Source organism: Mixophyes fleayi, chromosome 4 (assembly GCF_038048845.1).
Source record: "Mixophyes fleayi isolate aMixFle1 chromosome 4, aMixFle1.hap1, whole genome shotgun sequence".
Classification (NCBI taxonomy): Eukaryota; Metazoa; Chordata; class Amphibia; order Anura; family Limnodynastidae; genus Mixophyes; species Mixophyes fleayi.
In genome coordinates, this window is record NC_134405.1 from 332,542,069 (window position 1) to 332,656,422 (window position 114,354).

Consider the following 114,354-nt stretch of genomic DNA (forward strand, 5'->3'; position numbering starts at 1 on the left):
TAAATTGCCTAATTCTCCTACAAAGTCTATAAATAAATACATACACAGAAGTCAGGGATATGTGTGGGAGGAAATTCAATCATTTAAATAATGAATGCATCAATTCTAAACTTTTGGTTTCTGTCAAATATGAAACCAAATCTTAACCATGATTTGCATATTTAAATTAATGAGAAATGTAAATTTTTAAAAAATTATGTATATATTTATTTTTAGCAGAACTATATAAAAATGTGATTTTGTTAGGACGATTATTAGATTCTGCCATGCCCAAGTTTGCGAAAAATCTTTTAGACTTGGCCAGGTCAAAATTTTTGATCCGGTGCATCCTTAAAGCATTTTTCACATTGTTACAGTGGCGGATCCAGGGGGGGGGGGGGGGTTGCTGCCGGCGGCTGCACACTGTGCAGGTCCGTTAGGCAGTGATAATGTGCTGCCCGGCTGCTCTGATTGTGTTTTAAACACAATCAGAGCAGCGGGACAGCACATTATCACTGCCTAACGGACCTGCACATACTGTGCAGCCGCCGGCAGCCTTAGAAGTTAGAAAGGGGGCGGGGCTTAAATCCCCCCCCCCCTATATCGCCAGGGGTAGAAAAAATTTCTAGATCCGCCCCTGCATTGTTAAGTTTGCTGTAAGAAGATTACAAGGTTTGTAGATAAATTTAATTTAGGTTTAATTCAGCAGCAAACAGACCAGTACTGCATTGCAAACTAATCTACCTCCACTCTATAAAGAACAACAAAAAATACATCAGAAGAGCTCACAAAGTATGTTTAACACTGTTTAATTAAACTATATATAATACAAATATTAAATTCTTAAAACATATGTACATTTATTTATAAATAGTTTCCTGTCTGACAAAAACAAAAGATAATAAAACATTAAAGTGTATATAGCATAACAAACTGATAAATATAAATAAAGGGAAATAACTTCTCGATTATAGCCAAAATCGATTTAGCTGCAACCTTTAAATATTAGTCGTTTAAATTATGCATCACCCCACTGATCTCTGAGGTAAAGAGAGGAATAGGTTAGAGAGACACAAATTCCCAAATAGGCAGTTGAGGATAGTATAAGGTGCACCCGTTTCCAACACAAAGTGGAGGCAGGAATATTGGGGGCTCAATCAGTTACCATGAGAATGCAGCCTACCATCTCTCACGTGGAACTTGTGATACTTCAGAACAAAATGGCTGCCAGTACACAATGAAGGCAGACATTCTGTAGCTTGAACATTCGGGACAACAACCTATCAGTTTACTAGGGTCAGAAAGGGAATAGGTTGCACTCTCATGAATAATGGCTGTCTTACTGTATATAAGGCGATAGTTGCACTGTAATGAAGAATTCTGTCAGCAGCCAGTTTTTGAGGTGGTGCTTGTCTTCTTTACCCTAGTGTAACCACGTAAACTTTGCGCTACTAACGTGAACAAGCTGGAGGCAGCCATGTTGATTCCCATAACATTTTTTCTTCTGAAATCTTCACAGATCGTCTATATCGTCAATGGTTTCCGTACACCTCAGAAGAACGGTCTCATAATCACACTGCAGAGCAGCAGCCTGAGGGTAGAGGAGAAGTGCATCAAATTATACTTCTCTTCAAGCAATATTATATATATTATATACACACAAACACACACACATAAAGAACACAAAATTTTTGTACTTACCGTAAAGTCTTTAACTCAACACAGTTGGGGGACATTGCTTACCATTGGGTATAGAGGGTGCTGTGTAGAGTAAGGCAATAGAAACTTGTCTAGCCTGCTCCCCTCCCTTCTATGCCCCCTCCGGCCATGTTCCTCAGGGAGGATAAAACACAAACAACAGAACATACAAACATAACTGGCAGAGCAAAGGGTGGGAGCACAGTGTACCCCAACTGTGTTAAGTGAAAGAGATTTTACGGAAAGTACAACAATCTTGTTTACACTTGCACAAAGAGTTGGGGGACACTGCTCACCATGGGGATGTTCCAAAGGTGACCCTATGAGTGCTAATGTTCAGATCGAGCGGCACGTAAGACCTTACGGACAAAACTGGCCTCTTTGGAAGCCAAGACGTGGAACCTGTAAGATCTGATGAATATGTGGACGGAAGACCAGGTAGCAGCCCTGCAAAACTGTTCAACCAAAGTCCCATTGTCACACTGCCGTAACCGGTAACCGATGTGGTAGAATGAACAGTGAGACCTTCAGGAACAGGCGATCCCTCTGAAATGTTTACGAACATCATCGAGCACCTGAAAACTGTCCGTCTTTCGTACAGAAGACGTACGATCCACATATATCCGTAAGGCCCTAACAACATCTAAGAGAGGACCAGAACCTTACTTCTTGGATTGCAGGTCCCAAGGTAAGTCAGGAATAACAATTTCCTGATTGATGTGAAATTTCAACACCACTTTTGGCTGAAAAGAAGGTAAAGTGCATAAAACCACCCTGTCGTCATGAAAGAACAGGAAAAGAGGATGTCAGGCAAGAGACGGTATTTTCGAAACTCGCCTGGCCGAAGAAATAGCTAACAAAAAAGAAACCTTCCAATTAAGCAGTTTCAAGCAAACTGACTCCAGAGGCTCAAATGGCGGTTTCTGCAATGCTGAAAGCACTAAGTTAAAGTCCCACGGTGCCACAGGAACACGGAGCGGTGGCTGTACATGTAAGACTCCTTGTAAATAAAAGTTTGCACGTCAGGCAAAAGAGCCAAACGTCTCTGAAAATACACAGACAAAGCTGACACTTGCACCTTAAGGAACGCCAGACAAAGACCTTTGTCTAAACCATCTTGAAAACACAACACACCGACCAAACAAAAAGAAAGAGCGGAAAACTTATGTGTTTTACACCAAACAATGTAGGACTTCCAAATGGTAATTACTTGAAGATGAAGGCTTTCTGGCTTTAAGCATAGTCTGAATTACTTTGTCTGAGAGACTCTTCCGTTTAAAGATCAGGGTTTCAACATCCACGCCGTTAAAGCTAACTGATCTAGGTCCTGATGAAAGTCGGGACCCTGACCAAGAAAGTCCTCCCTTCGCGGCAGTCGCCAAGGAGGATCCACGGACATGGCGAGAAGGTTTGGGTACCAGGACCTTCTTGGCCAATCTGGAGCCAAAAGAATCACTGGAACTTTTTAACATCTTCCCTTTTTTAACACTTGAGGTAACATCGGAATTAGAGGAAAGATGTATACCAACCTGAAGTTCTAACGGACCGTCATGGTATCTATCAGAAAGGTCTGAGGGTCCCGTGACCTGGTACAATATTTGTCCACCCTGTGGTTCCAGCGAGAAGCCATAAGGGCTACCTCTGGCAGACCCCATCTGTGAACCAGTTGAGGAAACACTTCCAGGGTAAGAGACCATTCCCCCTGATGAATGGAATGCCGATTCACGTAGTCTGCCTCACCCACAGTTCCGCCCATTTCATGATTTCGATAACTTCCTTTATCACCAGGGCGCTTCTTGCTCTGCCTTGATGACTTATGTAAGCCACTGCTGTGGCGCTGTCTGATTGAATTCAAATGGGTCTGTGCCAGAGTTTTGATTTGGCCTGAACTAAGGCATTGAGCACTGCCCGTAGTTTCAGAACATTGATGGGTAAGCCTGGAGTCCAAGTCCCCTGTAATCGAAGATTGACAGTGACCGCTCCCCAGCTCGAGACGCTGGCATCCATGGTCACCACAGTCCAACCCCAAATTGAGAACGGACGCCCCCCAGTGGAGATTGTCCATTCTCAGCTACCATCTCAGTGACATCCGAGTTGCGGTCGACAACCGGAAGAACTGTACAGTTAACCTGGTGTTTGCACATTTCTAATGTAGCAGAAATGCCTGATGATACGGGCGAGAGTGAAATCTTGCCCACTGAACCACCTCAAAACAAAACACCATTTGGCCCATCAGATTTATACACTGAAGCATGGACACCCGCTTGAGCGCAGGTGCCCGTGCTTCAGTGTATAACCTTTTGACACCTGGGGGTAAATGTATCTAGCTGCGAGTTTCCAGCAGGTTTGGAAAGTGGAGATGTTGCCTATAGCAACCAGATTCTAGCTGTCATTTTGTAGAATGCACTAAATAAATGATATCTAGAATCTGATTGGTTGCTATAGGCAACATCTCCACTTTCAAACCCACTGGAAACTCGCAGCTTGATACATTTACCCCCTGGGGTTGAACAGGAGCCCAGAAACATAATGCGTTGAGCAGGAATCAGACTGGACTTCTTGATGTTGAGGATCCAGCTGTGGGCTTACAACGTTACGTTTACCGCTGTCAAACGCAGATATTCCTGAAGGTAAACCTCAGAGTCTGCAGATTGTCCAGATAAGGCATAATCGTTACACCATGTAACCGAAGGATCGCAGCCAGTACCTCAGTGTCATGACTAATCAAAATGGAGAGCCTGGAATTGAAAGTGATCTTGATCCACCGCACACCTGAGGAGTTTGTGATGACCCGGCCATATTGGAACGTGAAGGAAAGTGCCCTTAATGTCTAAAGACGCCAAAAACTCGTCCTTTTCCATAGAATTTATGACAGAACAAAAGGACTCCATCTTCAAACTTGGAACCTTCAAGTGAGTGTTGAGGGCTTTGAGATTAACAATCGGATGGAAGGACAAATCTGACTTTTGTACAAGGAAGAGGTGTGAATAATAACCCAGACCCCTTTCCTCTCTTGGAACTGGGATAACTACTCCAGCTGCCACCAGAGATCTGACAACTCCTTGAAGTGCAACCTTTAGAATCGTGTCCCTGGGAAGTGGGGTAGATAGTAACCGCCTGGGGGCCGGACACTCCAGGTCCAAAATGTAGCCCCTGGAGACCACACCCCTTACCCAGGTGACTGTGGTTGAGCAAAACCACTGCTCCCGAAAGTGCAACAAATGAGTTCCCACCAGTGATGACTCTGGTGGGGGAAGCTAGCGAGTCATGCCGAGGATTTTTTACTAGGCTTAGTAATGGAACGGTCTCCAGACCAAGCCTGTCTACCTCTTTGTCCCCCCCAACCCCAACAGGGGTGGGGTTTTGACCTCATGGAGGCAAACTCTTGGATCTTCCCACAAACTGAAAGGAACAAAAACGTCTACCTTTAGGTTTGGAAGCAGCCACCGAAAGAAAGAAACCCCCCCTTCCCCTGTGGCCTGAACAATAAAGTTTTCTAAGGCCTGTCCAAATAAGGTTAACCCCTCATAGGGCAAGGTTTCCAAGGCTTTCTTGAATTCGGCGTCACTGCTGCTCTCAAATATTCGGCAGCCTCCTTTATATGATCTGCCAATGGGAACAATTCAGCTCTGGGTAGTCCTGCCTGAATACGTTCGCTCAGAGTGGATGCCCACTTTTCTACTGCCTTGATCACCCAAGCTGGGTTGCAAGGAAGCACCAGATGCTAAGTAAATGGATTTTAGAATTCCCTCGCATCTTTTGTCAGTGTTGTCATTCAAGGAAGCAGCACTCGGCAATGGTAGAACAGTATTCTTAGCCAAATGTGCAAAGGGAGCATGCAAAATCAGGCGATTCTCCCAAGACCCAATTTCCAACTCAGGAAAATGATAATTAAGTTGATACCGCCTGGGTTTGAGAAACTTGCAGTCAGGTTTAGTTCTAGCTTCTCCCCAATTGTCTAAAAATTGGGGGATGGGGGAAAGAAGACCGTTCGTTTCTTAGACCTTTTAAACATAGACGTCTGGGTCACATCTTTGTCAGTATTGGCGATATCGAGCACTTGCTTCACTGCCAGCATCAGGTCCTAAAATCCATGTTTACTAGAATAATCCTCTTCTCACACAGACAAATCTTCACAGTTAAATTCGTCAAGCACAAAACCAAAGATGGCTTAGTATCCGAGTCCCCTAAGTCTTGAGTGAGATTCTTACGCAGTCTAGTAGTAGATGCAGCCTGAAAAACCTTCTCGAGAGAAGCAAACACTCTAGTCATGCCTTGCACTGATCGGTCTAAATTTTGCATCCAAAGAGGAGTTTGGGATGTCCCATCTGAAGCGGGTAGCAACTGAGATGCCAGTCCCGAGGTAAGGGCATCAGGGAAGAAATAAAGGTTTCAGCACCTACTGTTCCAAAGCGTGGGTTGTCTCTCAAATTCTGAAATGGGCCACGTTAGTTCCTTGGCCCATGCTGGATCCACACCTCAGCAGCTCCTACAGATGAGTGCGGACACAGGTACTCGGCCTCACAGTCAGGACACAGGCTGTCCAGGTCTGACCATCCAGAAGGTAGTTTTGATTGACACCTGGAGCAGTTGAAATAAACCACTGTGACAGCATCTGCAGCCGCTGTCCCCAGGGTGGCCTGCAATGCTGCCCCGGACAGCGGCTGGGTCCCTAGGCAAATTTCTGATGCTAGGTGACCCTTTTCCTCGGGACCAGCAATTTTTAAAGGGGCGGCACTAAAGCGCCATAGGCGATCTCCCTATATGCTCACGGCGGTGTTCATCTAGTGAACGCCGCTGTCACCAACTAAACTAAATAAAACACAAATGTAAAAAAAATTAAAGATTAAAAGATTAAACTAAAAACATGCCCACTATAAAAAAAAAATGAGGAAGGGGGCCGGAGGGGGCAGGCTAGACAAGCTTTTAGTGCCTTAGTCCACACAGGGCCCTCTATCCCCCATGGTGAGCAGTGTCCCCCAACTGCTTGTGCAAGTGAGATATATATGTGTGTGACAGCAGTCTACACCAGATGCTGTACCGCATTGTGACCAGTGGGGGCAGCACACTGATAACTCAGCACCAGATCGCATTTATTAGGCAGCAGTGCTGAAGAAAAACTTAGTCATGAACCACCGCTCAGGTTCTTCTGGAGGTTAATCATGTTTAAAACTAGTTCCTCTCCTGATACCATGTGGGAAAATATTTACTGCTACAATAGACTTGTAATACCTACTGTACTAAGCAGTCTGACCACCAGATTTAGGCCCCGCCCCTTTCTAGCATCTTAGGCTGCCGACGGCTGCAGACTATGTGCAGGTCCGTCCAGCCGTGACAGGCAGGGACAGTGTGCTGCCCGGCTGCTCTGATTGTGTTTTAAACACAGTCAGAGCAGCCGGGCAGCACACTGTCCCTACCTGTCACGGCTGGACGGACCTGCACATACTGTGCAGCCGTCGGCAGCAAGTGTCTGCTAGGGGGGGCGATCGCCCCGATCGCCCCCCCTGGATTCGCCACTGGTGCTATGTAGTGTAGGGCACAGCTTAGTGAACTAACTACCAGCAATGATGGAAGCCGCACACTTTCCCTCACAGCCATTGTGTAAAACAGGGGTGGCTTGGAGGGAGTAGGGGGAGTATTGCCCTCCTGATCGCCTGCAACAAGGAGCTGTTATCTGGTTAGTGAAAAGAATACACAGGTGAAAGGTAATCTCAGTGTGAGCTGCATTTCTAAACAAACATGGATTTGTGCCTATTTATGTGATAGTGTTTCATCATAAGCAAGACCTTTACTACAAGTCATTTTAACAATGACATGAGACACTGGCACACCTGGGGGTAAATGTATCAAGCTGAGAGTTTTCCGGTGGGTTTGAAAAACCAATAAGATTCTAGCTACCATTTATTTAGTACATTCTACAAAATGACAGCTAGAATCTGATTGGTTGCTATAGGTAACATCTCCACTTTTCATACCTGTCGAAAAACTCGCAGCTTGATACATTTTTACCCCCTGGTCTTTCACAGAAATCACTGAATAATCAGATTGATAACCACATTGATGATTGAATTGGACAGAATTGGTTGTTCAGGGATTGTGTGTGTGTTAGGGAATTTAGACTGTAAGCTCCAATGGGGCTGGGACTGATGTGAGTTCTCTGTACAGCGCTGCGGAATCAGTGGCGCTATATAAGTAGTGATGATGAAATAGTTGATGGTGATAAGAAAAGCCGTAATACAGATCTGCTGATGTATGTAATATGTCTGTGTCACTTACAAGTCAACTGATCTCCTCTCTTAACTTCCCTGACTGCACAAGGCAGCCCATTATCCTTTCACCATGATACAGTGTGACAGAGAAAACACTGCTCTTATTATCGTTTAATTTAATGCACTAGAGGCGTGGAATTGGGAGAATAATTGAATGACGAAAGAGGCTGTCAATTATCACCCCCAAAGCTCCCTCGTATTTCAAAAGAAACCCATGCTGCCCCCTACTTAAAGCTGTAATAACCCTATCAGATCTAAGGGTCTGTGTATCATGTTCATGCAGAAGGTGAAAGATACCAGAGGTAGCATGAGTGAAAATGTCTTTATGTGAGGTCACATGACTATTTCTGATTGATTTAATCTATTCTTACGGGAAGCACGTGGATCTGTCTATCAAGGTGGGGGCATCTGCATTGTTGGGGGGGGGGGGGGGCGGACAGGTCAAAAGTATGCGGAATGGGCGGAGTGGGATGGATGTTGTCAAGTTGCTTCTACATGGACGACAAAAACAAGACTTTCAGTTGCAGGACGTGATATTTACATGAGCTTCAATTGATGAACATTAAAACTCATTTTCTCGTTCATTAATCCAGCTTTGAGTGGGCTAGATTCTGAAATAAGTTTTAACAAATTTCCCATCATGCACATGTCCGTCTGGACCACTATCACACACAAAGGTACTACCGAAATGGGAAGTAGACACGTACCTATGTTAAGTGCAAGACAGACAACTCTGTGGATTTGTGGATAATTTGTGCATAATGAAACACGTCGAGTTTCTGGATACTTTGCGGTTAGTTCTTCACCTTACTGGCCCGTGTTGGGGCTTGTTTATGTGATCTGCTTATGTTTTATTTTATTGTAAACAGGACTCCAGAAAAAAAGGTTTTTCTCCTTAAAATTAAACTACAGTCTCTTTTCTATAGTTTGGCTGGTTACCCACTAGCACTAAAATAATGCCAGTGGCGTTTGCAATTGTGTTTGGCATGCTGTGTGTAAGCAGCACTTACACCTTCATTCAGGGTGGATGGTGGGGCACAAGGCAGGACAATCCATTGACCCCCTCACTTCAGTGAACATCCAACGAATGGCGGAAGTGGGTATGGGCGGGAAAAAGGAATCAACAGGTTTCATCTGCATCCCCGATTGCATGCTTTTACTGGTGTTAGAAATGCCAGTAATTGCATGTTTTATATTAACGGTGGGTAACAGGTTAAAACATTTTGTGAAAAGGCATTCTGGTCTAAAGACTAAAAACTGGCCAATGGAGAGCCATGTTACCTGGGTGAAGGACGAGAGCCTGGTCCTCAGGAAACCAGTGATCTGCTGATAGAGCTGAGTATCTCCTTCAGGACTCTCCCATGGAGAGCTTCCATGCGTGGAACTTCTGCAAATCAAAAATATACTATTCACGCAAACCAGACAATACTCAGCCTAGACGGTGCATGTAAGAAGCATTTTAAAGTGGATCAATCCAGTGAGAATCCTACCAATTGTGGGGTAAAGATTTGTATCTTGAATAAAAGTTTTAGCAAAGTATCTACCATCCCAGCTAAAGCATTTTTCAAGTCACTTTTGTTGCAACTTACAGATAATTATCCTCTAACTTACTGTATCCATCCTTAGCCTCGACAACCAATTCCATGGTGCAGTTGTGAGTTTCTCGGAAGTGAGATATAAGCACAAAGCAGATCGTTGTCAAGGAAAGTCGAACCAAAGAATAGACAGCGAGGTATGGATGCAGCAAGATCTTCCAGAGTGTAAGCATATTTTCAATAATATGGCTGAAAAATGTATTTTTTTGTCGTGAGTGAACACCCTTTTATGTGATGCCTTAAAGGGCTAACAGATGTGGATTAGTAGAGATTTACCAGACTTGTCTACTACGTAAAGCGAAACCTCTTCTGTAGGGAGGAAGTCTAAACCATTTGAATACACAAAGTGAAAGTAATATTAAACCATAACGAAATGACCCAATAAAGCATATAAATATATAATTAAACCATGATCTTTTCATGAAAAGCATGGCGCATAAAGAGAGAAAGCACTTTAAAGGATTATAAACCTTTTTGCTTAATATTTAATTGTTGTCTTATAACTTAGAGCTGTAGAGTATACAACTAATCATTAACACTGTAAATACACCAAAGAAAGAGGAGTATATGTATCAAACTTTCTAAAAAGGAAAAGTGGAGATGTTGCCTATAGCAACCAATCAGATTCTGGCTATCATGTTCTAGTACATCCTAGATATGACAACTAAAATCTGTTTGGTTGCTAGGGGCAACACCTCCAATGTTCCATTTTAGAAGCACAATTCACTTTGCACCAAAACAGCATGCAGATTATTACCTGGGGCTAGACATCGTCTGAGTCACATGGTTATCCAGAAAACCAGCGGCCACATCAAATGCATCTTCAAAGAGAACCTTGATATGATTGAAAAACATACATGATAACCAAAACCTTTAAGTACATAAATCTTGCGACATTTTATCCTCTGGACAGTAAACAACACATATATTTTTTTTTAAACTTAATAAATTTTATTGCCATTGAAAAAACTATTTTGGAAAAAAAATAACACTAACAAATATAAAAAGTTAACTTCACAAAGGGGGAAAAGGCTGAACAAGGGAAAGTGTGTGGGGGTGGGAAAGTGAAATTAAATATAACGTTAACCTCAATGAGAAGACAAAAATGAGCATAATGTGTTGATGAGCAACAGTTCAGTAATTCTCGTTAATCTGAGGGAACGATGTGGGTCCAGATGGTTCGACAAACCATGGGTTCCTCTTAATCAGAGGGGAAGAAGTGGATGTTGAGAATTTAAACCCCAATGGTTCCATGCCTAACTTCTTTGAATCTTGGATATGATTTTAGAGAGAGGTGGGGGTAACTGGGTTTATCCATTGCTGGTGGCCCTAGTGTATGGTCTGGTACATATCTAATGTGGTGTTGGAGCTGGGGGCTAGTGGTGGAGAAGAGCCATTTCTGGAAGAGGTTGAAGTCTTGTGCTAGTGACCTGGTTTATCAAGTCAAACACTTACACCCAGAGAGCCCGTATGTTTGGTCAGCTCCAGAGTGTGTGTATGAGGGTTCCAGTCTTGTCAAAAGTGTTCCCATTCTTCATTAGACACGGAAAGTTGCAGGTCTATTTCCCATTTAGATTGTATTGATAATTTATTTGATTCCCTAGGATTGTGTACCGAGAGGAAGTTCCACCATTTATAGTTTAAGGAAGAGAAAATCTGACCTACATGAGGTTGAGGAGGTTTCAAAAAAAGGGGGTTTTGTTGCTTGTGTATGAATCCAATGGCATATCTGTAAGTATTTATAAAGTTCAGAGAGGGGATGTGGTATTTATCCTGCAGATGAGCAAAACACAGAAGTGAGAAGACTTCGAAAATATCAAGTGTGTTGACAATGCCCAGGTTATGCCAAGGAATCAGATGTAGATTCACAATTCATTTTGATAAGGCCAATATGGAAAGGCGGGAAGAAGGGAGCGAGTATTCATGGTTAGAGTAAAACACTTTATCCCAGACTTCGAAGGAGTGAGTTATTCTCCGTAAAGTGGCCTTGTTCACACGTCTATATTTCATCGATCCTCCGGTGAAAAAAAGTTATAGTCATGATTTTCAATTTCAATCACCGGTTTTTGAGGGGGGGATAGCCTTTAAGTTAAGTTGGTCCAGTAAGCATATAAAGACTTTATAAAGACTTTATAGTAAAATGTATCCACTGTAGTACATCATTTATTCTCTAAATACTGTGCATTTTTCATCAATGTGTACAAATGCGCTATATGGTAAACAAGCAGCTCCAAGTGACACAGGATCACAAGTTGTATGACAAAAAAATATGGTATGGGTAAACTGCAGATTCTTGGTATGGAACTGGGCAAACTAAACCCAAACTAAGGTCCCTACCATCCGGCCCAGCATCTGCCTGCCTTCTCAAGCAGGTGTCATGCGCTAATCGTGGAGAGACCTAAAGCTGAGGGGAGGAAAAAAAGACCTTGGTCTCAGAGGCGGAACTAGCAAGCTGTGGGCCCCGATGCAGGGAGGCGGGAACCGGGGCCCCTGACTCTCTGCATCTGCCATGCAGCGGGACCCACTAATCTCCATGGGCTCTGGTGCTCGGTACCTGCCGCACCAATGGTAGTTCTGCCACTGCTTGGCCTAAATCGTGTCCACGATCAATGCCAGAAAATGAATTCTGTACATGAGGACCAGAGAGGGCTTCGGGTGGCTCAATAAGGTTAAGATATACAAAGTAATCTGATGTAGGTGTAGGTTGGTTGCACTCTCATGTCTGGATGGGGACTTGAGTCATCCAAGTAGGGGAAGACTGACTCTTTGCAGTCCAAGAACCTCTGTTACCATTTCCAACACCTTTATAAACATCCACTGACAATAACTGGCCAAACGTGAGCGCTACAAACTGAAGGCGATGTCCTGGACCACAATACCAAGGAACTTCTGGTGTGAGACGCTGATAGAGGCGTGGAAGTAAGCATTCTTGATATCAACGTAGAAGAGAAACGTAACATCATCAATGGATACTACCACTGAATGCAGGTAGAGAAGCCGGATTACAATCAGAGATATTTCCGTCCTGCTTTCTATTGCAGGGTAATTAACATGAACAAAGTAAGGCTCTGCAGTGCCTGAGAAGAAAGAAAATAGAAAATAAATAAGAGAATGACAGGCTTCTAGGACTGGTCCTAGGTGCACCCCCTAAGGACACAATGGAAATACTGAATTATTTATTTCAGTAAACAAACTCCTGGAGGCAGCGTTTATACCCATCTTCCTGCATCCCCCAGAGTGACACATGACAATTTAGGATTTTCTGTATTACTATACTGTTATCATCACTTACTTCTTCAGGAGTGGAAGATAGAAATGAGCTTGTAGCCTCTTGACTCTCTGCTCCGCTGTCTCTTATGCCGCCATTGGTGCAGCCTGCATCTGAAGGGTAGGCAAGAGAGCAAGGAGTACTCCTAGCTTGGGGGATTTCATACTGATAAATGTTGGCTTTCCCCTCCTGGAGAAGGTCTTGCCAAAGACTGGAAATGGCTTTGGAAACCACGGGATGTGTAATCTGCTCTGGGGACACTACTGTATTCTCTATTAACATATCTACTGTATGCTTGTAGAAGTGCAGGTACCTGTATAAGAGAAAGAGTTATCCTCATTAACTTGGTGTCTTACAGAAGCAAAATAGAAGCATTGCAAACGATTATCAGGATTTAAACTAAAATATGTTGTTTGGAGTGTTACATAGACCCTTTAACTGAACATCCTCTTCTACACCAACCACCATGTGCTTCTTGCTCGACATAAGGAGGGAGAGATAGATCTCAAGAGGTTTAAATGTCTATCAGAGATCTATAATCAGTCGTTGTGTATCATTGATCTGAATAATACACATGAAGTAATTGGAGCCTTTGTACATAACTCATATGTCCACCATGTTTTATTTCACTTCTCTGCAGAAGGTTGCCATGATAAAAGGGAGGAGCGGCCAATAGATGACAGCCTGTCAGACTTGGTGGATTCATATACATGGGCAGAGCCAGTGAGATCACTGAAGTTTAAGTAACTGCCGGTTGATAGAAGTGTATTGGGGGAGGTTGTATGTGTTTCTTTTCTAGATAACCCTCTACTTCTAGCACCATCTGTTACTTACAGTATAAATTGATGGAGGGATGTCTGTTTTCTCTATCTCTGATAGATTTCTGCCAAGCGATCAAATTACATATTTGAATCTCTACAGCAGGATTTCCCCTATCCATTCCTCAGGGAGCCCCAACGGTGCATGTTTTCCATATTTGCTTGCTGGAGTGCAGGTGTATTTATTACTGACCATCATAATTGCGACAACAGTAAGAATGACATCAACATACAGACTGCTTTAATTACCAAAACGAAGGAAATCAGACTTCTTCAAACAATGACATAGAAGCATTCCGACTGCTCTAATTACTGACATGGAGTAAATCAGACTTGCAGGAAAAGTGACATTGAAACATTCCGAGGAAGGAACATACAGGCACTGAGGTTTACGTCACTTGAAATAGCCAGACTTACATTGCTGCTATTAAGGGGGCAAATCTAGAACCCGGAGGCTGAATGTTTTTTTTTTTAGCAAGGGTTGTACATTACCCAGGCACCGGGTCGTTCCCATTGTTGTCGCAATGATGCTGTTCGGAAAAATGACTACCACCGGCTGACACATTGTAACAAATCCACAGGTTTTACTAATTATCTCAATTATGACTTGGAAAAGCTGCTCTGTTAGGGCTCCCTGAAGACTTGATTTGATAGACCCTGCTGTACAGTAATGGCAGCTGAGGCTCCCAGGTCATAAAATATTCTTGCAGTAACGTCTTTTTCCAACCATATTGGAGAACCATCAAATTAAAGGTGCTTTGAATCTCCAGTTCACTTTAAAATTACCTGCTTATAGGTGTTCTCCTAAAATATTCATTTAAAACTATATATACCGCCTTATATTACTAGCTTCCTTTTCAAATTTTAGCTGCCTAATATATCGTGTAATATAAGATATGGCTAAATAGCGTAGAAATAAGCTAGAATTACAAAAAAGAAAAGAAAAGGAAATAAAAGGGGATTTTTTACTCACCGTAAAATCCATTTCTCCGAATCTACTGGGGGACACTGCGACAATAGGATATAGTAGGTGGATTTGGAGCCAGGGCACTTTAAATCTTACACTTTAAGAGTAGCTCCTCTCGTACTATGCCCCACCCATCTGGACCCATCTTCAGTTTTATCACAAAGAGTGGACCTATTTAGGCGTAACAACGAAATACCTAGAATGTAAACAACCAAATAATCAGAGCAAAGGGAGGGAACACAATGTCACCCAACGGACTCAAAGAAACGGATTTTACTGTGAATAAAAATTCCTCATCTCTCTTTCATGCCATTGGGGTACACTGCGACAATGGGGACATTCCAAAGCTCCCCCTAAGGGTGGGATTGCTCTGAAACAGCTACGTTGAAGACTTTGTGCATAAAAGTCCTACATCCTGGGACGCAAAACCTACAACTTGTAAAATTCGGCTAAGGTGCGGACATACGACCACATAACGGCCAGGCACAATGGTCCGGCCAAAACTCCATGATGCGTTGCCCAGGATGAACCAACTGAACCGGTTGAATGAGCCTCCAATTGAGCCAACACAGGTCTAGCCACCTCAATGTAAGCCAAACGATTAGTGGATATTATAGCAATAGATTGCTTAAATTTCGTCCAACCACGCTTATGTGCATCAATAGAAAAAGAAAAGGTTATTGGTCTTATGAACTGAAGCTGTACAGTCCACATAGCATCTGAGAGCATGAACCACTTCCAGAAGAAACATCAGAATTTGGAGACTTAGGACAAAATGTCAGAACAACAACAATCTCCTGGTTCAAGTGAAAACTGAGAGATTCTTTTCAGCAACAAAGAGGTTTGTGCGAAGCAACGCTCTCTTTCAGGAGACATAGCGGAGATCAACCATTTTTAAGGGCTCAAAGGGCACTCATATAAGCACCAAGAGCACTAAAGGTCAGATCCCATGGTTCAACAGGATGTATAAAGGCGGGCTGAACACATAGAGAAACCCTTGTAAGAAAGTCTGCACAAGTCACAGTAATGCTAACCCTAACGCTGAAAGAAAATTGATAACAAGAGTCTTAAAACAAACTGTGAAGTGTGAAAACTGTGACCTTCACACCACAGAAAACAAGCTTTCCGTACAAAGTAGTAATTCGTAGAGGATAATAGTTTCCTCACCTTAATCATTTGACTGCACACCCTTGTGGGAAAAACCCCTGGACTGAAGGATCATGGTCTCAGAAGCCACACCATTAAAGCCAGACAACTTTAAGAGTGCCGCCAAAGAGAACCTTGGACCAGAAGAATTGGACTAAGAGGTAACTGACAAGGCGGATCTACAACCATCTGTCACTCACCGGACTGTGAGTGCCGCTTCTTGTGTGTTTAGGAACCGTGGCCGTCCACCATCCTGAGGGTCTGCGCATGTGCAGCCCTTTCAAACCTTCAGTACCCGTTGCTTTTAGTTAATTGGCTGATCAGGCAACACTCCCTATTTAAAGCACCTGTGGTCTATACCTCGTTGCCTGATCTTGGAGTCTCATTCCCCATGAGCCTCTGAAGGTGTTCCTGTGTTTCCTCGTGTATTCAGCTCCTGCTGATTCCTGTTGTTCGTTTGTGGTTTCCAGACCACTTCAACTCTCCTGTGTTCATCGTGACTGCACCAGCTGATTCCTATCCGCTGCCTCCGTGCTTCTACAGTATCCTGCTCACTTCAACTCTCCTGTGTTCATCGTGACTGCACCAGCTGATTCCTATCCGCTGCCTCCGTGCTTCTACAGTATCCTGCTGACTTCAACTCTCCTGTGTTCATCGTGACTGCACCAGCTGATTCCTATCCGCTGCCTCCGTGCTTCTACAGTATCCTGCTCACTTCAACTCTCCTGTGTTCATCGTGACTGCACCAGCTGATTCCTATCCGCTGCCTTCGTGCTTCTACAGTATCCTGTTCACTTCAACTCTCCTGTGTTCATCGTGACTGCACCAGCTGATTCCTATCCGCTGCCTCCGTGCTTCTACAGAGTCCTGCTCACCTCAACTCTGCAATGTTCATCGTGTCTGCAGCCAGCTGATTCCTATCCGCTGTCTCCGTGCTTCTACAGTGTTCCTGCTCATTTCAACTCGCCTGTCTTCATCGGGTCAGCGCTTCGCTGCTTTCATCTCAGCTACTGGTTATCAGACCGCCTCAACTCTCCCGTGTTCTCCAGGTGTCCAGTTCCATATTACTACTGCTTCCTGAGTATTGCCTTGTTCTTGCTGGTCTACCTACCGTGCACTGCACCAACTTGGTTATCGCTTCCATCTTCCAGTGGTCTCTCCTCCTGCCGGCCTTCAGCCGCTCAGGTATCCCTGCACGTCTCTCTGACAGCCTGCTCTCCTGAACCACGGTATGCATACTTCTCATTGACTGTGCTTGTGTATTGCATATCTAGCTGGACTGAGTTTGTTCTCCTCCGGAGTTCCTATCCACTGAGACTATTGCTATCATTTGACTGTGTTTCCTATTTGCCTGGATAGTTATTGTGACTCTGTATATTTGTGCAGTGCTGCTCAGTTATTATTATATTGTGCATATCATCGTGGGATCAAGTTCTGTGTGCCCGTGTATACTCTGCATTGCATTCATCTCCTCGTGCTCCTCCTCACATATATATTGCAGTGGTACAACTTGCTAGATGCAGACCACTGTCTCCTGTTCCGTGACACCAGTTTCAAGTATCCTCTCACATAGCAGTGGTACAACTTGCTAACGCAGACCACTGACTCCCCTGATACCTTCACCTGGATTCCATTCCTTCACCTAGACAGCGGTATAACTTGCTATACGCAGACCACTGACTCTCACCACCTCCTCGTTACTCCTGGACATTCCTCCTCACTATAGCAGTGGTACAACTTCCTATCCGCAGACCACTGACTACCCTCACGTTTCCTTGTCCATCTAGTTCCTCGTGTACAGTTATCTACCTATTACCAGTGCTGCTAGTCATAGACTTTTCTCGAGCATTCTCTTACCATCTGCTGTCTCCTGTTCCGTGGTCATCCCGCTACCAGAGTACCATATTACCAACTATACTGCTCTGGTAGGTCCATCATCTGGTGATACCTGGGTAAAAACTCCTAGTGCCCGTGACAGTAAGATCAGGCCATGACAGACCCAGATTCGGAACCTACAGCTAAAGAGATGCTGCAGCATCTGGTTACCCGTATGGAACAACAGGATGCTCGCCAACAGCTGTTGCTGCAATGTTACCAGGCATTAGTGTCCCAAGGGACATCTGGGCCAAATATCACAGCTACTGTTGATGCTCCTGTGCTTTCCTGCGTTTCCCCAGTGCTATCCCAGGTGTCTACGGCTTCCACGCTTCACCTGCCTACTCCGTCAAAGTATGATGGAGACCCCAAAACATGTAGAGGTTTTCTCAATCTATGCTCAGTTCATTTTGAGCTCCAACCTCAAAATTTTTCTACTCATCGTTCCAGAGTGGCCTATCTCATTTTCTTGTTTTCCGGACAAGCTCTCGCATGGGCTTCCCCTCTGTGGGAAAGAAATGATCCATTATTACAGGATAGTGTCAAATTTATTTCCACGTTCCGAAGTGTATTTGATGAACCAGGTTGTGTCATTTCCGCTGCATCCAGCATCCTCCGTCTACGTCAGGGTTCTCGTACAGTAGGCCAGTACGTCATTCAATTTAGGATATTAGCCTCTGAACTTCAGTGGAACACTGAAGCGTTAATTGCTGCCTTCTGGCAGGGGCTTTCTGATAAAATTAAAGATGCACTGACTACTCAAGAATTACCTACTTCTCTAGAAGATTTGATTTCTCTTTGCCACCGTGTAGACATGAGATTAAGTGAAAGAGAGTCTGAAAAAACAACTTCAGTTAAAGCACCTCTTCGCTCAAGTCCTCAACTTCGCCCAGCTTCATCTCCGGTGATACCCATGGAGATATGACGCTCCAAATTAACGTCAGAGGAGAGGGACCGAAGAGTAAAGAATAGACTTTGTATCTATTGTGCTGATTCCACACATATGCTCAGTTCATGCCCTAAGAAATCGGGAAATGCCAGGCCATAACCAGTTCTGGAGAGGTGAGGTTAGGGTCCCTGGAGTCCTCTCCATGTTCTACGAAATTAAAAGTCTGCGCTTTTGATGTTACAGTTTCCTTTGGTACCAAATCCTTTAAGTCCCAAGCACTTATTGACTCTGGAGCTGCGGGAAACTTTATTTCTAAATCCCTCGTGAATCAATGGTCCCTACCAGTGATTACCTTGAAGACACCTATTACTGTGACTGCTATTGATGGATCACGCATTATCAATGGTCTCATCACCCAGAGTACGTCTCCAGTAACCCTTCAGATTGGTGTATTACACCAAGAAGAGATTTCATTTTTAATTCTTCCCGTTACTACAAGTCCGATTGTTTTAGGCCTTCCATGGCTTCAATGTCACTCTCCCCAGATTGACTGGCGCACTCCTCAAGTTACGTCTTGGGGAGCTGAATGTCATCATCGTTGTCTTTCTCAAGTCGTTCCTCTTAAAATACAGCAATCCTCCATTTCACCTTCCTCACCGGGACTTCCTCCTCAGTACGCTTCGTTTGCCGATGTATTTGATAAAACTCAGTCTGAACGTCTTCCTCCTCATCGTTCGTGGGATTGTCCGATTGATCTTCTACCTGGCAAGACTCCTCCCAGGGGTCGTGTGTATCCACTTTCGTTACCTGAAACTCAAGCTACATCTGAATACATCCAAGAGAATCTCCAGCGAGGATTTATTCGACCTTCTACTTCTCCCGCTGGAGCCGGGTTTTTCTTTGTAAAAAAGAAGGATGGATCACTACGCCCCTGCATAGATTTTCGTGGACTTAATGCCATTACTATCAAAAATCGGTATCCCATTCCACTTATCACTGAGTTATTTGATCGTATTAAGGGAGCTCGGATCTTTACCAAGTTGGATCTTCGTGGTGCCTACAATTTAATTAGAATCAGGTCCGGTGACGAATGGAAGACTGCTTTCAACACCAGAGATGGGCATTATGAATACTTAGTAATGCCCTTCTGGTTATTTAATGCCCCCGCTGTTTTCCAGGGCTTCATTAATGAGATCTTCCGGGACTTGTTATATGTTTGTGTCGTCGTCTATCTGGACGACATATTGATATTTTCACAGGACCTGCCTTCTCATCACCAACATGTGGCAGAAGTTCTTTCCATACTCCGGAGAAATTCATTATTCTGCAAATTAGAAAAATGTTCATTCGAGTTGCCCCAGGTTCCATTTTTGGGATATATTGTCTCCGGAGTTGGTCTGCAGATGGATCCAGAATAGGTGAATGCTGTGTTACATTGGCCTCAGCCAACTACTCTTCGTGCAATTCAGCGTTTTTTAGGTTTTGCCAATTACTATAGACGCTTCATTCAAGATTTCTTATCGATTGCATCTCCTATTGTGGCCCTAACTCGTAAAGGGGCCAATACTAAGCAATGGTCATCTGAGGCTCTTCAAGCCTTTCAGTTTCTTAGAGTCCTTCTCCTCTGCTCCCATTCTTCGACAGCCTGATGTGACGCTTCGCTTCTTCCTAGAGGTAGATGCCTCTAATGTTGGTTTAGGAGCCATTCTCTCCCAAAGATCGGAGCAACAAAAATTCCATCCTTGTGCCTTTTACTCTCGGGGTCTTCTGCCTGCGGAGAAGAATTACACCATCGGGGACAAGGAGTTGCTGGCTATTAAAGTAGCATTAGAGGAGTGGAGATACTTGTTGGAGGGAGCTCGTCATCCTGTGACAATTTTTACTGATCATAAGAATTTGTCATATCTACAGTCTGCTCAATGTTTGAATCCTCGTCAAGCAAGATGGTCTCTTTTCTTTTCTCGTTTTGAGTTAATCAAAACCTTCAAACCAGCTGCTAAGAATAAAAAAGCAGACGCTCTATCTCGAGCCTTTGTGACGTCCTCAGACGTTGAAGAGGGTCCCAACCACTCTATATTAGACCCCAAATGTGTTTCTCTGGCTGCTTCTTCCACTAAGGTGCTACCATTTGGGAAAACCCTCGTGCCTCCTGCTCTTAGGAAGAAAATCCTTTCGTGGTTCCACTCTTCTCGTTTTTCTGGACACTCTAGTGAACGCAAGACCTTTGAAATTCTCTCTCGAAGTTACTGGTGGCCTTCTATGAGGAGAGATGTCAAAGATTTTGTAGCCGCATGTGAATTGTGTTCCCAGTTCAAGACTCCCCGCAGAACCCCAGCGGGTTTGCTTCAACCACTACCCATTCCGTCCAAGCCATGGACCCATATTAGTATGGACTTTGTTACTGATCTTCCTCCTAGTAAAAACTGCAATACTATTTGGGTAGTGGTGGACAGATTTTCGAAGATGGCGCATTTCTTCCCTTGACTGGTTTGCCTTCTTCTTCTACTCTGGCTGAGTATTTCATCAAAGAAATCTTTCGTATTCATGGATGTCTGTCCGAGATTGTTTCAGATAGAGGAGTACAATTCGTTTCCAGATTCTGGCGGGCCCTCTGTAAGACCTTGGGCATACGATTATCACTCTCATCTTCCTACCATCCTCAATCAAACGGACAAACTGAAAGGGTCAATCAAGATCTTGAGACTTTTATAAGGATGTTCTCGTCAGCCAACCAAGACAACTGGGTAGAATTGCTTCCATGGGCTGAATTCGCTCATAACAACATGTACCATGAGTCATCTTCTAAAACTCCATTCTTTGTGGTTTACGGTCACCAGTCGTCTTTTCCGGAATTTCCTGCCCTCCCTCCCACCCAAGTTCCTGCTGTAGAGACTGTTTGCCAAACCTTCAAAAATATTTGGTCTCAGGTCAAAACCTGTTTAAAGAAGACTTCTGCCAGATATAAGTCTTTTGCAGATAAAAGGAGACGGGCTATTCCACCACTGAAAATCGGAGATCGTGTTTGGTTATCAACCAAAAATATCCGTTTGAAGGTTCCATCTATGAAGTTCGCTCCTCGTTTTATTGGTCCGTATAGGATCATTCAAGTTATAAATCCAGTTTGTTTCAAACTTCTACTTCCTAAGAACCTGCGTATTTCCAATGCCTTCCATGTGTCTTTGCTCAAACCTCTTATCATCAACCGTTTCTCGGTCCCTCCTTCAGCACCTCGGCCAGTTCAAATTCATCAAGAGGAGGACTTTGAGATTACTCACGTTTTGGATGCAAAAATTTTGCGAGGAGTTCTTCGTTTCCTCGTTCATTGGAAGGGCTTTGGTCCTGAGGAGCGCTCATGGATCAAAGCTGAAGATCTTAACGTTCCAGCTCTTCTTAAGAAGTTTTATTCCAAGTATCCGGACAAACCCGGTTCCAGGTGTTCTGTGCCCACCTTTAAAAGGGGGGGTACTGTCACTCACCGGACTGTGAGTGCCGCTTCTCGTGTGTTTAGGAACCGTGGCCGTCCACCATCCTGAGGGTCTGCGCATGTGCAGCCCTTTCAAACCTTTAGTACCCGTTGCTTTTAGTTAATTGGCTGATCAGGCAACACTCCCTATTTAAAGCACCTGTGGTCTATACCTCATTGCCTGATCTTGGAGTCTCATTCCCCATGAGCCTCTGAAGGTGTTCCTGTGTTTCCTCGTGTATTCAGCTCCTGCTGATTCCTGTTGTTCGTTTGTGGTTTCCAGACCACTTCAACTCTCCTGTGTTCATCGTGACTGCACCAGCTGATTCCTATCCGCTGCCTCCGTGCTTCTACAGTATCCTGCTCACTTCAACTCTCCTGTGTTCATCGTGACTGCACCAGCTGATTCCTATCCGCTGCCTCCGTGCTTCTACAGTATCCTGCTCACTTCAACTCTCCTGTGTTCATCGTGACTGCACCGGCTGATTCCTATCCGCTGCCTTCGTGCTTCTACAGAGTCCTGCTCACCTCAACTCTCCAGTGTTCATCGTGTCTGCAGCCAGCTGATTCCTATCCGCTGTCTCCGTGCTTCTACAGTGTTCCTGCTCATTTCAACTCACCTGTCTTCATCGGGTCAGCGCTTCGCTGCTTTCATCTCAGCTACTGGTTATCAGACCGCCTCAACTCTCCCGTGTTCTCCAGGTGTCCAGTTCCATATTACTACTGCTTCCTGAGTATTGCCTTGTTCTTGCTGGTCTACCTACCGTGCGCTGCACCAACTTGGTTATCGCTTCCATCTTCCAGTGGTCTCTCCTCCTGCCGGCCTTCAGCCGCTCAGGTATCCCTGCACGTCTCTCTGACAGCCTGCTCTCCTGAACCGCGGTATGCATACTTCTCATTGACTGTGCTTGTGTATTGCATATCTAGCTGGACTGAGTTTGTTCTCCTCCGGAGTTCCTATCCACTGAGACTATTGCTATCATTTGACTGTGTTTCCTATTTGCCTGGATAGTTATTGTGACTCTGTATATTTGTGCAGTGCTGCTCAGTTATTATTATATTGTGCATATCATCGTGGGATCAAGTTCTGTGTGCCCGTGTATACTCTGCATTGCATTCATCTCCTCGTGCTCCTCCTCACATATATATTGCAGTGGTACAACTTGCTAGATGCAGACCACTGTCTCCTGTTCCCTGTGACACCAGTTTCAAGTATCCTCTCACATAGCAGTGGTACAACTTGCTAACGCAGACCACTGACTCCCCTGATACCTTCACCTGGATTCCATTCCTTCACCTAGACAGCGGTATAACTTGCTATACGCAGACCACTGACTCTCACCACCTCCTCGTTACTCCTGGACATTCCTCCTCACTATAGCAGTGGTACAACTTGCTATCCGCAGACCACTGACTACCCTCACATTTCCTTGTCCATCTAGTTCCTCGTGTACAGTTATCTACCTATTACCAGTGCTGCTAGTCATAGACTTTTCTCGAGCATTCTCTTACCATCTGCTGTCTCCTGTTCCGTGGTCATCCCGCTACCAGAGTACCATATTACCAACTATACTGCTCTGGTAAGTCCATCATCTGGTGATATCTGGGTAAAAACTCCTAGTGCCCGTGACACCATCCCTAGGATGTCGGAGTACAATGTCCTACGCGGCCAAGCCAGAGCCACCAGTACTCTTTTCAGCTTCTTTATCACCCACGGGGGCATGGAAATTGGACCAAACAAGTGCACCAGGTGAAACTTCCATTGCATGATGGCATATGTGTAACTCTCCCTGGGGTCTCTAGACTTTGTGCAGAATTGAGAAACTTTGAAGTTCAGACACAATGCAATGAGATATATCTTTGGAAGACCCCAGCGCTAAACCAACTGAGCAAATGCCTCCGTGTGAAATGGCAATACTCCAAGATGGATCATGTATCGACTGAGGAAAATCGGCCTCCCAGTTCTCCACTCCTGGGATGATTGTCGCCTATATCACTGGAAGTTGGCACTCCATTTCGGACATGGAACGCGATGTCTTCCTCATAGCCATGGGACTGCATTTTCCTCCACTCCTACTACGTCCCTCCTATCTGGTGCCATCTTCAGTCCTATAATAAAGGGCAGAAGAGAGAGTCTAACTAGGCGTAACAGAATACCTAGAACGTAAACAGCAAACAACCAAACAGTCTGAGCATGGGGAGGGAACGTAGTATCCCGTAATGGACACAGAAATGAGTTTTACGGTGAGTAGAAAATCCACTTTTCTCTTCCTGCTTGTGGGGAACACTGCGACCATGGGGACATTCCCCACCTGCCCCTAAGGGAAGGATTGCTCTAAAACAGCTGCGTGAAAGAGTTTGCACCTAAAGCTAGCATCCTCAGATGCAAAGATCTGGAAATTGTAGAATTTGGAAAAAGTGTGGACAGGCGACCATGTAGCGGCCCAGAACAACTGGCCTGACGAAGTACCATAACGCGGCGCCCAGGAAGCACAGATTACACTGGTCGAAGGAGCAACCAGCACCAGTCCAGCTGCCTCAATGTAAGTCAAACAAATAGTGGATGTTATCCATCGAGCATTAGATTGTCGGATGTTCATTTGGTTAAAATTAGGGCTTGAGGAGGAATTTGACTTTCTTGACCCCAGGCACTAAAATTATTAAGTTACGGCTCTGACTCAAGCTGAGCAAGGTGGAACAGTGTGAATAAGCAACCAAGTATAGCGGTACAGCCTATCTTGGGAGCAAACAATACCAGATGAAGGAGCACAGCAAGAGAGAGAGAACATGAGTGCAGGAAAAATGGCATCTCCGCCAAGGAAGTCCGACAAACAACTAAGGGGGTAGGGGAGAAACACGGCCCTCCCCCTTCATCCTTCTCTGATACTCTGTGCACGTAACATTACTCAATGCTCTGTCACTATGGCTGCAGAAGCGGTTCACGCTGATAAATGAGATCTGCTGCAGAAGCACTTGCCTGATCATTTAAAATTACATTTGGCACAAGTATAGTGTTGCACAGACTTTCCAGCGGAATATATACACTTGTATGTCACACACTGGGTTATCCCAATACCGATTACAGTGCATTTGATACTCCAAGACAATACAGTGCCTACTACACTGTATGAACCAGGTGGCACTTAATCTGAAATACATCATACTTTAAGGTTGGTACCAAATGAGAGGGCAGAGATCTGTGAAGAGCTGCGGCATACACTGTGTCATCGCTACTATAGGGACAAGGGCTGCTTCTGTGAGGGAAAACCAGCCCAATGTGCCTGATGAGGAAGACATGACTCGTTAGCACAGCCTACTATGAAATGGCCGTTTCCCGCTTTCCCTTCCAGGTGATGATTGTCAGCATAAAAAAATCTCTAACAGCGATACTTCAGCACTGTGACCTCTAGCGACGTTCTATCTGTATAGGAGACCGGTCGCATGGTCTTCCCCGATGCCAAGCTGTTCTCTTCATAAGAAAAAGACCATTGCTAGGGAGAGGTCAGCGAGCGGGTTACAGCTGAGAAGGGTAGTCATCGAGCTGTTCCACCTGGCTCCTGCCGCTGAAGCTGTTCTCCCCCTGAAGGGGATCTGTTTCAGCAGCCGTCCCCTGCTCGTTTCTTAGCGTCGAGCAGCTCATTGCTAGGGATGCAATAATTCCCGGAGCTCTGTTTTCACAGTGCGGCGGCTATCTCATTAGCGCACATGCACTGCTGTAATGTGAGGCACAGGAGCTGGGGAGAGGGATGCCCGACGAATACTCTCTGAAGATCAGGGACGCAGAGTGAGGGCAGCCGATAGGCTAATCACTTCCCAGGGGGCATCCCTGATCCATACACAAATAAAATTATAAATAACAGTTTAAAAATAAAAACCATAACAAGCCATAGCCCCAAAATAAAAAAAAAACACCCTAATGCAAAGGGCAGTAACTAAAACTGAGGCTGGCTCCAGATAGGGGGAGCATAGTAGGGAAGGAGCTTGCCTTCAACAGTTTAAAATTTAAAGGGCCTTAGCACCAAGTCCACCTACTATACCCCATTGTCGCAGTGTCACCCAATGAAAGGAAAGAAAAAAGCAATGTATTTAGTAAAAGTTGTGGCAGGATACATGTAAGCCAATCATCGATCCGTTTATGCCATGGCCATAAAAAACACACACTTAATAGTGAGCACAGGATGGACCATGGACAACATCACTCACAATTTCCTGGCATCTATGATCGGCAGATCCTATTTACCGTTCAAATTCCACAAGATCTGGCGAGGATAAAGGCTCGGGGGACTGAAGATCGTTAATCTGTAATTCCTCTACGACTTGATCCAGGTCCAGTTTAAAATCTGGCGGTAGGTACCAGACCATGGGCTCCATCTCAGACTTCACCTCGGTATTGTCTACAGCACCCCTAGTAGTAAAATGTCAATTATGGAAGACAGGCTACATGTTCTCAGCACAGAATTAATTTCAAAGATTATATATAAACCAGGTAAAAAAAAAAAAAACAAGCATGTTAATGGAGTCAATTCCTGTCATCACAGCAACTTATACAATATTACATGATTATTATATTAGGAAGCCTATCTCTGATTTACCGTGGCCTTCTACATATTCATAATCAAGGACTGTACTTACTGTGGAATTCCAGAAAGAGTGTGCCCTCATGTTGCCAAGATGTTTTTTAAGACTATCTTGATTATTTCACAAAACTGGTTTCCTCAGATACTGACCAAATTCATTCCAGCACCAACAATAACATAAGCTTTCTAGATCACCTTATTACTAGGGGAGCTTATTAAAAACACACACATAAAGGACATGTAGGAAAAGGTGATGATTAGTAATTAAGTTATCAGTACAACCTTATAGGCATTCCTGATTAATAAAATAATCTGGTCACCTTATATTAAGAGCATGTAAACCCATTTGTAAGCCTGCCCTAAATGCGCGTTCCCCTGTTTAATAACATTTCTGCAACTTTGCATTCAACAATGCATTTGTAACAAATGAGTGTATCACTGACTTTATTGTAATAATTATTTTAAAACCGCTAATATCTGTATTTTATCCAGGTATGGGATCTATTATATAGAATTATTAGCTCAAGGTTTTCAACATAAGGCATAGGTTTTGCAATTTGAATGACTAGACCTAAAATATATAAAATTACTTTTCAAAATGAGCTGTCGTTTACCCACACTGGCCCCAGTATTGTGCTCTCACTAACTTAAGACAGCGACAGGAAGAGAAGGTATTTTGGACACCCCGTCCGTCTTTATGAGAGTGTTTGTATTCAATGTACAGTAATTAAACACATAAAAGAGCAGTGTGTCAAGGTGAGCTGCTTCTATTGTTGTGCTAATTTACCCAACAACTGGAAAGCCTGAAACTATATAGCTACAATAATAAAGATAAAACGATCTTACTTTAGAAACACAGGCATTTGCTGTGATGGGATCGCAGTGCAATATACTTCATTGTTAATGAGCTTAAGAATTATACCCCCCAAAAAACATACTGAGGGTCATTTACAAATAGCATAAAGTGTTTTACCTACTTGTCCAGCCAGCTAATTTCAAGAAGTCAGCCCTGAAAAATGAATCTGCGTCTAGCTTTGTGGATATACTTGAAAATGCCATTGTTGAATCGGTCGCTTGGTCATGACAGTGAGGGGAAGTAAGGACTGTATTTTTTAAATATGTCAGTTTTGTGTGGTTGACGTTTTTTCATTTCAATGCTTGAAGTGCAACTAGAAATGAGCTTTCCCGCAAAATTGGAAAAGGAACGGTGCAAAATACATCTCATTAAAAGTACCTGATTTCGGAAGCTGAAATTTTCAGTCTTTCTGCGGTGAGATAATGGCCTACAATAATCTCCCTCATAAATGTGCTCATTCCATCCCCATTTTTTCTCATTTAAATAATCTTATCACGCAAAATGAAAATTCTTTTTGCATGTTGGTGCAAAGATGCTCCAAAAAATATACTGGTAGGTTAATTGGCAGCAATCAAAAATTGACCCTAGTCTCTCCCTCTCTGTCTGTCTGTCTGTCTGTGTGTGAGTGTGTGTGTGAGTGTGTGTCTATAGTAGGAAATTTAGACTGTAAGCTCCAATGGGGCAGGGACTGATGTGAATGAGTTCTCTGTACAGCGCTGCGAAATTAGTGGCGCTATATAAATAAATGATGATGATGATGAAGATGGACGCACTCCTGTGCCTAGTCTATACTCAGCAAGGAGACCCCCAAATTTGACCAGCTCCTCCCATAACCTTGTGCACCCCAGTAGACCTTGCCCTCTTGACCCACAAAACGTGTGCGATAACCTCACAAAAGAACATATGCTCTGCTTTTGTGGTCCATAAATCACCCTTATTGTTCTAATTAAAATGTGTCTAACTAGGGTCTGCACACTTTGTTGTATGCAATGTTCATCTCCTGCAGGTCTGAGATGTCCTCAGTTGTGAAGTGGGTGGGGATGGACCCAGCAGATCAGTGGAATGTACACAACATGGTCAGATCATGCGGATATTCACATCGGCACAGAGTATTTCAGCTTATGATTGTGCTGACCTTGCAGAGAGCACAGACCTGTTCACTTATATGATTAGTGAGCGTTATGTGACAGGGTCAGTGTCCTGATATGAAGAGGAGAATGGAGGCGAGCTGGAGGCCAGAGGCTGGGAATTAGAAAGTGGGAATGGCAGGGTCCTCCAACAGCACAGAGCAGTGTTTTGAGGCTCCGGACACACTAATGCAAGTAAATTATGGGGTCAAATGTACCTCTCTATACAGCAAACTTATTTACCTTTCTCATACACATTTATCACATAAAACTTAGAACAGGGTTCATAATAAAAAAACATAAGTTTGTAATTTAATACTGAACAAAGCGCCATTTAAAACTACTATTAAGTTAACAAAGCCACATAAAATAAATCTTTGGGTAAAAATAATAGTTTATGTGCTGCAAACGTTTACCGAGATCCTACTTTAACCATTTCACCTACCCTTGGTCAATACTATAACACGTCTGCATATATTCCTCCTTGACATCCTCCAGACTGCAGGCGCCACTGTCCTCAATCTGAAAATTACCTGTTATCAGCACAATAAAGAAAAGTTGTCATTTACTGTATTTTACTTTAATCTATCTTTCCAGCAGTCCTGAAAATAGGTCTGCTATTTAAATTTAAATCCACAGAAGTCTATTCTCCTGAACAGGATTAGTTAGTTACTTATTGTTCCTAGGGAGTAGCTTAATATCACCCTAACTCTTCTCACGTTTTTCATGAGGCCTCCTCTAGATCGCTTAATACGCAGAGAAGAAAATCCCACCCTGCACTGATGAGCCCTAACGTGGACAACACAGACAGGGTGGAAATTCTGATTAGGCTTTCCTGTCATGCTCTATAAAGCCAGTAGGTAAAGCACTAGCTCAAAGAACTGCCATTACCCAGAAGTCTATTCTCGCTATTTGCACGTTCCAAAGTAGAAGGTAGTGCGTCTATCTACACAAACAGTTTAGAGAGAGGGATACAATTCTGCAGTGCACTCCTCAGTCACTAAACAGTAGCGTAAAGATTTCCTTAACGTTTCTGTTTTCTCATTGTTCCAATGAAACAGTCGAGACAAAAGATAGTTTTCTGTCATAACAAAGTAACATTTTCTGATTCAATTGTAAAAATATCATTTTTACAATACCCTTATTTATAGAGATGAGCGGGCTCGGATTCCGCTAATCCGAGCCCACCCGAACAGTGCGGATCCGAACGAGATCCGAGCACTGTTCGGATATTTCCGGCGGGCAAAAAAATGAAAACGAGGCTCTGACATCCAAGTCTCGCGTCGAATCTCGCGAGGGGTGGGAGGGAGGGCCCAGAACAATTCCATCTTGTACCTCTTTTTTTTGGCATTATGTGCTCAAGCTACCTCGGTGCAACCTTTTGGCCTAAAAACAATATTGTGAGCTGTTCAGAATAGACTGGAAATTAGTGGAAATGATTGTTATTGAATGTTATTGAGGTTAATAATAGCGTAGGAGTGAAAAAAACCCCACAAAACTGGTTTTTAGCACTTTTTATGTTTTTTTCAAAATAAATCCGAATCCAAAACCTTAAATCCGAACCAAAACCTTTCGTCAGGTGTTTTGCGAAACAAATCCGAACCCAAAACCTCAAGCAAAACCGAATCCAAAACACAAAACACGAGACACGAGACACCAAAAGTGGCCGGTGCACATCCCTACTTATTTATAGCACTACTCCATTGTAACACCACCCTCACTTACCACCAGATGTATGATTGGCATAGAAGTATATTAAAATGCATTAATTCTATTACAGATTACCCTTTATATTTAACCACTCTCTCGATAATGCCAGTTTTCACCTGTTTTGTACGCTGGTGGTATAAAGAGGGGACAGTGTGGTTCAGATTCAGGTTTGACTCTACCCTTTGGAATCTATTTTGATTCTGCATTTATTTGAGTTTACAGGACACAGAATCAGCACCAGTTATACATATTTGTGACAGTTTTTAATAGCTTACAATTAGGAAGAAGAGCACATGCTTCTGATTGGTTGAGGACACAAGAGAACTTGCGTGACTGACACCTTTGAGTGTCAGCGGAAGAGGCGGAACAAGAAAGTGGGAGTAAGAACATGTTTTGTCAAAGGAGAGGAGACATAGTAATTAAGGTACATTACACAGACACACAAATATATTCCGTAGCGTTGCAAAGTGCACACGATAGTGCCTCAAATTCTCAATTCCTGGATGAGGCATTGGCTATTGCAAACTAGCTTTTGCCAGCATGTGAGTGTGGTTAATTAAATCAAACAGAGTTGAGCAGCTCAGGGGCGTGGTTTGGCTAGATTGTGGGCGGGGCTTATGTCTCAATTTTGCTTTTTTTAAAATATTGGAAGGTATACTAACCATGAAGGCATTAGATTTATTATTTTACACTGGAGACTAAAACAAGTCTTCTCATAATGAATCCCTGCAGGATGGGATTTCAGGTCAACAAAACTTTAAAGAAGATAATAGCTGGTCATGACTTGGGGCCTGATTCATTAAGGATCTTAACTTAAGAAACGTCTTATTTTAGTCTCCTGGACAAAACCATGTTACAATGCAAGGGGTGCAAATTAGTATTCTGTTTTGCACATAAGTTAAATACTGACTGTTTTGTCATGTAGCACACAATTATCAACTTTAAATTTCAGTGTACAAATAAGCTATCAAGTATTTGTGTGCTACATGAAAAAAACAGTCAGTATTTAACTTATGTGCAAAACAGAATACTAATTTGCACCCCTTGCATTGTAACATGGTTTTGTCCAGGAGACTAAAATAAGACGTTTCTTAAGTTAAGATCCTTAATGAATCAGGCCCCTAAAGCTTCACAGGACAGACTGCAATATTTTTTTCCCTTCAAGGATAAGGAAGATAGAATATTAACATAAACTACAAATAAAATGTTTTTTGAATCACGTTACAGACGCTCCCACCTTTCATTTTTAGCAGGGAGTCCAGAGTGTTTTCCAGTTCCTGGATATAAGTTTTAGTCTTATGCAGAACCTGGCTCTGTAAAACAGGAAACACGTGATACACAAACACATAGACCATGAAGCTTAATTAATTACATAGTTTATGTAGCACAAGTGTTCTGTGACCCAGTGCAACCAATCAGATGTCATCTTGGATTAGTGTAGTGCTAAATATACCCATAATGGCAACGTCTGATTGCATATCTCCCAACTGTCCAGAATTAAGGATCTCAATGGGGGCTTGGCTTACACGAAAATGGTCAGAGTTTGGGAAGATCGGTGTTTGCGATTATTTTGTCACAATGGCGTATTTACATGAGCAGTCATGTAATCAGCGGCATTCCCAATTCTCTGTTGCCATTAGTTTAATCCTTTACAAAGTTCTATTCATTACAGTGTGGGTTCTTGCCATATATTCACCAAATATTCACTGTTGTAATGGGCGAGGTCACTGGCGACTTCCAATCAGCCTCTAATTAGCCGTGACAGCAGAACTCATAGGCTGTGTGAGCTAAGTTTGATGCCTAGTTGTCCTGGGGGAGAGGGGAAGTGGACATTGGTAGAATTTTGTATAGTAGATCTTTTACACCTTCCGATAGTGTTTTGGATATGACCACCAAATGTATAAGAAGGACTAAGAGACATCTAGACGCCACTTAGGAGCCTTGGGAGAGGAGCGATAATATCTACCAGAAGAAAGGTACCTGAGCAGTATGACCATGAGAAAGGAGTTATACCAGCTTCTGTAATAGCCTGTCGGCCAGTCGTCACTTTTAGGCCCGTGGACTCCTGAAACCTGTGTACTGTTTGGGTTTAAAGATAATGTGCCCAGAGATGTCTCAATGTGAACGATGTCTGAAGTGTCCCTCAAGTTGTCATATAGAATGCAGGGCCGCAGGTCTCAACATGTTGGATCCCCATGCGGTCTCCAGACAGAATGGTGGGAAGGAGGCCTGAGGCTGTGGTGGAGGATCTTGGGTGGGAGGATCCCTCCATGGTCACTTGTTACGGCTGGGACAGAGCGGTTAGGGTGCAGTAGAGAGCAAGCGTGCGGTTTTTACGTTCACATGGGAGATGGGAAGGTCAATGGAAGGCTGAGGTCCATCCTCCACCCCCTCCGAAACAAACAGAAAGAAACTTTTGTGTGGTGAAAAAGGTCACAGCTTTTATTCACATTTGTAATAATTTAAAAGGCGGAAGAAAATAAAAAACAAACAAAAACAAAAACACTGCTAGGCACCAGCCCGAAATTTTTTTTAAATGATGTGAACTTCCTTCCAGACCCTGTCCTAAGGCTTTCAAGAGCTCACTCTGCCTTGAACAGTGGCTCCAATCTCCCTTCTAGGGACGATTTGTGCGCTTCAGCCACAATGCGAGGGGAACTGTCCTATTGGAAGCTCGCATGCAGCTCATTGTGGCCGGCTGCAGTGCTTTTCTGCTTCCACAGCAACTCGTCCGTAACTCAAGACACATTAGTTAAACTATAATCTCATGCACAATTTACATTAGAAACATGGGGATAGATTGGGAGTAAAAATTGTGTCTCCCTACTCGCCCACTCTTTCCTTTCAATAGCTATCCTACCCCCTTCTTCCTATGCTGGGAGCTGAGCATCTGAAAAGTCCTTTCTTTGATAAAGCAAAGGGGAATACATATGTCCTTATGACTGATGGTGCGCATACTGCCTCCCTCCGACCTACTTTAAACATGGCACTGGGTGGCCAACTTATGTGCCCTTTGAGGCTGTTTATTGTGTGTAGGAAAGAATAAGTAGTCTATCCTTCTGCTTGGAAGAGAACATAGAAAAACATAGCTTCCTGTATGCAAATATAGGGAATCCACATATTCCACTATCCTCACTCACAAACAGCGTCCAACCTTCAGCTTGGCTGGCTCTCGAGAGCTTGAAGGGGCAGGGGAGCTGTGATGCAGGATGGCGGCATTCAGGAGAGAACATAGAGCGCAATAAGGGGTAATTCTCAAACAGGGCAAACATATCTGCATACAGGGCCTCATTCAATAAGGAACGTAAATGCCATTACGTGCCGCATTTTGCATAAAATTGCAGTGCGCATGCTCAGAAAATGACGATATGCCAGTCACTGCACGTACGTCCTATTTATCTTCGAACGCAAATGACACTTCCGACCGGCTATGATTTGATGGGCGGAAAGGGGGAGAGAAGGGGTGTGTGCAGTGTACCGTAAGGGCGTGCCAAGATTGAGCGCATGCGCAACTGTCTGATTCAAGCTTTGGGCATCTCTAAGGTATATGATTTTTTTTTAGCCAAATCACTTGCACCAGCTTCAAGTCTGGTGTAAGTAACAAGTGATAGGGATGACGGTCACGTAGACATGCTAGAACATGTGCTTGCAATTAAGGACAACTGTAAAAATGCATATTATGTACAGAAGGCATTAATAACATCCTCATATATGTATTTCATGGGAATAAATATGAGAAGAAAAATAAAAACACTTTTTTTTGCCCCGAAATATATTTTTATTGGGTTTTTGAAATACAGACATATAAGACTTCACAAAAGCAGAGGAAATACTAAGCATTCAGGTACATTTATATTTCCAAACTCAGTGGATTGATATTCAAGGGGCTACTGACATGTTAGAAAAACCTCTGAGCTCTAAAGAAACCAACATTCTATATACTCAATGTTAGGGGGATATTGCGAATGACAAGGTGGAGGATTCAGCTGAATCTGTGAATTGTAACCAAGGGCCCCAGATAGCGTAGTACATTTCAAATAAGTCTGCCGCTGAGAGAAGCATCTCGTCCATAGACCTATAGAACTCCAGTCTCTTAAACCAATCTCGGACTGTGGGATGGGAGGTTTGTCTCCATCGTACAGCTGCCTTTGCTACTGACATAAGGTATTTCAGTAGGGATTTTTTTGAAGGATGATAGAAACATGTCTGTTTTGTTAAGGAGCCGAAATGAAGGGGAGTCAGAGATCTGCCTGCTTAACCTTTTTTGAGAGTTATCACTTGACACCAGAAAGGCTTCAGTACAGGGCAGTCCCATCAAATATGTAGCGGGGAGCCGGAGCCTAACAGGAACTCAAAAACCCCTCGATAAATCCTAGCCAGGTGTGTAGGGCATCTGTGCCACCTCGTGAGAACGTTATAGTGGGTTTCTAAGATCGAAACACTGGGTGAGCACGCATGCGCCATTTGAAATATTTTTGCCCAGTCAAGAGTCGCGAATCTCAGCTCCTAGGTCAGTTTCCCACTCACCAGTAAACCTTGGCAGGGAGCTGAACAAATGTTCTACTAGGATCTTGTAGATAATAGAGAGCAAATTGGTTGGACAACGTGGCATACAGCATAAAGTCTCAAATTCTGTAAGCGTCCTAGTGGTGTGCTGTCTAGGGAGACCCGGTGTCAATAGATGTTTAATTTGAAGTTACCTCCAAATTTCAGCATCGGGTAGCTCCCATTTAGACTGAACTTCTGCAAAGGGAATGTACGCCAGCCGCACCCACCAGTTGGCCGACTCGATTAGTCCCTGCCCGCACCCAGAGTTTAAATGCCGCCGGCTTGGAACCCGGCGGAAATGCCAGATTATGAAACAGGGGGGTTAATGATTGGGAAAGAGACATAGGTGAGAGATCTAAGTTTAGTTCATCTCAATATAGTAGGGCCTATAGTGGGGTGTGAAACCGTGGGTGATCTAGATAGCCAGGGGAGTGTAGTGCTGGGAGGAGGGAGAGAGGATGTTTCAATCTTTACCCATTGTCTGTCAACTGTCGGGTTTCTGCACTCCACAATCTTACTCAATATCACAGCATTATAATAGGAAGGAAAGTGGGAAAGCTGGAGGCCCCCCAGGTGTCTACGTCTGTATAAGACTTTATGTTTAAACCTAGGGCATCTCCCACGCCATACAAAATGATGTATCTGGTGTTGTAAGTCGTGGAACAAGGCATCTGGGACATGGATTGGGAGTGTCTGCAAGATGTAGAGGATTTGGGGTAATACATTGACTTTAATAATATTAATCCTTCCTATCCACGAGAAATTCGCCTCTCTCTCCAGTCAGCCCGGGGATGACCCAGAAGTGGCTTAAAGTTGATATCAAACAGGGTGGGAGAGATCATTTGAGAGCAACACACCCAGGTAACCAAGTTGGGAAGCGTGCCATACAAACGGGGAAGCATGCCTCCACCATGGGGGCAGGAGCAGTGAGGTTAAGAGCTACTGACTTAGTGTAGTTAATTTTAAAATTGGATAAGGATCCAAAGTGCTGGAACTCATTATCTAAATTAGGGAGAGAGACTACTGGGTTGGGGACTACTGACAGAAGGTCATCTGCAAATAATGCAAATTTGTGTTCCACGTCACCCACAGAGATTCCAGAAATATCCAGGCTGGCCCTAATGGCTCGGGCTAAAGCCTCCATAAATAAAACAAATATAAGAGGGGACTGTGGACACCCCTGCCTGGTACCATTGTCTGTTTCTACCGGTTCCAACAGATTGCCATTAATTTGAATGCGAGCAGTAGGTTTCTGGTATAGGGCTAGGACCCTACGAGGCCTAAGCCCAAGTGTTCCAGGAGACCTCTCATGAAGGGCCTTCCCCAATACGGCAAGTGCTCTATATGAAGCGCATACCTACACCTGTATTGAACAAGAGGCGTTTCTTCAGTTCTGCTTGTATTGTACTTGAATATGGACGTACGTATGTCCGATTTACGTGCGTTTTTTAGAAAAACGCACATTGCGTTACTTTTGTGTGCAGTAAAGAATCAGACCCACAATGCACTGTTTTTCTATGTTCTCTCCTGAGTGTGTTTGTTTTTGCACTCACATACTGAATGCATAAGGCACCATGTAAACAATGATTTATTTAAAAATAGACAGTATTGACCCTTCTTTTTGAAGACCTCTGCAGTTCGCCCTGGTATGCTGTCAATCAACTTCTGGGCCACATACTGACTGATGACCGCCCATTCTTGTCTAATCAATGCTTGGACTTTGTCAGAATATGTGAGTTTTTGTTTGCCCACCCGCTTCTTGAGGATTGACCACAAATTCCCGATGGGATTAAGGTCTGGGGAGCTTCCCTGGCCTTGGACCCAAAATTTCGATGTTTTGATCCCCGAGCCACTTAGTTATCACTTTTGCCTTATGGCAAGGTGTCCATCATGCCGGAAGAGGCATTGCTCGTCACCAAACTGTTCTTGGATGGTTGGGAGAAGTTGCTCTTGGAGGATGGTTTGGTGCAATTCTTTATTCATGGCTGTATTCTTAGGCAAAATTGTGAGTGAGCCCACTCCCTTGGCTGAAAGCAACCCTACACATGAATGGTCTCAGGATGCTTTACTGTTGGCATGACAAAGGACTGATGGTAGCACTCGCCTTTCCTTCTCCGGACAAGCGTTTTTCCAGATGCCCCTAACAATTTGAAAGTGGATTCATCAGAAAAAATGACTTCACCCCAGTCCTCAGCAGTCCAATCCCTGTACCTTTTGCAGAATATCAGTCTATCCCTGATGTTTTTCCTGGAGAGAAGTGGCTTCTTTGCTGACCTTTTTGACACCAGGCCATCCTCCAAAAGTCTTACCTCACTGTGCGTGCACTCACACCTGTCTGTTGCCATTCCTGAGCAAGCTCTGCACTGGTGGTGCCCCGATCCAGCAGCTGATTCAACTTTAGGAGACACTCCTGGCACTTGCTGGATGTTCTTGGGCACCCTGAAGTCTTCTTTACCACTATTGAACATCTCTCCTTGAAGTTCTTGATGATCCAATAAATGGTTGATTTAGGTGCAATGTTACTAACAGCAATATTCTTGCCTGTGAAGCCCTTTTTGTGCAAAACAATGATGACTGCACATGTTTCCTTGCAGGTAACCATGGTTAACAGAGGAAGAACAATGATTTCAAGTACCGCCCTCCTTTTAAAGCTTCCAGTCTGTTAACGAGAGAATCACTTACCTGATGTCAGCTGGTCCTTTGGTGGCAGGGCTGAAATACAGTGGATATGTTGTTTTTGGCATAAAGTTCATTGTCACAGCAAAGACGGACTTTGAAATTAATTGCAATTCATCTGATGACTCTTCGTGACATTCTGGAGTATATGCAAATTGCCATCAAAAAAACTGAGGCAGCAGACTTTGTGAAAAAGAATATTTGTGTCATTCTCAAAAATTTTGGCCATGACTGTACACACAATGGAAGCAGCTATATTGTAGGCTGAATGGTTCATGAGAACTCAACCTATCAATTCATTCACTATTCATTCAATAGGGTACTCAGTGATGTCAGTAGTTCCTAGTGAACTGATCAGCCCTGCATTATTAAGGACATTGACAGGGGCAGTGACATCTATATACTGTAAATATTGTCTAGCATTGTTTAATTTGCATTATAGTTCATCATAATCATTGAGATATCTTAAAATATCGTCAGAATCAAATTTTATTGTAAGTTATGCAATTATGCTATTAATTGACGATTATATGGATAAATTACATACATGAAATATGTAAGAACACTGAAACAAATGACCTTGGATTGTTTTTAAATGCCCAGAATATGCATAAAAAGGGGCCTGCTGGACACGTATCTTACTTTTAATCTAGCTTCATTTGCAAAATTGAGCATTCTTTATTGGCAGAGTACAGTTTGCAGGTTTTTTTTAATGTGCATTTGACAAGAGCTGATCTTGTGGGAGACATGTACACTTCTGTGATTATGTCAGTGAAGACATGGCAGCTAGAGACAGGGGCAGTGACATGATGTGAGGAGGGGAATAGAGGCAGCAGGAAGCCACAGACTGAGAGTTATATACTGGAAGGAATAGGGCACCCAGCAGCACAGAGTATATCAGGAGATGAGTGATGTGTTCGTGAGGACAGGGCTGCATGTGACAGGGGCAGTGACATGATGTAAGGAAGGGAATGGAGGCAGCAGGAAGCCACAGACTGAGAGTTATATAGTGGAAGGTGCAGAGTCTCCCAGCAGCACAGAGTAGTGATGGGCTCCTGTCACATCAATGCAGAGAGATTATGTTGTCAAACGCATCTGTGTATAAAACAACATTCATTCATCCAACCTTCAATTCTTAACTTATACTGGCTTGACAGATCCACATTTACCTGTCCCTTGGCAAATCAGGGGTGGAAATATATGGGGGTTTGTTTTTCTTTCCCACCTAATCACACAGGTGAGAGTCAAACACAAATCCACTCTGCTGCAGTTAAGGTAACACAGTTAGTAAAGTTCAGTAAAATTGCCATCATCATACAGCCACATTTACTGCCCGAATCATAGTATGAACATTTCGGATCAGATCTGGACTGGCAGTCGCCTTGCGTCTCTATACATGCTACATCCTGTAGGCAATTATGTCAAATATAGCCCAATTATAATAAAAGAGTTTATGGGCATCTTTAGTACATAATACCCTTGGTCTGGGATTTAAATAAATACATTAAAATACTCTGAAAAAGTTGTTTATTGTTTACTAATCCCCCCCAAAAAAAATAAAAAATAAAAAAAAAATCATTGTACTGGCATTCTGACCAAAGCCATTTAACTCTGAACAACGCGGGCTGGGCACAATTACCGTTACTAATTTCAATGCTGATTTGTGCTCACAGCTCCCTGAACAAAAATCTGTATTAAAATTACCGTAGCAGCGGTAATAATGCGCCCTGAAGGACAATGCAGGGAACTGCATCTACCCCTTATTAGACTTAGAGAAATCCAGAGAGTTTTTTATTGAAATATATTCATCTTATCTAATTCTCCTGAGTATAGGGATGACACATATGTGTACTATTCATCAATGTCAGCCAGTTTCAGGAGCAGAAACATTGATTATGTTTTTTTTTATTTAGTTCTTATAACTTCTTTTTCCTTTAATTCACTATCTCTGTTTAACAAGGCCGCTCTAGAGTAATCAGAAACTGATGTGGTGAGCAAAACTGTTCCTAACCAAACTTTGCCCCAGACACAGTCAGGAAATGAGGAAAGGAAGAGATGACACTAAAGCCTAAACTAATCCACCCCCCCACACACGCTCATCACTTTATACAAAAGCCTAACACACCCTCCACCCTCCCATCTCCATGATGTTCAAAAAAAAAAAAAAAAGTACCAGTTCTGACATTTCTACCACCACATGGCACAATGGGGTTAAAGACTACACAGTATTCACACATTTACAAATATCTGTGGATCTAGACACCTGTTGCATCCCTCTACAGTTACTAATAATCCCAAATCTCTTCATATATTAGTAGTTTAGTACCACAGGTGCTGCAATGTTGTAGTAACCTGTTCATTTTTGCATCATCCACTTATGGGTGTCTCACAAACTTACTATAAAAAATATTTTGTGAGACATAGCAGGGGCCACTCTGCAAAAATATATTATATAAGAATAACTTTGCAATCTTTATGGAAGACAACGCACACATTTTTAAAAAAATAAATAAACTAGGGGTAGATTTTTCAAACCTTCTGAAAAGGAAAAGTGGAGGTGTTGCCCATAGCAACAAGTCAAATTCTAGCTATCGTTTATCTAGCATGTTCTAGAAATGATAGCTAGAATCTGATTGGTTGCTATGGGCTTCCACCGCTTTGATAAATCTATCCCAATGATATGGCTGAACTTTTAAAAATTTAGAACTTGAAAAATATGGGGGACTGAGCCCGCGATTGTGTACCCATATACTAAGTAACCCTTTGCCTTCATACCCTTGTTGCCTGTGTATCAGGATCGGGAAACACTGTTTCTCGCAGCTGCTGGATGAGCTGTGAGACTGATGTGGACTTCCGAGCTCGTGACGGGCGTTTCCTCACTGGCCTTTTTCTGGTGCCCTGTCGGTGTCTTCCTTTCTTGCTGCTGCCCTCACCAGCTGTGTCCATTCAAACTGCCCGCAGACCTCATGTATGTCTACTAAAAGAACAAGCAAGGCACTAACAGTCATTAATATTTATCATACTTACAATAATATACATGAAACAACTGGAGTGTTTATACTTCACTAAACACATTGCAATCATTCTCTCTTTTACCCCTTTGTAGCAGGCTGTTATGTTAGAGGGGAGCGACTCCCTATCTGAGCAAGTGGACTGTGAGTGACTGCAGACAGACCTGCTGTGTGGTCTGGTGGATATACACAGGGGAAGGCCCAGTAATGTCTCTGCGGCTTAACTGACGTAAATATCAGCTTTTTGACCTGTATTAGAACACGTTAGGGTATGTCCTAAAGTCATTTCTTCATACTTCTGAATTGAAAACCTCAGATTTTGAGCTTTAAAAGCAAATGCACACAGGGAGCCTTGGATCTGCACCTCCTACAACATTAGGACCACCCTACTCATTAAATAAAACTTTGCAATTTCCACTCATGTTAGCCTCCTTTTAAATTAATCAGAACCATAAGCAAACTCTGAAGCTGGCACATTTGTGTCCTTGAATTTTTTCTTTAATGGGTGAAGTGCACCGATCAATAAAGCTCTCACTGCTAAGGTGCAACATGTCCCTTTAGTTAAAATAAAAAATAAATAAAAAAAATAGGATAGGTCTTTTTGCAGAGTGAGCAGGGCTGTTCGCCCCTGCCCAAAGCAAGGAATGCCCCTAAAAATGTGACCTCTACACTCCTTTATCTCATGTCACGCTCCATAAATTAAAATATAATTTTCGCACTACTTAATACTTTGAAAGGTCTGCCCTTACTCCTCCCATTCCCCATATGCCAACATCTAGATCCATATGCCTATGCGCTTTTGGAAATCTACACACACTTGTGCAAAAATTTGCCAGTTTTGCATTTTGTTAGCGAGTCCCAAGGTTGGAATCACTGGGTCTGTGCTAAACGGAGAACCAGGAGGTTATGTACGGTCAAAATTGACAAACAGGAGTGTGGAAATCTGAATGTGTGAAGTTAGTTATTCCTCTATATAAACATCACTAAATGAGAGAATTGTGGATGCCATTTAATGGATAACCATCATCCAAATTACTAACCAAAATAATGTGCAGAGAAGATTTGTTGTGAAATAACAAATATACTAAGAACTAGCTGTTATGAATTCAATAAATTGGGACAGCTGACATATATTTAGCATTACACACTATACGTAAATAAATGATAAATAGCTTTAGATGATTTTGGATAAATAAAAACATTTAATGCAATATTTATATATCAAACAAGCAGAAAGAAAAAGAAACGATCCAGCAGACTATATTGATACTTTATGAATGAAAATAGGAAAAGTATTTTAGTGCAAGTATGCATAATTATCCACAAATTTATATATATATATATATATATGGTTTAATTCCTTGAAAGTACTTTAAGCATGTGCAGATTATCAATCTAATTTTCGGTTGTTATCCTTGTTGGGCCTATGTACACTTTTATTTTGCCGATTGGTGAAGCAATTTTAATTTATAAAAGGCTTAACAGCCATCAATGGAATGTGCTAGTTAGCGGTGCAGTACACAATTGTATGTTCTTTGCTTTGTATATTTGTCAGTATCCTTTGGTACTATTAATTTGTGCTTTTGTTTTCTTTTTTGCTGCCTCTATGAATTAGAATGGGAGGAAAAGGCTGAACAAAAAAATGTTTAGGGGAAGCAAATTGTGCGGAGGAGATTTTGACTTCTTCAGTGAGATTTATATAGCGTAAGTGGTTAAAGTATATTATGTCAATGTATGACAATTCCACAAAGATAATTGTATATGTTAAATATGAATTGCTGTTCCAAAGCAAGGCAGCAGAAGGTCTTATACATACACATATACAAAGGCTTGACTGCAAGTCGAGCTACACTATAACGTTACACCATAATTTGCAATAGCTTTTTTTAAATGTTCAGTAGAGAATGTCATACCTAGTTCTCTTCCCGTCTGTTCCCTATACAATTAGATTGTAAGCTCTTAGGGACAAACTCTACAGCCAGTTATCTCAATATATATTTTTTTTTTAGTTTCTAACTGTGTGTGTTATTTCCTTATTGTAGCACTCCGCCGAAATATGCCAGCACTTAAGTAACAAATTCTAATTATAGTAGTAGTATTGTATGCAATCTGCACAACTATTGGACACCTTTAAAACAATGTTTCATTTGTACATAACTAAAAAAGGCTATCAATGCATTCCGGAAGCTGACTTTTGAATTGCTCTGTTTATCTAGACAGCACCAACATGTTTTGCAACATGTGCAAAAAAACAGGCGGAAACCGTTCATTTACAAATTGCAGCAGAAATAATATAATCTTGCAGTTACATACTGCATGCATGTTATGAAAAAAAAAGATGCACATTATTTGCTAACGTACTGAATTTACTATAGCTGTACAATGACCAATAATGCAATATTTATATTAAAAGTCAAATGCCTTTATCACAAAAAATAAAAATGTTATTGCTTTTTGGATGGGTGAAAATTTGCTACAATATTTAACGAATAGAATAAAATGTGGCCAACATACCTATTCCGCAGTGATTAAGGCTAAACACCCTCAACCCTTAACCTCATTCACCCCAGCACTCCTCTTTTTTAGAAAAACAACTATTACTATAGGCACCTACTTGTTAATTGGAAGCAGTATGTTTTGCCCAAGGTCTACACCAGTCCATGGAAAGTAGACGCAACACTGCTTCTTATTGGTCATTAAGGTAAATAATGCTTAACAAGCCCTAATTATCGCTCATTTTAAAATATGTCAATCAAATCTGCAGTCTCCCCACTAAAGGGTTAAATATCATACACAAATGTTTCAGAAACCTTTGCACAATAATGCAATTACACAACTGGGAGTGCCAAGACTTAAATGAATAATGTTGTCTTTCAGGTTTAATGTTTAAGAACTACTTGTGAAAATGATAAATAAATGTTAAGAAGTTTTAGAAACTTATCAGAACCGCCTATATTTTAGATGCAATTTGTGGTGGGGAGGGGTTTACTATGCTCACAAGCCTACACGTCTTTTAATCATCATCATCACCATTTATTTACATAGCGCCACTGATTCCGCAGCGCTGTACAGAGAACTCATATCAATCCCCCCCATTGGAGCTTACAGTCTAAATTCCCTAACATACACACACACACAGACGACAGAGAGAGAGAGAGACTAGGGTCAATTATGATAGCAGCCAATTAACCTACCAGTATGTTTTTGGAGTGTGGGAGGAAACCGGAGCACCCGGAGGAAACCCACAAAAACACGGGGAGAACATACAAACTCCTCACAGTTAAGGCCATGGTCGGGAAATGAACTAATGACCCCAGCGCTGTGAGGCAGAAGTGCTACCACTGAGCCACCATGCTGCCCCTTTAAAATCTGATATAGTTGGACTCAGCTGCATGGCTAATATATGCAATAACAAATATCTTAAATTCTGCCCAGGTAGGGAAACTTATCATGTATCTGTGAATGTTTGCAAAATGCTTAATTACAAAAAATCAACTTGTTAAGTTCAGTTTAGTCCTGGAAAGAAAGAATACATATATAGGGCTGTTCCTGGCTTCCAGGTATTAAATGCTCTACAAAAGGTATCAACGTGTATTCCGACAATGGGGTAGTTGTAACACAGTAATGTTCTGCAGATCTCTTGAGGGGTTAGCAAACGAGTAATCTGCAATTTATTAAAGGGGTTATCCGTGCAGCAAATAGGTGGGTGGGCATTAACAGCTTGTGCGTTCGGACCACAAGTAATGCTGTTCATTTTGCCTTTATGAGTGTATTATAATGGAGCTTTATTGTGATCAAATGACAAACTGAGCGTGCCAGGAACCTATACCAGCAGGATGAGTTGGCTCTCAACTTCAGGTAACTGGAGGATATGTGCTGTATGGTTTTGGAGCTGTCCAAAAGTGGGAAATCCTTTAAAGACAACATTTGCAGCAGATGATGAGTTTCTGGAGGGTATGACTATATAAGTCGATTATGTTCAGCTCCAGGCAAAACTGCACGTTTGCCAGCCTGTTTACAGCTCTCGTAAACTAATAAATCTCTGGCAAAATAAACACGACTTTCATGTATCTGCAACATAAGATAGACTTAGGTAAACCTCATTCATTGGTATGGAGAAACATCAAACGATGATGACAGGTAGACTAATTAACCCATCTCAATTGGTCTGTAAAGTACAAAAGTGGCCAATATAGTACTTACTACATAAACGAGGGTTATCTCACTTCTCTATTATTGCAGCATAAGAACAAACAAACTGGTGTATAAGATATGCTATTAATTTTGTGCAGTACTTGTTTAATTGCTGTGTCTAATTGTGTGTATGTTGATATATATATACATGTGTATATATATATATATATATATATATATATATATATATATATATATATCTATCTATATCATCATCACCATTTATTTATATAGCGCCACTAATTCCGCAGCGCAATTTTGTTAGCAGCCAATTAACCTACCAGTAGGTTTTTTTGGAGTATGGGAGGGAACCGGGGCACCCGGAGGAAACCCACGCAAACACGGGGAGAACATACACTCCTAGATAGAACACTCCTAGATACACTCCTAACATAGAACTGCTCACAGATAAGGCCATGGTCAGGAATTAAACTCATGACCCCAGTACTGTAAGGCAGAAGTGCTAACCACTAAGCCACCGTGCTGCCCAACATCAGGTATGTATACAGCGCCACTAATTCTGCAGCGTTGTACAGAGAACTCACTCGCATTAGTCTAAATTCCCTAACATACCCACACACAGACAGACCGAGATACACTAAGATCAATTTAATAGTAGACAATTAACCTACTAGTATGTTTTTTGGAGTGTGAGTGGAAACCAGAGCAAACATTAGGAGAGTATACAAACTTAACAGATAAGGCCATGGTCGGGAATATGAACTCATGATCCCAGTGCTGTGAGGCAGAAGTGCTAACCACTAAGTCACAGTGCTGCTCCAACGTTGTCCTGAAACAGTGGATAGCACACAAACGCTATGTAATAAATGAATAAACAACTCCAAATTACTGTCAGTCCAGGAAACCCAACTTAGTATGGATATTTTTTCTATTCACCCATAGGAGACGATTTCTTATTGGCCAGAGGCTACATACTGCACTTTTCATGACAGGCTCCTCCCCGCTTTCTCAGGTGCAAGGTTCTGTTGGAAGGGGGAGGAGCACAATCAGCCCACCCCCTCATATCAATGATAATAAATCAGCCCTTATGAGAGAATAGGAAAACTATCCATTTAGAGTTGTGGTGCCTGCGCATAAATTTGAGATGTATGCAATTTATGTCCTCAAGTAATCAAAAACAGAATGGCGCACCACCATTTCAAAAAAAAATATGTTGAGGATATAAACCGCGAATTAGTAAAGATTTATTCAATATAAATAAATAAAACAGCAATGTCCAATTTGGTGGCTGGTCACCTTTACTAAAGTGGTGGACAACAGTAAATACATTATTAACTAAAAACTGAACCCATGATCACAAAACTGACATAATTTGGGATATGGGTTAAAATAAAAATATATATATTATTATTATTATTATTATTATTATTATTATTATTATTTTGGATCCACAGTCCCATACAGCACCTGACCTGTTTGTTACCAGCCTCTAAGGTAAAAAATTAAACTTGTTCTAATGTTGACAATATGGAGAGATAAACTGTGGTAAAACTATTAGGAACACACACAACATATATTTTATTGTAGTTGAGATAACCATGGCATACAAGATATACAGTTTCCTAGTATATATGTATAAAAACATGATTATATATAATTTATGTCACATTTAACACCCAGTATGACACTTAACTTTTCATTTCTAGGCACTTTTGATGAGTTTCAGTTTATCTTATATATAAAATAGAACAATACACATAAGAAAAATAGAACCTACATGATATAAAACATACACACACATGCAATAAATACTAATATAATAATAATAATGAAGAGTATAGGTCCATTTATTACCGAATCTGCCAGGATCACTCTGCCAACAAATGGGGTAAACATAGAAAAGTAAAACCTCTCCCAGCGCTGACGTCACCCGCAGTTTCCACTCAGCGCAGGGAGCAAAGGACGGACCAATCAGAGCCCGAGGCGATCCTATCGCTGCTCACCCGGCCACCGCCGAGCAGCCAATCGGATGCGCGGAGAACAATAACAATGTAGCAGCTGTTACTAGGGGCTGCGGTGCGGAGTAGTAAAAAAGGCGGGAGAATGTTAGGGTAGAACATGGCAGTTTGGTAATAATAGGAACGTGCTCTGTCTTCAACATTCCAATCTAACTAAGAGTAATAACGTTCTACATGCTGTACAAACACTGAGTGTGTATGAATATACCTCAATATTTTGCCTGCTGCTGACAGAAATGCAGAGTTTATAGCTATATAAATAAATAATAATAAAAAAAATACTTCAGGGCTTATGTGGAGAAGCCATATTGTTTTGGTAGACTCAAGGGGTCTATTAATATATTAGTATATAATTTGGTGTTTTCGCCGCAGTTATGGGCTCTCTCAATACATTGAGTGGTTACCACCGTCGGTAGCTCTTCGCATGCCTCCCAACATTTGGCTAGGCGGCACCTGGATGGGGTTTTGCCACAGCACCATGGGGCAGGGTCACACCTAAAGGGTGTGCTATGCTAGGGTTCTCCATTCGCTCCTCCCTTCCAAAACTATTTATTGCAGTGAACAGAATATTTCCCAACTTTTCCATCGACCGGGACAAAGCTGTCCCGATCAGGACTGCTGGACAAAGCCTTCAAAATGGGACTGTCCTGCCTAAGTGGGGATCGTTGGGAGTTGAACTGCCTTCTCTTGTTTTGGCTTTCCACCTGCTGAAAAAGGGTTGTGGCAGTTCATGATATCTGAGGAGATATCGGTGAAATAGGAAGATATCATAGATATAGTCCTATGTATTCTCCAGTTCCCACCTCCCATAGCTGCAGCTTCTGCGATAATTGGAAAATTCTTCATTATTTTAATTTAAAAAAAAGAATAAACCTTTTTCTTTTTTTTTTTATTTCAATTCTTTTTTTTCCCCTTCCCAGTCTATTGTTTCCTTTTTTTCTTAAATTGAAAGTGGAACTGGAAATTAAAACTTGAAACCCAACATTGGGTTGGGACGGAGGGCGTGGCCATGTCATGCTGGGGGCGTGGGATGTCAAGATGGGGGCGAAGTCACACATCCTGGGGCATGCCTAGTAGTTTTGAAGTGCTAGGTTGCTCTGTTCACTCCTCCCCTCCAAACCCCTTCATCACTGTGTGCACCAGTGCACATGGAACTCGTACATCATTCACAAAATACCTTACAATTTTCACACCAATAAGGACAAAGCTGTCCCGTTCAGGATGTTGGGACAGAGCTCTCAATTCGGTACTGTCACGCCTAAATTGGGACGGCTGGGAGGTGTGCAATTTAGTGATTATCTTGGGGCACCACCAACCATATCTGCAACCAGTCCTGATTTATCAAAGTCCCAATTTTTGGCCATCAATAGGTAATGTGGTATAGCATAAAAGGGGAGGGCCTCTCGCTAAATGGTTGGGGTTTCGTGGATATGTGGGTGGTTTATGCACATTGAAGGTATGGACTATTTTGTCCTGAATTACTATTTAGGAAGGTTTGCATGTATGGACATATAACCACAGCCTTTACGCTGCTCATTTTGCCAATATCCATGGGATATCAATAGGATACCAAACAACAATCCTGATTTTCCTTGGAGACTCCTGTTCTCCTGCAATCAATAGGGGTCTGTGAGAAAAGGGGTTTGATCCTGATAAAAAATAGCATGGTATGTGCGGATAAAGTATGGTAAATTGTGGACAAAAAAAGAAACATCAATGTAAAATCACTTAATGGAATATTGGGCTACCATGTGTATTTGCTGCGGCATTACGTTTACCAAAGTCTGGAATTATGCAGGAGGGTTGCGGCACCATTCTTCCACAAGAAAGGCACTCAAATGATGTCTGGTTGATTGTGGTGGGAAACACTGTCTCTGACGTTCCAGAATATCTCATAATTGCTCAAATGGGTTCATATCTGATGACTGAGAAGAAAGCCAGGACGTATGGATAACTTTTATGAATGAGACATTGTCATCCTCTCCTGTCAGCAAATAAATGCTGCAACACTTGGTGAAGATGGCCACTTGGTACCAATAACTAGTGATTAGCATTTGCCTTGCCTTCTTAGGGCATGACGCCACCGAAAACAAGCCAGGAAAACATATCCTATGACATTACAGAACCACCTGAACTTTTCTGTTGGAAACAAACACACAGGGTTGTAGAGTTATTTAGGTTGGCGCCACATGTGCACTCATCTGTTTATTGAGAGCATGGTGAAGGAAGAGTCATCTGATCACATCACATTCCTCCACTGCTTGGTAGTCTTTAAATATGGTGCCCATAAAAATCCTGTATGCTTTTCTATTATACATTTTACAGCTGTATTTCCTTCATGTCTAACCTGCCACCAAAAGTTTGGGAAAAAAAAGTTAAAGTAATTGTCTAGTTCCCTCCCCTCAAATCTCTCTAGTCTTACAGTCCATTTTTTTAAAATCTCAATTAAATTTAAGTTTGGCTCAGTATTAACCTTTACATTATTTTCCATTTTAAAAAGATCCATATTTTAAGGGCTAGATTTACTAAGCTGCGGGTTTGAAAAAGTGGGGATGTTGCTATAGCAACCAATCAGATTCTAGCTTTCATTTATTTAGTGCTTTCTACAAAATGGCAGCTATAATCTGATTGGTTGCTATAGGCAACATCCCCACTTTTTCAAACCCGCAGCTTAGTAAATCTAGCTCCTAGTTCACTTAAAAATAAATTCACAATTCGCCCAAAAAAAAATATCAATATCCAATATTGGTATTCCTATTAGAAATTTGAAGAACTAATTAAAAAAAATGATGCATATGGTTTTATTATAAATATTTCCCAATTACATAGAACGATATGTCAGTAACTGTAGGACTCATTACGTAGTAAAGATTTGCAGTTTACGTTGATAGTAAACAACAAACTAGCAGCACAGAGGTAGCCTCGCTTTCAATCCAACATGGCGGATGTGAAAGCGCTCTATCGGCTCCACGCTGTAGTGCTCGGCGCAGCAGCAGTCTTCATCTGTAGGGGATTTTCATATCCCCTCGTGACCTGCGCTTCCTCTCCGTGTCATGTGACCCGAGCCGCCCGAATTGCACAGTGACAGGATCCTGGGGACCTTGCAGCAGGCTCGGTGGTTCAGTATGTATCAGGTGTCCTTATTGTGGATTTGGGGGGGGTGTACTGAGTAGATGGGACAGAGAATGGGGATCTACAGCAATGGTGCATTTTCCAGTCAGTCCACAGATATGTGTGTGTCACTGGTGCACACACTCACCTATAGGTAGATTGGTTCAAAGTGAAAGTGAGAACTTGTTTTTATGTTAGATGCAAAGATAAAAGCATATAGTTCCTCCGGTATATAATTTGTGTGTTGCAATGTTGAGTGTGTGTGTGTGTGTGTGTATGTATGTATGTATGTATGTATGTATGTATATGTGTGTGTGTGTATATATATATATATATATATATATATATATATATATATATATATATATGTAGGTTAATTGGCCACTATCAAAATTGACCCTATTCTCTCCCTCCTTCTCTGTGTGTGTGTCTATATTAGGGAATTTAGACTGTAAGCTCCAATGGGGCAGGGACTGATGTGAATGAGTACTCTGTACAGCGCTGCGGAATTAGTGGCGCTATATAAATAGATGATGATGATGAACAGGATTCAGTGGAGAACCTTTTTGAAGCACAATGTAGGCGCCAATGTTTGCCCCCCTGCTGTGTGACTAGATTCCCCCCAATGTGCGTGGTGATATAGAGTTTGTGGAAGGATAGAGATTTGCAGAGGATAGGAATTGGGGAAAATGAGAGCATTCCTTGTGAAGTACAGAGCAGGCACACTCATGTGGTATGTTTTACAGAACAGTGCGGAAGCCAGATTTCCTTTTGTGTAGTGGGATGACTGAAGTGAGATAAAAGCTTGGAGAGGGTGCATTTTTTTTTGTTCCTTGTTTGCTTGTCCACTCTGCAAAAGGACTTAAGTTTTGAATCAGCTCAGAGTTGTCAGTTTTCGGGTTTGGTTCTATCCTTGTAATGGGGTCTTTATTGCTGCAGAGAAGGCTATTTTAGGCACACACTGAACAGTTTAATAAAAATCTATAAACTGATAAACTTGCCACTTGTAAAAGACGGTCTAGCTGTCCCCTTACTCATATGATTATTTTCAGACATAAATTAAATTAAACCAAGCAGTATTAGGGAAAAAAAAATCTTATTTTAATGAAATGGGTAGTACTAAAATTGCATGAGGGTGGGTGATTGACGTCCTGTTTACAATTTTGCATAGTTCAGATTTTCCCACCTCCTTGCAAACCAAGGTTGATTGTGGCGGTCTCCCAGCAGCGGAGTGTACACATACATGCACCTTGAAGTGCTTTGGGACGATTATCTAGGCCAAAACCAAGATGATTTGCAATGCACATCAGATATAATTTGTAAATGCCCTTCTGCGATTCTGTTGTGTCATTGGAACGATGCACCCACTTTGTCTTGATGCGAGTGTCCTCTTGTTATCATAACTTTATTTTCCTTGCAACTTGTCATTGTGTGTGTGTGTGTGTGTGTGTGTGTGTTTAGACAGCAGCAGAGGACTGTTCATTTTTTTATACTCTCACAAATATTGAAAATTTCCATTGTACAATTTATTATTACAGAAGAGGTAATGTTTTATTTATATCTTAACACCTAGGCTCGCACATACAGATGACGTCTGCTGTGGAACGTACGGATGATCTGGTGAGAGAGTATCTTACTTTCAGAGGATTCACCAACACCTTAAAATACTTTGAAGCTGATATTAAAGCAGATAGAGACAAAGGGTTCCGTGTAAGTACATCACAAGGACAGGATTCTTGCTTCCAGTTAAAGTTTTATGTTTTCTTTTGAAGCATTCAGGGAAATTAAAATAACATGACACTAAAGCAGGCTAGTAAGTTTATTTACATTACACAAGACTGGTAGAGCCAGAGATGATTCGTAGTAATTACTGCATGTACACCTCCAGCAGACAGTATATTTTTGGTCTAGATTTCGTTATTGGATGTAGTTGTGAATTCCAAATTACGTTCCTACTCGGTTCTAATCATGTGACCAGAAATGCTGTTTAGTAGCCGAAGTATTGTGAAAATACTTTGTGATTTATCTAGAAAAAAGTGCACCGTAAGGAGATATAACGCAAGTCGGCCTTTTTGAGAAAAATAAAGGCTTTGTCTTTATTCAACTAGAGCACAGTTGTGTTCAGACAGGAAAATAAAACCACCGGACCAGTTAATTATTGTAAATTCTGGCCATATTTGTTAAGCGCACAAATTGACGCTTATACAGTGTTTTGGGTTCACTCTAATTTCACCAGATTTGCTTGTTTTTAGCTTCATAGTCTTATCACTCTTTCTATAAATATAAAACTATTGCAAGAAAATATACTTTATTTTTTTTTTTGCAGCTCTACCATTTAAGGAAGAGCCTGGGCTTTGGTAGATGCGCACTGCCATTTTTGCTCTACATTTTCTTAAATGGTTCTTTTGCATTGTGCAGTAGCTGCATTTTATCATCAGCGTTCTATGGAAGTGTTAGACGGTTTAAACAGACCCCCTACCACCAGTTTTGTCTTTTGTTTTGTTTTTCAGGTGGACAGGGTTGTGGACCAGTTGCTGCAGTTGATCCAGAGCTATGACCTGAATGGGCTCCTGGATTACTGGGGCTATTTGGAGCGACGTCTCTTCAGCCGGTTGGAGGACGTGTACCGGCCGACAGTCAGGAAGCTGAAAACCAGTCTCTTCCGATATTACCTGGTCTGCACTATACAAGTGTGTATTTTTTCAGCGGGCGACTTAAACTGTGTTTATAGCTACCAGAAGGGTGTGACTTTATAAATGAAACAATAAAAATGTTTAATGGAGATAAACTGCGATGGTGTAACACGGATGCTCTCTTCAGGCCGTCGCAACAAGACGGCGGATCTCCTGCCTCTGACGGCGGATCTCCTGCCTCTGACGGCGGATCTCCTGCCTCTGCTGCAGCCGCCAAGTTTGCAGCAATAGCTAATCTGGTCTTTCCCTGGACCTGAGTATTGCAAACCTTCAAAGGTTCCCGACCAGGCTATTTAAATTGCTTTTGTCTAATGAATGAACAAAATCCCTTTAGTGTATGGATAGGGCTCGTAGAACCATTGTTGGATAAAAGATAATCAAGATCTTCTTTTATCACATGGTCTAACAAAACAAAAAAGTGGGAATTATTCTGAAGAATAAATTGCCTCTTTATTATAGAAGGTGCAGAGTCAAATGTCCCAGTGGGGTGTTGTATGACACCTAGTTTACTACAGTTAATGTTTATACTTCATTCAGGGAAATGGGTGGAATTTTGTGGTTCTCTGCAACTGGTCACATGACCATTAATATTGCTTGGTGACTTCAATATGGTCATGTATCCAAGCTCACTGACGCACAAATATATTCCCAGTGGCAAATATCTTTTTATTATTTTCATAGGATTTGTATATACTTGTATTTTTTTGTTAGTTAATGAATTTATTTATAGTTTATTTAAAAAGACAACAACTTTGTTCTCCAAGGCAGTGCACAAACCCACATGCCTTTCTGGCCCCAGAGCTGAATAGTAGCATTTAGCACTGGTTATGTATTCTCCAGTCTGAGTGTATGTTCCGACTCCTGCAGCCTTCATGAGTTTCACCCATCCCAGACCCGCTGGAGAAATACTGACAGCTCGCGGGGAGGGAGGGTACGTGAAATGCCCACTCTCTCCCACGGCCAGAGGGGACCCCTGAGAAAACATGGCAGACCCAGTACATCACCTGATGGCGAGAGTCACTTGACAACTGCCAATAGTAAAGTGTTTAACTGTCACCCACTGACATTAAAAGGCACCTTTAATACAAATATTAGTCTAAAATGTCAACAGACCAGTCCTTTAGTGTGTATCCTAAATGCATATTTGCACATGGATTACTTTTGCAGTCTATAATTACTGATGGCCACATTCAACTGAACCGTTATAGACAGATGATGTGACAACAAACCGTTAATACATGGAGTAAATTTTTCCAATTAGCATTGCAAAGTTTTTCACTTTTAGGTGCATATTCAATTAGGATTCCGGTCTGGAACCTGCGCAGTATTGCCGGTAATACGGTATCGCAATAACGTGGATTTTCGTTCTCAACCCTATGGGGTGCGAACGAAAATCCACGTTATTGCGGTACCGTGAATTAATTTCGCGGCCCGTTCCTGCAGGATCCCGCGGACCGGAAACCTACTTGAATATGCCCCTTAGATTTCTTTGTATGTTGTGATTGTTGAGATATTGATTGTTACACTAATAGATGTTGCGTTCTATTTGCCTTGCAGAACAGCCGAACAGAGAAAGCTCACGACTTCTTCCAGAAGCAAGCACCGGAGCTGCAGAACCAGGCGGAATGGAAGGAGTGGTTCGCTCTTCCTTTTCTGCCGGCGCCGGACGCCAACCCCACCTTTTCCACGTATTTCTCTCGCCAGTGGGCTGACACCTTCACTGTATCGCTGCACAACTTTCTCAGCGTTCTCTTCCAGTGCATGCATATCCTTTCTCTGGGGCTGGAGTGCGGTGGGAGGGTCACATGACCTGTTGTGGTTGCTTTAACCCATTTGTCATCAGCATTTATTTATATAGCGACCGCAGATTCCGTAGCGCTTTACAATTGGGTTTACAACCCATTGAGTGCTGTTGGAAGTGAAATTTTGCTTTGTATTTGTCATCAGGCATACATGTCCTGTTTTCAAGTGGGGTTCCTTATTTGTAATTTACAGAAGCCAAAGAATAATAAAAATGAACTTTCAAGCTAACTTGAAGTTTCAAGCTAACTTGTGTCTGAAAGAATTAAACTAATTTAGTGAATGACTACGGTACTGAATTCCATTCCTTGCATAGTGTTTTTGTTCTGCATTATATTTTGTCAGTGTTTACTAAAATGACTTTTTAAGATATGTTTCTTATAATAATCTGAGCTACTGTTCTTTCCTCAGATGTCAAATCTCTGACACCCCTTGCATGCCTCAGTGATGTCACTGTCTCCAAGTGAATTGAGTGGCTGCATTCTCATCTTCCAAAATAACTGCTTTAATCGTGTCAAACAATAGGGGCTTTATAAGTCTCCTCCGTGTGCCAACAATCAGCTTTTTTACTGTACGGTGTCAATATTTATATGACTACAGTACAGATTCAATACCCTTTAATCTCGCGTCTCATTTAAGTTGCTATTCCGGCACCTCGTGTGCATGTAAATATGTTTTAAACTTGGATATTTTCTATAATAGAAATAATAACTTGTGCACTTCCTTTTCTTTTTTTTTTTTTTTTTTTTTCCCCTCTAAATTTTATTTCCTTAACATTTTGCACCTGTCCCAACTCTCCTGAACTTTGATGATGAGTGCCAGAGAATTTTTCGCATGCAAGAAGAGAATGAGTCACTCAGACAGAAGGTTGGTGATAAATTGATGTAATGTAGAGATGTTTACCCACTAGTCGGGGGGGGGGGGGGGGGGGATTTTACAAAGTGGATTTGCAATAAAGTACAATCGTTTTGCTGCTAAACTTTCGACTAGAGATGCTCAAGCTCGGTTCCTTGAGAACTGAACACACCCGAACTTAGGGGATCCGAGTACCGAGCCGAGTCGGCGCGGTGCTCTCGCGTGTCCTCGGATTCGAAAACGAGGCAAAGCGTCATTGTTACGTTGTTGGATCTCACGCGTTTTGAATTTCTTTTTAAGATCCAACATAGCAGGAGTTGGGAGGGAGGACGGACCCCCATTTTTTCTTTTCTGCCACTGCTGTGTGTCAATGTGTCCTAGATGAGGTAGGAACTGCTGTGTGTTTGTGTCATTGCTCTGTCGCTTACCATCCAGCCAGGTCACTGCAGTATTTGTCCAAAAGTGTATGAAAATAATATTGTGATCTGTGAGGTGGTCAAAATTGACTGCAAATGACTTTAAATTAGTGTTATTGAGGTTAATAATAATAATAATAATAATGTAGGAACAAAAAAGAGCAAAAATATGTGATTTTAGGATTTTTCCTAAAAATTCAAAACCAAAACACACGACGGCGGTTTTGCCAAAACCAAAAAAGGAAGCTAATCCAGATCCAAAACCAGTTCACGGAGGTCAGTGAGCATCTCTACTTTTGAATCACCTGCAGTTCCTAGATCTTTGCTCAGCCTTTTGGAGGGGGGGGTAGGCAGAGGAGAGAGCTGTGTGTTGTTTGGTTCTCAGAAATTAAATTGGACCCATTCGGCTTTTCCTTCCGTGGGGTGCATGCATTTGCATGGAGATCTCTGCTATCCAACTGCCTAATAACCTCTCACCCTGGTGAATTAGGCAAGCAGCGGAATCCCTTTGCTGAAGAACCATTGTGTGGAGAAAAAGTGTGCGCCTAAAATACATCTATTAGAATAATGATTAGAATGATGGAAACCTTTCAAATGTTTTGATTTTCGGTGTAAAAAGGGAGTAAACTGTGTTGTTTTACCTTTCCTTGAAAGAGTAATTATTTTTACTACAGAAGTAATTCATCAGTTGCTTACCGGATGCTGGAATATTTTTATGAAAGTCTGCCCCACTTTCTGAATCATTGACTTGGATTACTAAATTAACAGCAATCTACGCTACAGCGGACTTGGTTATATCTCTTGCATCTTATCATCATTATTTATTTACATAGTACTAGCAAATTCCGTAGCGCTTTACAATTGGGCTCAAACAGTAATTAAACAATACTGGGTAATACATACAGAGAGGTAAGTAGGCCCTGCTCGCAAGCTTACATTCTCTTATCACAGAGATTAATGCATTAAGTTGTAAAAACTGTTATCACAAGAGTTTTATTTATAAGTTATCAAAGTCCTGTGTATCCTATTAGCTACATGTTTTTTATTTAATTGAATTATATTATCACATGGATTTTGTAAAGGAGAAATATAGTGGCTTGGGTGTTTAGCTGATGGTATTGGGTACATAAGTGCACATCTGGTATATAACTGGTTCTTTCTCTCCATGTTTTTAGCTCTTTGCTCTTCAAGCGGAGGCTCACCGTTTGAAAAAGGAGAACGATGAGCCCATGGTCCATCACAAACTGCCCCATTATGTCTCCAACATGGACCGGCTGGGGGATTCCGAGCTGTGAGTGAGCTCTGAGAGAGCTAGAACTGTTATATAGTTTTAGTTAGTAACTGAACTAGGGATGAGTTATTTGGAAAAGCTCCCCCCCTCTCCCCCCAATAATCATATTCTCCTTCCACAGTAACATGGTGTCGAATCAGAGAAATTCTGGCTCAACTGTCCAGTCCCAGAAGACCACCGGCTTCCTCTCTTCTTTACTCCCACAAACCAAAAAAGTAGCCACTAGGACACCCCAGGCTCCCGTGTCGTCCCCAACGCAAAGCGCGGGCGGTCTCCCGTTCAAGAAGGAACCGGGGAATATTCAGGTTAAATAATAGACTGACAACACTAATCTGTATTGAAAAAGAAAATATATAATGTTAGCGGTTTTTTTTTTTTAAATTGCCAAGGGCCATCCAACGCTTGGACCACAAAGAATTCCATTTTCTTCCACACAAAATAGTAAACATGGGAATTGATTCTGTGCATAATATGAATAATTCATACATACAGGTCATCAATCACACATGTGTTGGGGAACCAAGTACAGTAGTATAATGTTTTAAATGATCTTTAAAACAAAATGCTAAATGGTTATTAAATGGGACATATCAAAGTCATGTCTAGTAATATATGTAAGAGTTCTTGCTAAGATCTGAAGCTTTGGAAATCGCTGCTACAGCTTCCACCACTCACATCCCCATTGTTCCCCGATTCCTCAAAGTCCATGACAATTGTTTTGTTTGTAGCAAGTTCTAGTTTCGTTCAGAGCCTCTACGTTCCTCATTGCATAGGAAGATCCTAAGTTTCAGCCTGAACTTCTGTCTTATAAAGTAAATGATGGCAGATATTCTACAGTCCAAATAGAATAGATTCAGCCACTCCGTGGGTATTTATGTAGGTGGAGTGTGTTGCTGCGTGGCTCCTGGGCCCCCGTTATGGTACAACAGGCGAATACATGATGATATTTACTTTTCTCTAGGTTCAAAAAACAAGAGAGGTCCTAAGTGTGGCGAAGGAAGTGAAGAGCGTACAGAACGTTCTTGGGGTGCCTATAGTCGGCGATCCCGGCATGGGGCAACAGAGGCAGCGACGCCTGCAGGAAAGAAAGGAGCTTTTCTCTAAGTCACAGGTGAGCAAATACAAACTGGTGCAAAGGAAAAGGTGGTGTTGGCCGTGGCAACCAATCCTATTCTGACTGCTGTGGGCACCACCACCTTTTTTGTTTCTTCTAACTTTTGTGCCACTTTTCGTAAAAGTTCCAGCCCTGGGTGCACAAAAAATGATTGGCTAAGTGGTTAGCACTTCTGCCTGACAGCACTGGTGTCATGAGTTCAATTCCGGACCATGGGCTTATCTGTGTGGAGTTTGTATGTTCTGCTCGTGCTTGCGTGGGTTTCCTCCGGGTGCTCCGGTTTCCTCCCACACTCCAAAAACATACTAGTAGGTTAATTGGCTGCTATCAAAATTGACCTTAGTCTCTCCCTCTGTGTGTGTGTTAGGGAGTTTAGACTGTAAGCTCCTATGGAGCAGGGACTGATGTGAGTGAGTTCTCTGTACAGCGCTGCGGAATCAGTGGCGCTATATAAATAACTGATGATGATAGATCATTGGACTGAAGTCACTGATTAAACTGGTTTTATTAAATTATATAAAGAGATTGGACAGCCGCAATGTCTCAGATTGTTAAGTGGAAGTTGCACTGATGCTTGTGAAAGTCTCATTAACTTATATAGAAGATCTGTGTATTCAGGAGTTTATCAAAACTTGTCATACTGCAGATACAATAATTGTACCAATTTTTTTTCATCCTTACACATGGCTTTCTGTTATTATTCCCATGTACGGACGCTGCAGGCAGCCTCATTGCTGTCCTGCAGATAATGCCACAATTACTGTACGTCCATCTGTCCCGTTTAGCTTGGAGGTGACAATAGTAAATTAATTTATCCTACTGCAATTGCAGTGCAAAGTGACAGTATGAGTCCTCTCTAGAACTGTAGGTTACCCAGCAAACCTGTGAGCTCAGCAAACAAAAACAGATTCATCATTTTAGGATTTGCAGTAGGCAGCACCTTCTTTTACTTTGTAATAAAATAACAGATTATGAAACAATTAAATGAAGCCTGAGGGGTATATTTACTAAGCGGAGGCTCTGACGAGCTGCTTATTCTCGGGGCTTTGCTGTCATTTGTTTTAAAACGGTAATTTTATTAGAGAAAGAAAATCTGATGGGTTTTGTCTTTTAATAAAATTGCCATATTAAAAAATGACAGCAAAGCTCCGAGAAGCGTTTGTCGGAATCACCGCTTAGTAAATATACCCCTGAATATTACAATCGGGGGTATATTACAATAACCGGTTAACCCGTGCATGATACTCATGCATTCTAGTCAAATCAAGCTACTTAAGGTGTTAAAAAGGTTCTTGTCATGCATTTGGGCCATAGCCCGGGCCTCAACCACCAACCACTCCCCACTGTCACTTCTCCTTCAAGAAATATATATATATATTTTTTTAAAATCTTTATAAACACTTTTAACAATTAACAAATTCAATTAACAAATTAAAAACATCTTAGTATACCAAATTTCAGCCCTTTCTGAATTTTTTTTTTCCACTCACACTAAGAATTTAGTAGGTCAGTGTATAACTCCGCCCAGCAGGTGGCGCTGCAGCTTGGTTTTATTTTTTCCACACACACACAGACTAACACACGCCACTAGACATTTATATTATAGAGACTAGACATTTATATTATAGATGATTGTGGTTTAGAAGCTAGAAACCTCCACAGCACATCTTGTTCACATGAAATTGTTACCACTAACTACAGCTGTGTCTCTACATAAAGCCATGAACTGCAATCAGGAGTCACTGGCTAATATATCTTCTATTCAACCTTTGGGACTACTGCAGACCCTCGAAGCTTCCACAGTAGCTCATCGGTGTGTTACAGATCACTATTGTTTTGATAAGTGACAAGTTGTTGCATCCAAGATTCAAGAATTCTGTTTCATTCTTGCAGCAAAGCACAGAGAAGAAGCCGGAGACCTCAGAAGCTGAGCCCGAGAGTCGCACGGAAACTCAACATGACCCGGTGGATGCCCTGATGAAGGGTGTCGGGGGCAGCACTTCTGGAGGAGGGGAGAAACCAGAGCAGCCGTTTATAGTGCTGAGTCAGGAAGAATACGGAGAGCACCATTCATCCATCATGCACTGCAGGTACACGCTGCAGCTTGTGCCTTTCTATTTTAAGCCGTGTGTTCTCAGACCATATTAAACTGGCATTTCTATAGCCTAAAAAATAGTGTAGGTATATGGACCTTTATCTGGCAAGTGTCTGGTTTGCTTCCTGTTCGTTTTGTCTTTTCCTGCAGATCTCTGATGCAGGTGTAGAATACAGTCGCGTTCTATAGGAATGCTTATTAAATACATAGTACACTAGGCTGCAGGGAAGCTTTGAGACGCATGAATAAATGCTTCAAATCTTCTTTTAAACTAAGGGCAAAGTACAAGCTTCTACCTGTGATGTTTTTCAATATATGTCTGTAAAAGCCCTAAGGAAACTAATTGAGATGCTGGTGAAGCATCTGTTCCTTAGGTCAATTATGCAGCTTTACTTGGCAGCGGCCTCTAGGGCGGCGCTGTTCACCATTTGGAAGTACATGTCCCAGAAACACTACGGTGTAGTACAGTGTTGGCTAACGTGACACTCCAGGTGTTGTGAAACTACAAGTCCCAGTATACCCTTCCAGCAATAAGCTGCTATATATTGGCAAAGCATGCTGGGACTTGTAGTTTCACAACACCTGGAGTGTCACAGCTTAGCCAACATTGGTGTAGTAGGTCATAGCTGGAGGGCTGGGGCTAGGATGGATCATGGAGTGATGTGTGTCTTGGGGGAGGTCTAGGATATAAAACAGTATAAAAGAGAGATGCTCCCAGTTTAATTGTAATGTATTATTATATATTTATTTTCCTTATACATGTTGTTTTTCTATAACCTGGTAGATGTATGAAATGATTTTTCTCCTTCATTAGTATTTCTTGAAGAGTTTGTTGTCTTGTTTCCTTTTCAGAGTGGACTGCTCGGGGAGGCGGGTGGCCAGCCTGGATGTTGACGGGGTTATTAAAGTGTGGTCCATTGACGGAATTATGCAGACAAAGGCTTCGGCCATATCCAAGTCGGCTCTCCTGTCTCTGGAGTGGGCGACTAAGAGAGACAGACTGGTGAGTGTGGCAGGCTTTACTTCTGTAAAAGTCAGCTGTAAAACAAGACGAACTGACCATTATCCTAAAAATAAACGTTTTTTTTGGTGCAATAAATAAAGGAAATATCAAACTATATGTAAATACTCTAAAAAGGGCTCTGGTGATTAAAAAAACAACAACAAACAAACAACAAAACAAGCAAACACAACTTTTACGTTTTTGAATCATGTGTCCTGGATTATAAGACACTGCCATATATCTTAATGTCACTTTTACTGACTCTGTGTACTGAGTTCCACTTTATCTCTAACAGATTCCTGCACAGCATTCAGATCCCACCTGGTTATATCTGAGCTACAGGGAGCAGTATTAGTTACAGTGTAGAACAGAAATTGACTTATTTGCAGCAGAGTGATAGATAACAAGTCAGATTTAGGTAGAAAAGCTACAGTAATGACAGTTCCGGCATGTGCAGATTTTTATTTATATGCTTATTACGACAACTACTGTACTGTGTGTGTTTTTGTGAAGTTGTTAAAGAAGTATAATCAATCACAAGCAACTAGAAACTGATGAGTTGTTGTCGCAGTGTAAGAAGCAGCTAGTGGGATTTGCTTTATGATAGAAACATCATCTTAACTTCAACTTACCTAGATAATGATCTGAATTATCTGCTATGAAGATGAATGTTGGACATCATGACATCAAACAAATCCTGCAAGTTAGAGAACGATTTATAGGCTCTTAAAATCGGCAACAGAATGGAACTCTAAGATGAGGAGGAGTTCACATTAAGTCAAGTTGATTCATGTCAATAAATTAAAGATGATAGCGGAATGTGACGCTTCTCTATGTAGATGATCTGATCATAGCTTACTAGGAAGGCAAAGAATTGGGCTGGTGTCTTCAGTGATGGCAAGTCAACTAGAAGTTCCTTGGTCAACTTAGGGGATAGCCCAATCTCCTGGTTGTGCCAACTGTTAGAGGATCCGAGATGTTTATTAAACTTGCAAATAGTAAGATAATCAATGCTAGAACCAAGCGTATCGATGTCCATCACCAGTACGTGGCCTAGCGGAATTTGATAGTGTTTACCGTGAAACTAATTTTTTTTTTAAAAAAAATAATTCAAGAATGTATAGGAAAACAAAGTGACAAAAAGGGCAAACAAAGATGGACCTGTAGTTTCTTCTCTGCCTTCAAATTCTGTTTTCTATGATAGTCCTTCAAACCAGGGATGAGAGGTGGGAATCAAATAAGTAGTTGTCAAGTGACTGCGTTAGAGCATTGCTTGTGTGTGTGTGTGTATATGTGTGTATATATGTGTGTGTGTGTGTATATATATATATATATATATATATATATATATATATATATATATATATATATATATATATATATATATATATATATATATATATATATAAAAAGACTGGAAACTGATGGTTGGTGAGATGTGTGTTGCTGCAGTGTAATCGCTACAACACATGGACCTTTATGTAACTCGTTTCTTCAATATTGGTTCGGTCCACAAAATGTCTACAGTGTGTGTAGGGGATGGATGCACAATAACTGGGTACAACAGATATTTATTGGCAGCTGTTGGCTGTAGTGTCTGACTTGCAGGTAACCCTTTCATTGTTCTGTCTCTGCTGTCGTTGGTCCAGCTCTTACTGGGGAGTGAGGTTGGCACTGTCCGTCTTTACGACACAGAAGCGAAGAAAAACTTGTGCGAGATCGGAATCGTTGACGATATGCCAAGGTGAGTACTTACTGTCTTACCCAGATCGTATGACCTTAGCATTTTCACATTTACTTACCCAAACACAAATAAAGGAAGATGCAATCTCTTTTTATGTTTTATCATTGGACGCCTTTGTGTGGGAGACGTTGAGTTTGAGGATCACTCTTGGCTGTAAATAGAGATAACTTCTGCTCCACCCCTCTCCCATCCTACTGCTCCACCCCTCTCCCATCCTACTGCTCCACCCGTCTCCCATCCTACTGCTCCACCCGTCTCCCATCCTACTGCTCCACCCGTCTCCCATCCTACTGCTCCACCCGTCTCCCATCCTACTGCGCCACCCGTCTCCCATCCTACTGCGCCACCCGTCTCCCATCCTACTGCGCCACCCGTCTCCCATCCTACTGCGCCACCCGTCTCCCATCCTACTGCGCCACCCGTCTCCCATCCTAGTGCGCCACCCGTCTCCCATCCTTGTGCGCCACCCGTCTCCCATCCTTGTGCGCCACCCGTCTCCCATCCTTGTGCGCCACCCGTCTCCCATCCTTGTGCGCCACCCGTCTCCCATCCTTGTGCGCCACCCGTCTCCCATCCTTGTGCTCCACCCGTCTCCCATCCTTGTGCTTCACCCGTCTCCCATCCTTGTGCTCCACCCGTCTCCCATCCTTGTGCTCCACCCGTCTCCCATCCTTGTGCTCCACCCGTCTCCCATCCTTGTGCTCCACCCGTCTCCCATCCTTGTGCTCCACCCGTCTCCCATCCTTGTGCTCCACCCGTCTCCCATCCTTGTGCTCCACCCGTCTCCCATCCTTGTGCTCCACCCGTCTCCCATCCTACTGCCCTGTAAACGACTATCTCACAAGAATATAAAGCGTTTCCATCTGCAGTATGGGAGAGTGATGTTGTAGATGGAGATGGTTTGCTTTAGATAAACAAAAACAATGGTGGTGCCTTAATTTGGCTTTTTAATTGTGATTTTGTATATTTTAAATATGACCACTAGGGGCGCTGTTCCATTGGAGGCTATGAGCCTCATTTATAAAGTGCGGCAATGCATCTATTGTACAAATATCGTTGTCTGTATCTTTAATGCGACTTTCACCTCTCCCCATTCTACCTCCCCACTTCTCCCCCTCTCCCTATCTAAATCTTCCCCTCTATCCCCCCCTTCCCTGCTTAGACCTATGTGTGATCTCTGTTGTTAGTTGTATTCCCCATTGTGATGGAAATTTCTCTTCCCCTAGGATTTTATCGCTTGCCTGCAACCCCAGCGGGACCTCCTTTATCTGTTCAGCGGCAGCCCCATGCACCCAGAGCCACGTAGATCCAGCCGTCTCCGGCTTAGGGGAGAACGGAAACAACCAGGTGCCGGGAAGATTATTGCTGTGGGACACGAAAACAATGAAGCAACAGGTTAGGCTGCATTCGCAAATAGGTTGCTCCCCACATTGCCTGTCCATATATTATTTATTCTATATCAGTACATAGTTAGTAATAAGGTGTTGCATCTATAGGTGGCACCTTCACCTGACGCGTATCTGCTATATTACTATAGGCAATGTCAGGCTCGGCTGAAGTGCAGAAGCACAGGTTCCACTAACCAGTATTGGCGCCACTGAACTAGCGGGTGCGGAGTCTAACATGCCCCTGGTATTCACCAGGGACCCCCGCAAGGAGGTTTGGGCTTAGCTGCGCAGGGCACGCATGTCGCGGTCCCACTAGCCAGTTGCCGGTGTAGCAGTAGAGGTCAAACGGTCCGGGTCAGAAGCCAATCAGGAGTAAACGGAGCCAAAGGCTAATCCGAAGGGAAGTCAGGAGGGCCAAATTTGCGGGAACAGAACGGGGCAACTCCAGGAGAATGGTCAGGAAAGCCGGGTCACAACAGGTATATAAATCTAATAGTATAGCTAGAGGCAGGAAACCTGATACTCTAAACCCTGCTCTGGCACCATTGGGGTGCCAAATAGGAGCAGGAAGGAGTTGATAGGTGTGCGCGGGGAGGCGGTCAGAACACGCTGACCGCTGACGGGAATCCTCCCGTTGCCTAGCAACGGGACGCGTCAGAGCGCCTGTGCCCGGCAGGCAGAGGACGGCCGGGGACTCTGCGCGCCTGTTGCTTGGTAACAGGACGCCCCCGGGTGAGTCTGTCGAGTGGAGAAAGCGGGGACGGCGCCTGACAAGTGCCATCTTCACCTGCTGCGTATCTGCTGTATTACACTGTAGATCTCTCTATATAATTATACATAAATTATTCTGCAGATAGAAAATGTGTAAAAGAATGTATATTCTGTCTCTCTATCCTACCAGCTCCAGTTCTCTCTGGAACCTTTGCCCATCGCTGTGAACTGCACGTCTTTCAATCACAATGGCAACCTGCTGGTGACCGGGGCTGCCGACGGGGTCCTCAGGCTGTTTGGTAAATAGTTTGTGGAAACCTTTCTGTCACATATGCTGATGTCCTACAGCTGAGCTACGTTTGTAAACATGATGGAAATGAGATTGTGATCTCATTTCCCGAAACCAGCTCAGACAGCCATTGGGTGCAGCCATGGCCCTTGGAGCTGTTTCGTCAGCTACCTAGCCCTGCGACCTTTACAGTAGGATTTAAACCTGAGCAATGTTTGTACACTGGATAGCACCAGGGTGATTGTGCATTGTAAACTTGGTTGGTTGCACAGGTTTCTGGGGAATCCTAAAGGTCTACATATGGAAAAGAGCGAAAGATAAAACTAATCTGTTTCCTCTTTCCTGCCTTCGGGGGACACTGTGACAACGGGGTATAGTAGGTGCAATTGGAGCTGGGATACTTTAAATTTAAAACTTGTTGAAGGCCGGCTCCTCCCCTACCACACCTCTCCCATCTGGAGCCATGTTCAGTTTAAGTGCTTTGGCAATAGGGCATTTTTATTTTGGGCTCTTTACCTGGTCTTTATTTTTAATTTTTAAATGTCATTTTTACTTTTACAGTGCAGGGACACCTTCCCAGAGAGTGAGCAGCCTGTTGGCTCCTCTCGCCCCAGGCAATGTTGAAGAGCTGCAGAGATTCAATATTTGGGCCCTACACTGAACACTACTAAGGGGCTTTTCAGTTGTTCCACAGAGCCCAAACAGCGTGCTAAAATCTCTAGCAGATTATTTAAGAAGAAATAAATAAAATGGGTAGATATAGATATAGCCTGGGTAAACAAGGCTATCAACAGTGGGCGGAACAGTTGGCTGCGGGTCTGCAGGAGAACGGGCCTAGAGTTGATTTGTTAGCGTTAGCTGAACACATTCAGGATGCTACTGATTTTTTAGGTCAGACATCTTTAGATGCAATATCTGTCACCTCCAGGCTTTCCTGTGGCCTTGCTGCTGCCACAAAGGTCTTCCCCAAAATTATGGCAATCATGGCAAGTGATTTTGTCTGAGTTAGGGGCGCTATGCCGCAACTCCCCCTCTTCTAGTTTTTCACTCACTGACCGGGTGGTGCTTCTTCTCTTTACTGTCGATGGTGGTTTCTTGTTTTTACTTGAACCAGGAGATTGTCAATCCGTCCTAGGTCTTCCAAGTCTAAGGAAACCTTACACCTTCAGTATTTGGTTCGCGCTCCAAAATTCTATGTAGATTGTACGATTTTAGCCCGTAATGCCAATACCCTGTTCATGTTGTACGGCATCTAAGCAGTCTATTGCTCATTGGATAACATTTGCAACCCATTTTCGCATTGTCCCCCAATGGGCTCAGAGAAATGGATTTTATGTGGAGTAGAAAACCCCACTTCTTTTTTTTTTTTTTTTGTTCCTTTATCTCCCAAAAACCTTCATAAAAACTACATATATTTGGTACCCCCAGTACTAGGGAGAAAAAGAGTAGATTCCAGGGTAATTTTTTGGAGTATGTGAAACAATCTGAAAATATGGGTTTCTTTTTTTTTGTGTGTATTTTTCGTCTAATTTTCCTGCACAATGGTCATAAAATGAAAAGCTATATTTCTGAATTTGTAAAAGAAACTCCGGTCTGTCTTGATGGAAAAAAATGTAAAATGTGCTCAAGTAGGATGACAAATTAACAAGTAACTATCCGTTAAACAGACGCCGTGCAAAACCATAACACCGGGCCTGGTCATAGAGGTGTAATCTGCTCTGGTCTTGAAGACGTTGAAAAGACTAGTAAATCGGTGTTTCTTTGTCATTTTAACATTTTTATGTCATACTAGACATATGATGGCGAAAGTACCTTTTTTTTGCTTTTATTTATCTCCGCCCTCCTGAGGGCTCCTCGGCCTCTTGGCAGCCACTCCCTAATGTCACTATAGCTTTCGGGTGAGGACCCAAAAAATAATTACAAAGGTTAATTTCCATTCTTGCAGTTCAGTCGCCCAAATAAAAGCTTATATGAAGTTTTATGTGGGAATAACCACTCAGTCTTTAAGGGTATTTCCTCCTTTGTTTTGTAAACCACTTTTATCTACATTAGTACTTCAATGTTGACTTCTCCCCTGGAATCTCCACGAAGCTCTGCAGGAAGGGGAGCTGGGAGTAGCAGCCCATCCAGATAGGCGCCGCGCCCATCCAGATAGGCGCCGCGCCCATCCAGATAGGCGCCGCGCCCATCCAGATAGGCGCCGCGCCCATCCAGATAGGCGCCGCGCCCATCCAGATAGGCGCCGCGCCCATCCAGATAGGCGCCGCGCCCATCCAGATAGGCGCCGCGCCCATCCAGATAGGCGCCGCGCCCATCCAGATAGGCGCCGCGCCCATCCAGATAGACGCCAGCTGTCACTTCTAGCTGCAGTGGACAGTCCTGTGCTCTTAGGTCATTATGGAGGCTGATCAGCAGAGGTCTTCATTAAGTAGTAGTAGTATTGGTATCGAGAAAGCAGTGGGATTCCACCACATACTAGAGAGAGGTGGGAGCGGGGCCACAGAATGTGGAAGTTGGGAAAAGCCCTTTAATATGTGAATGTCGCCACAATTCACAATCGGAGAAGGCTTTGAAAGTGTCGGCCATTTATTTTACTCATATCCTGTGTTTTTGTCCAATCCTTAGAGGTTGTTACTAAATTACCTGAATCCTCTCTGTCCCCAGACATGCAGCAGCACCAGTGCGCCATGAGCTGGAAGGCCCACATGGGAGAGGTCTATTCCGTAGACTTCAGCTATGATGAGAACGCGGTGTACAGCATCGGAGAGGACGGGAAGGTGAGCACTGACTAATGGTTTACAGATGTGTGGGAGGAGGAACACTTCTCAGGACCTTATGGGTTACATATTCTGTATTGATCTTGTTTCTTTCTCAGTTCATCCAATGGGACATCCACAAGAGTGGTCAGAAAGTGTCGGAGTATTCTCTGCCTCCAGATGCAACTGGGCCCTTCATGCTGTCTGGATATAGCGGCTACAAACAGGTCCAGTTCCCGCGTGGAAGACTTTTCGCCTTTGACTCTGAAGGCAACTACATGTTGACGTGTTCGAACAATGGAGGAGTCATTTATAAGGTACGGATCTCAGATCAAAGTACAAAGTCTGGAGATCGAATTATATTTAAAGGGCTAATAGAATGATCAAATAAGTTATTCCGTTTGTTTGTTTGAAATCTCTAATAAAAAGAAAGTCTTAAAGGAAAGGTCAGGATGGAATCATCCATCTACAACGATCACCCACAACATTAAATCCACTAACAAGTGAAGTGTATAACATTATACATTATCTTGTTACAATGATACCCAACAAGGAATGGGATATATTGGGCAGCAAGTTAAAAATGGGCAAGCGTAAAGTTTTAAGCGACTTTGACAAGGGCCAAATTGTGATGGCTAGGCGACTGGGTCAGAGCATCGCCAAAAGGACAGGTCTTGTGGGGTGTTCTCGGTATGTAGTGGTTCGTACCTACCAAAAGTGGTCCAAGGAAGGACAACCAGTGAACCAAAGACTGATTGATGCGCATGGGTTAGCTCGTAAGATCCAATCCCACAGAAGAGTTACTCTAGTACGAATTGCTGAAAAAGTTAATGCTGACTATGATAGAAAGGTATTATAACAATATGGAACCCAACACGCGCTATTATAATTTCTTTACATATTCATAGAAAATGAAATACTTATATTTTGTGATGATACCCTCAAGATCCTTGGTTCTCTATGGTATTTTTCTCAGAAACCATGTGAACGAAAAAGCACAATGGTACAATATTGTATGTACAAATACACATGTAAAACAATGTCCCACATAGTTCTTTGTTACTTAGAGACCCACACCTTCTTCTTTGCTTAACGTGTAGAATTTCATATTGTTTATATAGTTCTTTATTGTTGTCATATGTTTTGGGCTTAGTGTATATTCCAATTGGAATCTATCAGCCAGCAGTTAAAAGTGAAGCACTGTTGGATTTTTATCATATTCACATATGATAGAAAGGTGTCAGAACACACAATACATCACAGCTTGCTGTGTGTCCGTGCTGACTCCTGTCCACCGCCGAAAAGCGCCTACAATGGGTATGTGAGGGCAGAACAGTACCATGAAGCAATGGAAGAAGGTGGTCTTTTACATCATGTGGACGGCTGTGTGTGTATTGTTTAAATGGGGAAGCGATGGCACCAGGATGCAGGTAGAAGGCAAGCCGGCGGAGGCAAGGTTTCTGTTGGGAAACCTTGGGTCCTGGCATTCATGTGGATGTACCACCTACCTAAACATTGTTGCAGTCCAACTATACACCTTAATGGCAACGGTATTCCCTGACGGCAGTGGCCTCTTTCAGCAGGATAATGCGCCCCACCACACTGCAAAAATTGTTCAGGAATGGTTTGAGGAACATGACAAAGAATTCAAGGTGTTCAACTGATCTCAACCAGTTAGAGCATCTCTGGGATGTGCTGGAAAAACAAGTCCGAGCCATGGAGGCCTCACTTTGCAACTTACAGGATTTTAAGGATCTGCTGCTAACGCCTTGGTGCCAGATACCACAGAACACCTTCAGAGGTTTTGTGGAGTCTCTTTCTTGACGGAGCTGTTTTGGTGACACGTCTTGCTCACCACCAGAAAATTGTGGTTAATGTTGGCTGTCTTTTTAGGACCTGTACACACTGCAATCTGTGAATTAATGGATTTAGAATGACTGAATTGGCTGAGAGAGTTATGTACGACACTTTAAGGGTATTGGAAAAAGATGCAGTGAATTACAAACCACTAAATGTGTAACTGTCATGTGTCCTTCTTATATTTCCTCCTCTGCAGCTGAACAGCGATGGCAGCACCTTAGAGAATTGTCTTTCCTTGGGTGGGCACCGGGCCCCCGTTGTCACTGTTGATTGGAGCACAGCCGTGGAATGTGGGACATGTTTAACAGCCTCAATGGATGGAAAAATCAGACTCACCACCCTTTTGGCCCAGAAATCCTAACTTCACATCTCATTTTTTTTTTTTTTTTTTGTTAGCTACCGTGAAAAATCTTAATGGATTTAGGGCCCTGTGGCGCCATGACGGCTAAACAGCAGAGATACCTGTTGAACATTTACATTTTCGTATCACTCTACGCACATAAAAACAGGTTGTTTATGTAATTTTTTTTCAGTGCCTTTGGAGTCCAGGTCGCTGCCGTTTTCACATTCCAGCAAGGGCAGAAATTCACCAGTATTAATATTGCTAAAATATCACATGTAATGTTTCCTCTTGCGGGGATTAGAATATGGGTCACACAGTGTCTTATAAAAAAACATACAAAAAAAAAAAAAAAAACAACAAAAGCAGAATAGATCTTTATATGTAAGATGGCTCTTGTGTTAAAGTAAACCTTTTGGTTATACACAGAGGAGGCAGCCATTTTGGGAGCTGAACCGATATCCCTGAGAATGCAGTTCATCCATTCATTAGACAATAATGATATTCCTGAGGCACAAACTTGTTTAGCTTCCCGAATGCCTCTGTGATGTCAGCAGTTCCTGGTCAATAAACATACATCATTTCCATGAATATTGGTAAGTCCACAAAACGGCGACCTCCGTTTTGTTTAGGAGACTGGTGCACTCTAAAGTAAGTTTCCTGTATGAGGTGATCCCTGCATTTAGGTGTGTTTTACATTGACTGACTTGCACGTTCCATCTAGAAACACTTACGAGTCACGTTACACAAGTGGTTGTCGTCCACTCTTAATGTACAAACTGCGCAATAGTAAAAGGTGCTTTCAGTTATTGGCAAAACACACAAACTATATCTATGTATCAGCTTGTTTTATCGCACATGGAGCATGCAGGTAGTTTTCAGTGGGTGGGGGTTTGTTATAAGGGTGGAATCACCATGTCTGAATTTTACATCCCCGGGATACACCAAAGCTCTATTTTTTTTTTTTCTTGCCTGACAAATTGAAGCCTGTTAGATTCATCTCATAAACACTTCTGAGCAAATTGGGGACATCTATGAAAACTGGTTCACAGGCACCTGGTGTGTACGTCTTACCCAGGCATACTGTATTTGCTTTCCTACACTGTACAAGAAATATCACAAACATCTCACTGGTTGCTATGAGTTACATTACAATTGTTTTGCTCTGTTATGGTGCAAGCAGCTTTATAAATATCCCCAAACCTTCACTTTCTGTGTATTTGTCTCTTGGAATTTATCTTTTTGTTGTAAAGCTGCAGATTGTTTTATTTAATGTTGCTCTTCATTTCTCTACAAGGCCGTGCATAGGTGACCTTCACCAACTATGTGTTCTCCATTTGCCCGGATTGTAATATGTACTAACATTAATGTCCTGACAGACGGCCCAGGCTGAGGTTGTGAGCAGACGTATTGCTCTTGAGCTCCAGCCTCCGTCCCAGCATGGCAGCCTGTACTGATAGGTGGACCTCCATAGTGCAGTGGGATCTGCGCCAACTACCGTTGACTCACTGGTGATAAGGTGAAGATGTGACCCAAGGGTGAGCTGTATGTGGTAACACCATTCAAAATGGCAGCCTTCTCCCTGCAGGTCGGAGGACGGATTACACAGGATGAGGTGAAGGGATGTAAGGAACTGAGGGACCACGTGTTGGATTGATCCTGCACAGAAAGTAACTTCTAGTGGTCTGAGCATATAGTAGGCTGCAAAGAGGCTTCATTTCCTGCTCGGATAGTGCTGGGAGTGGGAGTATAAAATCAGGGACCCGGATCAAATTGAATAAGTCGCTTATGTTCCCGATTTACACTAGTGGTGTAAATTTGATACCTCCCTCTATCTCTCTTGAACCTTGTAACCTCTTAAACACCTTTTGTATGTCAACCAGTTATTGATAGTGTTACAGAACTAGGGGCTGCTTGGTCTAATCCAGTGAGGGGGCAACATGAAGTAGCTGGATGGCCACAGTAGTGCTCTCCAGCCTTCAAAGGGGCCACTCAGAGGAAGGAGAGCACAGTGTACTCCCTCCTCCGGGATATATCTTGTGACCTCACTGCACTGTGAATAGGAGGTCACGTGATGTGGAAGTCGACTGCCCCAGTTCTAATAAGATCAGCTGGAGTTGGATGGGGGGCCGCAAGACCACTGGTGGTCTAAACCGCCACATAATCTGGTCACATTACTATAATAAAAATTATATTTTTAACCAAATTACTGTATGAATTGCACAGTAGGCCATGGAATACACAAGTATTTACAACTATTGAATCAAGTGTCACTCCTCCATTTTGTAGGGCTCGTCCTCTACATTAATAAAGTGATATCACTGTAAGTTTCAGGGTTTCCTCTTTACCCAAAAAATTAGGATTTTTTGGGGGGTAAAGCTGTAAAATAACTTTAAAATCCATTTCTCGAATTTGTTTGTGAGACAGTACTTACCATGTGGTATAGAGGGCGTTGTGCTGGGAGTAAGGAACTACTACACAAAAGACTTGTCTGGCCTGCTCCTAACCCTCTATGCCTCCTGTATGGAGACCCATCAGTTTTTTAACTAACAAAGCCCCAAGGATAGGACTGAAATAATAATTAACTGAGAATGACGCTGAACCAAAGAACATAAAGGGATTGGAGTGCAATGTCCCCCAAAATAGTTTCAGAGAAATGGATTTTATTAATTCCATTTGGGGAACACTGCTTACAATTCCAAAACTTCCCCTTTGGGATGGGTACACTCAAACCCTGCTACTGAGCGCAAAACTTTTCAGCCAAAACTGGTGTCTTTTGAATCAAAGATTTTGAACCTGTGGACTTCGGTGAAGGTGTGGACGAAGGACCTGGTTGCTGCCCGACGCAACTGTTTAACCGAGGCTCCATACTGTGCAGTAAGCGCTCAACAATCTGGTAGAAATGGGCTGTAATATCTTCAGGAACTGAGGTTCCCTCTGAGCTTTAAACTTGACAGATGTTAGCATTGATGTACCTTGCAATTGTCTTTCGTTGCCGCATGTCCTTTCTTGTGTGGGTGTACACAGGCGCGGGCTGGCAAATGTCAGCCCGGGGGGCGCACAGGCAGCCGCATCACATGACACGCGATGCTGCCGCGTCATTGACGCGGCGAATCGCGTGTCATGTGATGCGGCCGCCTGTGCAGTCGCATCGCATGTCCGTGGATGCACTATTCAGGTAGTATTGCATCGAAGGGGAAAGGGAAGGGGAGCGGCCGGCCCAAATAGCGGTCAAACTGAGCGGTGCCTCCCTGCACAGCCCGCCCCTGGGTGTACATGACAAGGAGGTTATCTGTTCTAAGCAAGGAGGCCAATCCATCGACATAGATCCTCAAATCCCTAACCACATCCAACAGGTGGAGTGAGTTTTCCAGCCGAGAGACTAAGTTCTGGCCTAGCGCAGTAATAAAATTTAATCTCACCCAAGAAATTGTTAATGCCATCTTGAGCTGGAAAGAAGCCTTGGTCCGCCTAACAGCTCTGTCATTGTGAAAGACAGGAAATGGTGACATGCATGACAGAGCGGTCAAGTCAGATACTGGTCTCGCTGAAGTGATGGCCTCAAGTTTCTTACCTGGAAGGTGTCCTCTTTGCTGGCCAACAGATTCCATAGGTTCAAAAGGCAGCTTCTGTGTTGCTGAAAGGACCAAGTTCAGATTTCACAGCACTACTGGCTGGACAAATGGCTGTTGCACATGGAGAACACACTGCAGAGAAGTCTGGGCCTCAGGTATAACAGCCAGTTTACTCTGGAAGATGAATAATGCCGACATCTGGACTTTGGGTGGAGCTAATGTCACCCCTCATCCAGCACCTGCTGTAACAAGGACAAGAAATGAGCCATCTAAGGGAAGAAGTGGGTATACCTTTACTTTCACACCAGCCAATGTAAGTTTTTCACACTCTGTGGTAATTTTTAGAAGAAATCTGTCTTCTGGCCTTGATTATGGTCTGGATAACCTTCTCAGATGGACCCTAAGCACGCAGAATCATGGCCTCAACCAACATGGCGTCAAAGCCAGCCATGTAAAGTCCTGATGTTAAAATAGACCCTAGCTTAGAAGATCCTCTCTGAGTGGCAGTCTCCATGGTGGTTCTGCTGCCATGCTTAGAAAATTGGCGTACCATGATCTTCTTGGCGAGTCTGGTGCCACCACAATTACAGGCACACCCTTTCTCTTGGTCTTTTTCATAACCCAAAGTAGCATGAGATTGCAGGGAAAAGGTACACTAGCTGGTACTACCAGGGGACCGTCATGGCATCCTCTAGAAATGCTTGCAGATCCCTGGTTCTTTCACAGTACCAAGCTGCCTTGTGGTTCAGCCAAAAGGCCATCAGGTCGACACCACCTCTACACAATTTGATTGGTCACCTTTGATTGAAAGTCCAAGTCCCCAGCATGGATTTGCATGCTGACTCAAAAACTCTGTTTTACAATTGTCATCCCAGGGAGAAAGACCGCTGAGATCGCTGGGATCTGACGTGTCGCCCAACATATGATCTTGGCTGCCTCCTTCATTGGTAGAGGACTTCTGGTTCCCCCCTTGGTCATTTACATGTGCCACAGCCGTGGCGTTCTGACTGCACTTGGATAGGTCTATTCCTCAAGAGGGACTAAGCCTGCAGTAGAGCATTTAGAACTGGTTTTAGCTGGAGTAAAATTACAGGTAGCTGTTCTTCCTTTTGGGACCAAGTACCCTGAAGAAGGAGGTTTGGCATCCTCTCTCCCCATCCCCACAGGCTGGCACCTGTGGTTACGATGGTCAAGTACCATACAGAGAAGGGGCGGTCCTGGTTGATATTCTCCTTCCTCAGCCACCACATAAGGAAATGACGGGTCTGCGCCAACAGTTTGAAAAGCTGTGCTGCCAATTGAGGATTGAACCTCGACCACCTGGCTAAAATCTGGTTCTGGAATACCAGGGAGTGGAAACGCACAACCTGTAGCGCTTCGAAGCAAGATACGATTCTCACCATCAGCTTCATGTTATGAAGGTTGGAGACTTGTCTCAGGGACAACAAGGATTTTACTTGTTTTTAAATGGCTAGAAACTTTCCCTCTGGTAAAATCATGGGCTGAGCTGGGACAAGACTGGACTTTTAATGGTTTATCAGTGGTGCAATTCCAGCGTTTCCGCTGTCCAGCGCAAACAGGTCAGGAGAAGAGGGACATAGGTCACCTTTATCAAAAGGTCGTCTAGGTACAAAGTTCCTTTAAGAACGGGAGAATGCGCGAGGGTGCTAGAGATCCAAATATGCTCAACTGTATGGATCATTATTGTTCTAAGGGGGGAATTCAATTCCCCCCCCCATATTAATGCAGCATTAATCATACTAAATGTTATTACGGTAAATTTAACCCGGCTTTCTGCTCGCAGCTCAGGGAGCGGTGAGTAAAAAGCCGGTGTTGAAATTACCTTAATACCGGCGTTTAATCGCACTATTACTGTAATAATGGTAATAGTGCGCAGGCCGCGTTACTTTTTTTTAGTAACGTGGCCAAATTCCCCCTTAGTGTGATATGTTCTACAAACAAAATAAATATTCATCTGTTGGGGTAGCTGGACCGGGGTTACATTCTGCAGGTATTTAGAGAGAATAATAAAAGACTCCTCTGTAGATGATTAGTTCCAAATGGTGATTCGCTCTAATGACCTAGGAGGTTCTGAGTGGGACAAGGGTATAAGTCTAATAATAGCAGTGGCGCACGCAGGGGGGGTTTCTGAGTCTCTAGAAACCCCCCTCCCCTGCGCTAACTAAGTGGCCTCTGTCCTATACATCAGCTGCGGCGCTGTCAAAGAAGCGTCCGCGGCGGTGCTGTATTGTATACAGCACCGCCGCAGAAGCTTCTTAGACAGCGCCGCGGCTGCTGTATAGGACAGCGCTGGCAAAACGGAGCTCTCTCTCGGTTTTTTTTTTAGGTCGGCCCCCGACAATCCTCTGTGCGCCGCTGAATAGGGTTACTAACCTTTCTCCATATGTCTGTAATGCTTGTGCCCTGTGTGTGGCAAGGCATACTGGTGTAATGGGTTCTGGGGGAGGAAGAAACAACACACACAGATCTTACCCAACCACAATGCAGCCACAGGCACATCCACAAACGGGCACCACATGGGGATGTATTAATTATCTTTGAAGTCTTGTACCAACTGTCCTGGTAGGGATTCCTCACGGTCTTGGCATACTCAGGTTCACCTATCCATAGGCACCGATCGGCAAAACACCCTGCCAGAAACCAGCACAAAACACACAAGAACAAACAAGCAGCAAAGACAGAGACCACTCACCTGGACCGTCAGGTCTCTTTGATGGCCGTGTACTCTGCTTCTCAGCAGCTGTGAGGGCAAAACAGAACAAACCCAAACAGTACAATTGGGGTTACAGTGCGTATATCCCTCTAACTTACCACCATATTTACACCAAGCTGTCCGCATGTGACAGTGGATTCTAGGCTAGTGGGCACGTATCTTCAAAGGGGTCTTAACAGCGGGGAGCACAGTCCCTGGTGGTTAGTGGTGATACAGACGTAGGCCTAGAGTCAAATTATTATATGGCTACAGGCTCTAAGCCTGATTAAAGTGCCCAACCTAGGCTCTAAACCTAATAAATGCAGGACAGGCTCCAAGCCTGAATCCACCCGGTCCCCAGGGTCTTGGCCTGGAAAAATGTACCCCAAAATAAATAATGACCTGAAACACACCTAAAAAGCCCCCCGGGCCTTGTACATGACTATCTACTCCACAGTCCTAGTGCCTACAGTATGTAAATCATACTTGCCTCCTCCGTGCAGGAATGAGATCTTCTCCCACCGTTTCCTCTTCTTCCAGTCAATGGCGCCTCTTCTCCTGTTCGGTGCTGAACTGGATTGAACAGGCTCTGTCCTCTTCAGGCTGCGCCTCCTGGTTGGCTCCAGTGCTGTCTTCCTTGGGACATCCTTCTACACTGAGACTACAGTACTGCAACAGTCTAGTTTGTGTATCTCTCACCTCTGCTTTGAATTGCGGTAAAGAAGAATTTGGTGGTCTGGATATGGTGGTGTAGTCTTCAGCCTTATCAATGATCCCTCCGAATGCAGCCTAAATTGAACTTTTATTTATTTCAGTGAATATCAAATGTAAATAAAATGTTTAGATTTTGCAGAACTAGAAGAGTATTTATATAACTCTTAAACATGAAATTAATATAAATACTGTGATGATAAAACTCTTTCTTTTTTGTTTTATGCCTTTGTGTCATCAATGAATCTATATTATTTTGTTTTTAAATGAAAAAATTTGTTGCATCATTTTACAATGGAGCTTTAACAGCTTATAAATTTCTTGTAAAACTGAAACAAACACGTTATAAAGTACAAACACCATTCATGAGAGAAATTACTGCTCAGCTAGTTTAGTATTACAACATCGCCACCTGCTGTCCAATAAGTTAATTGCGGCTGAGATGTCCGCTTTATTATAGAGCCCGCTTTCCCGGCAACCCTTGTCAATGCCGAGCTGCATTCTGGGAGATGTAGTTCGGATAGAAGGCGGAAGGAATTATAAGCAGGTAATGTAATAACGTGAGGGTTCACTTCTTATAATGCTGCAGCCTGTTATGTCCTGTCCTGTGTTTTCTTATTAGAGTGAAATCCAGCTGTACAGTTAGTGCGTAGATGTCAGAATTACATGATACCGGCAGTGAAGAGGTTAAGTGGCCCTCCCTCATATATTACATGTATCTGTTACCATTGTTCTGTCTCCCACAACAACTTAAGAGCCTCATGTTCCCCAGGAATGTTCTAAGTGTCCACAGCTTCCCCATTATATATAGCACAAAATTATAATGTGTTGTAATATGCAACATTGTAAGAAATAAGGTGACACAAGTCATATACTTGTATATACTACTAACCTGCCATTGACAGGTACATTTAGTGACCTTCATCACATTAACCTGTGTATTGATTTAAAAGGATTTTTTCTTCTAAGCTCCAGTGTCTCTTGTCCCCAGTCAGTGTCATACAGTTTTGATGTTTCAAATGGATATGGATGGACAGTTATATTTAGTATCATCATTTTCTTACAATTCATATGCTCAGTACCTCACAATATTTCATATAGCCATACACAGAGACTTAAAGGGGGCCCCTAACCTCTGTGACAGGTTTTGGTTCTTTTTACTAAAGCATCACCTAACTCCCTTCCAGTATTTATGATGGAGGATTGGGGATATACTGTGCGCACAAGGAAGGGACGTGGTCACCTCACATTGGCTTTGGAAGTGCTGGGACGCCCCCAGCCCGCTCCCCTAAAAACATCCCTTAGGTGCTGCACACACCGGCCACTAGTACTTGTGACATTGAAGGGGCATCACTCAGTGGGACATATCTCCCAACTGTCACCGAATCAGGACAAAAGTCCTTAAATGTGGGACGGCAGGACTGTCCCTCCAGAATCAATTGCTTCCATGTTGTTGGTGGTTATCACGTTGAACAACCCGGCCAGTGTGGTAAACAGCCCGGCTGACATGTTGATCTCGTCTGGAGGAACAGATCGCTGCTCGGTATGTTCTTAGTATGTTGATCACTCCCATGTGAAACAGACTTATAAAACATGACAGGTCCTCTTTAAATTACACCCTTCATGTATGCAGTGAGGCAGCCATGTTGTGCCCTGAACACAACATTGTATTCATGAGAATACAAGATATCAAGTGACCAGTAGGTAGTGACCACTGAGGCCTGAAGTACAGAGATTCCTCCTGTTCCTAATTAATCTATGTTGCACTGAAGGCTGCATTGTTCATGCATATTGGTTTACCCCCAACATGTCTGTATCCACTGTGTGCAGGTGGAGACCACTGTAAGATGCAGTTTGACTTGTGATCAAAAACTTGTTTATGTATCTTGAGATATTTCAGGCTGCAAAGTAACAAATTAAAAATAATATATAGTAATATGTTTATTTCATAGCTTGTGTTACAGAATGAATGGACGGTGCTGAGTCAATGGTGACAAAGAGAGTCCTCCCACAGTGGATGACAGATGACAAAGCAGATACCAAGAAATTGTGTACGAGGGATGTGAAGAGGAGAAAAGAAGTGTAAGACATAATGTTACATATTCTATAGACAATATCTTATTATTTGCATTTGGAGAGGAAAACGGCTGCCGAAATTCTGTAATGATTTGAGTTAAATTGGTCAGAAAACAATTTTAAAACAGTTTATTTTCTTTGTGGTGCTGTCTGTCTAGCTCTCCCAGGAAGCGCATTGTCTATTGTATGAACGAAAAGGAGCTGGTTGAGTGCGCACTGGAGATACTGACTGAGGTAACGTTCATATATATCATTATAATATACAAATGATTCTAATATTGTATAGAAGTTTATACATATATAACTACAAGTTAACCCGTGCATGATACTCATGCATTCTAGTCAAATCAAGCTACTTAAGGTGTTAAAAAGGTTCTTGTCATGTATTTGGGCCTAGCCCAGGCCTCAACCACCAACCACTCCCAACTGTCACCCTCGGCAACCACCAACCACTCCCCACTGTCGCCCTCGGCAACCACCAACCACTCCCCACTGTCACCCTCGGCAACCACCAACCACTCCCCACTGTCACCCCCGGCAACCACCAACCACTCCAAACTGTCACTTCTCCTTCAAGAAATATATATATATTTTTTTTAAAATCTTTATAAACACTTTTAACAATTAACAAATTAAATTAACAAATTAAAAACATCTTAGTATACCAAATTTCAGCCCTTTCTGATTTTTTTTCCCCACACACACTAAGAATTTAGTAGGTCAGTGTATAACTCCGCCCAGCAGGTGGCGCTTCAGCTTGGTTTTATTTTTTCCACACACACACACACACACACACACAGACAGACTAACACACGCCACTAGACATTTATATTATAGATAAATGTTGGATTCTGAGGTCATCAGTTCAGTTCTCATTATTAAAACGTGTGTCTTTTTGAGGATCTTAATTGTCCTGAAATATACGGTATGTTCCTGAAGCTTTTATATTCTGCTTTAAAGGATCAGTAAACACTGGTCCATCATGATATATGTACCCCTGCCCCCTCTTCCCCTGTTGTGTAAGGCTTCATTGAGAAGTCCCGATGGGGCAACAATAAGTAATGGGCATCTATCCTAGGTTGAACAGCGGAGGGTGCGGATCAATGGTTGGCTGACTAGGTGTGAAACCCTTCCCTTGTTCTCCACTTTATACTAGAAGGGGGCGCCAGGTAATGTGACCGGTGTAATCCAGGATTCTGATAGAGTTCTGCGGAGTTTAATAACAGCCGCAGACAGAACACTCAGCACTTAGCATCCGACTGTTATTAAACACTTAAGGACTGAATCAATGATTAATGGAAGAGACATGAACTCTCCAACCTGTTCAATGAGGTGTCTCCTCAGCAGCTGAAGATGGTTCCTCCATGTCGGTATAGACTGTAGGTATTTTTGTGTGGGTCATATTTCTGTTGGTATTTCCACCGTCGGAAATTCGTACCCAACCCCTAGCATCTCACCTACTGTAGGGGGAGCGTTAAGCCTGATAATACATAATAACTTATTGTTCCTATTAAATCCATACAGTGTGAACAGTGAAGCCAATATGTCATTGTTTATTTTATTAGGATGTGTAAATTATTCATATTTATGAATGGACCTATGTCTTCCATTGTTAAAAGGGACATACCAGTTGGTAGTTTAAATCTGCAGTTAAATGTTGCTGTCCTTATAGTCTCCATGTTAATGTAAAGTAGAAATATGTGATGCATCATTTATACTTTTTTATTTTTTTAATTGTCGGTCTTTCATCTGCTGCATATTGTATGTTATGGAAGCAGATGTCATGGCACGGTGGCTCAGTGGTTAGCACTTTTGCCTCACAGCACTGGGGTCATCAGTTCAATTCCCAACCATGGCCTTATCTGTGTGGAGTTTGTATGTTCTCCCCGTGTTTGCGTGGGTTTCCTCTGAGTGCTCCGGTTTCCTCCCACGCTCCAAAAACATACTGGTAGGTTAATTGGCTGCTATCAAATTGACCCCAGTTTGTCTGTCTGTGTGTGTGTGTATGTTAGGGAATGTAGACTGTAAGCCCCAATGGGGCAGGGACTGATGTGAGTGAGTCCTCTGCACAGCACTGCAGAATTAGTGGCGCTATATAAATAAATGGTGATGATGATGAAGGTTGTAAGGACAGGAAATGATGTCACTTCCTGTCTGTGTGTCTCTGCTTATAGTAATTCACATTCTGTTTTAGGATAAAAGGCAGAGAGACAGTGAGAAGAAAACGGCAGCTATAATACAAGGAGATGAACCCGGCGCAGATAAAGAGAGAGAGGAGGAGCCTCAGATACCCCCGGAGGGAACATCCAGCTTCCTTAAAATCATTCCACCACTTTCTAAAGACTTGGGACCCAGCACAACTGAGTCTGGGACACATTCTGACCAGGACGACGACCCCATAAAATACGTCAGAGAGATTTTCTTCAGCTGAAGATGCCTCACAAGGTGCTTGTTTGTAGGTCTGTTTCCATTACTGGATGTTACACATTCCACCATGGAAGACCATCATCATGTAACATACGTGTGTAGGCGGAGCCTATTTCTTCGGTACAAACAATAGACAGATGGGACGAGCACCAATAGGATTTTTTGCTTTTGATAAAAGGTTCCAACAAACTCACAAAACATAGAATGTTTTTTTTATTTTATGAGTAAATAAATGTTTAATGACTACATAGACCCATTATTTATTACTTGCTAGGAAGCCGGGTAAATGTTTTTATCTAGTACTTGGGATGAGCGTCAGGATCGGAATGGTGTGTCCATATTGGGCAATGACCACAGTGATTGGGGCGACCAGCAGTCAGTGTACAGCTCTGTGTAATATGTCTGTGCTCTATAAATAAAGGATGATAATAACAACAACAACACTTACTACAACCCCTTTGTTAATTTGTTTTTCTATTTTTTTTCTCATAAAACATACTTCTTAGTTTAGATCTACTTTGTGTTGCAAGCATTGGAAGTACAAGTATGAATGGGTGAAGTCCAGAAAAAAAACTCTGCCCCATCCCCCGCCTCAACTTCCCTGCTGTAGCAGCTCCATGATGTCTGCAGTGACCTAATGTCTCTCAGTAGATCTTCCCCAGGGCAGCTTAGTCACTGTGATGAGTCCAACTGGGGCATTGTTCCTGCTGTTAACTCCTGAGCTGCCAACCTGCAGATGGCTGCTCTCTGGCTGTCCCAGGCTTCCTTCCGGGTCTAGACGTCTTTCTGGAACTCTGACCCGGCTAGCGGGAGCAGCTTGACCTGGTGTTTGGCACACCTCTGGAGCAGGCTGTATATGAGCTATCCCAGGTAGTCAGGGGAGATAGGAGGGCCCCACCTGGCAATACTTAAGAATTATAAATGCATAATACAGGGATTAGACGCTGCAGACAAAGTACCTTCAACATGGGCATGAGAGGCTGCAAGCAGACTAAATATACATCTCAACTATGCCCAGCACCCTGCTCTGGCCACATAAACCTACAGCGCTTTTCACTGGCAGATAATGACAGTTGTTAAAAGATAATTTACAGTTGGAAGGAATTTGATAAATCCAGAGAAGTACACCGCTGGCACATAACATTTTTTGCTCAGCTTTACTTTGTGGGGGTTTTGGAGTTAGTTCTTGGATGTCTACTACAAATACTACATTATTAATGATCATAGTCATCATACTCAAGTGGGGCCTATTTATTCATTATTATTTCCGTTAAATTCCCTGAAAAACTGAAGTTCACATTGATGTCTCTGGGGACCTCTATTTCACAATTGAAAAAGTGATGAAAAGACATCTACTCATATGGTAATGTCCACCAGCTCAGGCTGTATGTGTAAATGTTTAGTTTTGCTGTATAGGGAAAGCATTGCGGTAGAGTAGAGGGATCTTCGGATCCCTCACCGCATCTTACTGCTCTCCCCTCCGCTCACTATCACAGAGGTGGTCACTTTGCGATAGTGACCATAGTACAGACAGGAATATGTTGGCGCTATATAAATAAATGATGATGATGATGATGATAGAAGAGAGGTCGTTGCAGAAACAGCAGTTTTTCATGACTGCTGTTCCTGTTGTAGTTTATTCATAAATACACACACACTTTCAATCCTTGGGGCATATTTAAGAAAGCACGGTAGTGCACTTACCGTGAAATTAAGATCCCTGGGTGTCCTCCGGATATTTATGAAAGGAGCATCGCAGCAGATATCATGGACATCTGCTGCTTTGCACTCCTCTTCATTTTTGGGAGCAGTCACCATTCAACAGTATGGTGACTGCTCCCAGCTCAAATCTAACAAGTTTCGAAAAAAACATTTTTTCCGGAAACTTGTCTTGGCTGAAGCTGGCGTACATTATCATAATTGAAGAAATCCAATTCTGTCAGCTCTGCTCCGAAGAGCAGAGCTGGACAGCGCATGTGTGGAGGGATCACATGATCCCTCCCTGTCACTCACCGCTCGCTCTCTGCAACGATAGTTGCAGAGACAGAGAGGGGATCTTTGTGCGCATGTCCAGTTCTTGGAACTGCACATGCGCAATTGAAGAATGAAGAGAACGAGGAGAATACCCGGAGACAGCGCTTCCGAGGAGCCGGGTAAGTATGTTGGGTTTTTTTATCGCAGAAACAGCAATTTTTGGGAACTGCGGTTTCTGTGATCTGTTGTTCATAAATTTGAGAAATCGATCAATCCTTATCCATGCGATAAGAATTGATAACGATTTCTCACTTTTGCCGAACATTGATAAATGTGCCCCCTTGTCTTTACCATAAGGATTGAAACGTACGATGTTAAAAACAGTTACGTTAATAGATAGAAGCTAATGCATCTTAACAACAAACTTAGGACACTTGTTTCAACTTGTAGCTTAAACCACTAGAATTTTTAACGTTTATATGCAATGCAGTTACACAAGTAAAAAAAACTCTCTCTCTCTCGATCGATTGATCGAACAGCCAAAAGGTGAAATTTCATTAATTTGGAAGCTATACACTGCAAAAATGTGGTCGATTGAGCGGGAATTTTAAAGTCGCAAACGGTTACCCTTCCCGCCGATTTCAGCCAATCGGCGGAAAGGGAGGAACTGAAGTTCGCGTCACACGACGAACCAAGAATTACTCCTCGCAGGAAACGCCCCCTTATTACTTGTTCCCCTGTCTCCATTTATGTCCAACCCAGCTGCATAAAAGAAGCTTGTTGCGCAGCTAAACTGTATCAGTTGGAACATTTTTGACTGAAAGTTACATCATGTCTGGACGCGGTAAAGGAGGCAAGGGGCTCGGGAAAGGCGGTGCTAAGAGGCACAGGAAGGTTCTCCGTGATAACATCCAGGGCATCACTAAACCAGCTATCCGTCGTTTAGCTCGTAGGGGAGGTGTGAAGCGCATCTCTGGGCTCATCTACGAGGAAACCCGCGGTGTCTTGAAGGTCTTCCTGGAGAATGTGATCCGTGATGCCGTCACTTACACAGAGCACGCAAAGAGAAAGACTGTCACAGCCATGGATGTCGTGTATGCCCTGAAACGTCAGGGTCGCACTCTGTACGGATTCGGAGGCTAATTTCTTTGTCTATCCCATTACAAACCACAAAGGCCCTTCTAAGGGCCGCCCACCATGTCTGTAAAGAGCTGTACGACTAATGTCCAGGACCGTGAGAGGTTTAGCTCCCTAATATCACGTTACACACACACCTATGATTACTTGTTTCTGCACAATACTGTGATTATCGACGCCATCGTTCAGTCTGTAATTTATATTAGCTATAATGGGGCCACATCGATTTCATCCCGTGTATAAATTGAGCGGTCTAATCTGTTTACAGCATGCGTCTACTAATTTATACCCCCACATGCTGCTTGCCATATTTGGGTGGATGTGCAAGTGAATCACTACCCCGGAACCCGCTTGCTCTTTGGAGCCACCCACCTTTTCCCGAGATATTGTGTAAAAGGCTGTTGGCTTTGGGAGGGGAATGTTGACGGATTCCCGTGAATTGCACAGTATTACCAGAGGGAACAAAGGAAACGAGTCAGACGTGGACAACAACGGCCCAGTGTTAATTATCTAATCGCGCTGATCATATAGAATATGTGTAATTAGAATCCACATCGGCAAACAAAATGCAGAGATTTTACACATAGATAATAACTTCTGATTAAAATGTTACTACACAGAATAATGCTGCAGCTCGTTTAGAGAAAGATTTGGTGGCTCTGAAAAGAGCCTTTGTGCTGTGTGTAAGTCAGTGCCGAGTCCTTATGCCCTCTCCCCTCGGATCCTGCGGGCCAGCTGGATGTCTTTGGGCATGATGGTCACCCTCTTAGCGTGGATGGCGCACAGGTTGGTGTCCTCGAAGAGCCCCACCAGATAAGCCTCGCTGGCCTCTTGCAGAGCCATGACAGCCGAGCTCTGGAAGCGCAGGTCGGTCTTGAAGTCCTGGGCGATCTCCCGCACCAAGCGCTGGAAGGGCAGCTTGCGGATCAACAGCTCAGTGGACTTCTGGTAGCGGCGGATCTCCCTCAGAGCGACGGTGCCTGGCCGGTAACGGTGAGGTTTCTTCACACCACCGGTAGCTGGGGCGCTCTTCCGGGCGGCTTTAGTTGCCAGCTGCTTGCGGGGAGCTTTCCCACCGGTGGACTTACGAGCGGTCTGCTTGGTCCTGGCCATAGTTCTACTGATTCTATAAAGAATATAAGATGCAGATTCTTAACAATCCTATTTATACAGTGTGCTGCAATGCAATTGGATGAGTTAAGAACGCCCTTCAAATTGATTGGCTTAAAAACTGCGTCTTAACTTTCAAAATGCCCGCCTAAATTCTTTGCTTATTACTTGACTCGTAATTTTTAATATTATATATTATTATAACTTAAGAAGGCCTGGCAAGCTCTCGAATTAAATGATGTGTAATAATAAAAAATTAAGTGTTTCCAGTCACGATAATTACAATGTATGTAAAAAAGCTATCCACATTGACCACACGGGGGTGCCATTGCATCACATTCAGCGAAGACGAGAGGGATAATAACTAGGGATAGTAAAAGGATTCGAACCACGTCAGGGAATATAATCACTTTTGTAGATCTATATTTATGCCTTGTTGATAATGACAAACACGGGTTTTAAATTATCGATCTGAAATCACTGTGCAATTATTTGTATTTGTGATCCAATGTTTTCCTGCTCTTCTTGGAGTCTCCACGGCCGAGGCCTCTGCTGGAGGCTTTGATTGTTTCAGACATTTTTCCCGCACAAAACCAAACCACTGGTGACCTGGGGTCACTATATATCCGAATACGTAGGTGGCTATAATAGCCCTGGACAATGCCTTTTCATTACATCAGGTGGTTTGCTTAGCAAAAATTCGATTAATGTCCCCTTCCTCCCAATGCCAACTGAAGGGGATGAAGGGAAGCTGGACAAGTTACCAGCAGTTCCCGCAGACCGCAAGGGGTTGTTGAGATGACCTGAACACAACAAGCTGTGTTTGTCTGTGAACATCTGCAGTCGTTTCTACCTGTGGCAGCTGACTATCTCAAGCTCTAGGCTGCTGGTAATCATCTATTGAGAGTTATCTGGTAGGACCCTGCCATTAATGTATGGATAAGAGAGATGAGACCCGTTGTAGATGGTAAAGAGGTCGGATATGTTTTTAGTACCTTTGATAAGCTTACTCAGCAGCAAATGTCAGCACATGATTTACAGCTGACAAGCTGGAGAACGAGCAGACACTATCATATGTCCTATAAAGGTCTCATTACTTCCCTCAAAAGAAACACAAAAGAGATCGCAGACATCCTGGAACTGCAGAGAAGGAATAGTGGGCGTGGCTTCGCTATCCACCAATAAACACAGCGGCTGGTTCTTTATCTCAGCCAATGGCCGCATATCCCTGAGCTGTATATAAATTCTTGGTTGAACAAGTCCTACAACTAAACGTGTCAGTTTGAGCATAGAGTCATAGTCATTTGTATTGGAGGATGTCTGAGCCAGTCCCAGCCGCAGCGCCTGCTGCTCCAGCAGAGGCCCCCGCCAAGAGTAAGCGGCCCAAGAAAGCAGCTTCAGCAGGATCCATGAAGAGCAGCAAAGCGTCCGGTCCCAGCGTGTCTGAGCAGATTGTAAAGGTGGCAGCTGCATCCAAGGAGCGTAATGGGATTTCCCTGGCCGCTGTGAAGAAAGCTCTGGCTGCCGGAGGATACGATGTGGAGAAGAACAACAGCCGCCTGAAGTTGGCGATCAAGAGCTTGGTGACCAAAGAAACCCTCATCCAGGTGAAAGGCAGCGGTGCCTCCGGCTCCTTTAAGCTGAACAAGAAACAGTTGGACAGCAAGGACAAGGCGGTGAAGAAGGCAGCAGTGGCCAAAGCCAAGAAAGTATCCAAGTCCCCCAAGAAGGCTCCGAGCGCATCCAAGAGCCCTAAAAAGGCGAAAAAACCGGCAGTTGCCAAGAAGGCTGCAAAAAGCCCAAAGAAGCCAAAAGTCGCTGTGAAATCCAAGAAGGTGGCCAAGAGCCCGGCCAAGAAGGCAGCGAAGCCTAAAGTGACCAAGAGCCCGGCCAAGAAGGCGGCTAAGCCTAAAGTGGCCAAGAAGGCAGCGAAGCCTAAAGTGACCAAGAGCCCGGCTAAGAAAGCAGCGAAGCCCAAGAAGACAGCTCCTAAGAAGAAGTAAAACTGCAGATCCGCACTCCGGTGCCCCGTTACACAAAGGCTCTTTTGAGAGCCACCCACTCGGTCTTGACTGAGCTATAATGTACCCCCCCATCCATCCTCTATCTTTTACCCTGTGGTGGTGACTGCTTCTGGCTCAACAAAGCAGATGTGAACCCCTTATGGTCCCCGGTAACAAATACCTCCAGACATCTGACTAGTTTACACACACATTGATAGTTACATACACATAACGTCAGTGCACCGTGACAATGGTTATTTTCTATAAGCAATTATGTCGCTCTTCTACACCCCGTGTGTAGCTTCATAAACCGTTTACTGCCCCTGAACAAAATGAGCAAAGGACGGAAACTCCTTATGTTTATATTACGGGATTATTTTCTTACTAGGTCATACGCTATACAACTGCTACCTATTGGACGGTTATGTCAGATTATTTAAATCCAGTGATTATCATCAAGTATTTGTTATCGACACCATAGGAAGCTTGTATTGGTCTCCGATTCACTGTGCTGACAAGTGTCATACACCGTAGTAACGTATCTCTTATATACTATTACTGTGTGTAAATTAATACTACCACCGTGTGATCAGTAGTGACGTCTGCCGTTTATCAGATACATTGTAATTTTTAAGATTGTTTACAATAAATGGTTTTCTAGTCTTTCAACTTTAATTCGGGAGCCTGTCAGGTCTTACGTAGGTAAAATTCTAATAGTAATATTATCGCTTCAGATTTAAGTGGTAAGCAAAATATAAAGCAGGCGTTCTGAAGGACGCAAGGAATATTAAATGAAAGTTTGAAGGACTGAACAGCAGAATCTGAGGAGAAAAGGCTGTTTCTCGTCTAGCTCAATAGTAAAACTGTCAGTGAGCTTCCGACTATCCAGATAAAGCAATAAGTAATGTATAAAGCTCTCGCAAGAAACTGTGGGTGGCCCTGAAAAGAGCCTTTGTGTTGTGGGGGTGTCAGTGGGGAGTAAATCACTTGCTCTTAGCTGCCTTGTGGCTCTCGGTCTTCTTGGGCAGCAGCACGGCCTGGATGTTGGGCAGGACGCCTCCCTGGGCGATCGTCACCCCACCGAGCAGCTTGTTTAGCTCTTCATCGTTGCGCACAGCCAGCTGCAGGTGGCGGGGGATGATGCGGGTCTTCTTGTTATCACGGGCGGCATTTCCTGCCAACTCCAGAATCTCAGCCGTTAGGTACTCGAGCACGGCGGCCAGATAGACAGGAGCTCCGGCTCCCACACGCTCGGCATAATTACCCTTTCTCAAAAGACGGTGAACACGTCCAACTGGAAACTGAAGCCCAGCCCGAGATGAGCGAGTCTTGGCCTTAGCCCGGGTCTTTCCGCCTTGTTTGCCTCTACCAGACATTTTCAGTTGCGTATTTCGTAATAAACTACTGTGATTAAACTCCTCCCTCATCCTTTTATTTATACCTTTCAGTGACAAACTCCTGCATCTCTGATTGGTCTGTTTTCGGACTAGCCAATGCAGCTGATGTTCAGGTATCCACCAATCCGTATAAGATAGAGGTGGGTATGATATTGAAACACATCACATGACATGACTAGCCAATAGCATATAGAGCTGGATATAAGTCTTATTTACATGGGCTGCCTATAAATAGGGCGATTGTGGGAGGTGCAAGTAATAGTCGCTGACTCACTGACCAGTATTTGTTTTAAGAATGCCTGATCCAGCAAAGTCTGCTCCTGCGGCCAAAAAGGGCTCCAAGAAAGCCGTGACCAAGACCCAGAAGAAAGATGGGAAGAAGCGTAGAAAGACCAGGAAGGAGAGTTATGCTATCTACGTGTACAAGGTGCTGAAGCAGGTCCACCCTGATACCGGCATCTCCTCCAAGGCCATGGGTATCATGAACTCCTTTGTTAATGACATTTTTGAGCGCATCGCAGGAGAAGCCTCCCGCCTGGCTCACTACAACAAGCGCTCCACCATCACCTCCCGGGAGATCCAGACCGCTGTGCGTCTACTGCTGCCCGGTGAGCTGGCCAAGCACGCCGTGTCTGAGGGCACTAAGGCCGTCACCAAGTACACCAGCGCCAAGTAATCTGCAAATTCCTCCTTTCCGAGTTGCCACAAAGGCTCTTTTAAGAGCCACCCAAATCTTCTTAATCGAGGCTATGACACTTGTTGGATCCCGCTGCTCTTTGTGTTCCTTGCAAACACAAGCCCACGTGCAGCTCTTACTGTCCGGGTACCCGTCTATAAACATAACGTGTTCGCTTTCAGCAAACATGAATGAAATGCCTTTTAGATCTCGTATGTCAGTAAATCATTCTGTCCTTACCTTCTGTTACCAAACTGCACCTGGCTGCTCTCTAACTGCCCCGTGCTCCCTGCTGCATCTAGGCGGCTAGAAGGAACTCTGACCCGACTAGTGTCAGCTGCCTGACCGGTATTTAGCGCCTCTAGAGCAGGCTGTGCTGTCCGTGCTTCTCATTAGAAATCTGTTGACCACTGGCTATAGTTCTTCTGCAGACCAGGTACCGGTGCCAACACAACATATTTAATTCTGTCGGCTCTCATAAAGCATACAATATACATTAGTAACAATACATTGTGGCACATACACTGGCGAAACTAAGGGAGGAATAACCTTTATTAAAACACAGTGGTGGTCACCTCCCAGTCATCTGCGGACTAAATGGGCAATCCCGGATAGCCAGCAAGCACAGAAAGGTCTCAACCTGGACACATTTAAGAATTCTAAATGCGTGAAATTAGACATTACAAACAAGGTACTTTCAATATGGGGTACAGGGATTGCTGCACAGTCAGTACTGCCCAGCATCCTGCTCTCGCCACATGAGAGCGTTACTTCACCAGAGCTTGCGGTGTTTTGAAAATAACCATTGAAGTCCAGTTGTTTTTTTTATATCTTTATATCATTACAGATGTTGCTGTCATTTGACATACACTAGGCTGGTTCTACGCTTTAAAAAGTCAATTTCAGGCAGAAATCCTCATTCTAATGCATTATTCAAATAAGTCATATTATATTTAGTGTTTTTATTTGTGGCTGCAGTTAAAAATGTACAGAGCCTGTCACTAGTAAATTCAAAGGTATTTAAAGGAATACAAGATTAGATCCAACTGAAACACGACAGATAACTACACTGCTACCACCTTATATTACAAATATATTATTACTTTCATCATCAATATATGTTAACAACCGACCAGTGTTATAGATTGCAGATTAAAACTCTAAAATGTGTAATTTCTACATAATAAAATGCCGTCACACAACTTGAAAAAAACAGACAGATAACCATTCAGCTAAAATGAGAAACTAAATTAAATAAGATCATAAGCTAAACACTACAATGACTATAAGCGACGCGGCGGGAATTTTAAAATCTTTAACGGCTGCTCGTTCAGCCAATCGGCAAGGGGAACGAAAGCCACATGTAGCAATAATTATCAAATGACACGCCCATTTCTTCCTCTATACTTTGTGTCCTTTCAGGTCCGACTTAACTGTATTAAAGAAGTTTGCTGTACAACCAATTCACATCAGTTGATTAGGCAACGCCAGCAGTGCAAATCATGTCTGGACGCGGTAAAGGAGGCAAGGGGCTCGGGAAAGGCGGTGCTAAGAGGCACAGGAAGGTGCTCCGTGATAACATCCAGGGCATCACTAAACCAGCTATCCGTCGTTTAGCTCGTAGGGGAGGTGTGAAGCGCATCTCTGGGCTCATCTACGAGGAGACCCGCGGTGTCCTGAAGGTCTTCCTGGAGAATGTGATCCGTGATGCCGTCACTTACACAGAGCACGCAAAGAGAAAGACTGTCACAGCCATGGATGTCGTGTATGCCCTGAAACGTCAGGGTCGCACTCTGTACGGGTTTGGAGGTTAATTTCTCTGTATCCCATTACACACAAAGGCTCTTTTAAGAGCCACCCACTCTGTCTTCAAAGAGCTGTAAGTTTACTATTATGCCCATGATTACTGGAGGAATAGGTCTGTAGCATTTTAAGATACTACAGCATATCACCCCACGGCTTTGTTACACGTAGATCCAATACATGAGTGAATAGTGACACCATCACTCGCAGCCTGTTCTGAGTGCGGGAGTTACACCGCAGACATCCGTCTCAACCATTGTATAAAGTAGGCGAAGACCACTAATCTATGCTTTTACAACGTGTAGTCAAATGAGCGTAAATCCCAGCTGTGGAACGGGTTTACATGTTGGGGGACGAGTACAGGGAAACGTAATCAGGAGACTTTCAAAAAATACAAAGCAACATAATAAACGGGGTAATAATACAAAGGGTGTCATAGCATCGATTGAGAAAGACATTATATTCTTCCTGCCCCATACCAGCCAAAATGAAAAAATATTGATTACCACCTCGTATCCAGAAGCAGTGGTTCTTTCAGGGTGGGTTTCCCACAGGAATTGAGAAATACGTATCCTGGGGAAATTATAAAGACTCTACAGGGAAAATCTTGTGGCAAGACCCTAGCGTACCATCCCCCTATCCACGAACTAATTGGTAATGTGAGTGTTGCAATGGTGCGTTAAACATTTTCTCTGCACATATGTCAGCACGGAGGGAGGAGACTGGGAGAAGACCCTGCAACAGCTCCTCTTTACATTTAACGAGGTATCTCAGGAGTCCACCAAGTTTTCTCTATTCAAGAGTCTATATGGGCGGCGAGTGATGCATCCATTAGATACGAGAAAGCTGGGAAAGCCCCTTTTTCAATCGCTTAGGTCTCCACTATGTACGGTTTCGGAGGCCAATTTCTTTGCCATGTTGAAAAACAAAAAGGCTCTTTTGAGAGCCACCCACTCAATCTTCAAAGAGTTGTAGTATGTCCATGTCCTAGAGCACAAACATACCCCCATATACCACTTATTTCATCTAGATTCTACGCATGGCAGTTTTAGAACATCTATTACTCAAGACCTGTTATTCACGTTATTAAAAGACCTTGGGCTGCACAGCGTTACAAATATCGGCCCTTACATGATCTGAAGGGAAATGCTAGGCAGTGATTAAAGCGTAAGGAACAATATGTGGGGTATTGCAAGAACGAGTAGCTTGAAATGTGATGGTTTCGCGGAGATACAAAACACCACAAAGAACATGCGGGATCTAGCAAATGTCATAGCCTCGATTGAGAAGATTTGGGTGGCTCTTAAAAGAGCCTTTGTGTTATCTTAGAACAGAGATTGCAGATTACTTGGCGCTGGTGTACTTGGTGACGGCCTTGGTGCCCTCAGACACGGCGTGCTTTGCCAGCTCACCGGGCAGCAGTAGACGCACAGCGGTCTGGATCTCCCGGGAGGTGATGGTGGAGCGCTTGTTGTAGTGAGCCAGGCGGGAGGCTTCGCCTGCGATGCGCTCAAAAATGTCATTAACAAAGGAGTTCATGATACCCATGGCCTTGGAGGAGATGCCGGTATCAGGGTGGACCTGCTTCAGCACCTTGTACACGTAGATAGCATAACTCTCCTTCCTGGTCTTTCTACGCTTCTTCCCATCTTTCTTCTGGGTCTTGGTCACGGCTTTCTTGGAGCCCTTTTTGGCCGCAGGTGCAGACTTGGCTGGTTCAGGCATTGCAATAACAAGATCTCGACAGAGTGTAAAGAAACTATTACTAGCACCGCCCACAATCGCTGTATTTATAGGCAGTCTATGTAAATTAACCTTATCTTCAGCTCTAGGCGCTATTGGTTAGTTCTGTCACGGGATCTTTAGAAAAGCTATACCCCTTCTCCCTGTGCTGATTGGTGAGTGCCCGAACATTTTTGTCACTGGCCAGTCTGAAAACGGACCAATCACAGATGCAGTCGTTTGTTTTTCGAACATATAAATAAAGGAATGAAGGCGGAGTTTGCTACTCGTGTGTATTGAATTAACCTGAGCATAACATGTCTGGTAGAGGCAAACAAGGCGGTAAGACCCGGGCTAAGGCCAAGACTCGCTCATCTCGGGCCGGTCTTCAGTTTCCTGTTGGCCGTGTTCACCGTCTTTTGAGGAAGGGGAACTATGCTCATCGTGTGGGAGCCGGAGCTCCTGTCTATCTGGCCGCCGTGCTCGAGTACCTGACGGCTGAGATTCTGGAGTTGGCTGGAAATGCCGCCCGTGATAACAAGAAGACCCGCATCATCCCCCGCCACCTGCAGCTGGCTGTGCGCAACGATGAAGAGCTAAACAAGCTGCTCGGTGGGGTGACGATCGCCCAGGGAGGCGTCCTGCCCAACATCCAGGCCGTGCTGCTGCCCAAGAAGACCGAGAGCCACAAGGCAGCTAAGAGCAAGTGATTTACTCCCCACTGACACCCCCACAACACAAAGGCTCTTTTCAGAGCCACCCACGTTTTCTTACTAGAGCTCTATACACATTACTATTCGTTTTATCTGGGTAATCAAAGGTTCCCTGGTAGTTCTACTTTTGAGCCAGATACGGTTTCCCACAATTTAGCTGTCCCGTTTCATACACATTTTCAGCTCTAAATTATGCACGTAGCCTTTATTCTCATTGGAACTGCTCCATGGATCCTTTCAACCACATATATCAGCGGCTTCGTGTAGTAGAAAGCAGTGAGATGGGGTCTCACTTGCTGTAGAGAGAGGATTAGGTGGCTCCGAGAAGAGCCTTTGTGCTGTGTATAAAGGAGTGACGAGAAGCTGCTCTTTCCCCTTAGATTTCGAGGGCCAGCCATTCAAAATTGATTGATTTAAACACATTTCATTGGCTCTTTCAAATGCGTGTAATTTTTGCTTACTAGATAAATCTGAATTAATCCGATTACAGGCAGGCTCTCGAATTAAAATTGGTTACAGTATAAAGTATTATACATGCTACCAGACCTAAAAATGACGATGTATCTGAAAAGGAAAAACACAGGCAGCTATCAATACTGACCACACGGTGATGCTATTGTTCCACATAACTTTTATAGATGAGAGAGATGCTAGATTGACACTTGAAAGTACAGGGAATCGGAGAACAACAGGCAATACAAGCTTCCTATAGGTTGATGACTCATACTTATTTATAATGATAATCACTAGATTTTAATAATAAATCTTACATGACTGCAATTTCTGACCTTCAGATAAAGTATTGCAACAACATCTGCACTCGCACAATCATATATTGTAGCAAAGCACTTTGTATCGGTAGATTTTGTTTTATAAACTTCCTAAAACTCACCAACAATAATTTAACAATGTCGTGCAAATTTGGAAGTGTGTTCACACTCACCACCGTCCTTCGAAAATGTGCTGATAGTTCCACCAACTGTGATGCCTTTTGTGTTTGTGCATATTTAAACATATGATGTTGTGTAAAAGTACAACATAAGCACACTTAGATACAATGATCACTTCATAGAGAATCAGTAATAAACGTTCTATATGTGCTCTATTTGTTCCACTATCCAAGTGTATATAACATGAACTGTAAACCCATGTACAAATATATAATCTCAATAAGGTCTCTTACTGGTGTGCTAGGTGTCCTCACACACACACACATATAGTCAAAGTCGTATAATTGGATGAACGAAAATATTGGTTTAATATTGGTTTGCCGTGCAATTGCGAAGAGTACGCCACGTAACACGTGGCGTGATGCGATCGCACTGTAACATACGCACGCACACACTCGCATTACAACATTTAGTTATTTATACCAAATTTCAGCCCTTTTTGATTTTTTTTTCCCCACACACACTAAGAATTTAGTAGGTCAGTGTATAACTCTGCCCAGCAGGTGGCGCCGCAACTTTTTTTTTTTTTTACACACAGACGCCACTAAGCATTTATATATATATATATATATATATATATATATATATATATATATATATATATATATATATATATATATATATATATATATATATTATATGTACACTTCAGTGATACTCAAGGTTCAGGTTGTGGGAAAGGTGGCATGTCTGGTATCATACTGAAACCCTATTCATCAGCAGCTGTCCGGTGCAGTCGGCGAAGAGATCACACATTGCATACTTTAGTTATTGATATTAGGGAATACACCTTTGTATGATGCTGGCTATGAAAGGAGCAGACCCCCCTGGATAGACGACCCCCACCTTTGGATTCATTAGATTGAATCAGCCTATGATCTGTTTACCCTGGACCCACACAACGTCTGGACCTATAGAAACAATCTACGTCATCTCTATTGTTCAAGTGTAACACTGTACTGTATATAATCATAGCTGCACACCCTTTGGCTCTCAGTCAACTCTGACACAGTATTCTAACAGATATACTGTCCACCAGGTCCCGTGGGTGCGCAGCGAGCGCATGCGATAGCATTGGTATGTACATATCTTTTGGTATTGGCTGTGCTGTACTGTACTTTATCATAATATAATCATGTATTGAATTGTTGACTATTTACATCTGCTAAAATAAACCACCTTGTGCTTTGGAAACACATACAATTGATTGGCCAATGCTTATTTTAAAACAATAGAATTACTTTAATAATTGGGGGCTCGTGAGTTTAGGAGTTACGTTATCGGCAGGTATGCAACGCTTACGGTATTCGGTTCCTCAACAAAGGGTGGATTGACAGACGCGTCACATAACAGGAAAGAACGCAATGTGTTTAAGACCTGTGGTTCACTTTGTATTGCGAAACCGAATGTCTGTTGTTGCATAGACTGAAGGAACGCTAATTTGAATCTAGGGACAAGAAAGAAAAATGTTTATTTTTATTGTCGTTTTGCGTTTTAAAGGGTACTGCATTGCCTAGTGTATGTGTGCTTCCTGTTTAGCGTGTATGAACTTCCGGTATTGTTGCCACGTGTGTAAACAGTCATGATCATAGCCTGTTAGCTATGCATAGTGTAATCACTTGGTAAAATCTCTGAAAAGATAGTGCCATTGCTTGGGAAATTTATTTTCTGTACAGAAAACAAAGGTTATGTGTGTGTATGTGAATGAATACATAAAGACAAAAATATACTGGTAACTATAGGCAACTATAGTTTTTTACACGCAGGGCCGCCGAGAGGGGGGGGGGAGCGGGTACAGTTTACCCGGGCCCGGCCATGCCAGGGGGCCCGGGCCGGGCCCTCGCTGCTAATAAAATTTATTTATTTTCTTATTTTATTTTTCTCTCTTGCGGTATTTTTTTTTTAACTTTTTTTTTTTTTTCGCGGGGGGGGGGGGGGGGGTCTTGGGTTTCTTGGGAGCTGTAAGAAAAAATAAATAATAATAAAAAAAAATAGTCAGGTGATCGCGCGTCGCCGTGTCCCTCCTCTCCTCCATTCACACTGACTGCCGGGCGTGACGTCATCAAGTCACGCCTGTCAGTCAGTGAGGAGCGCCACAGCCAGCATGAAGAAAGAAGACAGAAGAGCAGAAAAGAAAAGAAAGAAGTTGACAAAAGGTAAGTAAAGAAACGGAGAGGCTAGGGGAGGAAAACAGGGAGGGACAGTACTATAAAGAAAGGGGACAGAGAAACAGAGGAGGAAAAAAAGGAGAGAGCCACAGAGTAATAAAAAAAAAAGTGGGAGAGAGGAACAGAGGAGGAAAAAAAGGAGAGAGCCACAGGGGAATAAAAAAAAAGTGGGAGAGAGGAACAGAGGAGGAAAAAAAGGAGAGAGCCACAGGGGAATAAAAAAAAAATTGGGGAGAGAGGAACAGAGGAGGGAAAAAAAGTGGGAGAGAGGAACAGAGGAGGACAAAAAAGGAGAGAGCCACAGAGGAATAAAAAAAAATTGGGGAGAGAGGAACAGAGGAGGGAAAAAAAGTGGGAGAGAGGAACAGAGGAGGAAAAAAAAGTGTGAGAGAGGAACAGAGGAGGAAAAAAAGTGGGAGAGAGGAACAGAGGAATAAAAAAAGTGGGAGAGAGGCACAAAGTAAAAAAGAAGGGGGAAAAGCAGCATGGAGGTCGCAGTGTAAGCATAAGGGGGTACAGTGTAGTTGTGATGAAGGGGCACAGTAATGTGTGTGATGGCACAGGGGGCTTGTTGCAATGTAGTGTGTGTGAGGTAGGTGGCGGCTAATTAATGGGCGCTATTTTGTTTGTAGGGTGATGGTGAGGCAATTTAATAGTAGGGACTATTAATTTAAGATGGGGTGGTTTGGGGGCTATTGAATCTTGGGGTGAGTTTAGGGAGAATGGGGTCTATTTATTAAATGTGACTATGAATTATTTAATGGCAGTGATGGTTGCGGGAAATAGGTATTGCTGGGGCTGTTTGCAGGAAGTGAAATAGGTTTATTTATTAAATGTGAATACTATTATTTTAATGTTGGGGCTGGAGGAAGGCCTAATTATTAATCGTGAGTGCTATTGATTTAAGGCCGGGGCTGGCTGTAATTTTCTAAATGTAGCCATTTTTTTTTCAAAATAGGTCCTTCAACATTCCTGGATCCGGACAAGCCACAACTAAAGAAACCAGCAGCCACAGGTGGAGAAAGTGAGAAGAACAGGTAGGAGAGAGCAGCACAGTGTGTGAAATGTTGTGATTCTAGTAGGGACAATACCAATTTTTGGTGAATGTTGTGCCCAATGTAAGGTGTAGGCCAAGACTGAACTGTTTGTGTACACACTGCATTGTTTGTATACTACACTGTGGTGGTAGATGTCCTGAAAGTCAGGAGTGCTTGAACATATGTGACGCTCCGGCGAATTGAGAGCCTAGTGGTTTTTATGTTAGCCACGCCCCAATGGCACGTTTGCCACGCCCCCAAATGCATGACCACACCTCCCAAAATTTTTGCACCGCCAATCACAATGTTCACAGATAACTAGTATCTCTGAGCAGTGCGGTTTGACCGCATGGCAGGGCCTTGATTAAGTATTGGGAGGGCAGTGTGGAACTATTTAAAATTGATAGCGCTTTTGTTCAGGTGTGTCTGACGGGGCATGGTAAAAAAGGTGACCTGACAACAAAGGTTCTGTTCTAGGGCTGAGCAGGATATAAAGAAACCTTTGTGTGAGTGGTGTTCTGTTCTAACAAAAAGCAGGTGATAAAGACACACCACAGAGCATGCATAGCATACTCAAAACGAAAATAGCAGGTTTTCGCGGCATTCCCAAATATTAATCGCAAAGCTTACAGATAGTTAGTATCCGTAAGCGGTGCGGTCGGACCGCATGGTTGATTTAGTGCAGCCGTGATTGCGACTTGGGAGATGTGGGAGGAAATACGCTGCAACCACTGATATTCTTGATTGATATCGGTTGCTAACAGTGGTAAAGTACTCAAACTAGGAAGGGCATTGATATCTTTAAGGGGACATGCCTGTTGAAAACGTCCACGAATAAAAAAAAATCTCTAGTAAGCTCTGTTTGAAAGGAGAACAGGTAAAAGTATTTTTTGTGTAGCGTTGAGAAATAGGTTGTTTTCATAATGGATGCGAAGCAAACGCTAGAGATAGTTCATGTTGTGCTGCCTAATGAATGGCCGGTTGGTTCTGCAAAGTATGTTATCTATAATAAATACGGTGCGTATGCAACGGCATACTGCGACAAATGGGTCAAGATGACCCGGGAGTGTGTGAAACCTTTCCCAAACATAGGTAGTCTTGACTCAGAGGTGTTAAATAATGTTAGAGATAAAGTGTGGTTGATTAAATCAACAAAAACGAGAATTGAACATGATGACTGTTTAAATTTGTGGCAACAAGAAGGGTACACGTGACACGGGAGCGCGTGGTCAGCGGAAGTAAGCGTACCGGAAACAAGTATTACGGAAGTGTGCGTTGCAAAGCGTGGCAAACTGAGCGCAAACACGCCCCCGACAAATTCGGTCGGGGCGGATAGTACCAAAAATGTGAAAACTGTAACTAGTAACTTGTATAATGTCTTAAGTAATGTTTTAAAGGAAGAAAATGTACCCACAGTCATTTCAGCCATTGCCCATGCCAGTAACATACACGGACAAGGAAAGGGAATGGTTCCACCAGCAGGGGCAGTAGCTGAAATTGGTGAGAATAATGTAAAGGTTATCAAAGGGGGAGACATTCATTGTACTGCAACAGCGATTCCAGCAACTAGTTCAGAACATAGTGATTTGGTAGGCTTATATCCTGTCCGCACAACAGCAGTTCCCAATGGGAAAGCGGACAGAGATGGTGTAGTTCCCATGAAACAGGTAGCCATGTATTTTCCATGGACTAAGACGGAACTATTTACAATTATGTCTGATTTCCCTGATCCTAGAAAAGATTTGGCCAAGTGTCAGAAATTTATTAGACATTTAGGTAATGCACATGAGCCTACTAATAAAGATTGGCGAGTGTTGTTTAGAGCTTGTCTTCCTCTCGATACTGATGTACAAAAGTTCATTAAGGGTTGTAGGTTGGAGAAGGATAAACCCTTAACTGAGGATGACAATCAGGATAATATTGGACGTATAATCACAGAGTTGGCCATATATTTTCCAGTGACTATTGAATGGGGCAAAATATATGCCATCAAACAAAAAGGTAATGAGAATACAACTGATTATTTTTCAAGGGCTCTAGCGGCCATGATTAAGTACACAGGAATATTGGATATAAGGGTGAATCCACTTTACAGAAAGGTAGCTGTTGCAGTACTAATGGACGGCCTCCGGGAGGATCTAAGGACCTGGATAAAAACCTCTTTTCCTAATTGGAGAGGTCTCACGGTAAATGATATTAGAGAGCATGCTATAGAACATGATAATATATGTAAAAAGGAAAAAGCACAGAGTGATAGGTTAATGATGTTGCGTATCCAGGCGTTAGAAAAACTACATCCACAACCTCAGAATTATAAAAACCACTATAAAGGGACGCAAGAAACAGAAATCTTTGAAGTGTTTTAACTGTCTTAAGAAGGGACATTTGAGGAAAGATTGTAAAGAAAATATTAGAGCCAAGGCTAGGAAATTAGGACCAGGCAAGGCAAGTAATAATCTGTGGTAAGTAGTAATGTGTACTTTTAGAAGAAATAAACTGATTTTAAAAGGTAATTGTTGTTATTTTTGCTTGTTTTGTTTTATGTTGTCAAATGTTTGCTCTCCTAATCGCTAGCCGATGGTAAAGAATGAAAATTTTTGTTCTGTTTGCTGTTTTAAGATAACTATCTTGTTTTTCTTCTCACAGATAAGGGTATACAGAAGATATATAGACTTAGGGCTAGATTTACTAACAGGCATGTTTGTAAACCCGCCGACTTTCGGCGGGTTTGGCGGCAGTTTAGCCATCACTGGATTTACTAAGGCTAAACCCGCCGTCCAAACGGCCAGAAATGATGTTTCCAAACCCGCCTCTGTATAAAGCGCCATGACGTTTTCAACAATGTTCAACATTTAAAATACGTCCACTGTTCTTGCAGGCCAGAAATATTAGTACTGCAATATTTACCTACGTTCACTGTTCTTGCAGTCCAGAAATATTATGCAAAATTTAAATACGTTCACTGTTCTTGCAGGCCAGAAATATTAGTACTGCAATATATACCTACGTTTACTGTTTTTGCAGTCCAGAAATATTAGTACTTATTCACCTACGTTCACTGTTCTTGCAGGCCAGAAATATTAGTACTGCAATATTTATTTACGTTCACTGTTCTTGCAGTCCAGAAATAATAGTACTGCAAAATTAAAATACATTCACTGTTTTTGCAGTCCAGAAATATTAGTACTGCAATATTTACCTATGTTCACTGTTCTTGCAGTCATGAAATATTATGCAAAATAAAATATGTTCACGGTTCTTGCAGTCCAGAAATATTAGTACTGCAAAATTAAAATACTTTCACTGTTCTTACAGTCCAGAAATATTAGTACTACAATATTTACATATGTTCACTTTTCTTGCAGTCCAGAAATATTAGTACTGCAATAATTACATACGTTACCTGTTTTTGCAGTCCAGAAATATTAGTACTGTAAAATGTAAATATGTTCACTGTTTTTGAAGGCCAGAAATATTAGTACTGCAATATTTACCTACGGTGACTGTTCTTGCAGTCCAGAAATATTAGTACTGCAATATTTACCTACGGTCACTGTTGTTGCAGTCCAGAAATATTAGTACTGCAATATATACCTATGTTCACTGCTCTTGCAGGCCAGAAATATTGGTACTGCAATATTTACCTACGGTGACTGTTCCTGCAGTCCAGAAATATTAGTGCTGCAATATTTACCTACGGTCACTGTCCCTGCAGTCAAGAAATATTAGTACTGCAATATTTACCTAAGCTCGCTGTTCTTGCCGTCCAGAAATATTAGTACTGCAATAATTACCTACGTTCACTTGTCTTGCAGTCCAGAAATATTAGTACTGCAAAATTAAAATACGTTCACTGTTCTTACAGTCCAGAAATATTAGTACTGCAATATTTACCTATGTTCACTGTTCTTGCAGTCCAGAAATATTAGTACTGCAATAATTACCTATGTTAACTGTTCTTGCAGTCCAGAAATATTAGTACTGTAAAATGTAAATATGTTCACTGTTCTTGCAGGCCAGAAATATTAGTACTGCAATATACACCTATGTTCACTGTTCTTGCAGTCTAGAAATATTAGTACTGAAATATTAACCTACGGTCACTGTTCTTGCAGTCCAGAAATATTAGTACTGCAATATACATCTATGTTCACTGTTCTTGCAGTCCAGAAATATTAGTACTGAAATATTTATTTACGTTCACTGTTCTTGCAGTCCAGAAATAATAGTACTGCAAAATTAAAATGCATTCACTGTTTTTGCAGTCCAGAAATATTAGTACTGCAATATTTACCTATGTTCACTGTTCTTGCAGTCATGAAATATTATGCAAAATAAAATATGTTCACTGTTCTTGCAGTCCAGAAATATTATTACTGCAATATTCACCTATGCTCGCTGTTCTTGCAGTCCAGAAATATTAGTACTAAAAAATTTAAATACGTTCACTGTTCTTGCAGGCCAGAAATATTAGTACTGCAATAATTACCTACGTTCACTTGTCTTGCAGTCCAAAAATATTAGTACTGCAAAATTAAAATACGTTCACTGTTCTTACAGTCCAGAAATATTAGTACTGCAATATTTACCTACGTGCACTGTTCTTGCAGTCAGGAAATATTAGTACTGCAATATTTACGTCCGTTCACTGTTCTTGCAGTCCAGAAATATTAATACTGCAATATACACCTATGTTCACTGTTCTTGCAGTCTAGAAATATTAGTACTGAAATATTAACCTACGGTCACTGTTCTTGCAGTCCAGAAATATTAGTACTGCAATATACATCTATGTTCACTGTTCTTGCAGTCCAGAAATATTAGTACTGAAATATTTATTTACGTTCACTGTTCTTGCAGTCCAGAAATAATAGTACTGCAAAATTAAAATGCATTCACTGTTTTTGCAGTCCAGAAATATTAGTACTGCAATATTTACCTATGTTCACTGTTCTTGCAGTCATGAAATATTATGCAAAATAAAATATGTTCACTGTTCTTACAGTCCAGAAATATTAGTACTGCAATATTTACGTCCGTTCACTGTTCTTGCAGTCCAGAAATATTAATACTGCAATATTTACTTACGTTCACTGTTCTTGCAGGCCAGAAATATTAGTACTGCAATATTTACATACGTTCACTGTTCTTGCAGTCCAGAAATAATAGTACTGCAAAATTAAAATACATTCACTGTTTTTGCAGTCCAGAAATATTAGTACTGCAATATTTACCTATGTTCACTGTTCTTGCAGTCATGAAATATTATGCAAAATAAAATATGTTCACTGTTCTTGCAGTCCAGAAATATTATTACTGCAATATTCACCTATGCTCGCTGTTCTTGCCGTCCAGAAATATTAGTACTGCAATATTTACCTATGTTAACTGTTCTTGCAGTCCAGAAATATTAGTACTAAAAAATTTAAATACGTTCACTGTTCTTGCAGTCCAGAAATATTAGTACTGCAAAATTAAAATACGTTCACTGTTCTTACAGTCCAGAAATATTAGTACTGCAATATACACCTATGTTCACTGTTCTTGCAGTCCAGAAATATTAGTACTGCAATAATTACCTACGTTCACTTGTCTTGCAGTCCAGAAATATTAGTACTGCAAAATTAAAATACGTTCACTGTTCTTACAGTCCAGAAATATTAGTACTGCAATATTTACCTATGTTCACTGTTCTTGCAGTCCAGAAATATTAGTACTGCAATAATTACCTATGTTAACTGTTCTTGCAGTCCAGAAATATTAGTACTGTAAAATGTAAATATGTTCACTGTTCTTGCAGGCCAGAAATATTAGTACTGCAATATACACCTATGTTCACTGTTCTTGCAGTCCAGAAATATTAGTACTGAAATATTTACCTACGGTCACTGTTCTTGCAGTCCAGAAATATTAGTACTGCAATATACACCTATGTTCACTGTTCTTGCAGTCCAGAAATATTAGTACTGAAATATTTATTTACGTTCACTGTTCTTGCAGTCCAGAAATAATAGTACTGCAAAATTAAAATACATTCACTGTTTTTGCAGTCCAGAAATATTAGTACTGCAATATTTACCTATGTTCACTGTTCTTGCAGTCATGAAATATTATGCAAAATAAAATATGTTCACTGTTCCTGCAGTCCAGAAATATTATTACTGCAATATTCACCTATGCTCGCTGTTCTTGCAGTCCAGAAATATTAGTACTAAAAAATTTAAATACGTTCACTGTTCTTGCAGGCCAGAAATATTAGTACTGCAATAATTACCTACGTTCACTTGTCTTGCAGTCCAAAAATATTAGTACTGCAAAATTAAAATACGTTCACTGTTCTTACAGTCCAGAAATATTAGTACTGCAATATTTACGTCTGTTCACTGTTCTTGCAGTCCAGAAATATTAATACTGCAATATTTACTTACGTTCACTGTTCTTGCAGGCCAGAAATATTAGTACTGCAATATTTACCTATGTTCACTGTTCTTGCAGTCATGAAATATTATGCAAAATAAAATATGTTCACTGTTCTTGCAGTCCAGAAATATTATTACTGCAATATTCACCTATGCTCACTGTTCTTGCCGTCCAGAAATATTAGTACTGCAATATTTACCTATGTTAACTGTTCTTGCAGTCCAGAAATATTAGTACTAAAAAATTTAAATACGTTCACTGTTCTTGCAGGCCAGAAATATTAGTACTGCAATAATTACCTACGTTCACTTGTCTTGCAGTCCAGAAATATTAGTACTGCAAAATTAAAATACGTTCACTGTTCTTACAGTCCAGAAATATTAGTACTGCAATATTTACCTACGTTCACTGTTCTTGCAGGCCAGAAATATTAGTACTGCAATATTTACCTACGGTGACTGTTCCTGCAGTCCAGAAATATTAGTACTGCAATATTTACCTACGGTCACTGTTCCTGCAGTCCAAAAATATTAGTACTGCAATATTTACCTACGTTCACTGTTCTTGCAGTCCAGAAATAATAGTACTGCAAAATTAAAATACATTCACTGTTTTTGCAGTCCAGAAATATTAGTACTGCAATATACACCTATGTTCACTGTTCTTGCAGTCCAGAAATATTAGTACTGAAATATTTACCTACGGTCACTGTCCCTGCAGTCCAGAAATATTGGTACTGCAATATTTACCTACGGTCACTGTCCCTGCAGTCCAGAAATATTAGTACTGCAATATTTACCTACGTTCACTGTTCTTGCAGTCCAGAAACATTAGTACTGCAATATATACCTATGTTCACTGTTCTTGCAGGCCAAAAATATTGGGACTGCAATATTTACCTACGGTGACTGTTCCTGCAGTCCAGAAATATTAGTACTGCAATATTTACCTATGGTCACTGTTCTTGCAAGCCAGAAATATTAGTACTGCAATATTTACCTACGTTCACTGTTCTTGCAGTCCAGCAATATTAGTACTGCAATATTTACCTATGTTAACTGTTCTTGCAGTCCAGAAATATTAGTACTAAACAATTTAAATACGTTCACTGTTCTTGCAGGCCAGAAATATTAGTACTGCAATAATTACCTACATTCACTTGTCTTGAAGTCCAGAAATATTAGTACTGCAAAATTAAAATACTTTCACTGTTCTTACAGTCCAGAAATATTAGTACTACAATATTTACATATGTTCACTTTTCTTGCAGTCCAGAAATATTAGTACTGCAATAATTACATACGTTACCTGTTCTTGCAGTCCAGAAATATTAGTACTGTAAAATATAAATATGTTCACTGTTTTTGCAGGCCAGAAATATTAGTACTGCAATATTTACCTATGCTCGCTGTTCTTGCCGTCCAGAAATATTAGTACTGCAATATTTACCTATGTTAACTGTTCTTGCAGTCCAGAAATATTAGTACTAAAAAATTTAAATACGTTCACTGTTCTTGCAGGCCAGAAATATTAGTACTGCAATAATTACCTACGTTTACTTGTCTTGCAGTCCAGAAATATTAGTACTGCAAAATTAAAATACGTTCACTGTTCTTACAGTCCAGAAATATTAGTACTGCAATATTTACCTATGTTCACTGTTCTTGCAGTCCAGAAATATTAGTACTGCAATAATTACCTATGTTAACTGTTCTTGCAGTCCAGAAATATTTGTACTGTAAAATGTAAATATGTTCACTGTTCTTACAGTCCAGAAATATTAGTACTGCAATATTTACCTATGTTCACTGTTCTTGCAGTCCAGAAATATTAGTACTGCAATAATTACCTATGTTAACTGTTCTTGCAGTCCAGAAATATTTGTACTGTAAAATGTAAATATGTTCACTGTTCTTGCAGGCCAGAAATATTAGTACTGCAATATACACCTATGTTCACTGTTCTTGCAGTCCAGAAATATTAGTACTGGAATATTTACCTACGGTCACTGTTCTTGCAGTCCAGAAATATTAGTACTGCAATATATACCTATGTTCACTGTTCTTGCAGGCCAGAAATATTGGTGCTGCAATATGTACCTACGGTGACTGTTCCTGCAGTCCAGAAATATTAGTACTGCAATATTCACCTACGGTCACTGTCCCTGCAGTCCAGAAATATTAGTACTGCAATATTTACCTACGTTCACTGTTCTTGCAGTCCAGAAACATTAGTACTGCAATATTTACCTACGTTCACTATTATTGCAGGCCAAAAATATTGGGACTGCAATATTTACCTACAGTGACTGTTCCTGCAGTCCAGAAATATTAGTACTGCAATATTTACCTACGATCACTGTTCCTGCAGTCCAGAAATATTAGTACTGCAATATTTACCTACGTTCACTATTATTGCAGGCCAGAAATATTAGTACTGCAATATTTACCTACGTCCACTGTTCTTGCAGTCCAGAAATAATAGTACTGCAAAATTAAAATACATTCACTGTTTTTGCAGTCCAGAAATATTAGTACTGCAATATTTACCTATGCTCTCTGTTCTTGCAGTCCAGAAATATTAGTACCAACAATTTAAATAATTTCACTGTTCTTGCAGGCCAGAAATATTAGTACTGCAATAATTACCTACGTTCACTTGTCTTGCAGTCCAGAAATATTAGTACTGCAATATTCACCTACGGTCACTGCCCCTGCAGTCCAGAAATATTAGTACTGCAATATTTACCTACGTGCACTGTTCTTGCAGTCCAGAAATATTAGTACTGCAATATTTACGTCTGTTCACTGTTCTTGCAGTCCAGAAATATTAATACTGCAATATTTACTTACGTTCACTGTTCTTGCAGGCCAGAAATATTAGTACTGCAATATTTACCTATGTTCACTGTTCTTGCAGTCATGAAATATTATGCAAAATAAAATATGTTCACTGTTCTTGCAGTCCAGAAATATTATTACTGCAATATTCACCTATGCTCACTGTTCTTGCCGTCCAGAAATATTAGTACTGCAATATTTACCTATGTTAACTGTTCTTGCAGTCCAGAAATATTAGTACTAAAAAATTTAAATACGTTCACTGTTCTTGCAGGCCAGAAATATTAGTACTGCAATAATTACCTACGTTCACTTGTCTTGCAGTCCAGAAATATTAGTACTGCAAAATTAAAATACGTTCACTGTTCTTACAGTCCAGAAATATTAGTACTGCAATATTTACCTACGTTCACTGTTCTTGCAGTCCAGAAATATTAATACTGCAATATTTACCTACGTTCACTGTTCTTGCAGGCCAGAAATATTAGTACTGTAAAATGTAAATATGTTCACTGTTTTTGAAGGCCAGAAATATTAGTACTGCAAAATTAAAATACTTTCACTGTTCTTACAGTCCAGAAATATTAGTACTACAATATTTACATATGTTCACTTTTCTTGCAGTCCAGAAATATTAGTACTGCAATAATTACATACGTTACCTGTTCTTGCAGTCCAGAAATATTAGTACTGTAAAATGTAAATATGTTCACTGTTTTTGAAGGCCAGAAATATTAGTACTGCAATATTTATCTACGGTGACTGTTCTTGCAGTCCAGAAATATTAGTACTGCAATATTTACCTACGGTCACTGTTGTTGCAGTCCAGAAATATTAGTACTGCAATATATACCTACGTTCACTGCTCTTGCAGGCAAGAAATATTGGTACTGCAATATTTACCTATGCTCGCTGTTCTTGCCGTCCAGAAATATTAGTACTGCAATAATTACCTACGTTCACTTGTCTTGCAGTCCAGAAATATTAGTACTGCAAAATTAAAATACGTTCACTGTTCTTGCAGTCCAGAAATATTAGTACTGCAATATTTACCTATGTTCACTGTTCTTGCAGTCCAGAAATATTAGTACTGCAATAATTACCTATGTTAACTGTTCTTGCAGTCCAGAAATATTAGTACTGTAAAATGTAAATATGTTCACTGTTCTTGCAGGCCAGAAATATTAGTACTGCAATATACACCTATGTTCACTGTTCTTGCAGTCCAGAAATATTAGTACTGAAATATTAACCTACGGTCACTGTTCTTGCAGTCCAGAAATATTAGTACTGCAATATACATCTATGTTCACTGTTCTTGCAGTCCAGAAATATTAGTACTGAAATATTTATTTACGTTCACTGTTCTTGCAGTCCAGAAATAATAGTACTGCAAAATTAAAATACATTCACTGTTTTTGCAGTCCAGAAATATTAGTACTGCAATATTTACCTATGTTCACTGTTCTTGCAGTCATGAAATATTATGCAAAATAAAATATGTTCACTGTTCTTGCAGTCCAGAAATATTATTACTGCAATATTCACCTATGCTCGCTGTTCTTGCAGTCCAGAAATATTAGTACTAAAAAATTTAAATACGTTCACTGTTCTTGCAGGCCAGAAATATTAGTACTGCAATAATTACCTACGTTCACTTGTCTTGCAGTCCAAAAATATTAGTACTGCAAAATTAAAATACGTTCACTGTTCTTACAGTCCAGAAATATTAGTACTGCAATATTTACCTACGTGCACTGTTCTTGCAGTCCAGAAATATTAGTACTGCAATATTTACGTCCGTTCACTGTTCTTGCAGTCCAGAAATATTAATACTGCAATATTTACTTACGTTCACTGTTCTTGCAGGCCAGAAATATTAGTACTGCAATATTTACCTACGTTCACTGTTCTTGCAGTCCAGAAATAATAGTACTGCAAAATTAAAATACATTCACTGTTTTTGCAGTCCAGAAATATTAGTACTGCAATATTTACCTATGTTCACTGTTCTTGCAGTCATGAAATATTATGCAAAATAAAATATGTTCACTGTTCTTGCAGTCCAGAAATATTATTACTGCAATATTCACCTATGCTCGCTGTTCTTGCCGTCCAGAAATATTAGTACTGCAATATTTACCTATGTTAACTGTTCTTGCAGTACAGAAATATTAGTACTAAAAAATTTAAATACGTTCACTGTTCTTGCAGGCCAGAAATATTAGTACTGCAATAATTACCTACATTCACTTGTCTTGAAGTCCAGAAATATTAGTACTGCAAAATTAAAATACTTTCACTGTTCTTACAGTCCAGAAATATTAGTACTACAATATTTACATATGTTCACTTTTCTTGCAGTCCAGAAATATTAGTACTGCAATAATTACATACGTTACCTGTTCTTGCAGTCCAGAAATATTAGTACTGTAAAATATAAATATGTTCACTGTTTTTGCAGGCCAGAAATATTAGTACTGCAATATTTACCTATGCTCGCTGTTCTTGCCGTCCAGAAATATTAGTACTGCAATATTTACCTATGTTAACTGTTCTTGCAGTCCAGAAATATTAGTACTAAAAAATTTAAATACGTTCACTGTTCTTGCAGGCCAGAAATATTAGTACTGCAATAATTACCTACGTTTACTTGTCTTGCAGTCCAGAAATATTAGTACTGCAAAATTAAAATACGTTCACTGTTCTTACAGTCCAGAAATATTAGTACTGCAATATTTACCTATGTTCACTGTTCTTGCAGTCCAGAAATATTAGTACTGCAATAATTACCTATGTTAACTGTTCTTGCAGTCCAGAAATATTTGTACTGTAAAATGTAAATATGTTCACTGTTCTTACAGTCCAGAAATATTAGTACTGCAATATTTACCTATGTTCACTGTTCTTGCAGTCCAGAAATATTAGTACTGCAATAATTACCTATGTTAACTGTTCTTGCAGTCCAGAAATATTTGTACTGTAAAATGTAAATATGTTCACTGTTCTTGCAGGCCAGAAATATTAGTACTGCAATATACACCTATGTTCACTGTTCTTGCAGTCCAGAAATATTAGTACTGGAATATTTACCTACGGTCACTGTTCTTGCAGTCCAGAAATATTAGTACTGCAATATATACCTATGTTCACTGTTCTTGCAGGCCAGAAATATTGGTGCTGCAATATGTACCTACGGTGACTGTTCCTGCAGTCCAGAAATATTAGTACTGCAATATTCACCTACGGTCACTGTCCCTGCAGTCCAGAAATATTAGTACTGCAATATTTACCTACGTTCACTGTTCTTGCAGTCCAGAAACATTAGTACTGCAATATTTACCTACGTTCACTATTATTGCAGGCCAAAAATATTGGGACTGCAATATTTACCTACAGTGACTGTTCCTGCAGTCCAGAAATATTAGTACTGCAATATTTACCTACGATCACTGTTCCTGCAGTCCAGAAATATTAGTACTGCAATATTTACCTACGTTCACTATTATTGCAGGCCAGAAATATTAGTACTGCAAAATTAAAATACGTTCACTGTTCTTACAGTCCAGAAATATTAGTACTGCAATATTTACCTACGTGCACTGTTCTTGCAGTCCAGAAATATTAGTACTGCAATATTTACGTCTGTTCACTGTTCTTGCAGTCCAGAAATATTAATACTGCAATATTTACTTACGTTCACTGTTCTTGCAGGCCAGAAATATTAGTACTGCAATATTTACCTATGTTCACTGTTCTTGCAGTCATGAAATATTATGCAAAATAAAATATGTTCACTGTTCTTGCAGTCCAGAAATATTATTACTGCAATATTCACCTATGCTCACTGTTCTTGCCGTCCAGAAATATTAGTACTGCAATATTTACCTATGTTAACTGTTCTTGCAGTCCAGAAATATTAGTACTAAAAAATTTAAATACGTTCACTGTTCTTGCAGGCCAGAAATATTAGTACTGCAATAATTACCTACGTTCACTTGTCTTGCAGTCCAGAAATATTAGTACTGCAAAATTAAAATACGTTCACTGTTCTTACAGTCCAGAAATATTAGTACTGCAATATTTACCTACGTTCACTGTTCTTGCAGTCCAGAAATATTAATACTGCAATATTTACCTACGTTCACTGTTCTTGCAGGCCAGAAATATTAGTACTGTAAAATGTAAATATGTTCACTGTTTTTGAAGGCCAGAAATATTAGTACTGCAAAATTAAAATACTTTCACTGTTCTTACAGTCCAGAAATATTAGTACTACAATATTTACATATGTTCACTTTTCTTGCAGTCCAGAAATATTAGTACTGCAATAATTACATACGTTACCTGTTCTTGCAGTCCAGAAATATTAGTACTGTAAAATGTAAATATGTTCACTGTTTTTGAAGGCCAGAAATATTAGTACTGCAATATTTACCTACGGTGACTGTTCTTGCAGTCCAGAAATATTAGTACTGCAATATTTACCTACGGTCACTGTTGTTGCAGTCCCGAAATATTAGTACTGCAATATATACCTACGTTCACTGCTCTTGCAGGCAAGAAATATTGGTACTGCAATATTTACCTATGCTCGCTGTTCTTGCCGTCCAGAAATATTAGTACTGCAATAATTACCTACGTTCACTTGTCTTGCAGTCCAGAAATATTAGTACTGCAAAATTAAAATACGTTCACTGTTCTTACAGTCCAGAAATATTAGTACTGCAATATTTACCTATGTTCACTGTTCTTGCAGTCCAGAAATATTAGTACTGCAATAATTACCTATGTTAACTGTTCTTGCAGTCCAGAAATATTAGTACTGTAAAATGTAAATATGTTCACTGTTCTTGCAGGCCAGAAATATTAGTACTGCAATATACACCTATGTTCACTGTTCTTGCAGTCCAGAAATATTAGTACTGAAATATTAACCTACGGTCACTGTTCTTGCAGTCCAGAAATATTAGTACTGCAATATACATCTATGTTCACTGTTCTTGCAGTCCAGAAATATTAGTACTGAAATATTTATTTACGTTCACTGTTCTTGCAGTCCAGAAATAATAGTACTGCAAAATTAAAATACATTCACTGTTTTTGCAGTCCAGAAATATTAGTACTGCAATATTTACCTATGTTCACTGTTCTTGCAGTCATGAAATATTATGCAAAATAAAATATGTTCACTGTTCTTGCAGTCCAGAAATATTATTACTGCAATATTCACCTATGCTCGCTGTTCTTGCAGTCCAGAAATATTAGTACTAAAAAATTTAAATACGTTCACTGTTCTTGCAGGCCAGAAATATTAGTACTGCAATAATTACCTACGTTCACTTGTCTTGCAGTCCAAAAATATTAGTACTGCAAAATTAAAATACGTTCACTGTTCTTACAGTCCAGAAATATTAGTACTGCAATATTTACCTACGTGCACTGTTCTTGCAGTCCAGAAATATTAGTACTGCAATATTTACGTCCGTTCACTGTTCTTGCAGTCCAGAAATATTAATACTGCAATATTTACTTACGTTCACTGTTCTTGCAGGCCAGAAATATTAGTACTGCAATATTTACCTACGTTCACTGTTCTTGCAGTCCAGAAATAATAGTACTGCAAAATTAAAATACATTCACTGTTTTTGCAGTCCAGAAATATTAGTACTGCAATATTTACATATGTTCACTGTTCTTGCAGTCATGAAATATTATGCAAAATAAAATATGTTCACTGTTCTTGCAGTCCAGAAATATTATTACTGCAATATTCACCTATGCTCGCTGTTCTTGCCGTCCAGAAATATTAGTACTGCAATATTTACCTATGTTAACTGTTCTTGCAGTACAGAAATATTAGTACTAAAAAATTTAAATACGTTCACTGTTCTTGCAGGCCAGAAATATTAGTACTGCAATAATTACCTACGTTCACTTGTCTTGCAGACCAGAAATATTAGTACTGCAAAATTAAAATACGTTCACTGTTCTTACAGTCCAGAAATATTAGTACTGCAATATACACCTATGTTCACTGTTCTTGCAGTCCAGAAATATTAGTACTGCAATAATTACCTACGTTCACTTGTCTTGCAGTCCAGAAATATTAGTACTGCAAAATTAAAATACGTTCACTGTTCTTACAGTCCAGAAATATTAGTACTGCAATATTTACCTATGTTCACTGTTCTTGCAGTCCAGAAATATTAGTACTGCAATAATTACCTATGTTAACTGTTCTTGCAGTCCAGAAATATTAGTACTGCAATATTTACCTATGTTCACTGTTCTTGCAAGCCAGAAATATTAGTACTGCAATATTTACCTACGTTCACTGTTCTTGCAGTCCAGCAATATTAGTACTGCAATATTTACCTATGTTAACTGTTCTTGCAGTCCAGAAATATTAGTACTAAACAATTTAAATATGTTCACTGTTCTTGCAGGCCAGAAATATTAGTACTGCAATAATTACCTACGTTCACTTGTCTTGAAGTCCAGAAATATTAGTACTGCAAAATTAAAATACTTTCACTGTTCTTACAGTCCAGAAATATTATTACTGCAATAATTACCTATGTTAACTGTTCTTGCAGTCCAGAAATATTAGTACTGTAAAATGTAAATATGTTCACTGTTCTTGCAGGCCAGAAATATTAGTACTGCAATATACACCTATGTTCACTGTTCTTGCAGGCCAGAAATATTGGTACTGCAATATTTACCTACGGTCACTGTTCCTGCAGTCCAGAAATATTAGTACTTAAATATTTACCTACGTTCACTGT

The 114,354-nt window shown here is 41.9% G+C and overlaps 11 protein-coding genes across 13 annotated transcripts; 7 read left to right on the plus strand and 4 right to left on the minus strand.

Annotated features, from left to right (window-relative positions):
• Positions 1-772: 772 nt before the first annotated feature.
• STRA8 (stimulated by retinoic acid 8) lies at positions 773-46,589 on the minus strand. Of its 2 annotated transcripts, none has more exons than XM_075210426.1 (9): positions 46,482-46,589; positions 40,237-40,438; positions 31,475-31,550; positions 28,973-29,060; positions 26,208-26,372; positions 12,834-13,122; positions 10,299-10,375; positions 9,228-9,333; positions 773-1,570 (listed from the first exon to the last, which is right to left on the minus strand). In XM_075210426.1, exons 2-9 carry the CDS (start codon positions 40,405-40,407, stop codon positions 1,493-1,495), a joined length of 1,050 nt encoding a protein of 349 aa, XP_075066527.1. In that variant the 5' UTR covers positions 40,408-40,438; positions 46,482-46,589; the 3' UTR covers positions 773-1,492. The 2 variants fall into 2 exon arrangements, with proteins under 2 accessions (XP_075066527.1, XP_075066528.1); XM_075210427.1 differs by having other exon boundaries at positions 40,237-40,435; positions 46,482-46,586.
• A 3,015-nt stretch (positions 46,590-49,604) lies between these two features.
• Positions 49,605-71,319, plus strand: WDR91 (WD repeat domain 91). 2 transcript variants are annotated; one of them, XM_075210423.1, is made up of 16 exons: positions 49,605-49,779; positions 51,330-51,466; positions 52,267-52,446; positions 54,007-54,213; positions 55,033-55,116; positions 56,696-56,811; positions 56,933-57,116; positions 57,773-57,922; positions 59,819-60,015; positions 60,873-61,023; positions 62,673-62,767; positions 63,994-64,162; positions 65,057-65,165; positions 67,820-67,932; positions 68,031-68,228; positions 69,968-71,319. In XM_075210423.1, the coding sequence occupies exons 2-16, from the start codon at positions 51,344-51,346 to the stop codon at positions 70,130-70,132; spliced, it is 2,241 nt and encodes a 746-aa protein (XP_075066524.1). In that variant the 5' UTR covers positions 49,605-49,779; positions 51,330-51,343; the 3' UTR covers positions 70,133-71,319. The 2 variants fall into 2 exon arrangements, with proteins under 2 accessions (XP_075066524.1, XP_075066523.1); XM_075210422.1 differs by having other exon boundaries at positions 49,606-49,768.
• A 6,234-nt stretch (positions 71,320-77,553) lies between these two features.
• CYREN (cell cycle regulator of NHEJ) lies at positions 77,554-82,066 on the plus strand. The gene is made up of 4 exons (XM_075210428.1): positions 77,554-77,657; positions 79,063-79,192; positions 79,345-79,420; positions 81,381-82,066. The coding sequence occupies exons 2-4, from the start codon at positions 79,080-79,082 to the stop codon at positions 81,615-81,617; spliced, it is 426 nt and encodes a 141-aa protein (XP_075066529.1). The 5' UTR covers positions 77,554-77,657; positions 79,063-79,079; the 3' UTR covers positions 81,618-82,066.
• Positions 82,067-84,418: 2,352 nt separating this feature from the next.
• LOC142150846 (histone H4) lies at positions 84,419-84,730 on the plus strand. Its single transcript, XM_075206020.1, has one exon. The coding sequence runs from the start codon at positions 84,419-84,421 to the stop codon at positions 84,728-84,730; it is 312 nt and encodes a 103-aa protein (XP_075062121.1).
• A 588-nt stretch (positions 84,731-85,318) lies between these two features.
• Positions 85,319-88,055, minus strand: LOC142150230 (histone H3). Its single transcript, XM_075205437.1, has 2 exons — positions 87,949-88,055; positions 85,319-85,850 (listed from the first exon to the last, which is right to left on the minus strand). Exon 2 carries the CDS (start codon positions 85,835-85,837, stop codon positions 85,427-85,429), a length of 411 nt encoding a protein of 136 aa, XP_075061538.1. The 5' UTR covers positions 85,838-85,850; positions 87,949-88,055; the 3' UTR covers positions 85,319-85,426.
• LOC142150229 (histone H1B-like) lies at positions 87,221-88,038 on the plus strand. Its single transcript, XM_075205436.1, has one exon. It carries the CDS (start codon positions 87,244-87,246, stop codon positions 87,835-87,837), a length of 594 nt encoding a protein of 197 aa, XP_075061537.1. The 5' UTR covers positions 87,221-87,243; the 3' UTR covers positions 87,838-88,038.
• A 749-nt stretch (positions 88,056-88,804) lies between the features above and the next one.
• On the minus strand, positions 88,805-89,228 carry LOC142150231 (histone H2A type 1-like). Its single transcript, XM_075205439.1, has one exon. The coding sequence runs from the start codon at positions 89,211-89,213 to the stop codon at positions 88,821-88,823; it is 393 nt and encodes a 130-aa protein (XP_075061540.1). The 5' UTR covers positions 89,214-89,228; the 3' UTR covers positions 88,805-88,820.
• A 280-nt stretch (positions 89,229-89,508) lies between these two features.
• On the plus strand, positions 89,509-90,058 carry LOC142150232 (histone H2B 1.1-like). Its single transcript, XM_075205440.1, has one exon. It carries the CDS (start codon positions 89,530-89,532, stop codon positions 89,908-89,910), a length of 381 nt encoding a protein of 126 aa, XP_075061541.1. The 5' UTR covers positions 89,509-89,529; the 3' UTR covers positions 89,911-90,058.
• Positions 90,059-91,412: 1,354 nt separating this feature from the next.
• Positions 91,413-91,724, plus strand: LOC142150847 (histone H4). The gene has a single exon (XM_075206022.1). The coding sequence runs from the start codon at positions 91,413-91,415 to the stop codon at positions 91,722-91,724; it is 312 nt and encodes a 103-aa protein (XP_075062123.1).
• A 1,333-nt stretch (positions 91,725-93,057) lies between these two features.
• On the minus strand, positions 93,058-93,442 carry LOC142150233 (histone H2B 1.1-like). Its single transcript, XM_075205441.1, has one exon. The coding sequence runs from the start codon at positions 93,436-93,438 to the stop codon at positions 93,058-93,060; it is 381 nt and encodes a 126-aa protein (XP_075061542.1). The 5' UTR covers positions 93,439-93,442.
• A 294-nt stretch (positions 93,443-93,736) lies between these two features.
• LOC142150234 (histone H2A type 1-like) lies at positions 93,737-94,196 on the plus strand. The gene has a single exon (XM_075205442.1). It carries the CDS (start codon positions 93,753-93,755, stop codon positions 94,143-94,145), a length of 393 nt encoding a protein of 130 aa, XP_075061543.1. The 5' UTR covers positions 93,737-93,752; the 3' UTR covers positions 94,146-94,196.
• The last annotated feature ends 20,158 nt before the right edge of the window (positions 94,197-114,354 follow it).

Excerpts from the sequence above, each read along its gene's own strand:
- LOC142150230 (XM_075205437.1), bottom strand. The coding sequence starts at position 85,837 with ATGGCCAGGACCAAGCAGACCGCTCGTAAGTCCACCGGTGGGAAAGCT.
- WDR91 (XM_075210423.1), top strand. The coding sequence starts at position 51,344 with ATGACGTCTGCTGTGGAACGTACGGATGATCTGGTGAGAGAGTATCTT. Across the intron at positions 51,467-52,266 it reads ATAGAGACAAAGGGTTCCGT|GTGGACAGGGTTGTGGACCA; the intron begins GTAAGTACATCA and ends TTTGTTTTTCAG. Across the intron at positions 57,923-59,818 it reads AGCTTTTCTCTAAGTCACAG|CAAAGCACAGAGAAGAAGCC; the intron begins GTGAGCAAATAC and ends TCATTCTTGCAG.
- LOC142150234 (XM_075205442.1), top strand. The coding sequence starts at position 93,753 with ATGTCTGGTAGAGGCAAACAAGGCGGTAAGACCCGGGCTAAGGCCAAG.
- LOC142150229 (XM_075205436.1), top strand. The coding sequence starts at position 87,244 with ATGAAGAGCAGCAAAGCGTCCGGTCCCAGCGTGTCTGAGCAGATTGTA.
- STRA8 (XM_075210426.1), bottom strand. The coding sequence starts at position 40,407 with ATGGACACAGCTGGTGAGGGCAGCAGCAAGAAAGGAAGACACCGACAG. Across the intron at positions 26,373-28,972 it reads TGTTATAGTATTGACCAAGG|GGGTGCTGTAGACAATACCG; the intron begins GTAGGTGAAATG and ends TTTTACTACTAG. Across the intron at positions 9,334-10,298 it reads CAGACGATGTCTAGCCCCAG|AAGTTCCACGCATGGAAGCT; the intron begins GTAATAATCTGC and ends TTTGATTTGCAG.
- LOC142150846 (XM_075206020.1), top strand. The coding sequence starts at position 84,419 with ATGTCTGGACGCGGTAAAGGAGGCAAGGGGCTCGGGAAAGGCGGTGCT.
- CYREN (XM_075210428.1), top strand. The coding sequence starts at position 79,080 with ATGGACGGTGCTGAGTCAATGGTGACAAAGAGAGTCCTCCCACAGTGG. Across the intron at positions 79,193-79,344 it reads GTGAAGAGGAGAAAAGAAGT|CTCTCCCAGGAAGCGCATTG; the intron begins GTAAGACATAAT and ends CTGTCTGTCTAG. Across the intron at positions 79,421-81,380 it reads CACTGGAGATACTGACTGAG|GATAAAAGGCAGAGAGACAG; the intron begins GTAACGTTCATA and ends ATTCTGTTTTAG.
- LOC142150847 (XM_075206022.1), top strand. The coding sequence starts at position 91,413 with ATGTCTGGACGCGGTAAAGGAGGCAAGGGGCTCGGGAAAGGCGGTGCT.
- LOC142150232 (XM_075205440.1), top strand. The coding sequence starts at position 89,530 with ATGCCTGATCCAGCAAAGTCTGCTCCTGCGGCCAAAAAGGGCTCCAAG.
- LOC142150233 (XM_075205441.1), bottom strand. The coding sequence starts at position 93,438 with ATGCCTGAACCAGCCAAGTCTGCACCTGCGGCCAAAAAGGGCTCCAAG.
- LOC142150231 (XM_075205439.1), bottom strand. The coding sequence starts at position 89,213 with ATGTCTGGTAGAGGCAAACAAGGCGGAAAGACCCGGGCTAAGGCCAAG.